Here is a 144179-nt window from a genome sequence, read left to right as displayed (position 1 = left end):
TGATGAAGATTTCAATCTCTTTGTAAAATGATTCCACAAATTCCTAAGGGATAGAGGAAATAGAATAAAATTCAATTTCAACATAAAGAAGAAAGGAGAAGAATCTTCTTCAACTCCAAGATGCTAGAATGCAATCAACTAGGTCACTTAAAATTGGATTGTCCAATTTACAAAATAAAGATGGAGAAGTCAAACATCAAAAACTTCAAGGATAAGAAAAGCAAGAAAGTATATATTACTTGGGAAGAAAATGATATGAACTCTACAAGTGATTCAGAAAATGAAGTTGTAAATTTGGGACTCATGGTCAAAGATTACGAAAGCGAAGAAGAGGTAACATCGTCTAACAATGATATCTCTAATACCTTTGATGAATTGCAAGATGCATTTAATGATTTACACAAGGAATCTTTTAAACTTGCAAAATTAGTATCATCATATAAGAAAACAATTTCAAACTTGGAAAAAGAGATTTCGAAATTAAATAATAAATTAGATGATCTTAAAACTGAAATTAGGATAATAAGTTCTAAAGAAGAAAATCAAGAGATTAAAAATAATTTAGAAACAAATAAAATAAATCATCCATGTTCAACATGCAATAGATTTAAAGAAGAAATTAGTAACCTATGAAACACTCTTGCAAAATTTACTAGTGGAAGAAATAATTTGGATATAATATTAGAAAAACAAAAATGTGTATTTGATAACGAAGGATTAGGATATAATCCTCAAAAACAACAAAAGAAATACAAAAATTTCTTTGTTCCCACACAAGTTACTAGTTCTCCATTCACAACATGTTTTTATTGTGGAAAGAAAGGTCATAATTCTTCAACTTGCTATATTAGAAAGAATTTTAACAATCTCAAGAATATGGTATGGATTCCTAAAGGTTCTTCTGTTATAACTAACATTAAGGACCCAAAGAAAGCTTGGGTACCAAAATCAATTCATTTTTTTTCTTGAAGGATTCCAAAGACCAAACTTGGTACATTGATAGTAAATGTTCCAAGCACATGATAGGAGACCAACAACAAAGGAAAAATACTTTGCATCGGAAGAATTGGTACAAATTTCTCAACCTCCATAGAAATTGTCTTACTCATGAATGGTCTTAAACATAGTTTATCAAGTGTGAGTCAATTATGTGATAAAGGTTTATCTATATCTTTTGATTCACAAAAATGTCTTGTTGAACATAAAAATGATGAACATGTTAAAATAATAGTATTTAGAGTAAATTATATATACACGATAAAATTAGAGAAAAATATGAGTCATTCTCAATGTCTTGTGAGTAAAAATGATAAATCATGATTATGGCATAAAAGAATTGCTCACATAAACATGGAACACTTAAATAAATTAATCTCAAGATTTAGAAATAGGATTACCAAAAATTAAATTTGAGAAAAATCAACTTTGTGATGCATGACAATAGAGGAATCAATTCATGTTATATTTGATGAAACTAACCTTGTTTGTCCAAGAAAAGATATTATTGATGATATTGTAGAAAAGCTTTGAAGATACAAATATTCATGAGCAAACTCAAAAGGACAAAGAAGATGAAGGAATGGAGGATTATATAATTCAAGAGAATAAAAATATTAAAAAAATGATTCCTCAAAGAGAGTTGAGAATCTCAAGAAATCATCCTCTTGAAAATATCATTGAAGACATATCAAAAGAGGTAACTACTAGATACTCTTTCAAAAGAAGCATGCAATAATTTGATTTTTGTTTCTAAAATAGAATTTAAAAATCATTGATGAAGCCTTAAATAATGAACATGTTATAATTATAAGAAACAAAGCTAGACTAGTTGCTAAAGGATATAATCAAGAAGAAGACATAGATTGTGAAGAAACATATGCACTTGTAGCAAGACTAGAAACCATTATGATGGAAGAGATTAGGAGAAGTGGAAGATGTAGCTTCTCCTTAGCTCTCCTTATGCACGGATCTTCAATCAAGGAGATAGGACCGAGAACTTGAACACCTTTAGAAGAGGAACTCGTGAGGATTAGAAGCTCTAATCCATTGACGGAAGCATCCAAGCACAATTCTCAAGGGATTGCACACTTCAAAGAGTAGGAAGCTAGGTTTCCTAAGGGGATTGAAGGCACTCTCTTAAGGTTTTCTCTCTTGGATGGTTTCGGTGACTCTTGAGGGAATTTGGCTGAATACAAGTTCAGAAAATTCATATATTCAAAAGTGTATTACAAGTTGTAGGAAGTTGCATATATAGGAGAAAACTAGAGCTACTTGGCGGCACCTTGAGTGAATAAAAGTGGCGCCAAGTTTGAATTTCAAATTTGAATTTGAAATTCAAACTTTGGCCACCTCACTTAATCACACGGATGCTACCTCCATTTAGGTGTCATTTGGAAGTGATTTGAGATGAATTTGGAGCTCACATGGCCGGACTCATCCCATGCAAACCATGTGACTCAAATTCAATTCAAATTACTTCTAAATGATGTCTAAATGAAACCTAATTCTCCTATTAATGTTTTCTTCATATAATCCTATTCTAATGACCGAAATACATTGGTCTAATGAATACAATGAATAGAAAAAAATATAAGAAGAAGAATGAGCCCAATATTGGGTATCAAAAGCCCAAAGCCCAAGAAGCCCAAAATTAAGCCCAAAACACCTAAACCCTAATCTATGGTCAAAATACAAGACCAACATGAAAATAGATTCCTATACTAAGAAAGTACAATTAGACATGGTGTATAATCAATCAAGCCCAAGTGAGAAGCACCCTAGGCCCACCAAGCCCATTGGGCCCACTAAGCTCTGAAGCAGTCAAATCTTCAAGTAACCTCCTGGCCATAACTCTAGTGGTTGGGCCTTTAGCCCATGCTCTTCCATCATTCCCTCCCTCTTGAGAAGGATTCGTCCTCGAATCTGAAGACTCTTCCTCATCATCACTAGCACCTACAAAAGGTTTAAGATCACTAACATTAAAAGTGGTGCTGACTCCATAGTCAGAGGGTAAATCAAGTCTATAAGCGTTATCATTGATACGCTGTAAGACCTGAAAGGGACCATCTCCTCTAGGACTGAGTTTAGACTTCCTTTGATTTGGAAAATGTTCTTTTCTTAAATGAAGCCAAACCCAATCACCTTCCTCGAAGATCATAGACTTCTTGCCTTTACTTCCTTGTTTTGCATATTTCTCATTTTGATTTTGAATATGAATTTTAATCTTTTTATGAAGTTTCTTAACAAAATCAGCCCGTGAAGCCCCTTCCTTATGAATGAAATGTTCAACATTAGGAAGAGGTATCAAGTCCAAAGGAGTTAAAGGATTAAACCCATACACAGCCTCAAAAGGAGAAATATTGGTAGTTTTATGAACTACCCTATTGTAGGCAAATTCAATATGAGGTAAAAACTCATCCCAAGATTTGTGATTACCCTTTAGGACTGCCCTAAGCATAGTAGACAGAGATCTATTCACTACCTCAGTTTGGCCATCTGTTTGAGGATGACAAGTAGTTGAAAAGAGGAGTTTAGTTCCTAGTCTTGACCATAAGACACGCCAAAAGTGGCTTAGAAACTTTGTATCTCTATCTGAAACTATAGTTTTAGGAAGCCCATGAAGTTTAACCACATCTCTAAAGAAAAGTTTTGCAATATTGCTTGCATCATCTACTTTGTGGCATGGAATAAAATGAGCCATTTTACTGAAACGGTCCACTACCACAAAAATAGAATCCATTCCCCTTTGGGTTCTAGGTAAACCTAGCACAAAATCCATGCTAATATCCACCCAAGGAGAAGAAGCAACAGGCAAAGGTGTGTATGTTCCATGAGGCATTACTTTAGACTTAGCTTGTAAACAAGCTAAACATCTAAAACAATGCCTTTGGACATCCTTTCGCATATGGGGCCAATAAAATTTTTCTTTTAGCAAACTAAGGGTTTTATCAACACCAAAGTGCCCCATAAGCCCACCTTCATGACTCTCTTTAATTAATAGTTTCCTAATGGATCCTTGGGGTATACACAATCTTCCTTCTTTGTATAAATACCCCTCAGCCATATAGAAACCATCAAAAGCTTTTTGTTGACATTTTTTATAATTAGCACCGAATTCAAGATCTTCTTCATACAATTCCCTAATATTATCAAATCCAAGAATTTGAGTTCCTAGGGACACAAGCAAGGTATGTCTCCTAGATAAAGCATCAGCTACAACATTGGATTTTCCTTTCTTGAATTTAATAATATATGGAAATTGTTCAAGAAACTCTAACCATTTGGCATGTCTCTTATTTAATTTACCTTGACCTCTTAAATATTTAAGTGACTCATGGTCACTATGGATGACAAACTCTTTGGACACAAGATAATGCTCCCAAGTTTGTAAAGCTCTAACCAATGCATACAACTCCTTATCATAGGTAGGGTAATTGAGGGAGGCACCTTTTAGTTTTTCACTAAAATATGCAATGGGGTGTCCTCCTTGCAATAACACAGCTCCTATTCCAACTCCTGATGCATCACATTCTAGCTCAAAAGTCTTTTCAAAATTAGGTAGAGCTAAAATGGGTGCATTAGTAAGTTGATCTTTAAGTAATTGAAATGCTTGGTCATGCTTTGAAGTCCATTCAAATAAAATATCTTTTTTGACAAGCTCATTCAAGGGTGAAGCAATGCTAGAGAAGTTAGGTACAAATCTTTTATAAAAACTTGCTAAACCATGAAAACTCCTAACTTCACTAACATTTTTAGGCTTGGGCCACTCTTGAATGGCTATAATTTTCTCGGGATCTACTTGAACCCCATTTTTGCTTACAATGAACCCTAGGAAAACCACATGATCCACACAAAAAGTACATTTTTCAAGATTTGCAAATAATTGGTTTTCCCTAAGGATCATCATAACTTCTCTAAGATGTCCTAAATGATCATCTTGAGACCTACTATAGATTAATATGTCATCGAAATAAACAACAACAAATTTTCCTATACATTCTCTCAAGACATGATTCATAAGCCTCATGAATGTACTTGGTGCATTAGTTAAACCAAAAGGCATAACTAACCACTCATATAATCCAAATTTGGTTTTAAAAGCAGTTTTCCACTCATCACCCTTTTTAATTCTTATTTGGTGATAACCACTTTTAAGATCAATTTTAGAAAATATGGAAGTACCATGTAACTCATCAAGCATATCATCAAGTCTAGGGATTGGGTGTCTGTACTTGATTGTGATATTGTTAATGGCCCTACAATCACAACACATTCTCCATTTTCCATCTTTCTTGGGCACTAACAATACAGGCACAGCACAGGGACTCAAACTCTTTTGTACCCAACCCTTATTCAATAATTCATGGACTTGATTCTCGATTTCCTTAGTTTCTTGAGGATTTGTCCTATAGGCTGGTCTATTGGGTAGACTAACCCCAGGCACAAAATCAATTTGATGTTTTATACCCCTAAAAGGAGGAAGGCCTTGTGGACCTTCACTAGGGAATATATCATCAAATTCTTTTAATAAATGAGAAACTTGAGGAGATAAAGAACTAAGTTCAATGCTTAAATTATGACACTGAAGCATACCTTTACAAAGAAGAATGTAAGAAGGTTTTTCAACAATCAAAGTTTCTTTTAAAGGTTCTTGTTGAATTCCTTCTTTTGGAAAAGATTTCTCTTCATCCTTCTTTGAAAACTTATGCTTCTTTTCCTTCTTTTCTTTTTTTTTATTCAAGTTTTTTTTTTCTTCTTCTCTTTTCTTTTTCATTTGTACTTGATCATCTATCACTTGTGAAGGAGACAAAGGATGAAGTACAAATTTCTTTTCTTTATGAGTGAAAGTAATTCATTGGTAAGGCCATTGTGCATGGTTTTCTTGTCAAATTGCCATGGCCTTCCCAACAAAATATGGCAAGCTTCCATTGGAACTATGTCACAAACCACTTGGTCTTCATAGTTACCAATAGAGAACTTGACTTTCACTTGTTGATTAACATTAATATCCCCATCTTCATTAATCCAATGAAGTTGATATGGTTTCGGATGAGGAATAATAGTAAGACCAAGCTTCTCCACCAACCTTGTGCTACAACAGTTGCAACAAGACCCACTATCTACAATGAGAGAACAAGCATTGTTTAAAACTTTACACCTTGTGTGAAAAATGTTCTCCCTTTGTGAAAGATGGGACTCATGAGGTTGGCTTCCTAGAAGCCTTCTAATCATGAGAAGTTGACCATCACAAGGATATGCACTTTCAATGGAATGGTCTTCCTCACTTGATTCACTATCACTTGAAGTAGTGGAACTAGATTCATCAATACTACTATAAATGTCTTGCCCCTTCAAAATCATCACTTTTTTAGTTGGGCATTGAGAGGCTATGTGTCCTCTCCCAAGACACTTAAAGCATTTGATATCACTAGTTTTGCTACTAGAAGTGACAATATTTTTATTTTTCTCATTTTCTTTTTCTTTTTCTTTTTCTTTGCCAAATTTCTTAGAGGAATCAAAGTGACCCTCCCTCTTGTAGTCTTTCTTAACATAAGAGCCAGATTGAGTTTTTCCTTTAAAAGAGGATTTTCTCAAATTTTGTTGTTCCACGCTTATACAAAGTTGGACCAAATCATCAAGGTCCCTATAAGGGAGTAACTCAACTCTATCTCTTATGTCAAAATTAAGACCACTTAGAAATCTAGCAATGGTCAATTTTTCTTCTTCCCTTATCCCAGCCCTCATGAGATATAACTCCATCTTTTGCCTATACTCCTCAACACTCATACCCTTTTGTTGGAGCCTTTGGAGCTTATCCATAAGCTCCCTACTATAATAAGAAGGTATGTGCCTTCTTCTCATAGCACTCCTTAACTCATTCCAATAAGTGATGGGAGGATCATTATGAAGTCTTCTCTCTCTTTCCAAGGATGTCCACCAATACATGGCTTGTCCTTGAAAAGCTAGGGTGGCTAAAGGAACTTTTCTTTCCTCACCTACTTTATGACAAGTGAAAATTTGCTCCACTTTCATCTCCCAATCTAAGTAGGTGTCCACATTATCTTTTCCATGAAAGTAAGGGAGATCAACCCTTGATTCCCTCACTTTGTGTTCCTTAATGACTCTCCTAGGTGTTGGTTGATAGTAAGCATCCATATGCATACTACCATCATTATCTTGGCTTTGAGAATCATTGGAGCTCTTGGTTGAGCTCCTAGAAGAACCTTTTGGACTTTTATTTTTATTCAATCTTTTCAAAATTTTTTCTTCCCTTTGCTTAATCTTTTGGATTTCTTGTTCCAAAGCCATGATTTGTACTTCTTTTTCAAGTTTCTCTTTTTGTTTTTGAAGTATCTCATCATTTTTCCAAAGTTTTAGTGCTTCAACCTCCTTGACAATTCTTTCAAAACTTTTAGGAGTATCAAAGTCACTACTACCTTGAGAATGATGACTCATGGTTAAGCAAAAAGATATTGTATGCTATGCAAAAAGTTATAAAATGTTTTTGGTATTTTCTAGGAATGAAAATAGCACTTGGAAGTCTAAGTGTACAAGTTGCACTATCAAGGGAGGTGAGCTACAAAGATCCACTTAATAACCAAGCCTTTTCAAGTGGAAATCACTAAACTCCTTTGTGGTATTTCCAATTCCCCAAAACTTTTCACAAAAAATTTTGTATGCTTTTCACAAATTTGTTTGTTTTTGACACTTAACTAAGCGTGAGCAAATAAAACTACACAATTCTAGACGTTTATAGGCAACAAAGTAAATCAATTAAGTACAAAAAAACTTAAAAAGAAGCAAGTTAAGCAACTAGTCGGATATCCTAAGTGGAAGCTTGAAACATATGAAATTTCCAAGCACTTCCACTAGTACTACACGTGAGAGTCTATCAAGGATGTAGATATACCTGACCAGCTTCTTAATACTCCCTCCAAGCTTTACAAATTGGTTTAAAAATACAAGAGAATTGAAAAAAATTAAACTAGCCTAAAAAGCAATAAAGTGGCGGTTTTGGTGACCAATTAGTGGCGGTTTTGTGTTCAACTTTTCTAACACTTGTTTAAGTGTCTTAATCCGCCACTAATCCTTCAAATAGATGCTACTGGACCTGCAAAAGATACACAACAAAAGGTTAAGGATGGCTGCCTCACAAGGTGAAGGAAAAGGTCACTCAAGTGAAGGAAGTTTAGGATAAGTTTTGGCCACTAAACTAGGTCAAATTTTTAGGTCTTAGTGTCCAAACTTTTCCTAATCTTTGTTGAGCAATGCTTGATCCTTGAGCAAGGATTTGAGGCCACTTCCAGCACAGGAATTTATTGAAAGAAAACTAGACAAGCAATAAAAGCACAATTTGAAAAGCTTATACCAAAATTAAGAGTAATAGATGTATATGACAAGACTCAAAGAGGTTCAACAAGTAAAACTGAAAATTAAGACTCCAAATAAAAGCTAGCACTCAGAGAGAAGAGTTCCTAGATAGGTACTAGAATAGATGAACAAAACAAAAAAAATTTGAAGACAATTGGACAAGTATAGTAAAAGTAGTAGCCAAAACAATAACAAGGAATCAAGTAGGTTTTTCAACTTGTATACCTCTCGGCTTTTTCCTTTTAATTTTCTTTCTCTATTTTTTTTTTAATTCTTTCTTTTTCTATCTTCAAGTTAAGAGTCCAGAGAGTATATTTGCCTTTTGTTTCAAATTTTTAGATGATTCCAAGCTATAGAAAAATGAGAAAACAAAACAGCCAAAAATTAGGTCAAATTTCAAGTAACTTGAATAACTAGTGCACTAGTCTTTAGGTTTTTGGTTTGGATTCCTTTTGAACTCTTTTCTTTTTGATCTTTTGAACACTTTAGGCTCTGTTTTATCTCTGTTTTCAGCCTCTAATTTTTTTTAAATTTGAATCCACAAGAAGAGTGCACTAGAAGTAGGTTTACACTTGAAATTTTGAGTCACAAAATTTTTTATAAGATTTTCAATGGAATGTGATTTGAAAACTTAAGAACATAAAAGAAACCTAACTCTAAAGAAACTTGCTAGGACTAATAGCAAATTATGAACATAATAAGGTAAAGAAAAAGCACATATAGGTAGACACAAATGAGCAAAGACCGGATACCAAAATGTAGACACAAAAATCAAAATAAAACTAGGTTAAACATGCTATTCAAGGAATTGGCAACATGTAAGGATTAAACACAAACTTCTAAGACAAAACATAGATTCAAAACCAAAATCTAAATGCAAAGCATATAGATCCGAATTGAAACTCTAACAAAACAATAAGAACAGCAAGAACAACACAAAATCACAAGAAGAAGACGGACACAAGAAGAAGAACTTATCTCCTTGAAGAACCTTGCTCTTGATACCAAAATTGATGGAAGAGATTAGGAGAAGTGGAAGATGTAGCTTCTCCTTAGCTCTCCTTATGCACGGATCTTCAATCAAGGAGATAGGACCGAGAACTTGAACACCTTTAGAAGAGGAACTCGTGAGGATTAGAAGCTCTAATCCATTGACGGAAGCATCCAAGCACAATTCTCAAGGGATTGCACACTTCAAAGAGTAGGAAGCTAGGTTTCCTAAGGGGATTGAAGACACTCTCTTAAGGTTTTCTCTCTTGGATGGTTTCGGTGACTCTTGAGGGAATTTGGCTGAATACAAGTTCAGAAAATTCATATATTCAAAAGTGTATTACAAGTTGTAGGAAGTTGCATATATAGGAGAAAACTAGAGCTACTTGGCGGCACCTTGAGTGAATAAAAGTGGTGCCAAGTTTGAATTTCAAATTTGAATTTGAAATTCAAACTTTGGCCACCTCACTTAATCACACGGATGCTACCTCCATTTAGGTGTCATTTGGAAGTGATTTGAGATGAATTTGGAGCTCACATGGCCGGACTCATCCCATGCAAACCATGTGACTCAAATTCAATTCAAATTACTTCTAAATGATGTCTAAATGAAACCTAATTCTCCTATTAATGTTTTCTTCATATAATCCTATTCTAATGACCGAAATACATTGGTCTAATGAATACAATGAATAGAAAAAAATATAAGAAGAAGAATGAGCCCAATATTGGGTATCAAAAGCCCAAAGCCCAAGAAGCCCAAAATTAAGCCCAAAACACCTAAACCCTAATCTATGGTCAAAATACAAGACCAACATGAAAATAGATTCCTATACTAAGAAAGTACAATTAGACATGGTGTATAATCAATCAAGCCCAAGTGAGAAGCACCCTAGGCCCACCAAGCCCATTGGGCCCACTAAGCTCTGAAGCAGTCAAATCTTCAAGTAACCTCCTGGCCATAGCTCTAGTGGTTGGGCCTTTAGCCCATGCTCTTCCATCACATTAAAATGTTAATAGCCTATGCATCTATAATGAATTTCAAACTATATTAAATGGATGTCAAAAGTGCATTTATAAATGATTTTATTCAAGAAGAAGTATATGTTGAACAACCTTCTAGATTTGAAAACTCATAATTTCCATACCATGTCTTTAAGTTGAAAAAGGTTGTATATGGATTAAAACAAGCTCCTAGGGCATGGTATGAAAGACTAAGTAAATTTCTTTTAAAAGAAATTTTACAAGAGGAAAGGATGATACAACATTTATTTATCAAAAGAAAAATGAATGATATTCTTATGGTGCAAATTTATGTTGATGATTTATTTTTGGAGTACTAATGATCACTTGTGCAAAGAGTTTTCTAATGATATGCAAAGTGACTTTGAAATTTCCATGATGGGCGAGTTAAATTTTTTCCTTGGACTTCACTTTGGCTTGCTCTTTACCTTTGAATTATTTTGTTATTATATTCTTTTTGATGTTGTCAAAGGGGGAAAGTAAGGATAAGGATCACAAAAGGAAAAATACAACACTTATCTTAATCCTCTACTTGACTTTTTGATGTTGTCAAAAGGGGAGAGATAAGACTGCAAAGGAAAAGAAAATGTTTATTTTCTTTCTAACATTATTGTGGGCTAAGTTTGTCTAAAATATTTTGACAAAAATATTCTTAATGCCCAACTTGACACTTATGTTTTAAAAATATAAACATTGATCTCTACAATCTTTTTCAAAACATAAGTACAACTCTTTTTATAAAATAAAAGGAACTTCAATCAATGCTTTACCAAGGGGGAGTGATCGAAATATATTGTTTTATTTTCTTTCCCTTTACAGTGAATTGTCATTATCAAAAAAGGGGAGAATGTGGAAGAAAATATGCACAAAGTTTTGATGATGCCAAAGCATTGAAGAAAATAAAGGTCAAGTTAAAGCGAGCTGATCAAGAAGCAAGATCTCAAGTAATAACTAGATAAGTCTTGACTGCTTAGCTTAGTATGTAAAATGAACTTTTAAAATTTACAAATTTTACTTGGCCATTAAAATAAGAATTTCAAGAAAACCTAAACTTAATATTTTTGAATATAAGAATGTTATTTGAAAAGAAAGCAAAAAGAGTATTCAAAAGATTAAACAAAAATATTTTTAACTGGAAAATAGAAACTCTCTATATCTTAAGTTTTCATAAGCCAAAACAAGTGATATGTGTTTGGTAATCGATTACCACTTGCTGTAATCGATTACCAGAGAAAGAAAACCTCTTACCAAAAGTTCAAATGTTAAAATGCTCTCTAGTAATCGATTACCAGTGATTGTAATCGATTACCAGAAGAGAAAATTTCAAAATTTGAATTTGAATTATACAACGTTTCAATCATTTTGAACTTTAACCGTTGTAATCGATTACCAAGTCTTGTAATCGATTACCAGAGCCTATTTTCTGAAAAATTATAGAGAGTTACAACTCTTCATGAAAAGACATAACCCAAGAAACAATTATCTATAAATACCTATAATTTTTCAGAGAAAGGAGACAAACTCTATTGTAAAAATTATTTTACAAAAACTACTTGGCCAAAGTCATTTGCAAAATCTCTAAAGAGTTCATCAAGATCATGAAAGTGTAATATCCACTCTTCAAGAGAGTCTTTTTGTAAAACTCAATAGATCATTGGATCTGTAAAGGAGAAAGGGTTTTTCTCCTTGGTGTTTGAATCTCAACACAAGGAAAGGAAGTTTCGAGGTGTTGGAGGATTCAATTCTTGTAAGGTTTACAAGAGTAGTGAAAATCTCAAGTGGGAGACTTGAGGACTGGATGTAGGCAGGATTGGCCGAACTAGTATAAAATCAAGTTTGCGATTCTTCTTTCCCTACACTTTTAATTTCTTGTTATTAATTGTAATTGTGTAGTTTGCATCATCATTCATTCTTTACATACAAATTTGTCTAAGGAATTAAATTTGATAAGAAAGTAATTGGAAAAGTTTTTATAAGAGGAAAATTTAGAAAACTTAATTCACCCCCCTCTTAAGTTAATTGAGGCTACTTGACTAACACGATTGATTTTCAAACCTTAAAGTTTCAAACTCAGGTATTTGATTTGATAAAAAAAATGACATTAAAAAAATAATTTTAATGTAATCAAGATACTAAGGGAGAACATGTAATAACTTTCTAAGAAAACTAATACTAGTTTCCGGGGAAGTCATTAAATATTCACTAATTTCCAAAAAAATATCAGAAAAACTTGTCGAATCAAAGATTTATTTTATAAAAAAAATTGATAAATACTTATGTGATAACAAAAAAAAATGTAATAATTCCTAGAGAAACTGATACTAATTTTTGGGAAGTCAATAGATACTCACTAATTTTAAAAAAATATGTCGAATCAGATACTTATTTCCAAAATAGTTGATAGAAACTTATGTCCATATCATGGTAAAAAGAAAAACATACAATAGAAAGATTTATGAAGATCATGATACGCTTGAACCACAATAATTTCATGAGACACACAGATTTTGACCGCTCCGTAACATATGCTGTGATAGTCGAATAATATTTGTGGCAAAAAGTGTCGGCTACACATCGACCACAAAACCCTAGCCAAGTACGATAGAATTGCATAATTTTCTACTTTAAAATTTTGTCCCCCCCACCACCCCCGACCCCTCACCCTGATGAACTTCAACAACGCATAGTGGTCAGACATGGGGGATACAAATGATGACAGAAAAGAGAGGAAAGCTATATGCTAAGCTTCCAAGAGGATAAGATAGCGCATGTGAATTTGGGTATAAACCATATTCGATGTTGGATCATGTACTTGAAGAGTGCTAATCTGTTAAGACATTATGGTGGTGCCATGTATACTGTTTTTCTTGTTTTTTTTTCCTTCATACATCCATCTATCACAACTCTCTACTATTACGTTAGTTCTATATTCAATATACTTTTTTTATATATATATACTACTTTTAGTTAAAATTTATTAAAAATTATAAGAAGTGAAACTAAAAAAAATTCATAAAACAATAAAAAGTGTATAAAAAATTGTGTCAGAGAGCGTAATGCTATTGTTTCTTTCATGTGCTTAGGACTGCCTTGGACTTTGTCTAATTAACTAGAATAACTACACATCTAGCCAATAATGATGCTCGAAAGTTTCTTCACTTCACATCTTAGGTCTCTTCAGGTTCGCTATCAAGAGTGGAGTTGAGTGTCCTTTTCTCTAGCCGCATGATCATGATCATCAACTAGTTACTTCCGTGTTTAATTATTTGAGAAAGAAAGTGACCGGGTTAATCTCATTCATAATCATAATGCAACTCCACGATGTTACTATAAAGATTAATGCAGCATAGAATATATTGATTTTTATAGTTTAGCAAAAGTACTATTGTGATATTTATTTTGGACGATTCTAGCTAACCAAACTTTTGATATACATGACACCACCATAATGTCTTAACTTATCTCTGAGCATGGGACATATACAGATTCGCAGAATATATGTTTGATGTTGAAGAGTCATAGAATAGCTACATCAGTTAGATCACATAGGCATGTGATATGCCTATACAAGTGAAATTAATTGGTTAGGTCTAAGTGCTGAAAGTTACAACTTACAAGCACGAGGGTACCCTTTCGCTATCACAAGTTAAATTTCAGTCCAGAGACTTTGAATGTAGTAAAATGGTCCTCTGCACAACGCAAATACGAATTTGAAGCATAATAACGATGGTGCTGTAATTTTATTTTATTTTTCTCTTTTAGAATCATAACATACATAATCGATCGCTGCTCGATCGGCATGAGTATCGATTTGCTAGCAACGCAAGCACTTGTCTGCCAAAAGCTTGCGGGTTAGAGACCTCTTTGTCAATCATTTTCAGAATAGCTGTAAGTCTCGCCAATTCACCACGTGACAATGACTTCGTACCTTATATCTAATTAATGTCCCCACTTACAAGCAATACTTTTTCATTTATACTTCCCTTCTCACGCATGATGTAGAGATTGTTGAAATAATTAGTTTCAAATAAAGTCTTCTTTATACACATTATTAAAAAAATGAATGCTTTAACAATATTAATGTATATCAAAAGTGGTTAATATATAAGTAGATCTATATTTGCATTATTTTTAATTAAAGATCAAAATTCGATCTTCAACTTAAGTATAGAGTTATAACCGAAATTATTTATAGCCGAATTTGAGGAGGATGAGATCAAACAGGCTATTTGGGAATGTGGTAGCTCAAAGAGTCTAGGCCCAGATGGGTTCAATTTCAAATTTTTAAAGGAATGTTGGGGTACCATGAAAGGGGATATTATACGTTTTATTACTGAATTCCACTCCTATGGAAAGTTGCCCAAGGGCACAAATTCTGCCTTCATCACCCTTATCCCAAAGAATGATAACCTTCAACATCTTAGAGAGTATAGACCCATATCTTTAGTGGGATGTATGTACAAGATCCTATCAAAGATTCTGGCTAACAGATTAAAAAAGGTCTTACCTGACGTCATAGATGATAGACAAAGTGCTTTCTTAGAAGGGAGGAATTTATTGAATAGTGTGCTGGTTGTTAATGAAGCCCTAGATGAAGCAAAAAGAAAAAAGAAGGAAACTATCTTTTTCAAGGTAGACTTTGAAAAGGCATACGACTCAGCAAACTGGAACTACCTTTTATATATGCTAAATCGACTTGGGTTTCACAAGAGGTGGGTAAGCTAGATTGAAGAATGTTTGTTGACATCACGTGTTTCTGTGCTTGTTAACGGTAGTCCTACAGAAGAGTTTGAGATGCATAGAGGGTTAAGACAAGGTGACCCACTTGCACCGTTCCTTTATATTGTGGTTGCAGAAGGTTTGACAGGTATGATGAGAGAGGCTACAGAAAAGAAGCTTTTTAATGGAGTGAAGGTAGGCAAGGATCAAGTAGACATCACTTTAGTACAATATGCAGATGATACCATCTTCCTTGGCACAGCTAGCATAAACAACATAATGGCTATCAAAAGCATGCTCAGGTGCTTTGAGGTGGTGTCGGGGCTTAAAGTTAACTTCCATAAGAGTAGATTCGGAGCAGTGGGCGTGAAGAGGAACCTTGTTGAGAGCTATGCCCATCTCCTTAATTGTAAACTAATTCAGATTCCGTTCATTTATCTGGGTATGCCAATCGGTGCAAACCCAAGAAAAGAAACTATGTGGCAGCCTATCGTACTGAAGGCTAGGAAGAAGCTATCGACATGGTCAAGTAAAACTCTATCAATGGCTGGGAGGGCATGCCTTATCAACTCTGTTCTTACTTCCCTACCTTTGTTCTACCTATCATTCTACAAGATTCCTAAGAAGGTAGAGAGAAAGTTAAAAAGCATACAAAGAAGATTTTTATGGGGCTGCAAGGAGGGAGAACAAAAGATCTCATGGGTAAGCTGGGATAAACTCACCCAACCTAAGGAATATGGAGGCCTCGGGATAAAAAACATTACCATGTTTAATGAAGCCCTTCTAGCAAAGTGGAGGTGGAATCTCTTTCACTATCCAAATACCTTGTGGGGCAGGGTGGTAAGATCTAAATATGGTGGTTGTGCTAACTTGTGTTCTGAAGCGACCACCAATAGTGACTCCATTCGGTGGCGCGACCTCCTTAAGGTGTGCGGGAGTGGGAGTGAAGACCGGTGGTTTGATAGATTGATAAAATGGAAGATTGGAGACGGCACAAAGGTGAGGTTTTGGCTAGATAATTGGGTTGGGGATGAGTGTCTAACGAATACTTATCATAGACTATTTTCAATTTCAGAACAGAAATTCCATCTAATCGTTGACATGGGATATTGGATACAAGAAAGGTGGGTGTGGCAATTTCAATGGCGAAGAAACTGGTTCGAATGGGAAAGGAATCAGGAACAATCACTTATGGATGATCTAAGGAATGTCATTTTGCATAAAAATCACCAAGATTCATGGATTTGGTTGCTTGAAGCAACAGGAATTTTTTCTGTTAATTCAACTTACAATCATATTACTACACATAGAAGTGGGGCTGAAATGGATAGTAAATTCAAGAAAATATGGAAAACTCGAGTCCCTCCTAAGGTGCAAATATTTGTTTGGAGGCTACTGCATAAGGGAATCCCAACAGTAGAAAACCTGCTTAAAAGGAACATCGTCTTGGGATCACAAGAGTTGTTGTGTGTATTCTGCAAAACTGAGGTTGAATCTACTCCCCACATTATATGTTCATGCCCATTAGTTGATGCTATATGGAAACAATGGTTGAGGTCGATTGATTGTCCTGCTCCCTTACCACATCTCATTGAGCAACACTTTTGTTTCATACCGGCATCGCTAGAGTCTAAGTCTGAGGTAGAAAAATGGAGGGTAATTTGGAGTGCTACATCATGGTGTATATGGAGACATAGAAACGCATGTGTCTTTGATGGGGAAATTTTCAATCTGGATAAATTAAATAAAGAGGTCCTTTTCTTTGCTTAGTCTTGGTTGAATATACTTGACAAATCTTTCAACTACACTTTCTCACAATGGAGTATCAACCCTGGACAATGTATTCGAGGCTAATTCAACAGGTAACTGTGTTGGAGACTTGAGGTTAATGGGCACTCTATTTTCTTCAGTCATAGCTACCAATACCGCAAATGTCTTCAAGGGAATCAGGTTAGTTGATATGTCACTCCAATACTATTTGTGTCTCACTGCTGTATAATGAGAGAGGAGTGGCAGAAATTCTAGTCTTTGTCGTTGTAATACTGACATATACATGCTCATTTGGAGACTACAACGTGTTAGGCTGGTTGTATTTTGTAGGATTGTCATGAATATGTTGCTAATGCCCTATTTCCTATCTATTGTAAAAGGGTTAAGGTACCCCCTTGTACCTTGTATATATAACATTTATTTGCCTTTCAAAAAAAAAACTTATTTTTAACAATTTGTTAGAAATTAGTTATATCTAAGGTTTGGTGTCACTAAGATTTTTGGTGCCTATACTAGACTTACTTTTGGTGTCTAAAGTTTTTTTTTTTTTTTGGTGTTTGAGGTGTGGTATGACTGAGTTTTCGTGCCTATAAAGTGTGTTATGGCTAAGTTCTTTTGGCACCTAAGGTTTGGAAGCCAAGTATTTTGGTGCCTATGGTGTGTTGTGGGTGCATAGCAACAAAATTATGGTACCTAAGATTTGTTGCGTTCTTGGAGGCAATTTTTTCAACACCTTACGTGCATAACAAAGCCCAAGCAAAATATACCATATACAATGTTTAAATAATTCCCAAATTTAAAAAATAAACACAATAATAGGTTGAATCCATGTTTGTTGTAGAGGCGAAAATGGGGAGGAAGGAGGTAGTGTAACAACCTGACACATTGGAATGAGATAAAATTATAGATTTATATAAGTGATGGATTGTACAATTGAGAATCATTTAAAAGAATTTGTATTGTGTCTATTAACAAGATACATATACTTTTTGGTAGTTTATCACTTAAAAACTTCACACTTAAATGTGTATGGCTTGGAACAGTTTTAGGATAGGTGACCTATTGAAAAGTTTATTAAAAAATGTGCGAGTGAGGATAAAATACATTAAAAAGTCTTATATTAATTTATGAAGTTAATTGTTGATCTTAAAAGCATACGAACTTCTTAGAAATGGCCATCCACGGAGGGATTTGACTAATGAAAGATTTTAACTAATGAAAAGTTGTGTGAAGTGAAACTCTTGAAATGTCAAATTTGAGGGACATTATAGGTGGCGACCCAACCAAAACTGCCACAAATTAATCATGTCGACATTATAAAAGTGGAGGAAGAGAGGTTGCGAGCTCGTCAAAGATGGAAAGTAGGGAATGGTTCGTGTAAACAAAGAGTTATAATCCTAATGTGAATATGAAAAGGAAGAACACGGTAGAATAAGTCTTCTACGTTAGTAGCAAGGATAATCGATGTAGAATGGCTATATCCATGTTGATTGTTCTTATAATCAATGTAGAATTGTTTTATCTACGTCAGTTATTTTAAAACCAACATAGAAAAGATCATAAAATTTACAAAAATGTCATTGCATCTTCTTTTACACCAATTATAAAATAATAGTTGAGATACCATCAAAGTCTTATATCATTAGAATAAGAGAATGAACATGAGTTTATAAGCACAAAAATGTCTCTTATTAATAAAGAATTTGTGTGTGAGAGCCCCCAATACACAATAAGTGGTATTAGAGTCGATGATTTCAACCAAAGGTGATCAACTTAGATGAGTATGATGGAGTTGAAAAGGTGGATTTAAGTATAGGATCCCTTGAATTGAAAGTCTTTCTATGGAAAGTCTTTTTGGTAACATGAAGGGTTAAAAAACGTGTTTTTCTATCATGAGCTATCATGTGAGCTAATGGTGAAGTGGCAATGTAAGGTAATGTAAGTACTTAAAGCAAAACTAAGTTATAGGCCACCATCAAATAAAAGTGGGCTAAAAAAGATGGCTTTCGCTATAAGGCCTCTTTACTAGCCTCTAATTTTTGTGTCACTCTATTGTATGAGTTCATGATAACGGGACATGTCTCTTAATCTTCATTTTAACAAGAAGACTCTTCATTTAAGGAGTAACAATTATTAGAAGACTTTTGATATAAGGAATTCTATACTCGGGCTCATCATTGATTCCACATACTCACCTAGTTGAATTAACTATTGACTTTAATACTACTTATAAATATTCATGTGTTTATAAAATCACATTCTTTCCTTTATTTTAATGATATGAAATTTTGATTGTATTTTAATAATAATTAACGTAAAAATGCAACGTGAAACAATATTTACCATATTGGTGTTAAAAAAATTATTATATTATGTCTATGTTAGGAATGTTCAGCATCATAAGTCCTCCGGACTAATGATTAAGCATCTATAACTATAAAAGCTTCGAATGTTGTATTCACGTACGGAACTTAAATTTTAGTTTAAAAAGTATATATTTACAAATTATTCTTTAATAAAATTTTAATTATAAATTATTTCAAATATAAAATAGGCTGATATATATATATATATATATATATATATATATATATATATATATATCAAAGGTTAACTCATTGTATTTAAAAATAATTTATTTTAACATTTCTTAAGAGAGCAAAAAAATTAACATAAATGGAAAAAATTTTAATGAAAATTGTGAACTTCTTTAAGGTGGCTCGACTGAACTCAATAAACCCACAAAACCGTGAGGCATACAAAGACCCTAATGATACAACAGTCTTCATGTTGAAACAAAAATCAGAAAAAAGTTAATAGTAGATAACCTTGAAACCCAAGAGTGGTGAAAAAAAAACTTAATTTCATTAAAAAAAATTATACAAAATATTTATAATTATGTGTTTTTAAAATGATATAATAACTATATATATATTTACATAGACAATTGTTGAAAAAATAATTTAACTTTTTAATTTTAAATCTCTAAGATATTATTGTCATGATATAATGATATTATTTGTCTTTAGAATATTATTTAGAATAATGTAAATATTTTAAGAATTTGTTTTCTCTTTAATATTAGGATAAAGATTAATAAATAGAAGTTTTTTATATGAAAAAAAAATACCTAACCTATAAAGGGATCACTGCCCTTATAAGATAGGAGGTCATGTGAAGAAAAATATACCAAGTTTTGCTATTAAAAAAAAAAAAAACCTTGTAAGAAGAGTTTTACCAAATTTTGTTAGAAAATTTGTATAAAAATTGTGAGGAAGATTTCTCAAGTTTTATTAAAAAACTTATATAAGGAGAATGCTTAAAATCTTATATTATTACTTTTAAAATGTAAGTAGACTGCTTTGTAATGTATATTCATATGAGACTCGCCAAGTGAGTCAAGGTTGAGTGGTAAAAGATATGTTTGCTTTTGGTCTAGGGTTCGCTAGATTTTGACATCTTCAATGGCCTGAAAGTCCTTTTGATGAAATTGTATGTTCGACATGTATTTATTTGGAAATCCTAGTGGTTATGCCCATGGGATTGAGCTTGTCCAAAGAGAAAAATATTTTAAAAATCAATAAAGAGAATATTTTATTAAACTTATATTAAGCTTCCCAGTATTATACGTTTTCAAACTCATTTATAGCTAGACAAATGGACGATAATAGTATTTAAGAAATTATTATATTATAGGTGTTCTAAAGTACATAATCTTTGACTAGTATTTATATGATATGTAATGGATATTATGAATATTTTCTTATAATTTGACTAGTATTTATATGATATGTAATGGATGTTATTAATATTTTCTTATAAATTGAAAATTTTAAATATATATGTCATGTAGAGATTGGTTAAAATTATAAAAATTTTAGTAATTTTGGACTATTCATTATAAAAAAAAATTATCATTTAGTGACACACTTTCTATAATAACATATTACTTATCACTAAAAATTATTTTTATCTACACGATAAACACAATATATGGTAGTATATTGTTAAAAAATGTAAGTAAAAATTAATTATAGTGATACATAAAATATATAATTAAATCTTATTCAAAGTCAAAACTTAAATTATATATATGTAGTTATATGTCAAATAAATTTATGTCTACATATATTATAGTGTTCATGCATGGTATACTACTATTATTCACATCAAATTTATCCCATCCACACAATTGTATTATGTATTTTCTCTGTCTTTTTTTTCCCTCCTTTTCTTCATCTTGGAGTGGCTAATTAGGTGAAAATGGTCAGGAGTTAAAAGGTAGTCTAGCTAGATGATGTGGAGGGAGGGTCGATGTAAACCTAGAGTGATAAGGAGATGTAAATTTGAATTTCTCCAACTAACATATAAATTAATACTAATATTTGTCAATAATTTTTTTTTTTAAATAAGGTGAATGGATACATATATGGTAGATTGTGGATGAAATTAATATGAGGGTGTACATTATACAATGGCACGTCGTAACCATTATTAAAGTGATATTCACCTTGGTATTAGTCACATTTATAATCTATTATCTTTCCGTGAGGATTAATTATGCAAACAGAAAACAACCCCATACAGTAATGTGGCAAACTGATCATTTAGAAATTTAATTTTCATCGTGAACAGTTTCTTGTATTCGATCTTGCAGACAACATGGTGCACAAATTTGCATATCATAATTGATGATTAAAAAGACATCATATTTTTTCTTATTTCGTGTCACACTCACACACGCCTCTCATGACATGTTTTCGACTTTAGTTTGGCAGCTAGTATCAGGATCACAAACAATACAGCAACACTCATGTAATGAATTGACTGGTTACAGCAGCCAGGTCAAGGTACAAACCAACATCATTTTGATTCAGTCTAGCACGTGAACCGATAAGTATCTAGATAAGGTGCGCCAAAGAAAAATGCTTAATTTCTGAAAAATTATGATTCTTGAAAAACAAAATGATGCTTATATTCAAAACTTACAAAAAATGACAAACTATACTCTTCATACACAACTTCTTTTAAAGGTAGAAAATTGTAAACATAAGGTTTCTGTATGCATGCACGGCTAATCCTACAAAGAAATTAAAAAATATATATTTTTATATTACGCTAAATCTTCATTTATATCTTTATCTTACTTTTCAAAAAATTTATTCAATAAATGTGTTACAAACAGTAAACGAAATGCATGTAAATTTCGTGACATTTAGGTTGCTATTTACTTCTCAACAAGTAACAATTAAGATGTTTTTAATTGTTTGAATTTTAATCATATATATGTATATCATCATAAAAAGAAATATCAAAGAGAACAAGGGGATGAAGGCTCTGCCAAGATTTTGGTTTGCTAGGGTATATTTCATTCTGTTTTGTTTTTGTCATGGTTGGTCATGTCATCATCTCATGGCCTTATTAGTTGGGTGTCAACGCTATCCCATTGTTTGCATCCCCGGCTTTAGATGGTTAACAAAAGAAATCATTTGCATAGGCACTTCATAATGAATGTGATATTTCATTCAGTCAATCATCTATTCCATGCTTAAAGGGCAATGATATTCCATTAGTAAAGGGTTCTTTGAATTTTATTTCTCATCAGTTGAAGGTTTACACATGGTTCTTAATTGTAGATGGTTCTTGGAACTTGCAACATGAATGTTGTGTTTATTATTCTCATGGACCTTGGACTTCAATCCTTCGCAGCACTCCAAAACCTAATGTTAGGTTCGTATTTTAGGGTTACTTGGCAACCTAATATTCCTATATATAATTATTGCCAGAGGAATTGGTACACCATATATTGTCTCCGGATGATGTCATAGTCAACAAGAGCTTTCAATCACTTTGCACGTTGACATTGATCTCTTTCATGATTTGTGGGACAAATTTATGTGGAAGGATATGGTTCTACAAGAAATTTACAGTGAGGAAATGATCTCTCTCAAATTCCTCGTCAAGCGACATTGCGATGAATTTGTGACAAAAATTTTGGTGGCTTAATTACTGAAGTAGTGACGAAAATGTTTATTTGTTGTTCCTTACAAATGTATTTGCTTTTCTCACAAATTCCTCAAAATCTCTTATAAAAACTCACTTGTCAAAAGTTTATCAATTAATATATTTCCTTGAAAATTAGTGACAGTTTTTTCTCGTAACTTTTATTGTAAATCTCTCACTAAATATTTCATCGCTAAATTGTAGCTAATTCTTCCAATAATCGTGTCATGTTAATCTATCACAACACTTTCATCACAAATTGATCGTGAATCTCTTACTAATATTGTACATATTTCATTGTTAAGTTATAACTAATTCCTCGCAACATTGTTGCTAATCAATCGCAACACTTTTGTCACACATCAATAGTCAATCCCTTGCTAATATTGTTCATATTCAATTGCTAAGTTGTAACTAATCTGTCTCATCAATATTTTTGTCGCAAAATTGTTGTTACCTAGTCAAGAGTTTTGTTAGAAATTCATCATCAAATCCTTTACTAAATATTGTGAATGTTCGTCACAAATTTCTAACTACTCCCTCACTAATATATTTGTTTACAAATTTGTCACAAATAAATTATTTTTTAAAATTCATTTTTTATCAATAAAAAATATATAAATTTAACTTATTTGAGATTTAACAAATAGATTAAAATACTTTAAATAGATATAATTAATCTTTCAATTAATTAAGAAAGGTCAATATATATATATATATATATATATATATATATATATATATATATATATATATATATATATAATCTCATTACAAAAACTAAATATAAAGCATAGCATATATGTTAAGTATCAATAACAAACATAGTTTTTTTTAATGAAATAATAACAAACATAGTTTAATCAAACTAAAGTGTAACATCAATTATTTTCTCAATTCTTCTTAGTTTGCAAAGTTGGTAATATCTCTATATGAAAGAAACTGCATTTGTGTTAGGGTTGGTTCTAATATTTTATGGATCATAAGCAAAATGATAGTTGTGATACAAAATATTTATCAATTTTATCAATTATTAATCTCTATCAAAGAACTTAATTAATTATGACCTTACTTAAGAGAACCTAGACTAATAATACTCAAACTAATATAACTTATTGTTATGAGTCCTTATATATAAATATTTTAAAATATAAATATTTATAACATAAAATTTATGCATAATTTAATTAAAAATGGCATTTTTATTATATTAAACAATTAAAATAATGTTATAAAAAAATATCTCAAAAAGATGAACTATATTTTTCATTCAATTTACTTATAACTATTGTTTATTATAGTTAAGGTGTTATATAAATAATTTTGAGGAATAAAAGTGCAGTACATCTGTAAATTAGAAGAATCAAAATAGGATTAATTAATTGAAACTTAAAAAACTCTATAGGGACCAAAAATATATTTACTCTTTATGAATATAATATATAAAAAAGTTAATAATAAAAAAGATTTATAATCATATCACATTTTTATATTTAGAAGTAAAAAAAAAAGTATGTAAGTAAGAATTTTATGGATAAAATATATTTTTAGTATCTTTAAAATGAGAATTTTGATTTTGTTCCGCACACACGTGCACACGCGCACACACACAAATATTATTTTTCATCCAAAAAAAATTTAAAATTATATTTTTTTATACTATTATATAATTATTTTTAACTACTATGTACTCATTATAAAGTTAAGAAATAATCTTATTATATAGTACTATAACAACGTGTAATATCTATCAATGTCTGACATCTTTAAAAAAATATATAAATTTTAAAATACAAGAATAAAAAATAATATAAAAATTCTCATATATAATTTAGGGTCTTTTTTATCATGGATCAGGAACGATCACTCCTCTGAACTATGCCTAGGCCGATCCTGACTTGTGCTTGTATTTGCTCCTGCATTTACATTTATCTATCTGCATGTGCCTTCATTTACATTTACATTAATTGTGTTTGTATCTTTGTTTCTACTTACATTCATGTCTATACTTCCATTTGTTCCTGCATTTGTGTTTGTAACTGTTTCAATTATATGTAATTATTGTAGTGATAACTTTTGTCATAGGTTGAGTACCCATTATTGATATATATGATATATTGCTAATGTATAGATCTAAGGAATTATATATGTTAATATTTTACCTTTACACATATGTTGTCTTCTATTTTCAACTTCTTTGTTAAACATCTGAACAAATATGCTATTCGATCATTTTGATACGGTATACCACAATGAGAATATATCCATGTATCGCACCAGTTCCCTCCTTCTATATTCCGTATTTATAAATAGTGCTGCCGAATGCATCTTTCCCTTTTCTAATGATTTAAATGTTGACAAAGCTATTAATTAATATGAATATCAAGTATCAAATCTTTTTACTTATTTATCCTCGTTGCACTGCAATTTTTTTTTTGACCAAATCCGCTATATGGATAGATTCATATACATTGACTATTATGAATAATATGCAATGAATGAATTATGTGCCATAGTTAGTGCTGAAGGGCATTCATAAAATGAAACGAAACGAATATTTTTTTCTATTTTTATTACAATATAGAAATGAAAGTTGGTATTTATTACAAATAGTTAGATACTTATGCACTTTAATTAGGATTGCAATTTGACTTTAGATTTGGACATAAAATCATCATTAAAAGGATTATTTTACTCTTAAATTTGATGAGATGAGAAGAAGTTATATATCATAATTATTAATAAAAAAAACATTGCATGTGGATGCTAAGTAAAGTTTTCTACAAACATTTACTAAGGTGACGTACAAGTCCAAAGACAAATGGAAAGGGTTCTAATCAAACCTCCGTATTAGTGCTCCTCATATTCAAACCATAACATGTAACGTTATTTTTTTCCTTGAAAACAAATTATTCAGATGTTGATGAAACTATTGAAAATCGCATGTGTATCGAATCTTTCTTGATTTATCCTAGTTGGACCACAACTTTTTTTGACCAAATGTCGCTATATTGACGGATTTGTATTGACCACTTGTTTGTTATTAATATGTAACGAATGAACATGTACCACAGTTAGTGCTGAAGAAAGAAGGGTATCCAGACACAGAATGAATCATTTTTTCCACGAAAAAGAAGCTACCATTTTTTGTATAAAAAAAAAAAAAAAAACATAGCGCATGTGGTGCTAAATAAAGTTGCGACAAACAATAACAAGGTAAAAAGGCAGAAGCAAATTCATGAAAAAAAAATTGGTTCCTAGGTTTCATATTTGTTCTGATATCCCATCAACTAAAAATATGATGATTGTAGTTTTTATAAGGCTTGAATTCGTTAATTATCTTGCAAGTTGATATTTTGTTAGGCTCTAATTAAGCTTAAATTATAAATTCGGTCGTTTCAGTTAACTCTATAATTTAGATCTGTCATTGGGTCGTCACCCAGCTCAAATTCTAAGAATATTTGTGCCTCTTATATTTAAATATAGGATGTAGGATGTTGATCGATCATAAGTTTGTTTAAGTATATTCAACAAGAGCATAATGGTAGTAGCATGACAAAGTCGCAGTAGTAAGAGAATTGCTGCCTAACATGAGTTTTTTCTTCATATTTTTATTTTTTGTAAAGCTAAAAACTAATATATTCGAGTTATTACTTAGTAAAATATAATATCTATATCTTTTTTATAGCAATTGTACCGGAAGGGTCTTATCGGTCACCTAGACCAACACGTGTCGTCCCGTCAGACACTCACGCGGACTTCAAACACGATTACGACCGTACTAACACACAAGATCATTAATAGCACTACCATCGGCTCGGCATGTGGCCGAAAACTAAGAGAGCTCAATAGTAACCTCGGCTCGGTTAGAGACCGGTAAGATAAACCAGAGCAGCACGATAAGGCTCCACATGCCCCTATGTATCGGCTCGGCCGAAGGTCGAGGATTGAGTATGACCCAACACATACCAATCCGCCCGGCCAAAGACCGAAGACGAGCAACACCCCAAGCCTTTACCTATCGGCTCGGCAAGGAGTGATAAAGCCAAGCAAGGATTACGGTGATGATCACGATTAACAAGGACAAACGCGCAATTAAGGTATAATCAGCCGATTAGTATCGTATTACCTAATTTGGTAAGTTTCAGAAGAGGTCCACTACGTGCAGGGTCCATCAAAGGTAGTATAAATAGGTCACTTATAACGAGGTAGGTCACTGTTCATTTATTACTCTCGAGAATCGTGCTTGTCCTTACTTGAGTATCGGAGTGTCTTTTGTAGGTACCTCCCCCTCCCAGAGCATCCATTTGAATCTCTCGTTCGGCCCTCCCCTCACCAAAAAATTACGAGTATGCCCTCAGACAGGTACAACAATATTTTGTTTAGACTATTTGAAATTTTCTTGAGATGGACAGAAACGAGTCTATTTATATATTTCAACCTTAACATTTTGATAAAGTCAAAACTTATAAACATAAATTCGTTTGACAAAGTTAGGAATAAATTTATTTAATTTGACTTATTAATACAGTATATATATATATATATATATATATATATATATATATATATATTAATAAAAAAAAAGTAAGGGGTGTAAAACATGATCTAAGCATTTATATATATATTAATAAAAAAAAGTAAGGGGTGTAAAACATGATCTAAGCATTTTAGCAATGTTGACACCCTTAGACTTACTAATCATATGCACGTCGTATAGAATAAAAAAAATTACAAAATAAGTGAAGAGATTAGGCCAAAATCCAAAAAAAAATAAAAAAACGGGAGAGAATAAAAAATGTTAATAGAAACAAAATTCAAGTAAAGAACTACTATTATAAATAAAATCCTTTCTTATAATAATCCAATTAAGGAGATGATCCCACCACACATAACCTAACTTATTATCTATATCATAAGATACTAATTTATCACATGCATTCTGTTCTTTATAAATATGTGAGGAGAAAAATCTCATATTTGCATAGAATCATAGACAATTTTGTCATCTTCTACAAATGTTTCAAGGGACAAAGCAATTATTCTTAAAAGCTAACAATACAGATTATGAGTCACATTCTAACCACAAGTTATGTCAATATATTAATTTTAACATTATATATAATTAAATCATAGAATTGAATATATATATATATATATATATATATATATGCAAATTGATAAGATATATTAATTTTATAGGTATATTTTAAAAATAAATATTATCAATATTAATGTTATGGCATGTTGGTCAACATATATTATTTATTAAATTAAAAAGTTGTATTATTAATACATATAAAATTGTTTAGGAAAATTAAATTTTTAATTAAAATAACATATAACATTAAATTAACTAGGTTGGATGTAACTTAAACCAGTCTTCAAAATGTCCAAGCATAGTTTCTCACACTCAAAGATGTTAAAAGTCTCTTGAACCCGGCCAAATTGATGGAACGGGTCATGAAAACCCTTGTATCTTAATTTCTTAGACATTTATAGGTTTGTCATCTCCATTTTATAAGAAAGAAAGTAAAGTTATGTTTATTGAAAAGAAAACACACATATATATATAATTTAATTTAATTTTCCTTCTTCTCATAACTCTCTCTCTCTCACTCAGCCACTTTCTCTCTCTCTTTCTCTATATATATATATATATATAGAGAGAGAGAGAGAGTTATGGAGAGAAGGTAAATTAAATTAAATTTATTAAAAAAGATAGAGTAAAAAAAACATGTTGAGCAAAAACGTTTTTGAAAAAATCGTGATACGTGTTTAGAAAAAAAAAACTTCCTTTATATATAATATAATAATTAACAAATATCTTGATAAAATTGATTAATATATCTATATAATTTATGCTTACTTTAATTTTTCAAATATTATATATGAAATATAAGCTAAATATTTATTTAGAGTTTTTTAATGTTGATCCTTCCAATTTTTTAAAATTATTTTTAATCCTTATAGGATTATCCTTTCTCAATTTCAATCTTTATAATATTTTTTTTGAAAGTTTAGTCAACATAAGTTTATATTTTTTCTTTCTAATTTTTAGTTGTTAGTACGAAGTTACATGAACTAAAGTGAAAGAAAATTATAATATATATTTAATGAACTAAAATTTGAAAAATGCATATTTATAAGGATAAAAATTTAAAGAAGTAAAATTGAGAAAACATGAACTTACAGAGACTAAATTCATATATAAATCAAAATAAACAAAAATATTTTAAATTATCATAATTAAGAAAACAAAACATATACGGACTAAATTCATATTGTAAACATATAAATTATATTTAAAATTTATGATGATATATATATATATATATATATATATATATATATATATATATATATATATATGTGTGTGTGTGTGTGTGTGTATGTTTTAAAAAATATATATGAGTAAAAATTCAGTTACTTCAAAAGTAACTCTTAAAAGAGTTATTTAATGAATGTAATTACGTTATATATTGAATTTCGTTCTTATTCAATAAATTAAGTCTAAAAATTTGTATATTTTATCTTTTAATCAATAGTTTTATTTAATAGATAATATTATATAATTTTTAATAATTTTTAAAATTAATATTAGATAATATTTAATAATTTTAAAAATATTTTTAAATATTCAATAATTAAAAAAATGAAGAGATAACAAATAAGATAAAATATATATAAGTAAAATAAAAAAAATATGAGAAATTTCAAATTCTTACTTTTTTGGGAGAATTTGAAATTATATTATTTCAAGAAATTTTACAAATACTTGAATTTCAAATTCTACTAACAACGAAATTTCTTATTTGCGAGGGATTAGCAAAAAACCTTTTTCCTCACTAATTTGCGACAGACTTGCGAGGGTTATACTTATAACTCATTAGCGAGGGATTTGCGACAAGAAAACTCCCTCGCTAAATGTAAAATTCGTTTTTATATTTTGGCTCATAATTTTGCGAGGGATTTGCGAGGGCCTAAGTTCCTCGCTAAATAAGCACTAGCTTTAGCGTCGAATTTGCGAGGAAATGAAGATTGGTCGCAAAATGATCCTATTTAGCGAGGGATATAAATCCAAATTATTTCCTCGCTAACTAGCGAGGGATTAGAGAGTAACTATATTCCTCGCCAATCCCTCGCTAATTAGCGACGGAATAGCTTGGATTTATATTCCTCCCTAAATTTCCTCGCTAATCCGCGAAATTCTTGTAGTGAAATCTGATAGTATTAAGTGTAAATAATATTTCTTATTTCTAATACACTATGTCCTTTGATTTAGACTCTTTTTTTTTTCCTAATTCTAACTGTTTTTTTAAATTAATCCACGTGATACTCACTTTTAAAAATAATAAATTCGTTAATACAAATCTGTCTAATAAAAGATTAGTATAGAAGTTTCCGCCGGTTCATTTTGTATATTTGTAATATGGCATAACAATATGTATTTAATGCTGTTTTTCATAAAAGAGTGGGATAAGATAGAAGTGGAATTGATGCCTCTTATTATTTAGTTAAATACCTTGTTTGTTATGCTTTTTTTTTTTCTACTCTACACTGCAATTTTTTATTCATCAAAAATAAAATAAGAAATAAATATTGAGAAAATTTTAAATACTTATTGTGCATTTTTTTTAATCTAAATAAAAACTAGATAAATCAACATTTTTTTTTCTCTTCCCATTTATTCTTTTCTACTTCTTCTTCTTTTTTTCATCCCTTTTCTTCATATACTCATTTTTTTTTATCAACAAATCAATAATTTAAGTGATATTGAACTTAGTCTCCTTAACCAAAATTTTAAATTCAAATCTTATATATATAAAAAAAACATGATTAAGTAAAAGGGGAAATTTCACTAAAAAATAATTAACTAGATTTGTTTACTGTAATTAATTATTAGTGAAATTGGTAAATATTTCATATTAATAATATGATGTCCAAAATATACCCATATTTAGTTTTGCTTTTGGTTAATTTTTTTTAAGTGTAGCTTTATCACTCTACTATCATTTCCAAATTATATATATAATCATCATAGAAGATATTTATATATTTACACAGTATCTTTATCTCTCCTTTTATTATATTTTTTCTTTTTTCGTCATTTTTTTATTCAAACTCTTTTTTTTTATATTTTATAATCCAAAAATGTTCTTTATATATCGGTTTTTTATAACCATTTGTACACACACAAAAATGAGAATAGAAACTTAATTAAAAAATTGATAAATTTGTTTGAGAGAGAAGAAATGATTAATTGTCCCATTATTTTGAATTGGTACAGAGATAGAGAAAGAGACGTCTTTACATTAGTGACAAAGAAAAGACGGAATTAACAAATTGACAACTGGAATATATATATATATATATATATATATAATTTTGTATATATAATTTAAGAATAAAGAACTTTCAATCTAATAATTAGATTTATAAAATTTATATAATATAAAATTATTAAGCGGTATAATATTTAATTATACCAATAGTGTTATTATAACTCTCTTTTATATAAATAAATAATATATATATATATATATATATATATATATATATATATATATATTATATGTGTGTGATAAAATAGGTAATAATGTAATAAAGAAAATAAAAAATATTTTATAAATAATAATGTAATGCACCCATGTTCAACTGAAGCTGAATTAATTAATATGATTCGAATTTGTAAATGCATGCGGTTGAAATTCAGGAGAGAACTAGTACTTAACAGTGTAAATGTGGGTTATTCGAATTTCATGACATAACACATATGGTGCCATTTGCACCCCGCAATCCTCCTTCACACAGAAAGAGAAGGAGGGGAACTGTGTGATGTGCAAGTAATTGTTGCACAACTAAGAAGACTACATTATCAATCTACCTATTTGATTAAAAGTACTCCCCACTGACTTTGTATAATTGGAACAAAGTCAACACACTTTTCATGACATCTATCATTTGTATTGTTAACATAAGGATAGTCATAGCCCTAGTATAGACACAACACATGCACCTAATTTTTTTAGTATGGAGAAGGTATGGAAATTATAGCTATGGAAGTGATTGTTTATATTTAGCATTTGTTCTAGCTCAATTTTATAGTCTCTCCGTTTTGTCCTTTTAGTCCTTTTTTTTTTTAACTAATTGACTTTTTACAATTTTAAATCTAATTAATATTATTGTCTCAATTATATTACATCCTTATTTAATAGACACTTTCTCCACCAATTATTTACTTTTTAAAATAAAAATGTGATAACGGAGTTGAGATGTTCCCTCAATCCCTAACAAATGTCATGTAAAAAATTAAGTCTTAAAATAAGTGTTATGATTTTTCAAAATAGCATTAGTCGTCTCTTTTTTATTTATACCACTAATAATAATACTTTTTAAAAATTGTTATTATTTTGTATTATTTCTGGTAAATAAGACTAATAATAAGGTTGGTGTAAAAAAAATTAATAATAAAATTAATTTTGTAAAATTTTTATTATCTTCTATTTTTATTTTACGTAATATTAGTTTTTTATATATACGTAAAAAAAACATGGCAAAACTTAATTAGTAGTGGAGAGAATATTAAATATATAAAAAATTGAGTTCAAATTTATTCCTGTTAAATGTTTCTCAATTCATATGCATTTATTTTAAAGGTTTAAGATTTTAGATTGTGGATTGTATTTAATATAGTGTTTCGGAAAAATTAATGCAAATGGAGAAGAAAATATGAGAGTTTGTGGGATCTTCACCTCATCCAGTATAGTTTCTCATATATAATTTCTTGAATAAACTTAGTGATATATTTTGGTTAAATATTGGAAACTAAAAAAAAAGTTATATTTTCGTTGATGATGTAATATTTACTACCTCCATTCCTTATATAAAATTTAAATACCTAATTTCATCAATATTAAGAAAAATAGTTAACTATTCTTATATTATTTTTCTCTCCAAATTAATATTTTTCTTTCTCTTAACTATTATGATGCATATTCTATACTATTTATCTATCATAATTAATATTATTTTATTTCCTAAATAATTAGAATGCATGTAATTTAAATAATATACAATTAATGTATTTTATCAAATTAAAAAAAAATATTTTAATTAAAAATGTTTTAGTCTAAAAATAATTAATACATAAAATAATATGGATTAGGCCTTATATTTACAGAAATAAATTATATTCTAAGTTTAAGAACAAAATAATATTTAATAAAAAATAAATTATCAAATATTACAATTTACTAATAATACATGATACTTTTGAACACAGCAAACAAGAGGTGGTTCGAGTAGTACGTACTCGAAGTATCTTGCATATACAAACAAATTAATAACTCCCGTGTTGTTACATTGCATCCACAACGAAACCATTATTCCGCTACTTAATTAGATGTAAACAAAAGTTAACATAATAATGAAACAAATGAAGGCAGTGATGAATGATGGAAGCTTAAAAAAAATGAAGAGTTATTATTATTATTCCTCTTAATTTTTACTCTATTTTTTTATCTTTCTTTTATTTTTATTATATTATTAAATTTACCATGCTTAACTTTTACTTTTTTCAACTCCTTTTATATTATATTATATTATATCTCCTTTTTTTCATCTATACTATGAAAAAAAAAAAGTATAAATTGATTATATATTTTATCAACACATATTATTAACATAAGTAGTAGCTACTTATTTTTCTAACTCTCTAAATTAAGTTGTTACGGATGAAGATTAATCACTATAAAACATTGGATATTTATATCAATGTCAATATTAAAAAATATAAAAAAGTCTTATGACATCATCATCAAAACAAGAGAGATACTGATTGGCTCAAAAAATAGGCCTTGACATCAGCATTATCTAAGAAACAAATTTCAATTTTGAATCATATTTTATTCTGGCTTGTACCTGCAAAAGCACCATCCATCCACTTACACTCCTTTCTTCCCCCCTCAACACTAATTGGTACAAAAATTAGGCTTCATTGAACCTTCCCACGCCATCTTACTATTATTTATGTAGACAATGGGAATATTGATGCACCAATCCAATAGTTAAGGGCCTTCACAGCTTTTGCTGTCAATCATTGCCAAGATCTCACCTTAAATCAGAGGGATGACCACAACACAGTATGCCAAATCAACATCCATGAATATTTTCTCCATAATTTCCTTCGATATAATAGATTGAAATTAGAGATAATCATGGTTGAAAAATAATTTAAATATTTAGTTTTTAATTTGACTTAAATTTTAGTGTGTGAGAGAGAGTTAGAGTTTCGAGTTCTTGGAACATTTCAATGGAGTTATGCTCTTAGAATAAACGTGACGTGGAGATTGAATGTGTTTCATGGATTTTCCTCTTACTTCATCTTTTGCAAAGTTCTTAATTTGTCTTTTTACTTTTTTTTTATTGTAATGGTTAAAACTCTATTATGCACTCTATGAATTATTCAATTGTATTTTGATTTCATGCAACGTGATGCAGTCTTACTTCTCCTTATTTCATGATACTGTGTGATCGATGGAAGTCAATTAATTGACCGAGGTTATAACTTGGAAAAGAGATCTCGGGCAGAACTGAGGTTAATTTGAGATACATAATTACAATATTGCATAGGCTCTGAAGATGAAGGTGTATGGTTATGAGCTCTTAATCCTGGAGGAAAAAAAAAGAAACCAAAAGAATTCGAGTTGTTTTGATAACTAGCCAACTACTATGACAAACTTCACTTTAGATTTAGTTAACAAATGCAAGTAATTAGTACATGCTCAATCAAGTATTAATGGAAGGATACTTCATATTTATTATTTTTATTACTTGTTGATCAATACATTAGTCGAATTAGGTTTAATTCACCTAATCACCATATTCATGTACCGTAAAATCTACTAATTATAATTCAAACAAGTTTAAAAGCATCAAATCAACTAGCAAAAAAACATGTATAAACAAGTCACATCATTAAATGACAAATATAATTAATTAATACATGATTAGGAAATTATACTAAGTTTCCTTATTATATAAATAAAAACAAATTTTCTATGACTAAATTAAGTTTGGCGGACAGAATATATCTATTTTAAATATCTCTAATACATAAAGGGTGTTTCATTTATATGCGCTTAGTTTTAGAGTGTAAAATTAGATTTTTATATAGTTTGATTATATTGTACTCGAGTTATCACAAGTAACTAGGATGTGATCTAAATTTAAGTCTTAGTTTAGAAGTTGTTCGTATTCGTACACAACAACTATAGGCGCCACAAATTCAATATCTGTGATCAATAAAGCTACACCCATATGTTACTTACAATGTCAAGACATGAATTTCCAAAGATACTGCGAGTTTAACAAACACTTTTTTTTCTATCCATTTGGCAGTAGGAAAACTTAAGTCAAGTTATCCAACTAAACTAAAATTAAATCTTTTAGGATATCTTAAACAAACATTATCGTCCCAATTAAATATTTTGGAATTCTCTTTTCTTTCCCTCAGCTAAAGAAAGTAGAATATTATATATATATATATATATATATATATATATATATATATATATATATATATATATATATATAAGAGGTATAATCGAGGTACTCCAACCCTTTTGCACATTACATATATATACTTGAATCAAAACACAACCTAATCAACCTATTTTTGAATTCTTTTAATAATTGTTGAACCTGATTTCTTAGGTTAGCTTGATATCTAACACACATTCATACATTAAACATAATATCTGGTTATCTAGTTGTTAAGTATAAAGGAGATCCAAATACATATATACCTTATACTTCATTATTTTTACTAGTTTACCTCATTCATCCTTTTTTTTTATTCATACCACTTTCACTACAACAAAATAGATTTTTAATAGCATTTAATATGATTTTTAGTGGTAATAAAAATTGCTACAAAATCTTTTAGCGGCATTTCTGTTCGTATTTTTAATAGGCAAGCGCACCCAAGTCTCTGTAGTAAAAATAAAAGGTTGTCGAACCTCAGGGACTTGTGAGATAACTTAGATTTCTATTATATTAGTTGATGCTTATAAATTTAAAACTGGAATAGTTACACATATTCAAATTTGAGATATATGATTTTCCAACTTCAAGAAACCAAAGAGTAATTTGATTTAAAGAAAACAGATATAAGAAACAGTTGGGATTTGATTTCATCAATCTCCCTCCTATGTATTCCTATTGATTCTTTCTAAAATTTCCATTACTCATTGTTATTGCATTCTCTATTTTCATTCAAACCCAATCCCTTGGCATAAGAAATTCTGGGATATTCAACTCAATGAATGATTCCTCACTTCATTTAGTTCAATATTCCGCATTACGAATCAGAACTTGTTACAACTATTAAGATCAAGACCATCCCTGGCTCTTAAAAATAATAGGTGATTTGACTCAAGTCTAGATCCAGAAAATGTTTTCCAACTAAATTCTAAATCCAAAATCAAAGATAAGTGATCAGTTTATCTAAGCATTAAGAATGGAATACAAATCACTAACAAAGGGTAACAGATAATATATATATATGAATCAAAGAGAAATACATAGGAGTTTGATGACTACATCAATCCCAAACCTAGAGATTAGCTCTCCATATTACAAGAAATCACCAAGTTACAAGTTGAGAGGTAGAAGAAGAAGATCCTTTGAAGATTCGCGTTCCCACGAGCTCCAGAGTACTCTGTTTTTTTCTTCCTCTCGTGTCAGTCTCCCCTTTCTCTCTCTTTCTTTCCTTATATATGAAAACAGAGTAAGCAAGAGAGATATGAATCCGCTCAGCGCCTCGAAACGGCTGAGCGGATTGAGAGTTCTTCACCATGAAGAAACCTGAATTCTTCACCATGAAGGAACCTAGGCGCTGAGCGCCTTTTATTCGCTGAGCGGATAGGAGGCAGAGAGCACCTTCACATTTCTGGATGAAATCCGCTGAGCGGATTGGAAATGGCTGAGCGGATTGGAGGCAGAGAGCATTCCTTTTCTTCCAGGGACCAATTCGCTGAGCGGATATGATCCGCTGAGCGCCTTCATTGTGGAAACTCTCTGTTCTTATTCTGCTGAGCGCCTCAGAATGGCTGAGCCATTCTTCTCCAGGTTTCAAATCCTACAAAATAAGCACAAAATTAGATCAAAGGCTTCCTATTCTATGTGCTAACATTGATCAAGAGTATCTCTTTGATTCCATGCCTATATAAATCAAAATAACATTAATAACAACACAAAAACTATTAGATAAATGTCTCAAATGAATGTTAAATCAAGCTAATTAGACACTTATCAATTTTCACAATAGTCATTGTATGCAGTGTTGTTAAAATATTTAGCGATAATTATTCTGAATGCTGGTAAAAATCCTCATAATGGTTAGAGAAAGTGTATAACTTTTGTGACATTTTTTACTTTTGACTCGATATGAGACTTGTAAGATGAGGATTGTCTTTTACTTATATATTTTTTAATTGTCTTATCTCCTAATTAATTATTTTATCAATAATTGATGTGAGATTTGGATTTTTCTCAATACATCTCCTCAAATTTAGGGACTATTGAGTTTAATAATGGTGAGTAATCTGATATCAATTTAGAATAGTAAATTATAGGTCTAACTTAACCCTACAAAACAAACTTGTAAGGTGAGAGTTATCTTCCATTTATATGCTCTTTAATTATCTTATTTCTGGTCGATATGGGACTTAAATTTTTCTAAATAAATAATTATCGCTAATAGTAAATTTTGGTGTGATATAAATACTTTTGTAGTAAACATTATATATTAGTCATTAATATTTTATTAAATAATAAAATAGAGGCAATTAATTTATTGTCATTAAATAATTGTTGGTAATAATCAATTTTGTTGTAGTGTTTAATCCTTGTCTACGTAACAAGATGTTGCTCTAAGTGTTGTAACACACTTTACATTCTCCATCCCAAACATTTTAAGAAGATCTTTGTAATATTTGGCTTGGTTAACGAATATGTCATTGGTTGTTTGTTTGATTTATAATTCTAGAAATAAGTTGAGTTTTCTTAATTGGTGCTTGGATTTGACATGCTCTGGTAGGATTTTACGTGTGTTTTACATGCGACCATGGGAAATCACGTCCTCATTCCTTAGGCTTTCCTTAATAATGACAGTCCTTCTCTTATTCCAAGTGTGGTCACAACTAGTGCTACTCATAAGAAAACCTTTGCACAAGCAATAAACAATGCATGTGATATCCCATGGAGCCAACTCCCGACCCCTTGTTGGAATACAGGGCGGGTCTTAAAGATTGCAAAACACATGTGCACAATAGGTTGACTCTTTTGAAGGGTGCCAAGCTGCTGGCGTTCAACGTTCTTCGTTCTACACTAGAAGATCTTTGGAAACCTCTTCAATAGTGGTGTATGATCCCTATTGGACGAGATTTCTTTGAATTCTCTTTCTCTTCTATAGAGGACAAGCATAAGGTCACATGGTTGGTGGCCCTTGGAGCACTAACCCTAGGATCTTGCATTTTTTTTTCGTGGACTCCTAATTTTAATCTATCATCGATGTGCCACTCAAACACACAATGTTGGACTACCACAAATCAACTCATCATTCACTTGTCTACTCGTGGGCAAAGTTTACATGGACTAATGGTTGGTTAGGGGATCAATGAATTGATATGCAACTAGACAGAGCTATTTGTAATATTGCATGTATGGAGGCTTGGGATTTGATCACATGCAACAGACTTGCTTATAGCAAATCTGACCATTTCCCTTACCTATGTCTCTGGTTAAAAAATCATGTCTTTTTCCTCCTTATCCCTCAACTCTAATCTAGTTGCACTCATTACCAAGTTTTCGGAAGTAGATATAATTGAAAATTTGTTAACATATTTCTCTTGCAAATTTTCAATTCAAAATAATGACAAAAGTTTTGGCTGATTGACTTGCACTTCTTGCACCGAAAATCATTTCGAGTCAGTAGTGTGGCTTCATTAAAGATAGGCAAATCTTGAATTGTGTCATTATTGCATCTGAAGCCATTAATATGTTGGATAATAAGGTGGTTGGTGGTAATGTGGGAATCAAGTTTGATATTAAGAAAGCTTTTGATATGCTTGATTGGCATTTCTTACTTGATACCTTGAGAGCTTTTGGTTTTAGTAGCACTTTTTGTGATTGGATTTTCACCATTCTTCAATAGGCTAAGCTTTCTTGTGGTATAACTTGTTGCTCTGTTAGGTATTTTGCTTTCAAGCGTGGGGTTCATCAAGAGGACCCCTCAATTTTAAAGTGGGTCAAGGTAGGCCGGCCCTCATAGGCCGAACTATCCTATTTTGTCAACTCTATCTTGAACCCTAGTTATTAATGCAAACTTGTTTATTAAGTATTCAAAGGATTAATGTTTAATAAAAGAAATTATGCTTCTTCCTCTAAGGAATTAGGATTTGAGTAAACTAGTAGATTGACATTAACATTAAATGCGAAAGAGGATTTGAGTGATTAAATGCATGAGAATGTGGTTCAGTGAAGTCTAATCACAACATTAACATATCATGTCATTTTCTAATCTTACCTGCCTTCTAATTATTTGAGAAGATACCAAAAAGAACTTTATTACTCTTGCATAATTTTTATTTCTTTTACACATCAACATCACTTAATAAAAATATTCTTTTATCTAATTTAGTTATTAATCGTACTTAATTGTCCGGTATATAGTTACGACTTTTATTCATATACTTCCTCATTCTTTTCTATTGTATACTCTGATAGCACGCGTTGTCACAATAAACCCAAAAAAAATGAATTTGCAGGGGCTTTATTAGCCACTATTATTGCTGCTAGGACAAATCTCAATAGTGTGTTTGGATGAAGAATTTTACAAATTCAAGGAATTTGAAATTCTTAGTATTTGAATTACTTTGATTTCAATTTTTATCATTCTTAAAATGTTTTGTTTGGATAAGTCAATTCAAATTTCCTAAATTTTAAATTGTTAGTATGAATATGATAATTTGATTTTACCATGATAAAATTGATTTTGAGATTTTTAAATAAAATTTTATAAGAATAAATATTAGTCAATTTTTAAATATTTAATAATTTTAAAAATTAATATTAGATAATATTTAATAATTTTAAAAGTATTTTTTAAATATTCAATAATTAAAAACATGAAGAGATAAGAGATAAAATAAAATATATAAGTGAAATAAGAAAAAAAAAATATGAAGAATTTCAAATTCTTACTTTTTTGGGAGAATTTGAAATTCTACTATTTCAAGAAATTTCACAAATGCTTGGATTTCAAATTCTTTGTAAATTCTCCATCCAAATAACGTATTTCACCTCAAAGAATTTGAAATTCTTCAAACAAATGAATTACTCCATTTAAATTCATCATCCAAACACATAACAAGGCTTCGTGAGGAGATTGCACCAAAGAAGGAAGAAAAAAAAAACAAAAATAAAAAACAAAAGGATGAATCGGGAAAGAGAAGGAAAAAAGAAAAAAATTAAATTCACCATTAATTTGAAAATAAAAAAATCTATAGTGTGAAATATATTTCTCAAGGTAGGAAATATGAGAAGCTCTCCCACTATATCGCGTTCACTTTACGTAAAATAAATCAAACATGTAATATTACTTAAATCCATCATTTATTAAAAAATTTATAATGTCTATAAAAAGATTATTTATTTTTAGTCTTTGAAAATCATAAAACTATTTGCTTCTAGTCTCTGACCACAAACTATAATCATTTTCTCTGACCACAAACTATAATCATTTTAGTTTTGTCAAATGTAAGAATAATAAGAATGATTTTTTATTATAAATTTAAAAAAAAATCATAAAAACATTACATTTTCACGTACCAACTAGCATATTAACTTGAAAGTTGAAAATATTTAGATTTCTAAATATTCGTTGACTAATTCTGAAGTATCCATATCATTGGGGTCGATTATGACAATGAGGTAGGTCTAAATCAGTCACTGGGAAAATGACAACAAATGAGGTAGACGAAGCACAATTAAAGAAAGAGATGGATGGGGAAACGTAGAAAAGTACTTAAAAGAGAAGAAAGAGTTTGTGAACTGAGCTTTGTATGTACTATATAGACATATACCATCCAAAGTAGGGGAGAGTTCTGGAGAATAATTATTCTTGATTTCTTGCAAATAATTTATCATCGCTAACCTCCTCAATGATTTTGAATCAAATAATTTGATCAAGATCATTCTCAAGGTACTTTTAAAGCTAGATTTTTCTTCTCTCCATATCATTGAAAGTGTTTTAATTTAACACTATAAGGTTAAAAATATAACTTCACTAAATATATATATATATATATATATATTGTACCGGGAGGTATAATTCTAGCTAGTTCCTCGGGCATCACTGTAGAGCAATCTCTGCGTTTCGGCTTCCGAGCCTCTAATAATCAAGCGGAGTATGAGGCCTTGCTAGCAGGAATGCGGTTGGCAACCGAGATGGGTGTGAAAAAAGTCATATGTTGGACTGACTCGAAGATTGTGACCGAATAGGTCAATGACAACTTCCAGGTCAAGGATCCCAACTTGTTGCAATACTACCACCTCTTCCAAAAGCACAGGGACGATTTCATTGAGGTTCAGGTGCGGCACGTCCCACGATGCAACAATGAACGAGCTGATCAGTTAGCCCGGTTCGCCAGCAGCCGGAAGCCTGGACAGTTGCGCACAACCATTCACCTAGAGATTCCCTCCCCGAGTGTGACGGCCAAGTGCATGTCAACCGAAGTCGAAGCGCCGACCTGGATGACCGCCATTCGAAACTTTATTGTCCGAGACGAATTACCAACCGATCCGATGGAAGCCAAGAAATTACGAACTCAAGCGGCTCGGTACTCCATGGTAGCCGAAGTGCTCTATCGGCGGGGATTCTCCACCCCACTGCTTAGGTACATTGACAACCTACAAGCCGATTATGTGATGCGGAAAATTCACGAAGGCATTTGAGAATCTCACTCGGGGGGGAGAACCCTGGCAGCTAAAGTCTTGCGAGCCAGTTATTATTGGCCAACTCTGAAGGGAGACTGCGCCGAGTTCGTCAAAAAGTGCGTTCAATGTCAAAGACATGGGAATCTCATCCAGGCCTCGGCTGCCGAATTGCATAGCATCAGCTCTCCATGGTCGTTCGTTTTATGGGGTATCGATGTGCTTGGACCATTCCCTATGGCAAAAGGGCAAGTTAAGTTTCTCCTGGTTGCAGTAGATTATTTTACAAAATGGATAGAAGCCGAACCACTCTCTTGCATTTCCGCAGCGAGTGTCCAGAAGTTTGTTTGGAAAAATCTGGTTACCCGCTTCGACATTCCTTATGCCATCGTCTCGGACAACGGCCTTCAATTTACTGACAAGAAGTTCAACACCTTCCTTGAAAATCTCGGCATTCGTCATCGGTTCACATCAGTCGAGCATCCTTAATCAAACGGCCAGGCCGAAGCAACGAACAAAGTTATCCTCACAAAGCTCAAGAAACGACTTGGTTCGGCTAAAGGTGCATGGGCTGAAGAATTACCGGAAGTTCTTTGGGCATACCAGTGTACACCACAATCAACAACCAAGGAGACACCCTTTCGCCTAACATACGGCGCAGATGCAATGATTCCGGTTGAAGGTGGGGAACCTTCGTTTCGACGACAACACTTCCATGAAGAATCCAACGATGATTCACTCCGAGCCGAACTCGATGTCCTTGATGAAGTGCGAGAAAGGGCACAAATTGTAGCCGAGGCTTGCAAGCAATGCATGAGTAGACGCTTTAATTCTAATCTAAAGCCAAGAACGTTTCAGGAAGGCGATCTGGTATGGCGAGCAACCGGGTCAGCCAGGCGCAATACTTCCGAGGGCAAGTTCTCAGCTAATTGGGACGGACCGTTTCGCATACGGCATGCACTTAACAATGGGGCGTATAAGTTGGAAGAACTATCGGGCAAGGTCATTCCGAGGACTTGGAATTCCACACATCTGAAGACATATTATAGTTAAACCAAGCTTGTATCTACTTTATAATGTGTAAAACGGTGCACTCTTTTCCTTGAACCGATCTTTTTTCCTCTTAAAAGATTGTGAAAAGGGATTTTTGGTTGGCAAGGTTTTTAACGAGGCATTGTAGACCCCTAAAATTGTCCGGGTCGGAAATAAAGCTTGAAGACTCTCGAAGACTGAAGGAAGATCAGCCAGAAGGACTCCTGGAAGGCCCTAGGAGGTTTCTCTGTAGGTCTAGAGGTCTTAGAATAGCTCAAAATAAGGAAGTGGAGGGAATGAAGCCCAATACGGCCGTACTGAACTTAATACGGCCGTATTGAAGCTTCAATACGGCCGCAGTGAACTCAATACGGCGTATTGAAGTTTCTGAAACTTCAATACGGCCGTACTGAAATTTCTGAATTTCAATACGGCCGTATTGAACTCAATACGGCCGTATTGAAGTTCAAAAATTTCAATACGGCCGTATTGCTTCTGTAGGCCGTATTGCGCCTATTCCCTATAAATATGACGTCAATTGGACGTCATTCCACACTTTTTCAGATAGTTTTAACCCTCTCCTTGAGTATTCTGGGGTTTTTGAGCAGTGTTCTGCCCTAGAAATCACTCGGAGAGTTGATCCGACAAAGTTCTGGAGCCCCGAGCCATTTTGCTTGAGGATCGAACCTAGTCGAAGGGAAATCCTCCGGATTTCCATAGTTAAAAGTTTTTAGGAAGGAGCGAGCGAGCTTGTAGAGCGAGGGAACGCCAAAAAGCTTCCCAGTTTCACTCAATATATAAAAGCACGCTTCAAGAGGTTTCTTCTTAAATCCTTCCTTTTACTGCTTTCTGTGTGCATATTTAAACTGTCATCATGTAGATAGTTAATTTATAATTGCTTAGAATAAATAGGGGTAATTTAGTAATTTTACGCTGTTATTTTAGAAAATAATCTGTCATAGGGAACCCGAAAGGGGCGCTGTGGGGTGCTAACACCTTCCCCACGCGTAACCGACTCCCTTACCCAACTCTGGTTGTAATGGCCAAAGTTGATTTGTAAAAATCAATTGCCTTATCCCTTTTTCCAATGTTTTGAGTAAAACATTGGTGGCGACTCCACGAACCCCTCCTTTTTGCGAAAACCACTAATCCATGGAGGGTCCCGCTTGGGATTAATATGGATTGGTGAATCATTTAATAAAATTGCTCGTTTGACAAGGTCTCAGTTTGAGAATACGTCATTCTAGCAATCCATATTTTTAAACAAATAAACGAGTCCAACCATCCTTCGCGAATGCCGAAAGCCCGTTTCGGGCCGGTGGCGACAGATGGCGACTCCACTGGGGAAGCTTTGAGAGTCAGTCCCATTTAGTGACAGATTGTTTTTAACAAATAATAGTAAAAATTACTTCATTACCCCTTGCTTGTATGATAACATGCTTTATATATTTGGCTTTAAATAACTGTTGTTTGTTTAAATTTCCGCAATTGTTTGAAATAAATTGCACACAAACCTTTGCACACAACAGTTCCCTCTATACCCGGGGGCATGAGTGGTAATCCATAGGGAGTGGATGTTAGTACGGCCGGTTGAATGGGTCTATAGGAGCCTACGAGACCGTTGTCGGAAAAACATCACTCAAGGTGATAACCATGAACTTGAGTCCGACAGTGCGTTGGAACTTTCCATCGACTTACGACGAGAGGAATTGGGTCCCTATAATGGGGGCACCTTGGGGGCCTTTGACCAAGTGAGAACAGTTAGATCCTCCTTGAATATGCACTTTTCTGCAGGAGACCCCTACCTCGTGATTCGTTCGTGACTGTTCGTGGATGAGTGAATTGTTTGTGTAAATGCTTATGTGCAATTGTTTGTGCATTAATAAATAACCTCATAATAAGGTCTAAAGAATAATCCCCATGCATGAAAAAACCATGACATGAGAGGAAAGACCATGTGTGAAAATATAATAAAAGTGAGGAGCATGTACATCATTACCAATAAGACATCATGCATCCTCATAAACCATGCATTTTAGGTTCACCAATACCTCTTGACATGAGTAAAAGAGACCCATAATTATCAAGATTCTCCGTTGAGGAGAGATCATAAGTCAAGGAGGGTGGTAACGCTTTGTTTTAAAAAGGCAGCGCCTTAAAAATGGAGGGTTATCAAGCTCATGTCAAGAGCGTATTCATCCCATAAATTAATTAGATTAAATATTCATTTTTAGAAAGTGGCTGGTCATCTCTCTGTCCTCACACGCGCGCAGAAAATCAAGAAGATGGAAGCGCTGGGGGAGCAAAATAAGAAGCTCACAACCGAGCTCTCTCAGCTCAACAAGAAAATGGACGCGTTGGAGGAACGAAATAAGGAGCTTACAGCCGAGCTCTCACAGCTCAAAGAGCAAATGGCGCAAATGATGGAACTCATGCGTCACCACAACATACAAGGGGCTGAGCACAGTGACCATGAGTCCCATCATGTTGGAGGAAGAGTGGAACAAGAGCTGAAAAGCGGGAAGCTAGCTAAACCTTCCCAATCATTTAAAGCTAAGAAGACCTTTGGGAAGAAGAAGGAGAGAGAAGTCAGTGCCATAACCATCTCTTCGTCTTCTTCCACTTCGAAGTCAGGAAAATCGCAATTCAAACCTGTGAAGAAGTTTGATAAACTTCCGACCACATATAACGACATCCTGCCGAAGCTAGTGGAAGCACGTCTTCTAGCTTACGTTCCACTAAAGAAGATTGATCCACCTCATCCCAGTTGGTACAAACCACAAGACAAATGTTTATACCATTCGGGGACATCAGGGCATTCAACGGAGAACTGCAGAGCTCTCAAATATAAGGTCCAAGACCTTATTGATGCCGGGTGGATCACTTTTGATTCGATAGCGCCCGACGTGAGCAAGAATCCTCGGCCAAAACAGGATTAGAGAGAATAACAAGCCATGATAGGGCCCCTCCACTTTTTTCTTTTAGGGACTCATGATCAGTACCCGAGATCATGAGGACCTTTTTCATGTAAATAAGGGTTTTGTACAGTTCTACATACATATATCAATAAAGAGGCATATTTCACACATTATTCTCTTATTTTGTTCTTTTCTCTCTCTCTCATTAACATTAAATTCTAAACCTAAACAGAACCAATAAATAATTATGTCTGTGATTGTTCGCTTCGATCGGGATCCAAAAGCCGAGGATGAATGGGTTGAGTCGGACAGTGATGAGGAGACCATCTCTCCGGATCTGCAAAGACTGCTAGATCAAGAAGCTCGTCTACTCCAACCGTATCAAGAAGAATTGGAGACCGTAAATTTGGGGCAGGGTCAAGAAATACAAGAGGTCAACATTGGGACCCATATCAGTGATGAAATAAAATCACAATTGATCCAATTATTAAGGGAATACAAGGATGTATTTGCATGGTCGTACCGTGATATGCCCGGTTTGGACTCTAAAATCGTCGAGCACAAGTTGCCATTGAAAGAAGGGTTTCGACCCGTTAAACAAAAGCTTCGACGAATCAAGCCCGAATGGTCTTTAAAGATCAAGGAGGAGGTGGAAAAACAATTAGACGCGGGATTCTTGGTTGTATCCCAATATCCCAAATGGCTGGCTAACATTGTGCCAGTTATCAAAAAGAATGGAAAGGTTAGAGTGCGTGTTGACTATAGGGATCTGAATCGTGCCAGTCCAAAGGACGATTTTCCCTTGCCACATATTGATACACTCGTGGATCACACCGCCACGAACACGCTCTATTCCTTTATGGATGGATACTCGGGGTATAACCAAATCAAAATGAATAAGGAAGACCGCGAGAAAACTTCTTTCATCACACCCTGGGGCACTTTTTGCTATAGGGTAATGCCTTTTGGACTTAAAAATGCGGGCGCCACCTACCAACGAGCGATGGTGACACTATTCCACGACATGATCCACAAGGAAATTGAAGTATACGTGGATGACATGATCGCAAAGTCGAAAGACGAGATGAACCATATTCAATATTTGAGAAAATTATTCAATCGGCTTCGCAAGTATCAGCTTAAGCTAAATCCGGCTAAGTGTACTTTCGGAGTCCGGTCGGGTAAGCTTCTCGGGTTCATCGTTAGTGAAAAAGGCATAGAGGTGGACCCCGATAAAGTAAAGGCAATAATGGAAATGCCTCCTCCTAAAACCGAGAAAGAGATAAGAGGATTCCTTGGCAGGGTGAACTACATTGCAAGGTTCATCGCACAGTTGACTGACACGTGCAAGCCAATATTCAAGCTGTTGCGCAAGAATCATTCCGAAACTTGGGATGAGAATTGTCAACGAGCTTTTGACAAGGTCAAACAGTGCTTGGCCAATCCACCAGTATTGGTGCCACCTGTCGAGGGAAGGCCATTAATCCTCTATCTAACAGTGCTTGATGAGTCCATGGGAGCTGTGCTAGGACAACAGGACGAAACTGGAAAGAAAGAACGAGCCATCTACTACTTGAGCAAGAAATTTCTAGATTATGAAACCCGCTACACGCCATTAGAAAAGACTTGCTGTGCGTTAGCGTGGGCAACACAAAGGCTCAGGCAGTATATGATAAGGCATACTACTTGGTTGGTTTCCAAAATGGATCCAATTAAGTATGTGTTCGACAAGCCAATAATCACTGGGAAGATCGCCCGATGGCAAGTACAATTATCAGAATTTGACATCATACATGTCACACAAAAAGCCATCAAGGGTAGTACCCTAGCTGATTACCTAGCACACGGGCCGACCAATGATTACCAATCCCTTCAGGATGATTTCCCCGATGAGTATATAATGAGTATACAACATGAAGAACCAAAAGATGATGCGTGGACCATGTATTTTGATGGAGCCTCCAACATGCTTGGACAGGGGATTGGGACAGTGTTAATCTCCCCACAAGGAAAGCATATCCCTCTAACAGCAAGACTCAATTTCGACTGTACAAATAATATGGCCGAATACGAGGCTTGCGCGTTAGGAATCCAAGCGGCTATCAACAATGGTATCCTCAAACTCAAAGTATTTGGAGATTCGGCTTTAGTCATCCATCAGCTACGAGGTGACTGGGAAGTCCGAAATCCTAAACTGATACCATATGTTGAGCATATCAAAGATTTGACACAATTCTTCCAAAGTGTCATCTTTGAATACATTCCAAGGGAGGAGAATCAGTTTGCTGACGCCCTTGCTACGCTCTCATCAATGTTCGCCTTGGATAGTGAACATGAAATGCCTGTCATTAATATCCGGCGGCATAATAAGCAAGCGTTCTGCCTTCTGATAGATGAAGATATCGACGATTGTCCATGGTTCCACGATATCAAACAATATCTGAAAAAAGGGGAATATCCTGACATGGCCAACGATAATGACAAAAAGCATATCCGAAGAAGGGCCATGGGATTTTTGCTAATAGGAGAAACCCTCTACAAAAAGAATTATGACTCGGTCTTGTTGAGGTGTATAGACCAAGTCGAAGCTCAAAATGTGATCAAAGAAATACATGAGGGGGTTTTCGGTACCCACATTCCCGGACCTGCAATGGCTAAGAAAATCCTTAGGGCAGGGTACTATTGGTCGACCATGGAAAGGGATTGTTACCAATACGTTCGGAAATGCCACAAATGTCAAGCATATGCCGACAATATTCACGTCCCACCAACGCCACTCAATGTGTTGGCTTCACCTTGGCCATTTGCAATGTGGGGCATGGATGTTATTGGACCCATCGAACCAAAGGCATCCAATGGACACAGATTCATCCTTGTGGCCATTGACTATTTCACCAAATGGGTAGAAGCGGCATCATATGCTCATGTGACCCGAAAGGTGGTAACATCCTTCATAAGGAAAAACATCATATGCAGATACGGTATTCCCGATAAAATCATCACTGATAATGGATCCAATCTAAACAACAAGATGGTGGAAGAACTGTGCCAAGAGTTCAAAATCCAACACCACAACTCTTCCCCATACCGACCAAAAATGAATGGGGCAGTCGAGGCAGCCAATAAGAATATCAAGAAAATAGTACAAAAGATGGTTGTCTCATTCAAAGACTAGCATGATATGTTACCTTTTGCTCTCCATGGATACAGGACTTCAGTACGCACATCCACAGGAGCTACTCCATTTTCCCTTGTTTATGGAATGGAGGCAGTTCTGCCTGTTGAAGTCGAAATACCTTCTCTGAGAGTAATCATGGAAGCAAAACTTTCCGAGGCAGAATGGGTTCAAAGCCGGTATGACCAGTTGAACCTCATTGAAGAGAAACGGCTGAACGCCATATGCCATGGTCAAGCCTATCAAAGGAAGATCAAAAAGGCTTTTGACAAGAAAGTCCACCCTCGAGTCTACCATGAGGGAGAGCTAGTGATGAAGAAATTGCTACCAGCTCAAAAGGACAAAATCGGAAAGTGGGCCCCGAATTACGAAGGACCGTACGTAGTAAAGCGAGCCTTCTCCGGAGGAGCACTGATCCTCACAAACATGGACGGAGAAGAACTTCAATACCCAGTCAATGCTGACGTGGTAAAGAAGTATTATACTTGAAGACGTTGCTTGCACAAGCCCGCTAGGATGAAAACCCAAAAAGGGCATCCTAGGCAAAAATTAGGGCAAAACAAAAAGCCCGCCAGTACAAGGGTACTAGGCAAAACAAAGGCAAAATTATCCCCGCTAGGATACGTCCTAGGCAAAAATTAGGGGCAAAAGAATAAGATGTAAAAACAAAGCAAGCAACGATCACTTGAATCGAAAACCGAAAGGCGGTACAAGTGATAATCTTCTAGAAGCAAGCGTCTTGCAGTATCTACACTCCTGGCTCAGGCATCTCACCCGAAGCAATTAGGGGAACGGGAAGGGCGACAATTACAGATATAATTGTTTAAAGCTAAAATGTATATAGCCTACCCTGGCCAGCCATTCTTCGGAAATTCCTTCTGTACATCTTTCTGTAAAAACATTTGTGAATATTAATAAAATATCCATTCATTTCTTTTCTCTCTTGACCATGTGATTATGCCTTTAAATTGGTATTTCTAAAAATTGTATGAGATTCCTTAATAATCGGTCAATAAAGAAAATTGGAGGGGTTCCTGTAAAATCCATAATCTCCTGCATAAAAGGCTCACAAAAATCCTCCCTCGCGTCTATGACAGAAACTCCTCCAAAAAAGAAGAGGATAGGGAGAGTCATTCACTTTTCTAAATAAAAGAACAAAAATAAAAAACTTGCATCGCGTGCATCACACACATTAGTTGCACATTCAAAGACCTTATCATGAGGCAATTACATAAAATAGAAAAATAGAAAATTGCTTGTGTATGACAGCAGCAAGCAAAATACAAAGATTCAGAAAATCAACAGCATCATACAGAATAACTGAGCCTGGAGAGGCTTGTCGAAATAATACTCCTTCAGAATAATTGAGCCTGGAGAGGCTTGCAGAAATAATACTCCTGCAAAATAACTGAGCCTGGAGAGGCTTGCCGAAATAATACTCTCTCATAATAACTGAATTTAATTTCTTTAGCACTTTTAATTTCTGTACAGCAAAAGCCAAAAACATAAAAAAGGCAAAATACAGAAAAAGCCAAATCAGAAGAAAAGGCAAAATACAGAAAAAGCCGAAAATGAAAAAAAGACAAGGATATAGAAAATCCAACAAACAGTTTGTACAGAATAACTAAGCCTGGAGAGGCTTACCAAAATAATACTCCACATCCTCCACAGTATGCAGAATAACTGAGCCTGGAGAGGCTCGCAGAAATAATACTCCCCAGAGGGAACCTCAGCTCAAGCTCACGGGAAAATCCCCAGCGAGAGCTATCAAAGCAAGATCGACGCAATCCCCAATGGAAGTGCGATCATCCAAACAGTATATACAAGTCAAAGGACTAAAACTTCCTCAGTGGAAGATAGCTCTCCAACTCAAGCGTTGAGTGAGGCTAAGCCTGCAGAGGCTTCCTAAATAATACTCTGGGATACATAAGATCCCTAAATCCCCAGTCGCCTACTCAGAGGCACCCCTTCAAGAAAAATCACAAAAAGATCAATAACCATTCCCCAAGAGGAATCCGGCACTCAGCCGAACACTGAACATCAAGATAATTCGCCTACTCAGAGGCACTCTTCCAAAAAAAGGAAAAAATATATCAATAAATATTCCCCAAACGGAATGTGGCATCCAGCCAAGCACCAAACATCAAGATCATTTGCCTAACAGAAGAGGCCAGTCAAGAAATGAATGACAAAATCCCCAGCGGATAAACAGCCTACACAGAGGCTACAAAAATCAGAAAATCCAAAAGAGATACCCGAATAAGGACAACCGGGATACTCCACCCACGTCAAAAGGACGTCAGCCAAACATAAGGCATCGCTCAACTCAGAGAGAGAGCATCTGTGTCTACACCCCAAGGAGTCAAAAATTCCCCATGGGTACCAACAATGCAATGCAAGTTGGGGCACAAGAACCTATGAATGACTGCACATCCCCTAGACGGATCCCTGCGTTATCCAGCCCTCAGCGGCACAAAATCAGAAAAACCGTCGAAGCAGCATCGTGGACTGTGGAGACAAAAATCATATCAAATCATTGCCGAAGTGATCAGAAGACACGGAAGCAGGCCTGGAGAGGCAATACTCAACTGCTGAATGTTAAGAGGCAGGACCTGGAGAGGGTAAACTCAACTGCTGAATGTTAAGAGGCAGGACCTGGAGAGGGTAAACTCACACTGCTGAATGTTAAGAGGCAGGACCTGGAGAGGGTAAACTCACACTGCTGAATGTTAAGAGGCAGGACCTGGAGAGGGTAAACTCACACTGCTGAATGTTAAGAGGCAGGACCTGGAGAGGGTAAACTCACACTGCTGAATGTTAAGAGGCAGGACCTGGAGAGGGTAAACTCACACTGCTAAATGTTAAGAGGCAGGACCTGGAGAGGGTAAACTCACACTGCTGAATGTTAAGAGGCAGGACCTGGAGAGGGTAAACTCACACTGCTGAATGTTAAGAGGCAGGACCTGGAGAGGGTAAACTCACACTGCTGAATGTTAAGAGGCAGGACCTGGAGAGGGTAAACTCACACTGCTGAATGTTAAGAGGCAGGACCTGGAGAGGGTAAACTCACACTGCTGAATGTTAAGAGGCAGGACCTGGAGAGGGTAAACTCACACTGCTGAATGTTAAGAGGCAGGACCTGGAGAGGGTAAACTCACACTGCTGAATGTTAAGAGGCAGGACCTGAAGAGGGTAAACTTAGCTACCGAGGTTGTCAGGAGCGCCGAGGTATGCAACAACCTGGAGAGGTTACTCAACAATTTTCCACCGGAAGACGCTACAAGTCAGAAGGTCGGCGCATCACCCGGACAATTGGGTCAACTCCTTTACTTGTCAGCCGGTACACCAAAAGACCGTTTGACTAAGTAAAGGGGGGGCAGCTGTAGACCCCTAAAATTGTCCGGGTCGGAAATAAAGCTTGAAGACTCTCGAAGACTGAAGGAAGATCAGCCAGAAGGACTCCTGGAAGGCCCTAGGAGGTTTCTCTGTAGGTCTAGAGGTCTTAGAATAGCTCAAAATAAGGAAGTGGAGGGAATGAAGCCCAATACGGCCGTACTGAACTTAATACGGCCGTATTGAAGCTTCAATACGGCCGCAGTGAACTCAATACGGCGTATTGAAGTTTCTGAAACTTCAGTACGGCCGTACTGAAATCAATACGGCCGTATTGAAGCTTCAATACAGCCGTATTGAACTCAATACGGCCGTATTGAAATTTCTGAATTTCAATACGGCCGTATTGAACTCAATACGGCCGTATTGAAGTTCAAAAATTTCAATACGGCCGTATTGCTTCTGTAGGCCGTATTGCGCCTATTCCCTATAAATATGACGTCAATTGGACGTCATTCCACACTTTTTCAGATAGTTTTAACCCTCTCCTTGAGTATTCTGGGGTTTTTGAGCAGTGTTCTGCCCTAGAAATCACTCGGAGAGTTGATCCGACAAAGTTCTTGAGCCCCGAGCCATTTTGCTTGAGGATCGAACCTAGTCGAAGGGAAATCCTCCGGATTTCCATAGTTAAAAGTTTTTAGGAAGGAGCGAGCGAGCTTGTAGAGCGAGGGAACGCCAAAAAGCTTCCCAGTTTCACTCAATATATAAAAGCACGCTTCAAGAGGTTTCTTCTTAAATCCTTCCTTTTACTGCTTTCTGTGTGCATATTTAAACTGTCATCATGTAGATAGTTAATTTATAATTGCTTAGAATAAATAGGGGTAATTTAGTAATTTTACGCTGTTATTTTAGAAAATAATCTGTCATAGGGAACCCGAAAGGGGCGCTGTGGGGTGCTAACACCTTCCCCACGCGTAACCGACTCCCTTACCCAACTCTGGTTGTAATGGCCAAAGTTGATTTGTAAAAATCAATTGCCTTATCCCTTTTTCCAATGTTTTGAGTAAAACATTGGTGGCGACTCCACGAACCCCTCCTTTTTGCGAAAACCACTAATCCATGGAGGGTCCCGCTTGGGATTAATATGGATTGGTGAATCATTTAATAAAATTGCTCGTTTGACAAGGTCTCAGTTTGAGAATACGTCATTCTAGCAATCCATATTTTTAAACAAATAAACGAGTCCAACCATCCTTCGCGAATGCCGAAAGCCCGTTTCGGGCCGGTGGCGACAGGCATCAATTCAATGAATATACACCAAATGTGCAATCATCAGATGTGACTTCTATTAAATTTATGTCTTCCCTCCCGAGATGTCTCTCGGCCAAGGATGTGACTTCTATTAAAATTACAAGTCTTCCCTCCCGAGATGTCTCTCGGCCAAGGATGTGACTTCTATTAAATTACAAGTCTTCCCTCCCGAGATGTCTCTCGGCCAAGGATGTGACTTCTATTAAATTTACAAGTCTTCCCTCCCGAGATGTCTCTCGGCCAAGGATGTGACTTCTATTAAATTTACAAGTCTTCCCTCCCGAGATGTCTCTCGGCCAAGGATGTGACTTCTATTAAAATTACAAGTCTTCCCTCCCGAGATGTCTCTCGGCCAAGGATGTGACTTTTATTAAATTTGTCTTCCCTCCCGAGATGCCTCTCGGCCAAGGACGTCACTGCCATTAAAGTTCAAACTTGTTACAAATTTTTAATACGCGGGCAAAGCAAGTTGTACAAATAAGCAATAATCAAAAACCCAAATTCATTACGGCACTAACGGCCGGGAAAAACACCAAAGGGCACTATCGGCCCACCTATACAAAAAACAAAAAATTAACAGAGCACTGTCGGCTCGCCAAACACGAAGAAAAACTTCAAGATTGCACCTCGGCCTCCCCCTGCACTAGGTCGTCTTCAGGTGCACCCTCCTCATACGCCGTTTCCTCCCCAATTGGCTCAGTTGGCCGAGCCGGGGCTTCTTCATCGACTGGTTGGTCGGCTGGAATAGAGGCCAGGTCCACCAACTTCCCTTGGAAAAAAATCCTTGGTCATATCCAAATGGAAGTCGGGACGAAAGTCCCCGAAATAGCTGGCTTGCCGAGCCGCCTGAGCAAAGCCCGCTTGATGCTGGGTAAGGACTTTGTTACGTGCCTTCTCTTGGTAAGCTCTGAAGGCCACTTTCTCGGCATCTAGCTCCTTACCCAGAGCTGCAACCTTCTCGGTCTCACTCTTCAGGGCAAATTCGAGACGCTGAACCTTCAGAGCAAGGTCGTCGGCGGTTCGGCCTCGGCGATCCATTTCAGCCTGATAATTGTTGTTGGCCGTTTGAGCGTCAGTTAGCGCCGCTAGCGTCTCTTGGAGAGACTTTTCTTGTTCAGCAAGTTTCCGACGCAGTCTATCGGCCTCGCCGTTCGGCTCCATGACGATGCTTTGTGCCATGGCCACGGCGCGCACTTGGAACTCACAGAAAAAGCTCCACTTCTGAGCTGCAGTCATACGGCTCAGCATCCCTTGACCTACCTCGGAAGTCAAGTCTTGACTCAGGAAATCCTGAGCATTGACATTGCCGGCCAGAAAACTTGGCGCAGCCAAGCCTTCTGGAACAGGGGGACTAACCACTCGACGCTGCTTAGCCCGACGGCCCTCCTCCTCGGCCCTTATGTCAGGCCTTCTTTTTTCAGGATGGGGCCGAGTTGGTTTCCTTTGCTTCGTTGGCCCCGCCCCACAGCCTTGGACAGTTGGCAGATTCCCTTGCCCGGCAGCCGGGGTATTGATTCCGGTGGTCGCAGCCACTTGTTTGCGGATTATCGTGCGGATGTCCAAGTCGTCCTCTCTGTGGTCCGCCATTATGCCTGCACATCATTAGTCAAAATCAATGATAACACAAGAATTTAAACAAGTAAGAAACGTACTATACCACTTAGCTCCTCGACTACGTTGGCCGATTCAAACAATCGAACCAGAGGACGACATGGTAGAGGCCGAGGCAGCTTCTCTAAAAATTTTAGACTCAAATTCTCCCCCGGGGACATACGCGATTTAGAAACCGTGTCATATTTTCTCGGCTTCCGAGTCCAGTACAAGGGAAAAAGTGAATTCCCTTCGGCATCAAAGAAATACTTATTGCCCGTCTCTGGCCGAATCATCACCTTCATAAACCCCACTTTAAATTTTTTGTAGGAAGTAGTGAACGGCTGTAGCAGGCAATCATGATGCCGAATCAATGACAACCACTTCGCCTTCTTGGTAGGCCGAGACGAATAGAAGTGCAGGAATAGATGCGGGGTAGGAGAAAGGCCGAGAGCCAAGCACAGATGCCTAAACCCTTGCATTGCCGCCCAAGTGTTTGGATGAAGTTGACTCGGCGCCACGTTCAAGAGCCGAAGTATACCCATAAAATAGTTGTCAAAAGGGAGGGATATCTTCAAATCCCGGAACATATAATCGTACACGTAAAAGAATGGATATTTGGACGACCCTTGGCTCAAATATACAAAATCCGGGTTCGGCACCCCATCACCTCGGCACGGCTGGAAGAAGATCGCGGAGGGCTTTTCATCTTCGGGAAAGTTTAAGAATCTCGTGGCCGATACGAAGTTAACAAAAGACTTCTTATCAGTATATCGGGAATACACACTACCAACCTCGCCGTGCACCCACGAATATCCAGGGGTCGATATGGGAGCAAAACTCCTTGATGATCCGCCACCCATACTCGGATGATCATCTGAAGCTACAGCCGACGAAGAATCACCACTCCGCGACCGTTTAGACCCAGAAACGGATCCCGTATGATCACCATTGGAAGCCGAGGCCGAGGCAACATCTCGGTCGGGCGTCGCTCTCAACCTAGATTCCCCTTCGTCCCCAGAGGAGTCAACATGAACAACATCTAGATTAGCCATTACGTACCTGAGTTTTGAACTTGACCTATCGCTGTGGAATGCTCAAGTGCAGACGATCTCGGCTCAAAGTAAGTGTTAAGTGTGTATCTTTGGGGACCACCCCCATACACCTATTTATAGGCGTTTCTCGTAAGTATCTGAAGAGACGCCCTCCTATGCACCGTTGGATCGAAATGATCCAACGGTCCATGATGTGGAACCCCTCTCATGCGTCGTTAATACCTAACGGTTATAACCTTTGGTATTATCACAACGGTTACAATCGTTTCCCGCCATAACTCCTCGCATGCGTCATTGGTGCCCAACGGTTACAACCCTTCGTTTCCCACCAATGATTGTAACCCTTGGCCTTCCCTCCAAAACAGCAGCCAAAGTACCTTATTCCCTTTACATTTATCCTTTACGTGCTTCACTCCTCAAGGCTGGGGGGCTTGTGTACCGAGAGGACCCTATCGGTCAAGTTGACCAACATGTGCCGTTCCGTCAGACACCCATGCGAACTAGATCATACCCAAGGCTGACGTTAGCATCGGCTCGGCTAAAGGCCGATGCAAACAGCGTGATGCATCCCCGCATCCTACGTATCGGCTCGGCCCAATGCCGATCCGATAGGATTACCAAGTAAACGTTTACTGGCCCGGTCAACAGTCGAAGACATGCAACCTCCCAAGCATTAGCCTGTCGGCTCGGCAATGTGCCGATAGGTTAAACGGGTTATAGTACAAATCATAGTTAACAAGGACAAGTGCATAATTAAGACATGATTAGCTTATTAGCATCGTATTACCTAATTTGGTAAAGATTAGAATAGGCCCACCACGTTCAGGCTCATGTCAGGTATTATAAATAGGTCACACGTAACGAGGTACGTCACTGTTCATTAATTATCCTAGAATATCGTGCTTGTCCTGACTTGAGCGTCGGAGTGCCTTTTGCAGGTACCTCCCCCCTCTGAAGAATCCGTTTGAAGTATCCGTTCGGCCCTTCTTACCAAGAAGACTACGAGTGTACCCTTGAGCAGGTACATATATATATATATATATATATATATATACTAAAAAATAATACACTTTATTTTATGTCACGTTAAAACCATGGAAGAGAAGATGACATCTTAATCTAAGGTAAGAAAATTCTCAGATTTCAAGAACACTTACATAAATACTTACATCCATTTACTTTATTCCAAAGGGACGAGATGGAGACGTGAACCAACGGCTTATTGGATATGAAACTTTGTTTTGCTTCACTCAATCAATCCCTTCCAGTTAAATAGATGTTTAAAGAAACACAAGATCTTTTTTAATATATAAAAATTTTAAAAATTTCACATCAACTATATAATATATTAATATATATGAATAGAATAGTATATATGAGTAAGGGATAATTTTCATCGTAGATTTTTATCTTGTGAAATTTAGTTGGACTCAAATTTAATTGTAACTTATTCTTGTCATTGTTGTTGAATATCCATGTTGAACTTTAGTTCTACTATAATTTAGAGTTTAATTAGATAAACTTATTTCATAATCACTTTTAAGAGAGGAAAAAAATAGAAGAAAAAATTGAAAATAAATTTTTCTATAAACTAAAACTCGGTTATATATAAATTAAAAATAAGATTTTGGAGAAATCAATAACAAAAGTTTATACAAACTAACTTATACATGAGATAACTTAAACTCAGAAAATTATTATTATATTTTTTTTCATTCAACTTTTGTTTCATAGAAGTAAAAGAAATTTACTCAAAGCATACCTTTATTGTAAATAATCCAAATGATGAAGTCGAGCTAGCTTGAGTGTCTTTTTGCAAGTATGTTCTTGTGTGAAGTTTGTGGGGGATAAATGTCTTTGCAAGTATCATTTTCCTTAGATATTCCATTTCCATATAGGTTTGATTTCATGGTGAGGTATGCCTATGTTAGGCTGTTAGGTGCCCTTTTGTTCTCCATGTCATGACTAGCCACTTATGTAGGATCAAAGTCAGGAGTCAAGATGCTTACTACTTCTCCCACTTGTGTACCCGTGTGATCCCTTGTGAGCATCACGTGTACTAGTCCCTACATGATTCCCTCTTCACAAGATCCATGTCAGCCTTGCCCTAAGTGCATTCCCAAAATCATGTCTACATCGCCATCTTCATGAAAACACGACATCATAAGATGAGCAAAAGAATAAACACCACCCAACTTAATTTGTCACCTTCTAATCAACCTTCATCATCTTATTATAAATTTAATATGTAAATGATTGTTCAGGAAAAAACAAAAAACCAACTATAATAACATATAATTGTGCGACATCGTTCGTACTGCATCTTATTCCTGGCTTGAAAAGAGAATTATATATATATATATATATATATATATATATATATATATATATATATATATATATATGTTATATTGATTTGGATAGTGTACCAGAATCAATTCCCTTAAATAAGGTTTTGAACTCGTATGGATAGGAAAAAGAATAGTTGAAAATGAAGATTCTACTAAAAATAATTAGTTAAATTTTTTACAAAAAGAATTAGACTTCAATAAAACTTATCCACATAAAAGAAGCTCTATTTATATTCAAGTTAATTTCAATTCAAAACTTAATTAAGATGTCGATTTTTTAACTCTCAACTCGGTTATTCTTACCAAATATGAGAATTCTTCTCTAACACTTATCTTCTTTCTTTTTTTTCAGTAATCTCTCTTGTATATGGTCTTTTTCATATGATATTTCCCTCAAACAGAAACGTTTTTTTTTTTTTCACGTGTTAGATTTTGACACTAATATTACAAATGTCAGTCATTTTATAATTTCTAGTAGTTTCATAAAACATAATTCACTTTAGTCTAATTTAATACAAAATGAGAATAAAAAATAAACTAAAAAATTATAAAGTAAATGACCAACTAAAGTAAAATTTCGTAAGTGAAAAGCCAAAGTTATCATTGCTTACGATTCAGTATTTAGAATTTTATCTATGCTTAAGCAAAGCGTATAAACTTTTATTCAATATATGTTGCTGATCGTAATGAATGGAAAAGGAATAATATTTTTGGACATCTAAAATGCTATTAGACATTTAATGAAAGAGAAGAAAAAAAAAGTATATGAATATGTTAGGTGACATGATTAAACAAGAAACGAGAAATAAAAAATGATGATGATGCGTTTAAAAAATGGGGTATTAAAAAATTATTGCTTAATAAAAAGTGGTACATAGATAATTATGCACCATCAAACATTAAAAAATGTAAATAATAAATATGATAGATAATGTATTTATTTAACTATGTTATTAGTGTAAATATTGACTTATTAATCTTTATTAAAATTATGAAAATCGAGTTGAACTTCCCTTGAAGTAATATTGTTGAATATGATAGATGGTATACTTAATGTGATTAAAAAGGGAGAGATAGAAAAAAATAAAATAAAAAAAATATTTTTGATGCATGTATGATTACTAAGTGTAATGAAGTGATGAGATAAGAAAGAGGAGCGAAACCACTGAAAAAACATATTGATTAGGTTACTTTAGAGTAGGGGACCCAAATTTGACTCTTCACACACTCAACTCAAACACCAAGAGGCTTATAGTAGGGGCCGGAGCGGCAATCACTCTCCTAACTCAAGAAAGAATTAGATTCCACTATTTCCAAACCAACCTGACAATAGTGCCTTCAGCTTATTAAGTACACAGTTATCTTCTTGGGACCCCATCAATTTCAAAGCCTTTCTCAAGGTCAAATTATATATGGTCCCCGATCAAGAAGCCACTCCATGCCATGTGATGCCATTCATATCGATTCTTTACTTACTGATGTAAGCATTGCATTTTTTATTTGCACTTTCCTTTTCATATATTATAACCATCAAAACATAGTTGTTTTAACTTAATCGATAATACAATTATATATAGTTATGTTAAATATTTTTTTAAAAATATATTTTTTAATTTATCAAAATTATAATTACAACACTGGAATTTGAATCTAAAATTTTATACATATTAATATTATTATAATTTTGTTGTTTATTATAATTTCATCTAACTATCGCGAGAAGGATTATTATCTCTTTTGATCAAAGTCAAAAATATATGTATATACATTAGAATCTTGTCTTTTCAATCACTTTATAACATTTTATTTACTAGAAATCGGTCTGTGGGCACTCATATATATTATTTGATACTTAGAAAGATAAACATGTAGAAGAAGAAAAAATAGAACAAAAATGATAAATGTGATAAAAAAAAATGATAAATATTAATGGGATACTTAAGAGGACTCACATATCATTACTCCTCTTTGTTAATCTTCTTAATATAAAAAAAAAATGCTAAAAGCTTACCCCATTTTAAGGAGGAGCGAGGAAAGAGAGATATAGGAATAAAAAAATAATAAGTATGATAAATAGTATAATGAAGAAAATAAATTAAATTAAAATTAATAAAAAAATTTATATACTAACAAAATAAAATAATTTTACTTTTTTATCTAATCACAAACTACTGCGTGTATTTTAAAAGTTGTATCAACAATAATTTCAAATCAATTAATAATATAATTTTTTTTACACGAACAATATATAATTTTTAAATTCAAATTAAATATAAAAATATGGAGACATATTTATAAAGTACCCCTTTCATAGTACATCTTCACCATCATGATTTTATGATATAACTCATATAAGTATATACAATCATTTATTGTAAAAATATATAAAAGATATATGTTAGAAAAAAATTTACTATACAAGTCCAAATAATATAAGTTTAGAACAATATTTATCTTATAAACTAATTTTATAATGTGAGACCCTCTCCCTTTTTCTTTTTCCCCGGAATTCTTTTACATTCTCATTCACTTCTCCTTTACTCTTCATTTCTGGCTGATTCTTGTTCTCTGGGTGGTGCTCTGTTGGATTGAAGGTGCTGAGTGAAGGTTAGATTTCGTGTTGAACCGTGCAGAGCTTCTTTCATTCTTCCTTCTCCGTTCTCCATCTCTTTCAAGCTCTTTCTTCTCCATTGTCTCTTCCCGGAAGCTCGGATTCTTCACCGAGGTAAGGGAAGCTAGGTTCTTTTGCCGTTTTCGGATGAAAATGAGTTCTAGGAACTCTTTGGCTGTTGTTATTTGATGATTTTTGGCTGAAGATGATGAGATTGAGGGTTTCGGGTTTTTGGGGCTTTTGAGAAATTTTTGGGAAATTCTTGTTCTGTGGTTGCATGTGGAAAATGTTTGATTTTTATTGATCTATGATGAAAATGTGAACTGTTTGCTGGATTGCATGTTAGATTTTCTGGTTATTTTGCAGGATTTGTGAAGTTTTTGAACTTGGATAGGTTGCTGGCGAGTCTCGCGCTGAGCGCGGTTCTTCGCGCCGGGCGCGAGACCACCTGGGGGCTCTTTTTTGACAAGCCCGTTGGGCGCAAAGATGTGTGCGCCGGGCGAGCTTGAGAAGGTGAGCCTCTGGTTGGTCCACGCCGGGCGGGGAAAGGATCGTGCCAAGCGCGCAGGCAATATTTGAGTGGTAGTTCAGCGCTGAGCGCGACCCTAGTCGCGCTGGGCGCGAGACTCCTTGGGCCAGGCGAGCGCTAGGCGTCTCTGCCTGGCAAGCGCTGGGCGCAATTCTCAATTGCGCCAGGCGCGAGAGGGGCCATGCCGGGCGCGAGTAGTCTTGCGCTAGGCGTGTTGGCCCCTGATGCTCTCTGTTTGAACTGCGCTGGGCGCGACCTTGGGTGCGCCGGGCGCGTAGAAGAATGTTGAATTGATATGCTAAATTTGTTGAGAATATGTTGTATGCTGATTAATGATGTTAATGTCGTATGATGAAAAGTTGAGCTGTGCCGAATGTTGTTTATGTTAATTTAAGCTGATATTTGATGAATATGCTGAGTTGAGCTGTAAATGATGATGAGTTGTGCTGTGAGTTGTGTTAGTTGTGCTGTAAGTTGTTTAGTTGTGTTGTGCTGTGCTGTGAAATGCTGAGCTGTATGCTGTTATAGCCGCTATGTCGGTGTTGTTAGCCACTATTGTGGTGCTGTTATAGCCGCTATGTCGGTGCTGTTAGCCACTATTGTGGTGTTGTTATAGCCGCTATGTCGGTGCTGTTAGCCACTATTGTGGTGCTGTTATAGCCGCTATGTCGGTGCTGTTAGCCACTATTGTGGTGCTGTTATAGCCGCTGAGCAGTGTTGATATTGCTGAATTGCTGTAGTGTAGTATAAGTTGTGTGGGTGTGCTGATAGCTGTAGATGTTCTATTCATATATTTATATATATATATATATGTTGAATTCTTTACACTAGCTTACCCTTTTGTTGTCTCCGTGATGTTTGGACTGCAATGATCATACTATGTATGGGAGCAGAGCAGGGATAGGTCGGTGGCTGGTAGTTGGGCTGTAGTTGTCAGTTGGAGCTGATCCTCTAGGGATGTTTTGTTTTTGTGGTTTAGCTACTTGATGTAGCAGTTGATGATGTATTTTTTTTTGTACACTCTAACTCTAGTCAGACTGGGACTTGTATATCTATATATTCTAGATCCTATATTCATATACTTGTTCTATCTACTTGGTGTTTCCAGTGTGTTGTGCCGCGTGTAGTGACCAGCTGGATCTACATATAGTATTAAATTAAATTTGAATCCAACTATATATTATAAAATAATATTATAATTTTAAATTTAATAATTAAATACCCACTATATTATCCACTCATCAAATCCTATAATATTTGTGTGAGAGATATATTAAAAAAAATTAAGTCTCACATAAATTATAAATAATATAAAATAATATATAAATGAGAAATAAAATTCATTTTATAAATTGATTTTATGAATTTAAATTACATTATATATATTATATTCTAGTCAAAATATATCCCAACCTCTTCAATGTGTTTACACGCCACGTGTAGGCATTATTAAAATGAGTTTTTATAAAGTAAATAAGTGCATTCAATTAGGAGCAATAAATTTGTAAGATACATGAAAAGATGAAAGACACTTTTTGGGCGCACACCACCACCACTTTTGTATTGGTGAAAAGGATAAGTGCTAAAATTTTGATGTTTGTACTTCAATAAACACACAGATAAAACAGTTACCTGTAAAAGTATTGAGTGAAATTTTTTCTACTTTTTGTCCCTATAATATCCTAATCTTATTTTGTCGATTAAAAGATTTGAATGTCGAACTTTATAGGTTTCGTTATCCATTTTACCCTCTTCAATATTTTTTCATGACTAGAGTTTGCAACTACTATCTATAGCATCACTTTTATGATGTGCAAATGGCATCATCAAAATAAAATATTATAAATCCACCAAATATCTGAACTATATTTGAAGTCGAGAGAGACATTTAAAGTCCAGTTGAAGTTTAAACTAATTAAAGATATGTTACAGCGTTAATTAAGCATGCTTAGAGAAGAAAAATTTATGTCTGGAATCTCATCACCTTACTGCCTTGTTTGTTTATATATATCTTATTTTTTACATATTTTTTTAACTAAACAATCACATTTTATAACACACAAATAAATGTTAAAGCATTAGTATCTATTAATATAATTGTTACTTAATAAAAATTAAATTGTTAGAATAAACCTTGCATTATTTGTCTAACCATTAATATTAATATATACACTATATACAGGGACGGATCTAGGTTCTCTAAAATGGGGGCACTTGCCTCCACTTCCATTTCATACATGCATTTTTTTATTTTAAAATTATAATATATTTAAAAAATAAAAATTGTTTTAATAAAATCAACATATATATTTAAATTATCATATGTATAAAATATAAATTTGGAGGAGATATTCATTTATTTGATGTTTGTCAAATTTTTGAAGAAGATTAATTCTCTTATGTGATAAAGAATATTTCTTAATAACGAATCAATTTTAAAAAAAGTTTAATTATAATATATATATATATATATATCTTAATACTCATATATATAATATAATATATTAAAAAATTAATTTTTGATAAAATAAAATTTGCAGTATATATGTTTAACTTTTGTGTTTTCTATTTATTATATACGTCGATTAAAAAATATTAAAATAGGAAATATTGAAAGATTTATGTTGTATTTAGAATTTTTATTTTAAAATATATTTTAAAATAAACTATCATCTAAAAATACATATTAGATATTAAAATCATATTTATATCATAAATAAATTAAATTTTTATAAAATTTAACATATTTATTTTTATATTTTTTAATTAGTGTTAAATTATTATAAATTAGGTCTTTAGAATTGTAGTTCTAATCAAATACTTAAAAAAAATGTTTATGACAGATAAATAAGTCATACTTAGGATATATATTTTTTTAAAAAGTTATATTCAAACCTACTAAATTATAAGATAATCTAATATGACCTAATTTATTTTTATCTTTAATTGTAATCATAGATATAAAAACTTGAAAAAAATAATTATAATATATATTTATACTTTTAAAAATTATATGTATAATTTTTAATACTAAAAATATATGAATAAATATTATTGTCTCCACTACCTAAAATTTCTGGATCCATCACTGACTATATATCAATTCTTTATAAAATATGATGTATTATATTATTAGTGTATTCTCTCTCTTTTTTTCTTTCTAGAGATCATGGGGCGTCTTCAATTAAAAACAATTGTAGTAAGTTAAACATAAATAATAAACTTCTTCTTTCAAATATTTAAGATAATTGCATATTCAAACTCAAAATTGTAATCTCACTTAATATATGCTTTTATTAAATAAAAAGTATACTATTGAAAACTAATTCGATGCAAATTAAAACCATTGATAGATATGTATATATATGACAACTTCTTTTTATAATGAATCAAAATGTTAATTACATTAAAAAAAAAATTGGTGAGAGACCAGTTATATCATCAAATAATAAATTGTATGTACGTGTGTAAACTAACATTAATTATTCTTTACGAAAAGGAAAATGATAAGTGTATATTCCATTTTTTAGGGTGCATGAATAGAAGCATGGGATGAAAATAAGATAAGAGAAAAGGTAAATATATACAAAAAGATAAACGTTGTTTCGTCCGAAATAACACGCCAAAACCCGTTTCGAATCATAAAAAGTTAATTTACATTGTAAAACATTGAATTAAATAATTATTTTTATAATATAATTATGGGGAGGTGTCAAAATTTTAAAGGTCAAAAAGCTGTTTCGAGGATATAGCAATCCTCAAACGAAAATTACTCAACCATTTTTATTTTCTTTTTATTATTTCTTCTTTCCTTTTTTTCGATACATGTTTCCATATTACTCTCTGTGTGTACAAGAGCACTACAATTGGTGTATAAACAGATATATAATAGTTGATGTTATTTGAGTTATGATTATCAAGTCTGAGATTCTAACATATAAATTCATTGCATGTATGGTTGAACCCGATTCAATTAGCAACTCATTGTTTAACCCAATGATTCAATACCACTATATCAAGTCAATGTACAGGACCATTAACAATGGTATTAACCTTATCATTGCAAATAGGATTCCCAAAATCGATTTAAATAGACAAAAAAAAATTTAATTATACTTTTAATTCCTCTTTATATACTATTTTTGTATCAAAACATTTGGAGGTTAATGATGGATTTAAAAGTTTAGAGGAAATTTGAGAAAATTTGAAAGATTTTATATGATGTAAGATTAAGTTTTAAAAATGAAAAGTTTTAATTTTTCCATTAAATGGAATTTTATGTGCCTGATTAGTGATTTTATGCGGAATAAGATATGAAATAATTTAATTGATTTGATTTACAATTATGCATAAAAAATAAATAAATAATCAAGAGTTTAAGAAGAAGAAAAAAAGGTTGATAATGGAATGAAAATATAGTTGAAAATGAAACTTTATCAAAAGTAATTAGATGGATTTTCTAATAAATATTAGTTAATGAAATTAATGAATATTTTATATCAATAATATAGTTATAAAAAAATTATAATGAAACTTAACTTGATGTAGTTAAATAAAAATTAATTAACTAAAAAAAATTGAGATACCAAAATTTAAATAAAAAATAAAATAAAAGTGAAAACACACAAGGACACTCATCACAAAGAATCAGGTTGCCTATAAAAGGGGTCACTCCTTCAATCAATCCATGCTATTCCAAACCTTTTCCTTCAGCTTCTATACCCTGCCTTCCAAAACAATATTCCACCTCAACACCTTTTCTTATACAAAACAATATTTTCATAAAACATAAACCATGGTGTCAAAACCTGGTTTTTTCTATGAACATGGGAACTTTTCATCAATCAAAATCTTCATACTCTTAATCCTTAATTCTATACTTCACAAAGCCAACTCAGGCTGCAACAACTCTGCTTCCAATTCCTTAGTTCCATTTCCACCTCATGAGATCCTCTCATCACTCCAAGCACTGCCTCTAGATGGCCACTTTAGCCTAAGGGACAATGGTGATGCTGCCAAGGACTTTGGCAACATTCACCATTTTCCTCCTCTAGCAGTGCTGCATCCAAAGACAGTTTCTGATATTTCACACACCTTAAAGCATGTTTTTGAAATGGGGTTTGCCTCAGAGTTGAAGGTGGCTGCTAGAGGCCATGGCCATTCCCTTCAAGGCCAGGCTCAAGCACATGGAGGCCTTGTCATTAACATGGAGTCACTGCAGGGTCCTGAAATGAAAGTCCACAATGGAGAATTGCCTTATGTGGATGTCTCAGGGGGTGAGTTGTGGATAAACATTCTGCATGAAACTCTTAGACATGGCTTGGCACCAAAGTCATGGACAGATTACCTTCATCTCACTGTTGGAGGCACTCTTTCAAATGCTGGCATAAGTGGTCAAGCCTTCAAACATGGACCTCAGATTAATAACATCTTCCAGCTTGAAGTGATCACAGGTAACTGCTCAAACACAACCCATTCTTAATTTTTCTTGTAGTAATTAAGGTTTTACTACAACTTTTTTTTTTTTTTTTTGTTTATAATCATGTTATTAGTACAAAATGTCTATTAGTTTCGTTAATAATTAATTTCAACTATATTTTTTTTATCTATAAAACTCTGACTTAAAAATTTTACTGAAGTGAATGAGTGCAGTAACACTTATTTGTTACAGGATTTGTCTAGGATAGTTAAAAAAAATCATTTATTTTTTTTTATATATAAAAACTCTCTCAGTAAGACAGTAAATAAATAAACAATTATTTCTCAGAAATAAAGTAAAAGTTGTTAGATTTTATCATGCGGACTGAGAATAATAGTGTGTGAATGGTGCATTCTATAAACTAGTTAACCATTTTGTGTGGCAGTCACTTTTGACTTTTCATCACAGTAATCTAGTTTGCAAAATTAAATCTTCTTTGTAGGAAAAGGAGAGGTGGTTACTTGCTCAGCAAACCGAAATGCTGATCTTTTTTATGGTGTTCTTGGAGGGCTTGGTCAATTTGGCATCATCACAAGGGCTAGAATTTCTCTTGAACCAGCACCCAAGATGGTGAGTGTATATTCACAGCTCTAATATTGAGCAAAAAAAAAATAGTTCCCAATAATATTTATGTATGACATGATCTGTGGCTTTTGACAGGTGAAATGGATTAGGGTGCTCTACTCAGAATTCTCAACATTTACTAAGGATCAAGAGTATTTGATATCACTTAAAAACACATTTGATTATATTGAAGGGTTTGTAATTATAAACAGAACCGGCATCCTTAACAATTGGAGATCATCCTTTGATCCAAAAAACCCACTTCAAGCGAGCCAATTCATTTCTGATGGGAAAACCTTCTACTGTCTTGAGATGGCAAAATACTTCAACCCTGATGAAGCTGAAGTCATGAATCAGGTATGACACACCAAGCAACTTATTAATTGCATGCTCAGAATTTAGAACTAAACCATTGATTATGAAGAAGAAGAAAAAAGTTCTCATCTCCATAAAATGCAGAGTGTTGATCACCTACTGTCAAAGCTGAGTTACATCCCTCCCACACTCTTCCTATCAGAAGTTTCTTACGAGGAATTCCTAGACAGAGTGCATGTTTCTGAGAAAAAGCTAAGAGCAAAAGGGTTGTGGGAAGTTCCCCATCCTTGGCTGAACCTTCTGATCCCAAGTAGTGAGATTCACCACTTCGCTGAACAAGTATTTGGCAATATTCTTAAGGACACAAGTAACGGTCCCATACTCATTTACCCCGTCAACCAAACAAGGTATATATCTATATCTCTAGTCAAACATGACACAAACCAATGAGTCTAAGACTTACTATACATCTCAATTTGTCACTGGATGACAGTGTAACAATCAGTTACTTCGATAGATCATATATTATTACGAGAAAATAAACTATATACGGATAGTGTAACATAATAAGGATAATTTTTTTATTGATCGACTATAAAAGTTTTTTACCGTCAATACGTATTCATCAAACTCTATGATTATTATCTCCAAAAGAATTATACTCTATTAATTTTCATGATCTGAGTCATGTTTTACATTTTCTTGTTACAGGTGGAACAGAAAAACATCTTTGGTTACCCCCGAGGAAGATGTTTTGTACCTTGTGGCATTCCTATCCTCTGCGGTCCCGAATTCAACAGGTGCAGATAGTTTAGAACACATTCTAGCCCAAAACAAAAGGATCATAGACTTCTGCAACCGTGCCCAACTGAGAGTGAAGCAGTACCTTCCCCATTACAGCACAGAGGAAGAATGGAAAGCCCACTTTGGGTCACAATGGGAGGCATTTGTAGAAAGAAAAAGGGCCTATGACCCACTAGCCCTGCTTGCCCCTGGCCACAAAATCTTTCAAAAGGCACTATCTGCTTCATGTTAGTTTTAGTGTGAGGTTGTCACCTATTGGTAATTAGTAATTTTTCTCTAACTTTCTCTTAATATTCTCTTTATTATCAATTGAAAATCACAAATTTAGATAAATTTCATCACTAAATCAGGAGGGATTTAAGATGCGAAATCCACAAAATTTGTGATTTTCAATAAGTTTCGACCAACAATTAAAAGAAAAGTTATTAAAAAGTTGTTAAAAAGAGTATGGTTAACGTTTCTCTTGATCGTCTATGCTTCTTCCCTGGCCTTGCTCTCAATAACTGTGACCGTGGCCAATGTATTTTCTATTCAAACGGAAGCTTGCTTTTTAGGTTATAATTAGAAGATTGGCTCAGGGAAACACCAATGATGATGAGCTGGTTTGGTGGTGATATTTTATTGTAAGCTGTTTGCAGAGAATTGTAAGATTAAATCTTAGGGGCACCCTTGTAAGAGAAAAATATTAGCAAAGAAATTTATTATTAAATGTAAAGCAAAGGTTAAATAAAGAGAACTGTTATTACCTTTTTCTTCTTCTTTTTAACTGTGATAACTAACCATTTGTTTGTTTAACAAAATTTTTAACCATGATCGTATAAATAGCACGTTGCAAAGTAAGATAAAAAAATCTCTTCAAGTTAATTTTTCGGTTGGCCACCTCTCAAAAATTTATACAATTACTAGGCGTTTAAGTCCTATTCTACTGAAAGAAATGAGCTGCATAGCTCATAGGTTCTAATCCTGCTATCAAAAGTCAAGTTTCAATTTTCATATCAAGTGAACTGTTTTTCCACTTCATCCAATTTTTTATCCTAGCAACTTTTTCTCATGTGATGAAACCATCTTAGACAAATTTTCATCTTCTTCTCAATAGTTATTATTTTGAGTTTCTCTCAAGTACATTTATTAATAATATAATCTATTAGCAGTACAATAATTATTTACGGTGTAAACTAATTGTAATATTGTAATAACTAACTATTTTTACATGTTAATAATTAGATAATATTTTTAATTATTAACATGTAAAAATAGTTATACATATATGAAACTTCAACTCATCTATTAATTATTTTACATCTACTTCTACAATTCATTCCTCCACGTTCATTCAAACTAGCACTGTCCAATATCACCAACAAAAAGTAACATTGGCATTATACCCAACATAATAGGCCAGACAATTGCAGATTATACATATCACACTTCCTTCAGGCTTCATCTACCTAAAATATCGACACGCCTGAGTATTTAGTACAAAAAAATATAATAATCATTTTCATACATCAGAAAAAGAAAATCATATTCAGAGAGGATCAAATATCCTTTTCCTTAATAACCCTCGACCAATAGCAAACAAATTCTTCCTTTCTATCTTTTCTTTCCCTCCCTCCAAATATTGCACTACTTTTCCGTATTCAAGTTTGACCAGTGTAAAAAACGCAAATTACACTAACCATCCCTATAATTTCCTGAATTTTCACACTATAATTCTACCTTTTAAATTCCCACAATAACCTCCCTTACAGATAATTACGTATATCTTTTTTACCCGTACAATAACCTCCCTTAACATAGATACATGATATATTGTGTTTTAAACAACTCATTTTCGGCGTTAAAAAGACAGGAATATTGTATGAAATTTCAAAACACCCATGTCTAATGAAACTTCAGAAAACCACGTTTTGTACGTCCAGATAAAACGGTTGAGAAAATTCAAGGATAAGTTCTTATCCGACCGAAAACAAGGGCAAATCAAACACTAGCAAACGGATCAACTATTTTTACAAGAAAATCTTTTAGTGACATTGCTAACAAAATTTTCACCAGCATCATATGACTGAATTTAACAAGCACCATCTAATATTAGCCAGAAACACATGGCCCTTCCAGCTAAAAGCAACAAAAAGCAGCGTATCCTAGTGCATATAACCTTAATAATATTCATTCCCTCTTAGTAGCATCAGTCCAGCCAAGGCCGGGCCTGCTAACTTGACCCTGTGGTTCTTCATAATCTCGTGCATCACGGATTGAAGCTTCAAAGTCGGTAGAATCACTTGCAACAGGAAGAAAGCTACTGATATCATCCCTGGCACCAAATCCTCCAGCCCGAATAACATCATCAGCTGTTATGGATGCCTCCATGTTTACATCCCCAGATGCATCAATTTCCTCAGGACGTGTACCCTTTGGACAATTTATCTTTGTCTCTGTGACATCCTGTGAAGATCTTGTAAAATTTTTCAGAACACCTTTGTCATCAATCTCAGGATGATTGGTGTCAGCCAATACTTTGTCCACAGAAGTGCTTTCCTTGTTATCTGTTGAACTCACACAATCAAAGTCTTTATCGAGGGTATCATGTAACATGATCAGTGATTCAGTGCATCAAACGAAAGTAGATGAAAAAAAAAAAAGTCTGATACAGATTTCTCAAGTAAAGAGAGTTCCATTAAGTAAATATACATTTCCACCTTATCTCTTAATCAGTTTGAAAAAAAATTCAAAAAATGTATTATGCACCACAAGACCATAACTCCCTCCTTAAGAAAAAAACTACCCCAGGGCAAATTCTAAAATAGGTGTTAGCACCCATTTGAATGAATTAAAAAGCATATCCAATTTATTAATTTTACTCGGTCTTTGCAAAAGAGTTACATATCCCTTGAACAAATAGCTTGCTATCATTGCTCTAATATGCATAGGAACTCATACTAAGCCTTCAAAAGGCCAAAATGTGGAGAAAAGTTTGAATCAAGTGCAAAAGGTTTCCAAGAAAATGCATAAATTATCTGCACTCTCCAGAGTCCAAATGAATGGTCTAAAAATTCTAGCATGTCATTGCTTTGGCAAGCTTCACTCCTTGACTATAATTTAAAAAAATAAATATATTTGACTCCCTTACTTCAATTGTAATGATGTGTAAAACAATTTTCATGGCTGTTACATTTCTACAAACATTTGCACCTAGCTTCATCAGAGTAAATTCACTGACATAATATACATTGTTCAATGCACTGCCAAGTATCAACTTTACACAGTAATATCAAAATTTCATTCCAAATGAAAAAGTGGTTGAAGTGAGCTTCAGATGAAAGAATTAATTGATAGCCCTCACCACGCAGCATTTTATCTGATTTGTTCTCCATGAAAGATAAAAGCGTGCATTAATAGATCCACATTGTTTTCCTAAGTAGGTTCATTTACTGTCTCACAGTCTCAGTAGGGCTGAATCCTCCAAGTTCCACAAATTCTTCTGAAATTCTTCCCTACAGAAAGAAGTAAATTACCTTATCAATGTCCAGTTCCCAAGTTGCATGATCGCATGATACAATTACTCTAAAATGGAGAGCTTTCAAGACCACTGGAGGAAAAAATGACAAGTACAAGAGGAGAAACATCCCACTATGAATACAATATCTATGGTACAGTATTGGAATTTGCCTAATTATGAAAGAGTACAAACTATTAGGAATTTGAATGTTGAATTCCTCGTGTTGAAATAAAAGTCATCTAGCTTAATAGTATTTATTATTCGTTATTTTATGTTGTTGTACCAGTTGTTTTCTTGTACTATAGACTGTACATAGCATGATAGCATCTTTCTTAGGGATTAAAAAGGATGCAAGATAACACTCATGCGCACTCACATCCAAGGATTTGGATCATCTTTAATATTTTCCGGCTATCATTGTGGTTCACTCTACTGCAGGCGTGGCAAACAAGTACAGAGGTATGCATTGCACATAATGATGAGAACATTAAGCTTCTACAAGGATGGGAAGGTGTACCAAACCCAGAGCAATATTTTAGACAATTCTAGACTTGTTGAGAGACTGAATTATCTCACTATCATTCATCTAAATATTTAATTTGTACCGAGCTTGTTTAACCAGTTACTACAAGATCCATGAAATAGCCACTTGAAAGGTTTAATTTGCATTCGGGAATACATCAAAGGTGCATGAGGTGGGATCAATATCTTCTTTATGGAGATAAGGGACATACTCAAGTAGTCTCATCTAAATGGATGCAAAATGATTCGGGTCTCCATCTAAATAAATATTCAAATTCAAGATCTTGTGTAGTAATAGGAGAAAACCCAGCTTTCTAAAACAGTCAAAACAATAAGTCTATTTGAATAAACTTCTTCGTATGCACTTCTAGAGGAAAAGAAAATAAGAAGAAAAAATTAAATTAAATTTTTCAAAAGTTAAAATTAGCTAATGCATAAGCTAGTTTATACAAATTTTCTCATTATTTTTTTAAAAAGCTAATTTTTAGCTTATATTGAATCTAATTTTTACTTAAGAATATTTTTTTTTTCTTTTTTTAATTCTTCTTTAATAAATACTTATAAAGAAGTTTATCCAAACAGCTATGTGGTTGCCAAGTCATGTTTAAAAACAAAATAAAATGTATTGATCCATGACACTGGCAATATGTGAACTAAAATATGAAGCTATGTCATTGGCAACATAAGATCCTGAATGGGTAAAACAGTAACTTCAACTTTAAGAATGAAAGTTTCGATAATTGCAGCTAATCTGTGACACGATGACCAAACATGTAGAAATGGACAGTCCATTTCATTTGGGACAAGATTTTGTAGGGTATCACAATTCTACACACAGGTAAGCTTAACGTATAGAGAATCAGACAGTCCAATTTGAATAGTTAAGCCGCCATACCCACCTTTTTTTCTCTGCAGAATTTTGAAGCAACCGTAAGCACGACTCCCTAAATAGTCCACCCAAAACATGAACAAAGAAAAGTACTAGGTCTGTCTACTCTAATCACCAAGACCAAGTAACTAACATATTTACAGAAATTGTCACAATTATTTGTGCCTTTTATTATATTTTTGCATCAAGATATCTCATAATCGAAGACTAATTGCTTTCAAAGCTTAAAAATCACAAAAAAATAATTTAGTCTTTCTCAATAAAATTTTCTTCGCAAGAATCGAATTCTGTCGAAACTCGAAACTCATTTATCTATTATTATTATTGTATACAGATAAGTTATACTTGCCTAAATTACACCTTATTAAGAGTATCTTTGGATAAGGCTTAAAGAGTTTCTTTACCGAAATTAAAAGTACTTCTAAACTAGTATCAAAACATGCTTTAACAGTATTAGTAGTTTTGTCCTATGTGTAGAAATAACAGAAAGACATACGGTAGCATTATTAGGTTTTGTCTTGGAAAAGAAGGAAGAAGTAGAAGTACCTGAATCAATGGAAGTGAAGAGTGATGAAGCGCTGATTCTGCAGGTGAGGATCCAAAAAGCAGAGCGAAGGTCGGTAACCGAATGAAAGAGACGAGGCACGTGTCTTGCAGAGGTTGCGTTTATGTTACGCTGCTGAGTCTAGAGGCAACAGGTATGTTGCTGTTGCAGTGTTGCCATTCAGAAAATATCTTTCTTTTTTCTATTACAAATTATAAAATTGGTTTTATTTTTATTTTTATTTTTACTGATTTATATTGAAAATAATTGAGGGAGGGGGATATATTTGTATTGTTAGTGGTACTTTTTTTTTTTTAATAATATACAAAGCAAAAAATTATATTTCTTGTAATTTTGAATAAAAATAATATTTTAATGTGTTTTATATTCGACATAATTTTTTATTGTGTATATTTAAAATTTACACTAATTTTTTAAAAAATGTACAAATTAAGTCATATTAAAAGTTATAATAAATAAATATATGTAATACATAATTTAGATTTTATTTTTTAAAAATAATTTATATTATTATACAAGCTTATTTTTATTTGTATTTTTCTCTATGATAATAATGAAAATCAAATGTAATGATATATTTAATTATTCCACAAAGTTAACCTTAGTATGAATAAACAAAAATTTCAAACTCATTCATACATCATATAAACTAATCTAATAATATATGTAGTTTTCGTAGTAATATACTAATATTTCATTTTTGACTAATCTAACTTAATTAAAAGATAAATAAAATTTAAACAAAAATTATTTTCATCAAGAATTAAATTCAGATATTATATGAACAATTCAACAAGGATCCAGTAATATATGTTTTGAAAAATTAAATCCTAAATATCGATTTAAATAATTGAAGAATAGATCTACATGGATAATTACGAGTTGAAAAAAAAATATGTGAAAATCTACCCACCAAATATAAGTCATTTAATCTAAATTGGATTGTATACAGAATTACAACTTACAATTGGAGTCTTGTCTATTTTAAATTTTAATTTTATATTTTTATAAAAATCATTATTACAAAATTAAAGAAGTGAAAAAAGTTCATTAAGCATCATTTCCATCATCAAGAGTCCTATTCCACTCACTTTTCAGTTTCTCTCTCATGTCACGTACATATAATTTTCATTTTTTCATATACATAATTTTCTCTCATTAATTTGAAATTGGTCTCTTCTTCCTTCAACTCTCTTTAGGAGAAAAATGGGTGTCATAGTGTGATAATTATTGGAGTTTCTTCCACCAGTAAAGAAGAACACGACTTCATCACTAAGTTTAAACCTTTCACCTATCTTTGCCTTCATTTATTTGTTGCACCTCTCTTACTCATCTTTGTTTCCATTGGTGATGACGATTTTGTAAAACATGTTGGTCACGTTCTACCACCCAAAATTGTTATACAATGTGTCTTTTTAGAGTTATTTTTTTACAATGGGAGCTAAAAGTCCAAACTAAAAAAAAAAAAAAAAAAACTCTAGGAAAATAGATAACTGAAATAATAAGTAAATGTATTTGTATCCATGGAGGGGGGACTTGAATATATGCACACCTTCAAACATTAAATGTCCACGCTTTGCTAAGTTATTGGCAACCTAATTTGTTTTACGAAGAATATGTTTACAAGTCATCTTATGATATTCCTCGATAATGTTCATCACTTTATTTACTAAAGAGTAGCAAGAGTGATGTTTAAAACATCCATCATTTAGGAATCACATTGATAATGCAAAGTCAAACTCCTCCAAACTAGGACCATTAAGGTTACCATCTCTAACAATTTTTAAGCCATGGTAGATAGTTTAAAACACAGCTTAAACCACCAAGCATAGACCCAAATTGCAAGAGAAAGTCACAACAAAGTTTCCAAAGCTATCACATACTACACCTCCACAAGAAGTAGTCCTTTCATTTACAACACCACCACAATTTAATTTGCAAAAACCCGTGGAAAAAAATCTCAACAAATAGGGATAATCTTTCTATGTAACACATAATTATGAGTTCCCAATCTTAAAGTGTCAACACTCTTGTTGTTAAAGATTTCAAAAACACAAGCTCGTATTTCATTCATCACACAATTTTTATCAAACCTATCATGTTGGAAAACCACTTTATTATGCACATGCCAAAGTGAATCCAAGGCTACAACAAAAAAAAATCCCCAATTTGCCATGGTTGGCGACACATATCGTTGGTTAAACATTATTCATTTACTTCCATCCATATTAAAAAAAGTTGGTTAAATAAGCTATCAAACAACTCAAGCCACAAACTAGAAACTTAAGAACAATAATGCATATAGTGCATCAACGTTTCATCTTTTGTTAAGTTGATAGGGCATGTGGGAGACTTGGACTTGACTTTTAAATTTGGTGCAATTAGTTAGCAAGTTGGACTGAACTACTAATCACAAAAAAGTTTTAATAAATTGTGGCCCTTTCCAATCCCATATGTGGTGAAAACATGTGGTGAGGGATTGTATTAGATGGAGTATGAATGATATCAGATGTGTTTTTCATATTGAAGACATCGTTTAAGGACGTGTTCCATGCAAAACAATCTGACTCTTCATGCAAAGTAGAGGGCATAATGATTAGATTTTATACTATAGTAGGTAGAAGGTGCTTTATAAACTACAAGTGCTACTCTCCATTAGAATCAACATAGTTTGAGACATTTTACACAATCCCCTATTGGAATAAAACATGTAGCAACATCAACAATGGCTATAAATTTTAGGAGCCAATAATCCAACCAGAACAAAATCTAAGAATTGCCACCTACCTTCTATATTAATTTGTGCTTTACTAAACTCCATACACTACAAACACCATGTTAAACAAATTGAAGCTAGGGATTTAACAACAAAATATAGCAAAAAAGAATTACCACACTTGTATTTAGCTTTTTGAACTCAGACCCACAATTTATTAGGTTAGGAAAAAATATTCCAACAGTTCTTCATCATAAAATAATGAATTCATATGTCAAGAATTTCAAATACCAAGACCTCTTTCTACCTCTAGCATACAAGCATGTCATGCCATTGTATGAAACTTTTTGCCATTAGCATCAACTCCTCACAGAAAATCTTCAACAAATAGTAGTTTATTCTACTAGCATAAGTCCACCCAAAAGTCATAAGAAGTTTGGTAACATCATAAAATATTTAATCTACAAGACTAGTTTGGTAAGCAAGTTAAATCAATTAAAGATTTAGAAAATCATAAATTAGAGAGACTGTTAAGATACAGTTAAAGTCTTATATCATTTGAATAAAATGATGAATATAAATTTATATACACACCATTGTCTTTTTTGATTAGATATATTTTGGTGAATGGTTGTATGTGTATATATTAAGTGACCGAAAAATTATATCAAGTGAACTTATAATATTATTTTATTTAACTTTTTCTAAAGTATGATGATGATACTTGTAGGCTATTATTTTAAGACAATATTGAATTTTTAAACAACTCATATCAAATCTTAATAAAAAAATCCTATAATAATTAAATAGTAAAACTCAGTAATATTTGACTCAATTTTCTTAAACAAAATTTTAGCTTGAATTTTATGTATATAAAAAATTGTGGTTGAAAGAAATATTTTTAATAAAAATAATTAGTCAAATTTTATGACAAAAGTTAATTATAAACAATATACCAATAATGTAATTATCTAAAATAAAATAATCAAAATTCAAGCTTAATAATTTTGTTGTATATCAAATTTAAGCTGCTAAAGGATGACCTTTTTCTGCCTTAACTAAGGTGAAAGGAGAACATGAAATGATAAAGAACATATTTTGCATTTTAAAAAAAATATCCCCATGACCCCATGGCAATTTGTTGCGGTCCCTTTCTTACGAACAAACTTTAAAGAAGTAAAATAAATAGCACGAGTCTTATTGTAGAAGCAAGACGGCACCCCAAATTTCAATGTACTAATGTTTTGTTAGGCCCCACACTGCTTGACGCTCCCAACCTTCCATCCCAAAGTCGTCACGCTATTCACTACACAGTTATTTACATTTATGTCAGTTTATTAAATCTAATCATATATCTTAAAGAATAAATATAACAGTATTATCTCAAACACGTCCAACCAACAATTTCAAAACCCTACTCCTCTCCGCACGGCAATGTCGTCGCCCGCGGCGGTGCATCTACGATCTCCGATCAACTCCTCCTCCGACGCGCCGCCGCATTCTCCGTTCCTCCACTTCAATGCCGACTGCCTGAACTCTTCTTCCGCCGCCGCCGCCGCCTCCGCCGCGCGCGCCAGGTCCAGGCCGAGGCTCGCGAAGCTCAGGAAGCAGTCCGCGTCGCAGCAAGCCAGGTCCCGCGGCAGAACGTCCACCGCCGTCGACGACGGCGTCGTCGGCTCCGGCTTCAATCCGTTTCGCTCCGATCAGGTAACCGGAAATGTTAGTGGAGTGGATAGTGGTTCCGATCGTAACGATGTTTTTGTGTTTGGCGCTGGGAAGGGCGATTCTGGTTCTGCTAGGGATTTGAATTCCGAGCAGGGACCGAGACCGAGTGAAAAAGAGAAGGAGTTTAGGAAGAGTGGTGGCGTGGAATTTGTGTTTAGTGCTAAACGGAGTGATGCGGAATTGAAAAGGAACGGTGGGAATGTTACAGAGACGGTTTCTGGTGAGGAAAGGAAGGTGATGTCAAATTCGGAGGTGGAGTTGAATAGTAGTAGGGTTTTTGTTTTTAGTGCTTGTAGAAACAATTTGGATTCTGGTTCAAGTACTGAAAAGGGAAAGTCTAGTGTGGGTGTGGGGAATTTGGGTGGGGAGAGGGAGGCTGAATTTGAGTTTGGAAAGCATGATTGTTTTGGTGGCAGCCGTAGTGATAGAGAGCCAAGTGGTAATGTGGAGAAGCCGGAGCCTGTTGGTTGTGTGCGGAATTCGGATCATGGAATGGGTGCTTTTAGTGTCAAGATGGGAATGAATGGTAATTGTGAAACAGGTGCTGATCGGATTGGGCATTTGGGTACTGGTGATAAGTGTAAGAGTCGATATGGGAGTAATAATGGTATTTCTGCTACTTATAGTGACATTCCAGCATGTAGTTTATCGGATGAAATGGAGAAACTGAACATCAAACATTCCGAGGGTGCTGATGGCACTAGAAATTCAACGAATTTGCATGCAAATGGTTGCGCTGGTTTTGTGTTTGGAGGAAGTGGCAAGGTTTTTGGCCATTCTAGTGTTAGTTCAGGAGCTGGTGTTGATGGTCAGCAGTCTTGTGCTCATGCTGCTTTTGAGAATATTGGTGGGCAATTTGTGAAAGCAGGTGGATTAAATGGTGTTCAAAATGGGACCTCTTGTGGTATTGCCTGTGGTTCTGAAGGAATACATTGCTCTAAGCCATCCACTAGTCAGGAAGGTGTCAGAGATGTCCAGTGTGGCAAAATTCCAGAATGTAATGTGTCTGAAGATTCGAAAGTGAATGCAGCTGCATCATCATTTTCTTTCTCATCAGTTGGTCATGACTCCCATCCAAATCATTATGCTTCCATGGGCCATTCCTCGAGTGCAGATAAAGATAAGGGTGATAATTGTTTTGCAAGTACTCCAGAGCCTTCCAAAGAGTCATTTGCGGACTTCAAACCCCCAACATGGGATCCTTCTTGTTTCAAAGACAACTTATTTCCTAAGTTAAATAAAAGAATTGAGTCCACACAAAAGGGCCGATCTTGTAAAGAAAAAGGATCAAAATGTATGAGGCGAAAATTGAAGCCGCATTCCTTAAACAAGAAACAGACAGGGCTAGATCATTTGTCAAAGGAAAATGGTTCACTCAAATCCCCCGATTCTGCTGTTCACTCACCCATGGATTTTTCACCCTATCAGGAAACAACAGCAAGTGATCAAGATGCAAAAGCTTCAGAAGAATTAAATGATCTGCAATCAACAATTCCTACCAATTACAAAGATGAAAACTTGCCTGCTGTGGGGAGAGAAGATATCAGTACAACTGATCGAAGGTTTGGAGATCCTGACAATAATGAGTTATTGTCACGTAATAGAAGTTCTTCTGTGGATGATTTTCATTCTTCTGGTCCTGAAGTATGGCCTAATTTGAAAGGCAATCAATTCTGCTGTAGCAGTGTAGCAGGTGCTTCAGAAGATGCTGGGGTTGACTTCACCTCAAACTCTGAAAAGCAAAAGGATGATATATTTCGTTTTGTTCATGGTGTGAATGATTCAAAGGGGAAAGATTTTGCATTTTCTGCAGCATCATCAACTGTTGAGCGTACTCCATCATTATTAAAGCGTAAACAGAAGAAATTTAGGAGGAAAATAGGGTGCAACTCTTTTGTCATCTCTCCTCCTGTGAATGGAAAGTTTGTATCTTCTGTACAATTTTCACCACATACCGCTGCCAACATGTCATCACATTCTGATGTGAGGGATAAGTCTCAGATAAATCACCAATTCAAGGAAGGGGATGTTGCATCATCAGATACAATTCCAGCAGCCTGTGACAAGTGGAGACAAAGGTGCTGACCATAAAAGAGACACGCAATTATATATATATATATATATATATATATATATATATATATATTAATTAGTGTTTTGATTTGTGTTGTGTTGATTTATATTCTTTATTTGTATGTGAAATATTTAGGGGGAACCAGGCCTATAAAGATGGGAATCTTTCAAAAGCTGAGGACTTCTACACACAAGGAATAGATTCTGTCCCTTCAAGTGAAAGGTCATGCTGTGTTAAGCCTCTTTTGCTGTGTTATAGTAACCGTGCAGCAACACGGATGAGTCTTGGAAAGATTAGAGAAGCTCTAGAGGATTGCATGATGGCTACTGCTCTGGACCCCACCTTTCTTAAAGCACAGATGAGAACTGCTAAGTAAGGACTTTGTTTGTAATTGCATTCTTTTAAATCACAAAATATAGAAGTATTTTGTTTTCCTCCCCCTCAAGTAATGAAATGATTTTCCTCTCCAGTTGTCACCTTTTGTTAGGGGAAGTAGAAAATGCTCAGCAGTATTTTAATAAGTGCATGGAATCAGTTAGTGTTGTTTGTTTGGATCGGAGGGTTATAGTAGAAGCAGCTGAAGGTTTACAGAAGGCTCAGGTATTTCAACGATTTCTTTTATGTGGACAGAACTTGATAATTTTATCTTGATGCATTTTTTTATTCACTGTCAATTTGTGTGTTAACCATTGTTTCTTCTTCTGGAAACTTTGTATCAATAATATTATCAGCTTTATATTACTATCAGTTATTATTAGTTTATTACTACCTTAGCTATTAGTTTTTCAATAAGCAAATAATCTTCATTTCTGCTATTCTATCTTTGTTCACACTTGAGGTGTGCATGCTTTTATAAGATGTCTAATAAGTTTTACTCCATATTAACAGGAAGTGGTCAAGTGTATAAATAATGCTTCTGGACTTTTAAAAGAGAGGACTTCTGATGCAGCTGTTACTGCTTTAGAACTAGTTTCTAAGGCATTGTCAATAAGTTTATACTCAGAAAAATTACTGCAAATGAAAGCAGAGGCTCTGTGTTTGGTATTTTCTACTACAATTATTTGCTCCCCTCATCTTTATTGCGTTCTTATTCTGTTATTTTGTTGAATTATTTCGTATTGTGGATAATAAAAGTGCTATTTATTTATTGTAATGTCTTGCAGCTACAAAAGTATGATGCAGCAATTCAACTTTGTGAACAGAGTCAGCATCTTGCAGAAAAGAATTTTGTCTTGGCAAACAGTGCAGAAAATTCCAATAATTCCTTATGTGATAGTTACTCAAGTGTAAAATTTTGGAGGTTGTCATTGATAGCCAAGTGTTACTTTCATTTGGGAAGGCTTGAAGCATCACTTAATATTCTTGAGAAATTACAGCACACCGTGTCTGTTGCTAACAAGTAATTCAATTTTTTACTGAGCAGGCTAATTTTTCATTTGCCATTTCAATCGAGATATATTTTCTTTTTTCAAAAGCTTGGGATGCCTTATGATCATTTCTATTGTGTAGGAGTGTGATTGATAACATTGAAGATTTTCTGTCATTGGCTTCTACAATACGAGAACTTCTAGACCACAAGGTAATTTCAAGATGCCCTCCTTCCTAAATTAGTGCCTGAAGCCAAATGCCGATATCTTGATATCTCAGGTTTTAGTTGCCCAGTATTCCATGTAAGAATTAATCTATGACCCATGAGCTAGAAAGCATGGATACAACATAAGAAAAGCATCTAATGAAGTAATAGTAGTTCTCTGATGGAAAATTCTTTTTACCACTGGAAAGATGGAAATAATTCTTTCAGTGTCCTTTTTGAAATTATTAATGACCAATATAATATTGTTAATTCTTGAGTCCTGTTTAATTCAGGTTTTTATACAAGAGAATAAGTAGGCTAGCTTCTTATTCTTTATTTGAAAACTTTTCAGATTTGTAGTGTAGTATCATTTCCAGGTAACTGCTGGTATTATGCCTATTAATGTCATTGATCATAATTATTCTTCTTAACCACAGAGGGCAGGAAATGAAAACTTTAAATTGGGAAAGTACGCGGATGCTGTAGAGAATTACACTGCCGCTTTATCATGCAATATTAAATCACGTCCTTTTGTAGCAATATGTTTCTGCAACCGTGCTGCAGCTCATCAAGCTTTGGGCCAAATTGCTGATGCCATTGCAGACTGCAGTGTGGCTATTGCCCTTGATGGAAATTATGCAAAGGTATGCTTTTCTAAAGTCCCTTCAATTAGGTGAAATAATGAGTGCATATTTGAATTTTCTTCCTAGGTGCTAGCTTAACTTATTAAAATACAAGGAATTATATGGAGTACAGGAAGAACCTTCATTTGAATTACTCAGTTTTATGCAATATCATTTTTTTTTATCTTTTTCTGTTGGACTCTAATCTGCCAAGGTGGGGATTGTGAATCTCATTGATCTCATTTTGCAGGCAATTTCAAGAAGAGCCACCTTACATGAGATGGTTAGAGATTATGAACAAGCAGCTTGTGATCTCAAGAGACTTATAGCTGTTCTTGAAACTCAATCCAATGAAAGAGCTAAACAGTCTGACTCACCCAGTGGATCAAATGGGGTGAAAGAATTGAGGCAAGCTCATCAACGTCTACTCTCGGTGGAAGATCAAGCCAAAAAGGGAACACCCTTGGATATTTACCTCATTTTGTAAGTTCTTTATTCAATGGGGGATTACCTGTCCCAAATTTTTTCCAGCATAACTTAAATGAATTTTGGTGGTAAAAATCTCTGAAAATGAATGTATGTGAACCACCTGTTTGAGTGCTCTATATGACAGGCATACATGAGAACCTTGGTGGAGGGCAGCACTTTGTGACTCTCAAAGTTAGAAGGATGAGAAAAAAATAAGAAGTTTTCTGAGTAGTTGTAATTTCAAATTAGGTTGTTTGCATAATTTTACGCATATTAAATTAATAATTTAGTTTACTTGGGGATATACAAAATGACTAAGATATGCCCATTCATTCAAGTAAAACTCTCCCTTAAGCTGGATGTTGGTGTTTTCATTGTTGGTACAATGTTTAGGAGGGAATGCTGCTCCATTGCTACGTCGAAGTGTGCCACAAGCCTCAGTAAAGGTTTACTGTGATGCTTAGGGAAAACCTATAAATGAAGGACCAGTAGCATAATAAAAACCCAAGACAGTTGCATTGACACAGTTCTATCCTTCCAATTGAGCCAACCCTCACTGGACATTGATACTAATGTGATAGAAACTGGATCATATCACTAGAAAAAATTGTGTAGGTACTGTAACATTCCACTTTAACCACTGATATCAACAACAATATAGTTGTATTACAACAAAATGCAACACAAAATAACAGGTATTTGAGATGCCTTTATCTCCTATACACTCATTAGTCGCTGCTGTCTTCACTACCCGTCGCTACTACTCTGCTCTCATTTTAAAGCATTTCTCTCCAATTTTCCCAATTATGTTTGTTAGATATAATTTTATCTTATAGTTTTTATCTTATAGTTTTTATCTTATGGGCCTAGGCCCACTACTTTGTATTTAAACACATCTTGTGCTTTGCAATACACAAGGAATATGTTCTCTCCATTCACCATTACTCTCAACATGGTATCTAGAGCCTAATCCTTGACCTCCCGGTGGACCCACTGTTCATCGGTGCCCGGAGAACGTGTCTCATTCCGTTTTCCAGCTACCCCCCCCACCCAACTCGCCTTCCTCCGGCGAACCCAACGCCACTAGTCGCGCGGCAAACAGAGGCCGCACGCGCCCCCACGCGCCGGTTCCGTGCTCGCGCAGTTTCTCTCTCCTCTCCGTCGGCCGCTGCGCGTGGCGGCGCGTCCGGCGACTTTTCCGGCGGCGATCACCGGCGCCGGACTCGCCCAGACCCCCTCTACCCAGATCTGTGATTTGTTTTGTGATCGGCCATCGTTTGTCCCGGATCTCTTCCTTCTCGGGCCGTTTTTCTCTCTCCTGTTGCTGTTTCTCTCTCCTGTTACAGCATCTATGGCTTCCTCTTCCGCTGATCAGCCTGACTCTGCTATTTTCACCAATTATGTCAATGTCCCTCTTTCCATTGACAAGTTAGATGGTACCAATTATGATACTTGGGCTTCGGATATCAAACTTTGGCTTAAGGGACAGGATTATGTTGCTCACCTTACCCAAATAGCTGCTTCTCTGGATGAGAAGGATCGTCCTCGTTGGTTGAAAATTGACGCTCAAATTTGTAGTGTCCTTAAGTCGACTATTCATCCCTCCTTAAAGCAAATTTTTCGTGTCCTTTATGTCCCAGAGTCTCCCTTTAATCTATTATCCCTTAGTCGTCTTACTCGCTCTCTTGATTGTCTTATCTCTTTTACTAAAGATTCTGTTTTCTTACAGGACCGGAGTTCGGGACGGATGATTGGCACCGGATGTGAGTCTCATGGCCTTTATCACCTACGCACCTCTGCTCCTGTTGGTTTGGTGGCAGATTCCCCTTCCCTCATCCATGCTCAATTAGGTCATCCTAGCCTTACCAAGCTTCAACAACTTGTACCACGTCTGTCTAAGTTGTCTCATTTTTCGTGTGAGTCGTGTCAATTAGGCAAACATAGTCGTAGTTCTTTTTCTCCGAGTGTCCCCAACCGAGCGTTGTCTCCTTTTGCTTTAGTTCATTCTGATATTTGGGGGCCGAGTCGGGTCAAGTCCACTTTAGGATTTCAGTATTTTGTCACTTTTATTGATGATTACTCTCGATGTACTTGGTTATTTTTAATGAAATCTCGTTCCGAATTATTTTCCATATTTCAATCCTTTTATAATGAAATTCAAACTCAATTTGGTGTTTCTATTCGTACTTTTCGTAGTGATAATGCTCGTGAATACCTCTCACTCCTTTAAAGCCTTCATGGCTTCCCATGGCATTCTTCATCAGACTTCTTGTGCATATACCCCTCAACAAAATGGGGTGGCTGAGCGTAAAAATAGACACCTAATTGAGACCACTCGCACCCTCTTACTTCATGGTAACGTTCCTCAACCTTTTTGGGGCGATGCTATCCTCACTGCTTGCTACCTCATCAATCGAATGCCATCTACTGTCCTCAACAACCAAATACCTCACTCTATTTTATTTCCCACTCAACCTCTCCACCCTCTACCACCTCGCGTCTTTGGATCTACATGTTTTGTTCATAATCACAGTCCTGGTCTTGACAAACTATCCGCTCGGTCTCACAAATGTGTCTTTTTAGGGTATCCTAGGTCTCAAAAAGGGTATAAATGTTTCTCACCCTCCGTCGCTACTTAATTTCAGTTGATGTCACCTTTCTTGAGTCTTCCCTCTACTTTTCATCTTCTTCCTCTTCTCCTACACCTGTCATTGCCCCTTCACCCTTATCTCTTATTTTTGATACTCCTCCTGTGTCTGCTATGTCACCCGACCCCCCACCTCCGCCTCCGCCTCCACTTCAAGTTTATCATCGTCGGCAACGCTCTAGCCTTCCCATTGGACTCCCACCCGACTCTACTTCGGTGCCACCTCCTTCGTCTCTTCCGGCCCCACCACTTGAGTCTGACCTCCCTATTGCCCTCCGGAAAGGTAATCGTTCTACTCGTAATCCTTCCCCTCATTATATTACTCTGAGTTATCACCGGTTATCCCCCTCCCAATATACTTGTCTCTCTTCTCTTTCCTCTGTGTCTATTCCTAAAAATGTAGGTGATGCCTTGGCCCACCCTGGTTGGAGACAAGCCATGCTTGATGAACTGTGTGCTCTTCAGAACAATGGTACTTGGGATCTTGTTTCTTTGCCTCCTGGGAAGTCTGTGGTTGGATGTCGATGGATCTTCACAGTCAAGGTTGGTCCTGATGGCATCATTGATCGACTCAAAGCTCGTTTGGTCGCCAAAGGTTATACTCAAATTTTTGGATTAGACTATGGTGACACTTTCTCCCCTGTTGCTAAGATGACCTCTGTCAGATTATTCTTAGCCATGGCTGCTCTTCGTCGTTGGCCTCTCTATCAACTGGATGTTAAAAATGCCTTTCTTCATGGGGATTTGCTTGAGGAAATTTATATGGAGCAACCTCCTGGGTTTGTTGCTCAGGGGGAGTCTTCCGGTTTGGTATGTCGTCTCCGCAAATCACTTTATGGTCTTAAGCAGTCTCCAAGGGCATGGTTTGGTAGATTCAGTACTGTAGTCCAACAGTTTGGTATGACTCGAAGCGAAGCTGATCATTCGGTATTTTATCAACATTCCCCTGCTGGGTGTATCTACTTGATAGTGTATGTTGATGATATTGTTCTTACCGGTAGTGATCATCATGGCATTTCTCAGATAAAACAACATCTTTGCCATCACTTTCAGACAAAAGACCTTGGTAAACTTCGGTATTTCTTGGGGATTGAGGTAGCGCAATCTACAGATGGAATTGTAATATCTCAAAGAAAGTATGCATTGGATATTTTAGAGGAAACTGGGCTAATGAATTCCAAGCCCGTTGATACACCTATGGATCCTAATACCAAACTTCTACCGAGTCAGGGGGAGCCTTTCTCAGATCCCGAGAGATACAGAAGACTGGTTGGAAAATTGAATTATCTCACAGTAACTCGTCCTGACATCTCTTTTGCGGTTAGTGTGGTGAGTCAATTTCTCAATTCTCCATGTGCAGGACATTGGAATGCAGTCATCCGCATTCTGAAGTATATCAAAGGTGCTCCAGGAAAAGGTTTATTATATGGCTACAACAATCATACCCAAGTTGTGGGATACTCAGATGCAGATTGGGCAGGCTCTCCCTCTGACAGGAGATCCACCTCAGGTTATTGTGTCTTTATTGGCGATAACTTGATTTCGTGGAAAAGTAAGAAGCAGAATGTAGTGGCAAGATCTAGTGCAGAAGCAGAATACCGTGCCATGGCCTCTGCTACGTGTGAGCTTATTTGGCTCAAACAGTTGCTTAAAGAATTGAGATTTGGCGAAGTTACACAGATGACTCTCATATGTGATAACCAAGCTGCCCTTCATATTGCCTCAAATCCAGTATTTCACGAGAGGACCAAACACATTGAGATAGATTGTCACTTCATTCGTGAGAAGATTTTATCTGGGGACATTACTACTCAGTTTGTTAACTCTACTGATCAGTTGGCAGATGTCTTCACCAAATCATTACGGGGTCCTAGGATTGATTATATTTGTAACAAGCTTGGTGCATATGATCTATATACACCAGCTTGAGGGGGAGTGTTAGATATAATTTTATCTTATAGTTTTTATCTTATGGGCCTAGGCCCACTACTTTGTATTTAAACACATCTTGTGCTTTGCAATACACAAGGAATATGTTCTCTCCATTCACCATTACTCTCAACAATGTTTACACTGGCAGTTAGGTACCCCCCATTATGCTAATTCCCTGCCCACTTGGGGTTCTGATCCCCTACAATTCTTCCTCATATGCACCCTCACCATAGAATGTTTCCTAACAATACTATGCCAGTATATTCCAAATCTTTCAACTCCCAGTCTTTACGCAGAAATGGTGGTAATGGCTGGCTTGTGGTTGTGTTAAAGATGGACTTTTTCAACATTGATGCAATCAATATCTGGAGGATGCAAGTGCAGCACATAAATCCAATTTGTGTGCAACATTTTCTCTCTACATGATACCAATATTATGCAAGAGAGTATGAGAAAAAATGAGAGAAACTAGATGAAAAATGTTTGAATATATGAAAATATCTTATTATATCAGAATATCTTACATTATCATCTAGGATTAATTTTCCTCTTTCTTCGTCTCCTAGAATTGGCTACCAGTACCATATTTCCTTGTTTTATCATTATATATTTTCTTAATTAGTTAGGATTTTGATTTCTTAATAAGGGTTGGTGCTCTAGGTTTTATGAACATTACATATCATCGTAATACATCTCAGTTAATGTCATTTCATTGTTTCATTCTCTTTTATCTCTCTTCCTTCTATTCCTAAAGCCTCAGAATTACGATGGTGTCTTGAGAGAAACTGAAGTTGTTGAATTCTGTTATTAGAATTGTAACTGAAAGAACTAAGTTTACATGATGAGAGTATGTATGATACATTTATAATTAGACTGTTGACAGCTAACTAAACTGAAACTAACTGAAGTTCTAATGATCGAACAGCTGTAGAAACAGCAAGCTGAGTCAGCATGAAAGAGAAACTTTCAATGGTAGCTGTATTTACTCTCAGAATGTAGTTACTGTCTCTAATAATATTCACCCCTCAAATCCGGGGAGGATGGAGCAGGGGAAACTAATCCAAGACCCTGAGTATGTCACACATCTCATGGAACCTGTGGGCTGAAAGAGCCTTAGAGCATCAGCCATCTGATCTTGAGCGGGTATGTGACAAACAGCGAGGCTCTTGTCAATGGCCTTTTCCTGAACAAAGAATAGATTCAATTCCTAGTTTTTGATTATGGATGGAAAACTGGGTTGTGGGAAAGGCAAACAGGGCTGAGATTGTCACACAAAATAACAGGGCTTAATGCTTGAACTTGAAAATTTTGAAGCAAAGGAGTATTCAAATCCAAAACATCTAAGCTGCAGTGGTGGCCAGGCACCAGTACTCAGATTCCATATTGGACCTGGTCAATAGAGGTTCTTATTTGGGCCACCAAGAAATGCAATTAGGACCAAGATAGATGCAGGAGCCTGAGGTGCACTTACTATGATTAGGGTGAGCATCACAAAAATTAAAGAGAAACGATTCAATAAATTGCCTGGTTGGAGAAGTAGGCTGTGAGAAATGGTATGCTTAGGGTATCTTGGTATTTAAGCACTTTTCTATGTTCCTCAAGTGATTTTGTGATAGGATTTGACAGGCCTTGTTCTTGGTATCATAGTTCAATGCATCTAAGATGGACCTGTAAAGATGAGGGTCCTGAAATGATTTGCATCATGTTTGAACAGTTTTCAACCACCATTATATGTGGTCCTTTATTCCCTTTAGGCATTAACCTTTGCGTTCTACAGAACCAAATTCTTAATGGTTCCATCACAATTATGATGCACATCTAGTTGCTGAAGGGTTTTATCAACAACCCAGCTTTGACTATACACTGTACATAAATCTTTTCACTGGTTTTCTAGGTCATTATTGTCAGAAATTCTTTTCACTCTAGTCATTGTACACAATTAGCAGCTCCAAAAACTTGATGTCAACCAATGTTGGGAGTCAAAACTTAAATTGAGATCCTATCTAGGATTTGGAAGAGAGTGAATGATTGTAAATTGCAAGGTTATAACAAGGATTGTAAAATCCTAGCTAAATTGCAAAATTATACTTATACTTATGCATAAAGAAAAACATAACAAAAATAACATCTAAATCACATCATTTAACTAAACTTGTAAACATAAATTGAAAATTCATATAATCATACCCATAAGTTCACACAAGTGATAATAATGCTGAAAATACTAAAAACACAGAACAGATGGACCAGAATGGCTGGAATCAGAAACACAAGGCAGAGATGCAAATGGCTGAAGTCAAAAACCCTGGGATAGATCAGAATGCAGTGCTGATGGCTGAAATCAGCACACAAGGCAGAGACACAGATGGATGAAATCAGAATCTAATGCAGAGACCAGAATGCAGGTGGCTGAATTCAGAACATGTACAGAGAAGGCAAAGTAGACAGATGGCCAAAGTCAGAACGTGCAAACTTAAGGTAGATAGTAGAGAGAAAGAACAAGAGGAATGAGCAGGAGAGATTTGAGAGTGCAAATAGGTAGATGGCAAGAGAGTAGGGCATGGATGAGGGAACCCTAATATTAGGATTTCTTTGCAATCCAGGTTGCAAAACCTGACCTGCAAAACCCAGCTGCATATGCCAAAATTGGCTCAAAAGATCACTGATCCCATGATCACGCCAATTACAACTTCTTCTCATAGAAGATTTGTTATCATACATTGATGCATGTAATTGTAAAGTAGCTAGTTTTTTTTTGTCCATAGATATGATCCATACAGTGTTCCAAAACTGACCAACTATAAAGTAGCTAGTTACACCAGGAACAACTTTTCCATTTATTAATTTATTTATTTTGCAATGATCAATTGAAAATATGTTCGCATCCATATTTTCACCTTGTCTGAATTCTAATACATGTATCAATATACAATCATGCATTGAACTCCCCATTTATCTACGATTGATAGTTGCTAATTCAGAGCATCCAAATTTAAATTATATTCTTTACAATGTGAACACCAGAGGCATCAAATCAGCTGATACAGCAACAGATATCAAGAAGGCATACCACAAGGCAGCTCTCAGACATCATCCAGACAAGGTTTGTGTCTTTTTGTGCCTGCATTATAGTGATCATAGTAGAACTGTTCTTTTCATTTGCTTTTGGGTATAAATTATAGCTACCCATATTTTTAGTTTTCACTTTTCAATGCTTTTGTACTTAGGAAACTTTATTTATCTATTTTTGGTTTGAATCTAGGCTGGTCAGTTGTTGGCAAGAAGTGAAGTTGGAGATGAAGGCCGAGTTTGGAAGGAAATTTCACAGGAGGTTTACAAGGATGCAGATAGGCTTTTCAAAATGATTGGAGAAGCATATGCCATGCTTTCAGACCCAGCCAAGGTTATATGCATGATTTTTTTTCCTAGTAAATGAATTTGAATGCATTATAAACTATAGTTTGAGAATATGAGCTGTGTGGGAGAAAGATAGTTGACAAGTAATGATCGAACAGCTCACTGTACTACCTTCCTAGCATTAATATGCTCTACTGAAATGCTCAAGTTCACTTCTTTCTTGAAACACATATTTTCAAGCTGGAGCAAACATTATATGCTAGTTTTTTTCAAACAGAGCTAACAAGTTATCCTCAAATATTTTAATGAACTTACACTTATACTCATTTTCTGATCTAATATGGCCCATTATTTTTAATTTTTTCAAAATATTTTTTTTCCTCTCACGAAAGAGTGGGTGTAATGTAATGACTTTGTCCATTATTTTACATGAGTATGAGCCGTAGTCCTGTTTTCCAACTTGCTTACTATTTTGACATACTAATCTTCCTCCAATTAACAGCACCATACCCAATAGTCCAATACTCGACTCTTGATTCTAAGAGGTCAAGCCCTATTGACACCTGCATGGTAATCCGAATGAACATATAAGCCAAGAATGCCATTTCAAGGTATGATGGTTAGGGTTGGTATAGAAACTTGATTATGGTATTTTAATAGAAAGATTAAGGGATTTATCCCCTTAATACAGTGTCTAACTTGCAGAACTTCAGGGTTGTGAACCTCCCAATGTTCGAAGGCCTCAATTTGGTCACAAATGACTAACTCTTCTCAACTCCTTCCCATTTAGGCCTCTCCTTAGCCCCAATTCTTGTAACTATATCACCTTAACCAAACAACTAACGTCTAATTATTAACAGATTGGCAACTAACAGCTATCTAACAGTGTGTTGGTTCTAATACCAATTATCTTAACCTTCAATTGTTTTACATTTAAAATTGGACTCATTTAAGTTTTTAACAATCTCAATATTCGTTGTTGGTAATATGGATTGCTGTTGTTGGATGTCATCCATAGAGAATTTGGTTTTTGGTTTATCTTTTGAAGAAGTATTTTTTGTGCTCATGTAGAGCTTATTTCTGCTTGTGGGATACTTAAATGTTTAAGAGGAGTAAAATAATTGGAATGCAATCTCATAGGCAGCATTATATTGCAAACATGTCTTAAACAATTTTCTCATCATTAGTAAGTGATGGAGCATTCCGCCTCACTTCCACCTTTTCCTGTTGTTTCCTATAATTTTAAGCTTTAGTGGTGTATTGGAGGGCCTTTTTTCAGTTAGTATTGGACTAGGTACCTTTTTAATTGGTTAGATATTGTACCGAAAATGTGATTATGATACTTAATGTTGTCTGTAACACATGATTGGCCTCATTAATCGGGAAACATGCTAACTGGCTCTATCTGTTGGGAAAACATAAATTTTGTATGATATAACTGCAGAGAGTTTTCTTTTTTTCATTTTCCTTCTTTGGTTCTGTAGGAAGTTGTTCAAAGTTTTAAAATTAGTTCAGTTCTGTCATTTTCATTAAGGGTCTATTCTTTGTAATTTATATAAAAACTGAAAAGCTTTTACTTTCGTTGATATTAGCGTGCGGAGTATGATTTGGAAGAGGAGATAAGGAAAGCTTCTAAGAACAGTAACAGAGGTGGCACAAGCAGGAGATCTTCGGATGTTTATGGGTATGGAAAACCATCTGATGGTTATAAATCTCCCTCTGACAGAACTTCTAACAGACGATATGGACGGGATCATTGGAAGACATATGGACATTCATATTCTCGATGGTAAGAGATACATGAGCATCGAGGTTCCTTTGCTCTGTAAAAGTGACATGGCTTCTCATTCTTGATGGACCCAAGTTTCATGATGGTATGAAAAAGGAGGCTTAAAACTGCTTCTGCAGGTAATTATGGCTCTTGCATTTACTGATATTATTTTACTTTTTTGTTGTTACTCAGGCCATGATTGTATTATATTTTTGGGTGTTACCCAGGTCATTTCTCAAATAAGATTGTACGTAGATTTTGCAAGCAATAGTGATGTAATCCTTCAAGTAGCCAAGGACTAAAGGCCTGGGAAATGAGGCAAGAACAGGCCCCACTAACAGTAATATATATGCTTCACCAACGTAAATGGAAACAAGGAATTGATGATATACTTTACCTACCCATAATCACATGCTTTTTACTGGAAGAGCTTTTCAGAAGGGAAAAGCATTGTTCATGCACAAAGTCCGGCAGACACAGACAAGAGAGTCAATGCAGTTGTGCTTTCTAGCATTCTCGAATGTCACAGGTGCTGTTGTAGTTATTATGTATCAGTATCTGGATTGAGAATCTTGATAGGAAGTGTTTCTGCCGAAGTAAAGTAAAAGGAAGCCCGTCATAAATACAGAAAATATATTTTCTTAATCGCCCCAAATTACATATCCCTTGACAAAGTAGAAAACGGCCTCAACAATTTTTCTCTTGGATTCCAAATGAGTGAACAGCTTATAGAATTCTATGAAATATTGATTCTTTATATCTATTAGTGGGGTATGTGTCTCTGAATTCTGTATAGAATTTGCTTACTTCATGATTAGACAATTAAGGAACCTACACCCACACCATTAATAACGTGTGTTCACGTGCTTACACGTGTACAGTCACTGGGTTCAAATAGTTATATGCACGACCATAACTGTACTTGGAAGTAGGTTCAAATGGTTATAACTTAAAGGTTCAAATGGGACTTAGGATACACCTCTTTTGCCCGAGTATTGAAGTGTTATTTGTAGGTAGTTAATTTCTCGTACTTAGATGTTTACGAATGATGTTTACTTAAACAAAGCCATTAACTCTTATAGTAAAGAGTGTTAGGATTGTATAAGCAAGGTCTGAATCTTGTAAATGAGAAAAACGTAGTTGGGAGGATAGATCACCCATTTTTCAACAAGATTTTCTAGTGTTAGTGATTTTCTAGTGATTATTTATAAATTGAACATCCAATATTACATAAAATTAAATGAAGGGAAAAACATTCTTTAGAAATTTATAAGGAAAAGTATAGCTATAATATTTCAAACATGAAAAATTGTTAGGTTAGAGAATAATAAGAGGTAAGGATAACAATGTGATATGTGAGGACAGGTAGTACTAGTAGTAAGGTATTTGTTAGGGGGGAGCATTAAACCGACACCCGAACCGAACCCGAAAAACCCGAAAAAAAATATTGTTTTTGGGTGGGTTCGGGCGGGTTTTATGGATAAATCGGGTTAAAATTTTGATTTTATACGGGTTATATTGGGCGGGTTCGGTTTTGAATTTTTAAACCCGCTAAAAATCGAACTCAACCGAAAATGAGATAAGTTTAAATTTTTATTATTTTTGTATAACTAAACAACAATGGTCCAAATTTAAAAGTCTTTATTTCAAGTATAATATAGCCATTAATTTGTAACTTATTTTTTTCCTTTTTCTCATAACTTAGATATTTATTTTGTCTTCTCCTTCCTCATTCAACTTCTCAACACACTAGTCCATTTTTAGAGTTATCTTTTTGCTTCTTTCTTTGTCTTTCTTTTCCATATTCTTATCTCCATTTTGAGTACATTTTGTGTGACTGTGATTTCTTATGGTTTTGTAATCTAACTTTATATTTCTTTTCCATGTAACAACTATGAATTTTGTTATCTTTTATTTTTGCTTCTTTAGTTTGTAAATGTTTCAACTACGAATCTATTTACACCATCTATTGTCACCTTCATTCTATTTTTATACACTATTTTAAAAATATTTTTTATCGTTTTAAGCTTCATCTTTGTTAAGATAAATTGGTCTACAAAAAAATTCAAACCCGATTATACCCACCCGCTTAAATTCGAATCTGTTTCAACCCGAACCGCCTCAAATCGAAAGCTCAGTCGGTCGGATATGGGTCACATTTTTTCAAAGTCGGTTTACAACGGGTTGGACATTTTTCACCCGAACTCGACCAAACCCACCCGTTGCTCACCCCTAGTATTTGTATCCATATTGTCAGATAAAAATTCGTCTTGAACTTGTTCCATATATGTGTAGGTAGTCGTTAAGTAGATATTTATGGATTAACGATATATATGGATTTTATAAATACTTGTGGGTATTCATATGTATTTATGAATATTTATGATTTTTTAAAATAATATTATAAATAATTTTAAGTTTATATTTGATATTAAGTATATAAAAATATTAAAAATAAATAATTGATATTAATTTTTAAACTTGAATTAATGATAGTTTTTTGAAATATTAATAAATAATATAAAAAATATAAGATAGAAATATAAATGTTTAAGTAATATTATTTAGTCAATATCCGTGGGTATGAATACTACCATATTTGCGTCCCACCTCGTTTATAAATGGGCAAGAAAATATTCATATCCGTCATTTTTTGCTATCTGTTTATGTTATCTATTTATTATCTATTGTGGATTTTATTCACAAATGTACGAGTATTTTTGTCATCTCTAATAAGAGAGAATGGTGTTGCCATGGGAGAGAGAGAGGGGGAGAGTGATAGAGGAAGTGGTTATGGTGGTGGGTGGGATGCACTAGATGTCTACAAACAACAATGAGAAATTATATCAATTGATATATATTAAACATAAATCTCTATCTTATACGAGAATATTTTTAGAGTTTTTTTTTATGAGAGGATTTTTAAGAATTTTTATTATTATTTTTATTTATATAATTATTTATGAATTATATTTTAATATTTTAAAATAAATTATGAATAAATAGAAATAATATTATGCTATAATATAAATTATTTTATTATAAATATAAAATATAACTTGTTTTTTTAAAATAAATTATAATTTATATGTTTAAAATATCTATTTATATAAAATTTAAATATTTAAATATAATATTTATTTGTATACATAAGTTATTATAAATTTAAGTTATATATAAAAATTATCTAACACATGTATTACACAGCTAATATAATAATTTTTATTGTTTTCAAAACTAAGAAAAAGTGTTTTAAAATTTTAGAATCAACTTAGGTGTACTTGAGAAAATTGTGAAAATCAAATTATTTCAATAATCAATTATATATATAAGATTATAATTGAAATGAATTTTTGTTTACATAAATTTGATGAAAAATTATTTTGAGATATTTAATTTCGTTTAGATGTAATAAATAATCAGTTTTTATGGAATGAATCAACTTAACAAATATGATTGAAAAATAATTATAGGTTTCAAGATATTATATTCATAAAAATAGTTTATTGTCAAAATAAGTACATGTTTGTAAATTTAAGTTTTTTTTTTCAAACATACAACTTATTTCAAAAACAATTTTTTCTAAAAAATTAACTGAAATATAAGATTCTAAATTTTCCTAACTATTCTAGTAGTCTCATTTTATTTGTACAGATTTTGTATTCAACATTATATTTAAAATGATAACCAAAAACATACAACCATGTTATATAGCACCTAAGTTTTATGAAAGTCTTAAGGTCAGAGAATAAATTATGGTACTCCATTATACAGTACCTAAAATTCCTAAGTTGTATGGGAGTTTTAATGATTCCATTGAACAGTACCCAAATTATATAAGATTCTTAAGTTGTACTCAATTAAATAGTGTTTAATTTAAATATTGTATCTTTATAATCTTAAAAATTAGAAATACCAATAAGAATATTTTAGATATTACATTTAAAATATTTTTTAAAAAAATTCTTAACTCCCTCCATATCCTCCTCCTAATGTTAGAGGAGAGTTGAAATTAGATGAAGAAGTATTTTGTTCCCTTCTCTCCTATTTTTCTCCTAAAAATTAATCTAACTAATATATATATTTTTTAAAATTCCTTCCCTCTCCTATTTGCACTTTTACTTTCATCCAACCAAACACCATGGTAAGGTTAAAGAATAAATTATGGTACTCTATCAATTATGGAAAAAATTTCAACATCAACAACTTTGTGTATAATTTTCTTTTTAAAATGTTTACTTCTTTTATAAGTGACACTTGTGGAAAAAAAAATACTTTTATAGTTTTAAGAAAGAATAATTTTATATTAAAATAATATTGAAAAAGTTAAATTTATATATTATTATAAGAATATTTAATCCATCAACTAATAAAAAATCATATTAAGTATAATTTTAAAATGTTTGTTATAAAATTAAACATAGTATCATGCACGGTAATTTGATGCGAGGTTAATGTAAAAGTCTTTTGCATTGTCAATGAATATAAATTAAATTTTATTAAAATCATCTAAGACAAAAAGTTGCTATGTAAACAAAAATTTACAATTATTTTTTTTTAATTCTTTATCCATATATTAAAAAACTGTGCATGGCAAATGTCAAACCTAATAGAATTGAATGCTAGCTCAAACTTTAAGCAATATATCAGTGATATGGCATATCAAGTTTGTCTCCCTTTAGTGAGGAAAATTCATCCTTACCTTCCATCGGATCGAAGAAAAGTAGAAAAAACATTCCAAGAGTAAGAATATAAGAAAAACAAGTTATTGGAGAGATGCATATAATAAATTAAAATTAGGCAGATGATAAACACACCTCCACTCTCGTATAAACACACCCCCTTTTAAAAAAAAAATATATAAAATATCTAAATTACCCTTAAAAAAAAAAGAAATTCCTAAATTTACATCCCTTCCCCGCATCCCACATCCTCTTTTCCGCACCGCCACACCCCACCGTCGAACAGCTCGCATTGCTCACTCAGGTTTTCTTCTTTCCTATGTTTCGTACCCCCTTTTCTTTTCTATGTTTCTCGCCAAGCACCTCCCCATAGACATCGTGGCAAAGATCGAAGAGCTTCGGCTGAAATCCTCCCTGGCGCGCCGCTCCTTAGTGCCGCACCACCACCACCACCACCACCACGTTGCTCTCGACCTCGAGGACCAGAAAACCCGTCGCATGAGGCGGGCCCTCGACTCCTCCGACGTTGAACTCGTGAAGCTCATGGTAATGGGAGAAGGCCTCAACCTCGACGAAGCACTGGCCTTACCCTACGCGGTTGAGAATTGCAGCAGTAATTGAACCTATATATTGCTGTTCCAGTCCCGTTAGAGAGATCCAAAACTTGATATTCGGAGCCTATAGATCGATCCTGCGTCTATTCGTTCTCTGACCAGTTCCATATACAGGGACCATGTGCCACCAATAGCAAAACAACTGGCGGCCGAATCCAATGCCAGTCCCAGCAGTGGACTCCATTGACCGAGTATAGGCGCCATTCCGCCCGCCCGGATTGGTTGTTGCTGTTGGGAGACTGAGCTTTATTGATATGATGGAAGAACCCCCGACGGCTAGGCTGTCCTCCCCCCTACCGGTGCATCAATCCAGCGCATTTAGACCTGTCCTAGCGGAACCCTATCTTGGTTGGAGAAAGCCAGTCCAGAGAGTATGGTATTTTGTTGGTAATTGCTACTCTTATTTATTATATATTGCGGGGAAGGGGGGTGTGGGGTTAGGGGAAGGGGAGTGCGAGGAACAGGGTGGGGTGTGGGGAAGGTAGTGTAAATTTAGAAATTTTGTTTTTTTAAGGATAATTTAGATATTTTATATATCTTTTTTTTTAAAAGGAGGTGTATTTATACGAGAGTGAAGGTGTGTTTATCATCAGCCTTAAAATTATCATATTTAATAATTCTCTTGGTCCAGCAAAAGGAATTGCGTTACTACTTACTACGTGGTGAAAATCTTCGTCTTTTTGAGAGAAAGATAGACTTGTCTGAAATTAAGTCTTAAGTTTATTTAGCAAAATACCGAATTCTATTTATTCTATGAATTTAACTTTTTTTTGGTACATTTTCTCTGAATTTAATTTAAATATATCGTCAAGATAATTTTTTTTAAAAATATTTAATAAAATTCAACTATTTTACCATAACTATTCATTAATATAATGTATCAATACGGTGAATTCTTATTAAATAATTATGTAAAATATACTTTTTTACTGAAAGAATATAATTTTAAGACATATAACTCTCACATCGAATTATTAGACTATATAAATAAAGTTGCATATTGGGTTTCAGCTTCATACTTAAACTAGAGATTGAATCTCAATTTTTATCGAAAAACAAAGTGTTGAATTACTAAAACTTTTGATTATGTAAAATTATATTATAAACACATAAGTTAAACTCGTGATATAAATAAGTTACATACTTTAAATATTTTTTATTAATTAAAAAAATTATTTTGTAAGGATAATTTAACTGGTTAAGTTTTTTTTATCCCTTTTAGCTAAATTCCTAGATGGAATCCAATTTTTTGTATTTTATATCATTCCATACAAATTTATGCTAAAATTGTGATACACAATTTGTAATTTTATTAAAAATCTTTTAATAGTTAGTAGTTAACTTTGACTTTAACATGACATCCTACCTAATCTTAATATAAATATAATAACTTTAAATGGAATTCATAATTTTTTTTACCATAAAATCGTGCCCAGGATATCTTTATTTTAATTTTGATTTGTTATAATAGCATATTTTTTGTTTGTTAAAAAAATTGTGGGTAAATTAATAATTGTGTATAAATAAAAAATATGATTAAAAATTATAAAAATTGTTTATAAAATAAATGTCATTTTAAAAAGTTTTAAAAATTCTTTATAATTTAAATATATAATTTAAGTTAAAAAAAAATTGATTTGTTATAAAAATAAATTATATACAAGTTTAATTAATTAAATAACATATAATAATTTAAAATTTTTAAAGTGTTGTTGTGCCCCAAAGCGGTTCATGCTGGTATAACAAAAGAAAGAAAAAAAAATTAAAGTACTGATGTGCCTCAAAGCGGCTCATGCAGTATAACAAAAAAAAATACAAAATATTTAGCTACATTTTTTTTGGATACAAACAAGTCTTATATCAATAAAATAAGAGAAAAAATAATAACTTATAAAACACATACATACTCCAATGTTAGAAAAACATTTGGGTCAAATAAAACTGTGAAGACTTAGGCTCAAAACAGTCAATATTTCATTATTATGAAGTATACTTTTGTGTAATAACTTTATAAAAATAATCCTTAGACAAATATCATAAAATAACTTCATCACTCTTTAATAAGAGCCATAAGACTATTCATTGGAGAGATTGAATAGGCATGATAAAAATATTAATAACAATATTAAAGTGGTCAATAATAAGCTTTTTGGCCCAAATAAAGAAAAAAATTAAAATACATAAAATAAATTTAAAAATTAACATTTTACTAAAATAGGTTGAAACGGCCACGTGGCACCGTGAACAGAAAGCGTAGGAGGGTGGGAGATATTTATAATACATAGAAGGCGCGTCTAGTGTAGGCACTAAACCTTAAATATTAATAATTATTAATTAATAATATTATAGAGTATTATTAATTATATATATTATTAGTAATATTTTGTAATTGATATTTTTATCAGTAATTATATATATTATTAATTATATTAATTAATCTTAAATTAAGAGACTGAATTAGAACAGAATGTCAGTTATAGAAAAATATTAAATAACAATTATTAATTATAAACAGAAACGTAAATAATATATACTCATTGATAATTAACCATTAATAATTATTATAAAAAGAAAAAAATGTTTTACACACACTTATAATAACTCACAATTTGACTTGCAGATTTTTTTTTTTCTCTAGGTTTGATGGGTACTGCACTAGATGTTGAAATTTTTTTTTTTTTTTTTTGAAATCGCAGCGGTTCCATGCGCCTTGTATCAAAAACTGGATCACTGTACTTCATGCAAGATTGTCATACATGGCGCATAAACTGGTTGCGCTTTCTGTGTATTACGACCATCTCCCACCCTCCTGCGCTTTCCGTTCGCGGTGCCACGTCGCTGTTTCAACCTATTTTGGTAAAATGTTAATTTTTAAATTTATTTTATGCATTTTAATTTTTTTTTCTTTATTTGGGCCAAAAAGCCTCAATAATAAGATCGAATTCTACATTAATTCTATTTTATTTTACTATACAAAATACTTGATTATTGTCAAATAAAATCCTGAAACATAAATCACACAATTATACATAAATTAATTATAAAGATTCTAAGTTATGTAATTGCGCATGACAAATTAAAAAACTTATAGGTACTTTATATTAAAATAATATTTAATTAACGAAAGACATATTTTGTAAGTATAAATTAATCCTTAATTATCAACAATAAAATATTACATGAATTATATTTATAAATAAAATAAAAAATTGGTATAACTCATTTTCATTGGTTAATTTTTATAAGAATAAAATGATACATCCGATTGTGATTTTATATCTAAGTTGTGATCATACGTTCTTAGTTAAAGAAAATAGGTATCTTAATGACCTTTGGTCTTTATATATCTTTTTTAATCTTAATCATTCATGTAGAATTAATGATTCTTAAACCAATACTATTTAAATTTATAATTGTCGTCTCTCATTTTCATTAAACATTCTCATAGGAATTGTTCGAGAAACACACTCGAGTCTTAGAAAGCTTAACCGTACCATAATAAACCAACGTAATGTAAGTAACCAATTATAAGTTACCAAAATACCAATAATAACAATGGCGTTTTTGGTTTGTGCAGTACTCATAACTTGTACGTGAAAGTAGGCACATTACATGGCAAGCGTGAACGACAACCTTCAATTAGAGCTATCAGATTCCTGTAAATCTTCAAAGCATATATAAGCAGACAATTAAGAGTCACAACATTTTATATATATAGATACACACATGCACATGCAAATGCAATAGATGTTCAGATTTCACTTGCCATTTAAAGACCAATAGCAGCACAATGATCCTCCCCGCACGCCCCAATTTCTTCTCTTTGCTTTTCCTAGTGCTTATTCTCCATTCCACTTCCTTCCTAGCATCAGCTTCTGATCATTCTAAAGCTGGTATGAATTACAATCAGACCCTTATTCTCCCTTTTCATTTTTCATGTCATTGTTGTGATATAATCAAGGATATTGATAATATCGATCATGATGTTCCTCACAAACATCATGTTTTGTAGGTTTTTTCTTCTTTTGTGTGTGTTTATTCTCGTTCATTCTCTAAGAAATTATATGCACAAATCTTGATCATTGTTTTTTCAATAAAATTTTCTCTAGTAAATGAAGTTTGATTTTTTTTTTTCCTTTTTGAAGCAAGTGCATTACCCCCATATATAAAAACTTTGTTGGGTGGATCACCTTAATTAAATTTGTTTTATTTCTTTATAAGATCTTGAGTTGAACATTTTCATAAGATATGCATATTGATGTTCAATTTCTTACATCCCTTGTCTAATTTTTCTCAATGATCAACCAGCATGAACTTTGTCCTTGCAGACAGGATGAATTCATAGGACAATGATTTGGTTCTCCTTTAGTTGATCTTTCGATTCCTTTGGTTTACTTTAATCCTTGGCTTCTTAAGTATGAATTTTAATCAACAAAAATCAAAAGCAAACGCTTTACATTTCTTTTGTTACCGAACATTAGTTTATATTTTACATAAATAGATTCCTCCTATACTATTCACAACCTTCTTTAGTGTTAGGAAAAATTACGCTGATCTTTCCCGTAACTTCAGATTTGAGAATGGAGCAAAAATAATTGTGGACTAATAGCACACACAAAATTGATAACGGAGTTCGGCCAACTCTGCCTACGTCTCCGGGCTGCTGCAGATATTTTACTGAAAAGGGAAATATAAATAGTGTTTACAAAACACTCACAATCTCTCAAAATACTCACAACCACTCACAACCCACGACCCAACTATACCCAGAAAAATTAAGAACTTCTCTCTCAATTTTTCTATACAAACGCTTTGCTAAGTATTTGCTTTCGTTGGATACAAAAAATGAATGGAGGGGCTTGCTATTTATAAGGAACGATTGCAGTGTGAACGCTCCAAATTCGGTGCCTCCAATTTGGAATTCGGTGGTCTGCCTGCCAAATTTGATTTTGCATTCTGCCAAGCCTCCAATTTTGACTTTTCAAAGTTTGATTTCTGCCAAAATTGATTTCTGCTTTCAGCTGCCAATTTGGACTTTTCAACAATCTCCCACTTGAAGACTGATTTCAATCTGTCTTCACACTTTAATCAATGCAGCAGCCTTCCTTGGTCTGTTACTCTAGCAGGCCAACTGAAATTGAGCACAACTTCAGTTTGTCAATGGTCACCACCTTTGTCAACATGTCTGCTGGGTTCTTGCTTCCTAAGATCTTCTTCAATGTTAACACCTCATCCTCTAGCAGAGATCTGATAAAGTGATAACGAATATCAATGTGTTTTGTTCTAGAATGAAATGCTGAATTCTTTGCCAGATGTATTGCACTCTGACTATCACTATGCAAAACACTCTTCTCTTGGATGAATCCCAGCTCTGTTAACAAACCCTGAAGCCATATCAATTCTTTACTGGCTTCTGTCACTGCTACATACTCAGCTTCTGTAGTGGATAAAGCGACAATTTTCTGTACCTGCGACATCCAACTAACAGCTGTAGTACCAACAGTAAAAATGTAACCGGTGGTACTTCTTCGGTGATCGACTTCACCTCCATAGTCTGCATCTACATATCCTTGCACCTTTATTTTACCTTTACCAAAGTGCAAACACCTTTCTGTGGTGCCTCGTAGATACCTCAGAATCCATTTAACTGCTTCCCAATGAGCTTTTCCTGGATTCGACATAAACCTGCTAACAACTCCCACTGCATGGCCAATATCTGGCCTTGTACAGACCATTGCGTACATCAAACTTCCAATGGCTGAAGCATATGGAACTTTAGCCATAAAATATCTTTCTTCCTCCGTCTGAGGAGACTGATCCTTGGATAGGCGAAAATGACTAGCCAAAGGTGTACTAATTGGCTTGGCGTCGCCCATGTTAAATCTTTGCAAAACACGGTTGATGTACTCTGCTTGAGATAACTGCAAAATCCCTCTTTGCTTATCTCTCGTGATTTGCATTCCAAGAATCTTCTTTGCAGGACCTAAGTCCTTCATGTCAAATTCTCTTGACAATCGCTGCTTCAAGCTTCTTATCTCATCCATATCTAAACCAGCTACTAACATATCATCAACATAAAGTAGCAGAATGATATAACTGGACTTATATCTCTTGAAGTAGCAACAGTGGTCAGCATTGCACTTATGGAAGCCTTCTTTGTGCATGAAGCCATCAAACTTCTTGTACCACTGTCTTGGAGCTTGTTTCAGACCATACAAGCTCTTCTTCAACCTGCACACCATATTCTCTTTTCCTTTCTCTGAGAAGCCTTCTGGTTGGTGCATGTATATCTCCTCATCTAGATCTCCATGAAGAAATGCAGTCTTCACATCTAACTGCTCTAGGTAGAGCTCTTCACTAGCAACAATGCTCAACACTGTTCTGATTGTATTGAGCTTCACAACTGGAGAATAAATCTCTGTATAGTCAACTCCTTCCTTTTGCTGGAATCCTTTGACTACTAATCGAGCTTTGTATCTTTTGGAGCCATCATGCTCCTCTTTTACTCGATACACCCATTTGTTGTGAAGTGCTTTCTTATCTCTGGGTAACTCAACTAGTTCCCACGTCTGATTTGAGATCAAAGACTTCATTTCGTCCTTCATGGCATGCTCCCACTTGCTGGCATCTGTGGCCTGACATGCTTCATCATAATCTTCAGGCTCACCTCCATCAGTCAACAACATATAGTTCATGTATCTCCTGTTAGGTACATGAGGCCGAGATGATCTCCTCACAGGAGCTGAAGTTGAAGACTCTGGTGTGTCAGATTGTTGTTCACAACTTTGTTCCGTTGATTCCTCTGGCTGAGGAGTTTCAACTATAGGACTTTCTGGGACATCATCCACCTCTGCATACACTGGCCTACTCTCTTCTGAGTTACTGGCATCAGTGTTATGTCTGTCCTTGTACATCACTCTCTCATTGAAGATAACATCTCTGCTGCGGATCATCTTTCTGTTTTCATCATCCCATAGGCGATAGCCAAACTCATCTTCACCATAACCGATGAGAGTGCACTTCTTCGATTTGGGATCAAGCTTATTTCTGCCTTGATCACTGATATGCACATATGCTACGCAACCGAAAACTCTAAGATGTGTGAGTTTTACCTCCTTTCCGCTCCATACCTCTTCTGGTATTCTATACTCCAATGGTACCGATGGACCTCGGTTGATCAAGTATGCTGCTGTGTTGACTGCTTCTGCCCAAAACTGTTTTGGTAAGCCTGACTGCATACGCAAGCTTCTGGCTCTCTCAGTCAACGTTCGGTTCATCCGCTCAGCTACACCATTGTGTTGCGGTGTACCAGGCACGGTTCTTTCCATTTTGATTCCGTGCTCATAGCAGAACTTCTTGAATCTGGTGTCTTCATATTCACCACCATTGTCGGTTCTGAGCTTTTTAATCTTCAATCCTGTCTCATTTTCAACCATGGCTTTCCATATCTTGAAAGCCTCAAATACACCTGACTTATGTTTTAGAAAGTATACCCATACTTTCCGAGAGTGATCATCAATAAAAGTCACGAAGTATTGCTTCCCACTAATAGATGAGACAGTCGTTGGACCCCACACATCGGAGTGAACAAGCTCGAGTTTCTCCTTCTTTGGGGTTCTTCCACTTGTCTGAAAGCTGACTCTTTTCTGCTTTCCAAGTATACAGTCTTCACACATGTCAATTTCCACTGACTGAAGACCTGATAATTTTCCTTTAGAGTGCATGATCTTCATCCCTTTCTCACTCATATGGCCAAGTCTTTGGTGCCATAAATTGGGATTGTCATTTGCTGCAACTGCAATTAAATGACACGCTCCTGCTGTTTTGTAAAGAGTACCACTCTTTTTACCACGAGCAATCGTCATTGCACCCTTGGAAATCTTCCAATCATCACCATGGAAGGTCGTTGTGTAGCCTTCACTGGCCAACTGGCCTACTGAGATTAAGTTCTTCGTTAGGTCGGGAATATGTCTGACATTCTTCAATTCCCATACAGACCCTTTTAGCTTAATCTTCACTACACCTTTTCCAACAATCTCACAAGATTGTTCATTACCAAGGTAGACTTTACCAAGGTTTCCGGGAACATAATTCTCGAAGAATTCTCTCTGCGAAGTAGCGTGGAAAGATGCTCCAGAGTCTAACACCCAAGACTCCTCCTTGCTCTCCAAAGAGCATATTAATGCATCATCTCTTCCTGAGGTAGAAGCAATATTTGCCTCTGCTTTCGCCTCCTGATTCTTCGGTGCATTCTTGCACTGATTTTTGTAGTGCCCGGTCTGCCCACAGTTCCAACACTTGATAGTTTTTGAGTTGTTAGAACTACGATGATTTCTGGATTTGGACCTGTTATCCCTTGATTTTCCACGTCCATTTCCTCTGGTTGGAGCCCTCCCTCTTGACTCTGTATGTAATACTGAAGAGGTTGAGGATTCACCCGACTCTCTCCGTCGGATCTCTTCACTGAGAACCAGATCACGAACATCATCTGATTTCAACTTATTGCTTCCCGATGAGCTACTCACAGCTGTGACAGTAGCATTCCAACTTTCTGGTAGAGAAGACAAAAGTATCAATGCTCGTACTTCATCGTCAAATTCAATTCCAACTGAACTCAACTGGGTTGTGACTGTACTGAGTTCATTTAAATGTTGTGCTACTGATGCGCCTTCCGCCATTCGCAAGTTAAACAACCGCCTCATCAAGTGAACTTTGTTTGAGGCTGACGGCTTTTCATACATACTGGAAAGAGCCGTCATAAGACCCACCGTGGTCTTTTCCTTTGCAATGTTGAAAGCAACATTACGAGATAATGTCAAGCGGATAACTCCAAGGGCTTGTCTATCAAGAAGGAACCATTCATCATCCTTCATGCCCTCTGGTTTCTTTCCTTCGAGAGGTTGATGTAGCTTTTTCTGGTACAGGTAATCTTCGATCTGCATCTTCCAAAAGCTAAAGTCCGCACCATCGAACTTTTCAATTTTCACCTTTCCTTCATCTGCCGCCATTGCTCCCACTCAAATCTGACTTCTCGGATCGCTTCTGCCAACAAATTGGTAACGCTGACCAATTTACACTATTCACTATTCACGTGAATAGTAAAATACTATTCATATGAATAGTAACCTCGCCAGAGTTTAGCAGAAACAACCGGCTCTGATACCAGTTGTTAGGAAAAATTACGCTGATCTTTCCCGTAACTTCAGATTTGAGAATGGAGCAAAAATAATTGTGGACTAATAGCACACACAAAATTGATAACGGAGTTCGGCCAACTCTGCCTACGTCTCCGGGCTGCTGCAGATATTTTACTGAAAAGGGAAATATAAATAGTGTTTACAAAACACTCACAATCTCTCAAAATACTCACAACCACTCACAACCCACGACCCAACTATACCCAGAAAAATTAAGAACTTCTCTCTCAATTTTTCTATACAAACGCTTTGCTAAGTATTTGCTTTCGTTGGATACAAAAAATGAATGGAGGGGCTTGCTATTTATAAGGAACGATTGCAGTGTGAACGCTCCAAATTCGGTGCCTCCAATTTGGAATTCGGTGGTCTGCCTGCCAAATTTGATTTTGCATTCTGCCAAGCCTCCAATTTTGACTTTTCAAAGTTTGATTTCTGCCAAAATTGATTTCTGCTTTCAGCTGCCAATTTGGACTTTTCAACATTTAGGAGTCACGAATTGACTATACCTCATTCTACGAGATCACATCATAAATTAATAGTCTCTTCGCATATTTGTGAAGCTACATATCATATTTTTCCCTGATGTTTTACCATTTTTTTAAATCTTTTGTTACCAACGTTTCCTCCTATTATTATATGGCCAATTTCTTCATGCCTTTTGGAAAAAATAAAGGATCATTTGTCTCTCTCAATATGACATGTTTTTTCTCACACTTCATTATTTGATCTCCCAATTTGGATAATACATTTGCAATGCAATTTTTGACTGCTTTACTCGTTATTGAGTGATCATGCTTGGTCTCTAATGTTTTTTTTTTTTATGTTTGTGGATCGATATATTCTGCGCCAATGGGATGATAAATTTATATAAAAAAAATGGTGAAAAGAGGGGAAGAGACAAACTATTTATAATTGTAATATCTCGTGGTCCAATTCCAAAAGTCATGGTTATAGAAGAACAATTGGAATCATTAATGATACATTATCTTCATTGAATTTGACCTTATTTGGGTTTGTGAACAGAAGATGAAGAATATACCTATGCTAAAGGAAGTAGCAAAGGGCCAGAAAATTGGTGGCGTATCAACCCAAAATGGAAAATATGTGGGGAAGGAAAACTACAATCTCCAATTGATCTTCTAGACAAAAGGGTGCAGGAGTTTCCCCAATTGGGTAAACTTGCCAAAGATTACAAACCAGCTCCTGCTGTCCTAAAGAATAGGGGTCATGACATTATGGTGAGCCACTAAACCATCTCCACTTTCGTCCCTTTTGGCTGATGCAAAACTGATTTCGAAAAATTGAGTTTGGTTAAAATTGATTTGAAGTGACATGATTTATGTTTGAATGATTTTATTCCAAAAGCAAAATAGTTTTAAAAATTAATCTATGGTAAAATTTAGAAATGATAAAATGGGACTTGTCAACCCTTCAAAAATTAATTTGTTAATATGTCTGATCCATTCTGTATAGTCTATTAGTCCATTAGACTAAACGAAAGTTAGGATGAGTTCATTTGTCAATTTATTTTATTAAATATTATTTATTTATTTTATAACTTATGGTCATGTCACTTTGTACTATAACATAGTCTTATTATTGAAAACTACTAATACTAGTTCATTAAGACTATTATATTTTTGTTTTGTTGAGAGACTATTAATAGTAATTTTGATTAAAAAAGATTTTTAATAATTTGTAATTGATTATTTTTTGTTTTGTAATCTTGAAGTTGAAGGACAAATTTATGTATTGTTTAATTAAATTTGTCAATTATTATAGAAAAAACTTAAATTTGTTAACTTAAATTAATGACAAAATAAAAAAAAAATTGTTAACCCATTTCTAAATAAGGCAAACCAAGATTTTCAGTTCACTTTTAGTGAAGGAGTTAGTCCATCCTGACTCAACTTTGGTAGGACAGACAAAAATGGGTCAAACTAACCTATTTTGTCACCCTAATTTTAATTTAAAATTGATTTAGGATTAAGAATTAATATCTAGACAAAAGACCAAAAGTGTGATTTTAGATGATCCAACGTGAATCTATACTGACACATATAATTGGTTCATGAACTTCTTAAGTTGTTGCATCTTATTGCAACATCAATATGCCAATCTTACTTATTCACATTGAACTCATAAACTGGGATAAAATTTTCCTGGTCGCATTGCAGTACTCATTATCAATGGATCAGTGCTTCCCTGAGAGCTGAGGTATATTATTTTGCATAATGAACCTAACATATGTGCTTAATATTTTTACAGCTTCACTGGACAGGGTATGCAGGCCAGCTTAACATAAATGGAACTTACTACAAATTGCTTCAATGTCACTGGCATTCACCTTCAGAGCACACGTTGAATGGATCAAAGTGAGTTTACCATTTTGCATTTAGAGCTTATTTAACTGCTTGATGCAGTGTTAGGGAAACTCTTTTAGCCTTGGCTTGACACGATTCTCCATATAAATATATATGTCTTGTATTTGTTATTCAGGTTTGACTTGGAACTGCATGCAGTCCATCAAAACTCTAAAGGAGAAATTGCTGTTATTGGAATTTGGTATAAAATTGGTCTTCCAGATCCCTTGCTTTCAAAGGTTTGCTATATTTCTTTAACATCTATGTGCACTTCTGGGAATTTATTTATACACAACTTGTATGGAGTATACTAGTATATCCTGTAAAAAGGAAAGTGCAAATATGTAAATTTAAGTACACATAATTCTCTCCCTATAGATTGTAAGATAACTTAGCCCCTGCTGTGGTCCTGTTAGCTGTATCTGTTCATAATTTTCTACAATATCAAAAATTGCCAGAATCACAATTTAGAAAACTTACTATCAGCATTATTTAGTGGTTGAGTAATTAAGAAGTTGTAAGAGAAAACCTAATTTGGTGCTGGAAATGATAGTGCATTGTGGCTGAGTGATTAATTTCAATTCTTTGTTTTTTAAATTATTTTCTCTTGCAGCTGCTGAACCACATAAAATCAATTGGCGACAAGGAAATAGATTTAGGAGTAATCAACCCAGGAGACATCAAGTTTGGAAGCAGAAAGTACTACAGATATATTGGTTCTCTTACAACTCCACCATGCACTGAAGGAGTCATTTGGACAATAGTGAAGAAGGTTATGTACTTTCACGTGATTTTCTTAACTAGTGAAGACTATTTGAACTGGACACACCCTTTTTCTAAACTCATGTGTATTGCAGGTGAGGACAGTCTCAAGGGAGCAGCTGAGGGCCTTGAAAGAAGCTGTACATCGTGTAAGTAAATTAAGCACGCACTAGATTTATCAACTAAAGACAAGGTTTTGAAAAATCGAATAGTGGCACAAGAAATGAATGCAATTTCATAGTACATAAGTTTAGTGAAAAACATAATATATAATTCAAAATATATCACATCACTTATTTTACCGAATGTTATAAAACCTAGTCAAGTTCCACAATCACAATTGCATACACAATATTAAGGTTTTTGAGGTCTTAGTAACCATAATTGTGGTTGCATCAATCACATTTATTTATAACTTTTTCACAATATCAAAGATCACGATGACACTGGTTATTCTATAGGCTTTGTTAAAACTTTGAAGTTGCCTAAAGCAAATATTTTTCAAGAAGCCTGAATTTCTCTTTTGAAAGTGTTGATCAACTTGAATTGCCAATGTGGTTCCTAACCCATCCCCCAATAAGTGAGCATAAACAAGTGCAACTACAAGCCTTATCTAAAGACGTATATATTTGTTTCACAGGGATATGAGAAAAATGCAAGGCCAACACAGGAACTTGATGGAAGACAAATTTGGTTATATACTCCTAAGGAGAATGAAAAGCCTACTTGAATAATTGTATGAAGATGTGCAGAAGGCAATAAAGTAGAGAACGACAAGAGTTGTTTGTACGGAGTATGGACAAATAAAGACTAGATCAGAGAGCACGGTCAAGCAATTGGGATGATGATCTTTATTGTGTCTTAAGTTGGATTTTTGGTGTGCATGTTTTGGTAGTCAGTGGCTTTGATTTGTTTGTCTTTTGGTTGGTTTAGGTGGTAATCATAATTTGGGCGAGGGAATCATTAATTTACTCCGTATTGTAATAGTTGGTCACCTTTTTAAAATGGCAATGATTTTTGAATTGTATATTATCTATTATTTTAGCTCCCAAAATTGTAATGGATGGTTTAATTGGTTCTTAAAATATCAACCACGTTTGTATGAATATACTTAATTTTAATTTTTTTAAATAATATCTTGAATTTGATTTTATAAATAAAATACGCATGGTTAGGAAAAAAGACATTAAAAGTGGATTAGTCAATTTTTTTTTATAAAAATTAATTATTAATAAAATGTGTAAATATTTCATATTAATAATATATTTATAAAAATTAATCCATAAAATAAATAAAATGTCAAAATAATTCTTAAAATTGTTTATTGTCAAGTATCCTTTAATTTAGTCTTGAAATTATAGTGATTGGTTAAATTGTTTTCTAAACTTTAAAATTGAAAAGGCTTAACTGCACTTTAGTCTTCTAGTTTTCTCAATTTCTTATGCCTCAAAACTTACATAATTTCATGTTCTCATGCCCCAAAAGAATGATAGTAAAAATATATTTTTTAATGCCTCTAAAGTTTTTTTTTCTTTTCATGTATTTTGACTCTAAACATATAATTTCAGATCCTCGTGCCCCAAAAGAATGGTATTAAAAATAAAACTTTTTTATGCCTCTAAAGTTTTTTTTCTTCTTTTTCTTTTCATGTATTCTGACTCTAAACTTGCATAATTTCATGTCCTCGTACTCCAAAAGAATGATAGTAAAATGGAAACTAGGTCATATTATTGAAACTAGATATATTGACACGCGCGATGTACAAATTCATATATATATATATATATATTATATAATTTTAAAATATTATAAGTATTTTAAAAATTATTACATGAAATTATAAAATTAAATAATGTTTGAACTAATCTTAATGCCACCTTGAACCAACCAACAACATTCACTTGTGATAAAAAATTTTTTTTGGCACAAAATGAGTTTATTTTTATATATCATTGTTTTTAAACTTATTCCTCCACAGTTGATTTTTTTACTGCTGTGAAGTTCTTTTACATTTTTTTTATGTAAATGGAATTGTTTTGAAATATATAACATTTTTTTAAATTGTTTTACACAATATTATTGTAGTCCACAACGATATCTATGATATATGGTCAATTTTAATTATTAATCTTGAGTTGTTATAATTTATAACGACTCAAAATGAGTCATCATACTCTATAGTAACACAAGCTACCTTAACTATGAGTCTAGTTATATATATGTATGTTTGTGTTGTTGTGAATCACAATTATACTAATTTATTTTTGTTGTTTTTGTGTATTGTTGTGAGTCACAACTATACTATTTCTTTTGTTTGTGTGTTGCTGTGAGTCACATCTACAATTTTTTTTGTGTCTGTGTGTTGTAGTTGATCATAACTACATACTTATTTTTTACTTTTAATTTTTTTAAAACTTATTTTTTAAAAGAGAAACCTACTAAAGGGTGAAATCCTTTATAAAAAGGGGTAAAGAATTATTTTTTAGTATTTGGGATCACGTGAGGCATTCTAGTTGACAGAATGTGTGGTAAAAAGAAGGTTAACTAGATTTGCTGCAATTCACAGTAACCTTCCAATTTTTTTTTAAGAGCACTGCTATTGAGGCCGAAAGGTATTTCAAATTAGTGTCCGAAACATTAAAATATTATTATTTTTTAATATATTTATTATAAAATAATTATTAAATTTAATATTTTATTATTTAAATTAATTTTTTAATAATTCGAAAGAAATATCGACTTCTCCTTTCGGAGGATGCAGCATTTTCCTTTTTTTAAACGATAGTGTCATATGACACATTCTGATTGACGGAATGTATGATAAAAAAAGATTAAACTGAAATTATTATAGTCCACGACAACCAAAAAAAAATTAATGGGAGTACTATAATTATAATCCACAACAACCCCTTTAAAAGTAAAAAAAAAAAAAAAATTTAATGAGACACCATAACTCATAATATATGATGACTTTAATTAAAGTCATTATAATTGTGATTTTTATTAGTTAAGAAAATGTTATTTATCACTAATATCATTATAGTTTATAATAATACTATTTAAAACAATTTTAAAATAAGAATGTTTTAAAACAATTTCATTTACAAAAAAAAAAAAGTTTATAAAAGAGTCGGTCAAAAAACGTCCATACTTACCCTTCTCCCAAACCTTGTTTCATTTTTTCCTTCTCCACCCACCCTTTCTACATACCGTACCTTCTTCAAATTGTAAGTGCTTGAATATGACAATTTAAAATTGATTTTAAAAATATATTTATATGTTAAGGTTTTTAAATTAAATTTTATAAAAATAAATATTAACTAATTTTTAAATATTTAATAATTTTAAAAATTAATATTAGATAATATTTAATAATTTTAAAAATATTTTTAAATATTTAATAATTAAAAATATAAAAAGATAAGAAATAAGATAAAATATATAAGTGAAATAAGAAGAAAAAAATATAAAGAATTTCAAATTCTCTTTTCTGGAAAAATTTAAAATTCTACCATTTCAAAAAATTTTACAAATACTTAAATTTTAAATTCTTTATAAATTTTTCATCCAAATAAAATATTTTCATCTAAAAAAATTTAATATTTTTTCAAATAAATAAATTACTTTATTTAAATTTTCATCTAAACATACTACTGAGATTGAGGATGCAACTCATCAATTAATAGTGTAATCCCCGTTGACTTTCCACTCACAAAAGTGGATCTTTACCATTATTACTATCATACTATCTCTTACACTTCTTTTCTTATTGCTGCAAATGTGAATGAATTCTGTGCCAACCAAATTCTCCATATTAGCAGGACCTCCATTTGTGCAACCTCCATTATTACTTCATCGAAGAGAGTCCCCTCTTACTTCATTATTTGATACAAAATTAAAATTTTTGAAACCAAAAAAATTCTAAAAATACTCCAATAAAAGAAAATATCTAAAATTACTCTCATTAAATATTGATTGTCACATTAGTTTAATAGTTAAGATCTTAGTTGACCGCAATCAATTTAGATAGTTATAAAAAATGATGTATTAAGAAAGATAATTATAAAAAAATGATGTATTTTGTATAAATTGTGACAAGATTTGTTGAATGCACATCTCATTACAAATCACCAAAATAAATTTATTTACCACACTATTAATATAGTCAAACAGCCTGTTCGATTAGTAAAAAAAATTAAAAATCAACTTAAAATGTTATCAATTATACTCGTCAACCTAATGCTACATGGCCATACTAGAGTTTGGTGGAATGAATTGGAAAAGTTTACATTTTATGAAATAATTATAATTATAATGATTTATTAATTAATCTATATTAATAATAAAAGGACATCACTTTGTGGCACTTATTGATCAAAAGTAACTGCTTGATCCTTCTTCACGAACAAGCTTTTGACCAAACTTTGCCATATGGATCACAAACAACAAATACAACTTTTAACCATGCTCAAGCATTGTGGCATTGACAATTCTGCCACTTAACTAACCTACTCATTGAAATTTCAACTTCTAAGAAAAATAAGGGATGTTTCAAATTTATGACTCATTGTAAACCTTGAATATTACATCCTAAAGTTTTTCATTTGAACAATTAACGAACATCATGTAGACGTGATGACAAGAACCCTTTAGGGTCCCTTTTAAAATATAAGAAACTATTTTTGAATGATAAGAAACTAAATTGAATTAAAAAAAAAGATAAAATACGAAATGTGTAAATTAACTTTTACATTGGTATTCCAACAAATAATTCCATTTCCCTCGTGTTTCTTCTCGCCGTCTATACACGGCAAATTCCACCGTCAAAATGGAAATATCCAGCGCAGCGCACGTTAGCGTAAATGTCACCTGTCTGGCGCACGTTAGCCAGCATCAGTGCTTCCATTTTCTTTCTCGTCTCTTTCCCTCGCCTTATCCTGCGCACCACTCTGTTCCCCTTTTTTCCTTTTAGGGTTACGCTTCTTCTTCTATTCTTCTTCTTCTTCTTCTTCTTCTTCTTCATGGTTCGTTCCAGAACTAGAGTTTCTTTCTTCGCATCGTAGTCGCAGCGCATGGATCACAGACTGAAAAACAAGGACTCACTCTCTTACTCCACTCTCTTCAATCTCGAGGTCCGTTCCATTTCTCTTCTTCGTGGAAATCATTGTGCTTCTTCTCACCGTTTCTCTCTGGATTCGCTTCTTTCGGCCTTTACTATGATGTACTTGTAGGATTTATTTGAATTGAGTTTTAGTCATTTGCAGTTTCTTTTGAAAAAAATAAAATAAAATTCGAGGATATTGTTATTTACTTTTAGCTGTTTCTGATTGCATGGGTTTGTAGTCTTTGATGAACTTTCAACTTCCAGAACAAGATGATGATTTTGATTATTATGGGAATAGTAGTCAGGATGAGAGCAGAGACAGCCAAGGTAGACACTATTACTATGCTTCGGTTTTTATATGAGACTGTTACTTGGATTTTCATGATTGCATGTGGATACTACTGTTTGACTAGGGAGTGGTTGTTTGTTTGTCAACTTGGACTTGAATATGAGTGTGTTCCGTGTCTTTGTGATGCTTCCATGAGTAGGTGGGGGGATTGCAAATCACAGTAATGGGAATGTGCATGAAAGGGAGGTGAATTTGTTGAAGAAGAGGAGGTGGTCTATGAACAGTGACAACGAGGAGAAGAGTGGTTTTTACGGGGCACACATGACGGAGGAGCGGTATCGATCGATGCTGGGAGAGCATATTCAGAAATACAAGAGGAGGTTTAAGGATACCTTGAGCATTCCTGCCCAAAATCAGGCTGCTGGTTCACTTGTGAAAACCAGCACGGGGTCAAAAGCTCGCAAGTCTGGGAATGAGCGCAGGGGAGGATTACATGCTGCGGAGAATACATTGGAATGGATGAATGATTCCAGTTCTCAGAAACCAGGAAATTACCGCGATGCAGATTTCACACAGCAATATGGCACTGATAGGTTTGCCTTTCCTGCTCTGTTGTTTTTTATGGTGTTTGAGTTTTTGAATCATGAACCATTGTTTAAGTTGAAAATTACCTTGCGGTCTTGAACTCCTTTCAGGATTATGTATGAACCTGCATCTTTGGATATTGGGGATGGAATCATTTACCGGATTCCTCCAATCTATGATAAGTTGGCTGGAGCTCTGAACCTCCCAAGCTTCTCAGATATCCATGTTGAGGATTTTTACTTAAAGGGTACCTTGGATTTGGGCTCCTTGGCTGAAATGATGGCAGCTGATAAAAGATTTGGGAACAGAAACCGAGCAGGCATGGGGGAGGCAATACCCCAATATGAATCACTGCAGGCACGGCTGAGGGTCATGTCAGCTTCTAATTCTGCTCATAAATTTGGTCTGAAAGTATCTGATGCTGGTTTGAATTCCTCCATTCCAGAGGGGGCAGCAGGAAGCATAAGACGATCTATTTTGTCTGAGGGTGGTGTATTGCAGGTTTATTATGTGAAGGTTTTGGAGAAAGGTGACACCTATGAGGTATCTATCATATAATATGAACTGAGGTTTTTTCCCTCTACATCCCCCTCTATTTTTTTTATTTTTTTATTTTTAATCATTTAGCCTTTTCTTTTGACTGCTTCAGATCATTGAAAGAAGCCTACCTAAGAAGCAGAAAGTGAAGAAAGACCCTGCTCTGATAGAGAAGGAGGAAATGGAAAGATGTGGAAAAATTTGGGTAAATATTGTAAGAAGAGACATACCAAAGCATCATAGGAACTTTACTACTTTTCATCGAAAGCAGCTCATCGATGCGAAGAGGGTCTCAGAGACTTGTCAAAGAGAGGCAGGCTCCTATTTCCCTCCTTAAATACATTCTCCATCTGTTATATTTTGTATTGATTTGGGGTGTATCTAGAATCTTGTTGTGTAGTCTAAAGATTTTAATGGTAGGTTCTGTATTTGGCAGTTTGTCTACAATAACTTATAATTTATATGGACCTATTTTTCTTTCAGGTTAGAATGAAAGTTAGTAGATCCCTTAAATGGACAAGGACTGCTAGTATGCGCACCCGGAAACTAGCTAGAGACATGTTGCTGTTCTGGAAACGAATAGATAAGGAGATGGTATTTTTTAATTCCTTCCTGAAATTTATTGATTTTATGGTGCTGGATATTGAACTCTGGAAGACAGCCTATTTGAAGAAGTCATATATTTTTTATGTGATTATGGTGACCTTTAGTGTAACATGATGTGCTTACTCTCCCTTATGCTCTACTTTTACTTTTGGTGACAAGTTTCATGCATCATAGTTGATAATAGGTTTTACCTACTTGCGTCTGTCGCATGTATTTGATTGAAGCATGTTTATCTAATGGATTATAGTCGCGTAATCTCTTATCACTGAGATTATTGAAATCATGTCTCATATTTTTAAATGTAGTGGAAATGATTTATCCAGGTGGTAATTTTGGTATTTAATTTTGGGTATAAGCTTCTCAATTTAGGTGTTTTTGTCTTTTTGAGATAGAAAAAATAATTGGGATTGTTTTTTAATAGATATCAGACCCATTGTTGGTCTTGATGTAAAATGGGTGGTCTACTCAGTAGACATGCAGATACCACAATGTGTTCTTGGATTTATCTTTCAAATCTGAATATTTTCATGCTAGTGTACATTTTCACTTGTACATTATTAGACTTGAATATGCTGTAATTTTTCAATTTCATTCCTTGCAGACAGAAGTGAGGAAGAGGGAGGAAAAAGAAGCTGCTGAAGCTTTGAGGCGTGAACAGGAACTTCGAGAGGCAAAGAGGCAGCAGCAAAGGCTTAATTTTCTTATACAACAAACTGAGCTGTACAGTCACTTTATGCAGAACAAGTCAAATTTACTATCTTCAGAAACTTTACCCAAGGTGGATGAGGAAACAAATGATCAAGAGGCGCTGATTGACTCTTCAGATGCTAGGCCCGACGAGGAGGAAGATCCTGAAGAGGCTGAACTGAAGATGGAAGCTTTGAAGGCTGCACAAGAAGCAGTTTCTAAGCAGAGAAGGCTGACAAGTGCTTTTGACACTGAATGCTTGAGGCTGCGCCAAGCTGGTGAAACTGATTCACTTCCACCAGATGTTGCTGGAGCGAGTAATATTGATTTGCAAACCCCGTGAGTTTCTTCTCTCTTTATTTGTTGCTGTGTATATGCACTTCTATACTACATGGACGTGTTTAAATGTACATATGCAACTTGTTGATGTTCATCTGGATAATATTGAGGGTGAGTTAAGCAATATTGTATTCATTCATATTAAATTTTTTGTATTGTTATGTTGCAGCTCTACCATGCCAGTTGCATCCACGGTTCGGACACCTGAATTATTTAAAGGGGTTCTTAAAGAATATCAGCTGAAAGGTCTTCAGTGGCTAGTTAATTGTTATGAGCAGGTTGTTGAGCAATCCTTGATAAATTCTCAATGATTTATTTCATTTGGTTGTTAATTTGAAGGCTTTTGATATCTTTCAGGGTTTAAATGGTATTCTAGCAGATGAGATGGGACTTGGAAAGACGATTCAGGCTATGGCTTTTTTGGCCCATTTAGCTGAGGTAGCTATTCATCCACCTGTTTTGGTACATTTTTCTTTTTGACTTTGTTGTAACTTGTTTGTCCCTTGTAGGAAAAAAATATATGGGGACCTTTTCTAGTTGTTGCACCTGCTTCTGTATTAAATAATTGGAATGAGGAACTTGAGCGCTTCTGCCCTGAACTGAAACGACTTCCATACTGGGGTGGGCTTTCAGAGCGGACAGTACTTCGGAAAAGTATTAACCCAAAGGATCTTTATCGTAGGTAATGTTAATTTCTTTTGCATTTTTTTATGCTTATTCATGTGTTGTAGAAAAAAATGTGAAAATAAGGATTTCCGATTTCCTATGAAAATTGATTTATGAAGGGAAAGATGATAATTTACTGGTGCAACTTTTGATTTTCACCAAGAATATTGAATGAACCTATGAGTAATGATGGTGAATTTTGTAAGGCAAAGTTGAAAATAGGCTGGAAAAATGTTGGAGTATTTTCATTTTTATTCAGTGTTACCTGCCCAGTAAGGGGGCAAGGTAGATTGCTGAAAAAAGAAATTAATATAGCCTCCAGGTGGTGTGATCCATAAAGAAGTAAAAATTTATGCTCAGGAAAGGTTCTTTTTCTCAATAGAATTTTGTATTTTGAAATTTTCTGTTCATTTATTTAATTTTTTTAATTAACTTAAGTGGATATTCTGTGCTGGGAAAGTGAGCAATGTTTTTAGTCAGATAATAACACACAATCATAGGGATATGATATTTTAAGAAGGTTAAATATGTTTTTAGTCCCTGTAAAATGTAGAAGTTTTGATTTTGGTCCTTGTAAAGGACAAAATCTAATGTAATAACTGCAGTATATTTTGAAAAATTTTAAAGTTCCTTAAAATTAGGAGCTTTTTCTAATTGGTGGAACTTTGTGATTGATATGAAATGATGGTTTTCTCACTTTTAAGTTATTGTTAAACAAACAAAACAGTCGGTTTTTTAAGAAAGTAAAAAAAGGATGTCAATGGTGGAACCCCCTTTCTCTTGGTGGTGGTATTTGGTCAGTATGAATACTACACTTTTGCATAGAACCATCTTGTTTTTTAACCTTTGAAATTGTGAGGCTAATATCTAATGCAATGCTTTGGCTGTCACCTACCATTAGTAAGCTCCATTTGTAATTTATCCTTTTGGTTTGTTATTTTCATCCCTCTTATTTCTGTTGTAACAATATCTTGCTTATTTACCAGGGAAGCTAAATTTCACATTCTCATCACAAGCTACCAGCTATTAGTATCCGATGAGAAGTATTTTCGTCGTGTGAAATGGCAGTATATGGTTTTAGATGAAGCCCAGGCAATCAAAAGTGCAACCAGGTTTGCTGAAATATTGTTTATGCAGTGCATAAGTGAATGACATCTATTTGTTCCAGCCATTTTTTTTTTTTGGGAAATTTTTTGATTTAATATTTAATATTTTGCATTTTTATAGGATTAAATCTTCTTCATTTTTGTATGTATTGTGTTAATTGCATGTCAATGAAGAAATTATATTAACATCTATTTTTGTGATTTTCCCTTTTTAAAATTATTTGACAGTATAAGGTGGAAGACACTCCTCAGTTTTAATTGTCGGAATCGCCTACTGTTGACTGGTACACCCATTCAGAATAATATGGCCGAGTTATGGGCTCTCCTTCACTTCATCATGCCAACTTTATTTGACAGCCATGAGCAGTTTAATGAGTGGTTTTCTAAAGGGTATATTTCCTCCTTAAAGTTCTTGGACATGTTAGCTATTTAGCTATAGTCTAACTATATTTTATGATCTACGCATGTCAGAATTGAGAACCATGCAGAACATGGGGGTACTTTGAATGAGCACCAACTTAATCGATTGGTAAGTTTATCTTTCCTGTTGATAGTCAGTAATGAGATGGCTAGGATGTTATTGTTTTTTTTTTTTCCAATTAGAAATTTCATGGGCATATAAATAGCTTATATTGTGGAATGAAGGGTGATTGTTTGGTGCTTCACAATACGGGAAATTAGTGGTGTGCATTCATTGAGTTCTTGCCTTTATTGGATGCTACTTTTTTTAGGAATTGTTATATTCACAATCTATATTTAAGTTTATGATTGTGTTAAAACAAGGATATGATGATTAAAATTTGGCTTAAATATGTTTTTAGTCCATATAAAATGAGCGAATTTTGATTTCGGTGTTTGTAATTTTTTTTTTCATCCTTTAAAAATTTGTAGGTATTGTTTTTGGTCCTTGTAAAATGAACAAATTTTAGTTTTGGTTGCTAAAAATGTTTGGTTTTCATCTCTCTAAAATCTAAAGTCACTATTTTTGGTCCTTAACAATCATTTTAAGGTATACAAAGAACACTTGTTTTAAGTATATATAAATTTTTTAAGAGGTGTCACGCACTTAAATGATATAACCATTAGTTGTACAAAACACCTAAGATGGTTGCTTAACCTTTTTATTAACAAATAAATAATTACAAATAATCACATAATAATATAGACTAAATATAATAGTCACAAATTTTAGAAGAATGAGAACAGAGAAGTTTTTTTTTTACATATATCAAAATCAAAATTTGCTCATTTTATAAGGACTAAAAACATATTTAAGTCTTAAAATTAGAATAGGATGTGTTCTATGGTGACTCATTTTTATTTTTGCTTCCAAGTTCTAATTATTGTAAATGGGTTTTGTTAATATTGCTAGATTTCTTTTTATAATTTTAAACCCTTGCGTTAGAGTTCTAATTCTTGTTTCTCCTGACAGCATTCAATTCTAAAGCCTTTCATGCTGCGGCGTGTTAAAAAGGATGTGATTTCTGAGCTGACTACAAAAACTGAGGTTACTGTGCATTGTAAGCTGAGTTCTCGGCAGCAGGCTTTCTATCAGGCAATTAAGAACAAGATATCTCTTGCCGAGTTGTTTGATAGTAATCGTGGGCAGCTCAATGAGAAGAGAATTCTGAATTTAATGAACATTGTTATTCAACTAAGAAAGGTAGACAATCCATAGTACTTGGGCTTTCTTTTCTTTGTTCTTTATTTTAGTAGTGCAAATTTCTTATTAACAGTTTCATTCTGAAAGAAAGATTTTTGTGATTTAATTGTGTGAATCTATTTTTTCATCTCATCAAGAGTGCTGGTGTAAACATTACTATTTAAATATGATAGGTTTGCAACCATCCAGAGTTGTTTGAAAGGAGTGAGGGAAGCACTTACCTTTACTTTGGAGACATTCCGAATTCCCTTCCACCTCCACCATTTGGGGAGTTGGAGGATGTATATTATTCTGGTGGTCACAACCCCATATCATATGAGGTATTTCCTCATTCTCATACGTTATTTACTATATCAAAACATTCAATTTTATTTGTCGTGTATTGTTGCATACTTATCTGCATTGGTTCCTTAAGAATTAAGTCTGTCCATTCCTATTAGTTCACAAGTTTAGTGTAGGACATCTTTGCAAGGTATGATATTTGGATTTTTTTGTACTGCTTAATCTATCATTGACTAGTTTAGACAAAGCTAATTTGATCCATTAACAAGGATTGTTTTATGAAAAATGCAAGTTCATTCAGGATTCAGGAACTTGTTGCAATGTTGATACAGTTTGGTTTATTACATTTTAGAAGGCCACTAATTGAAGTTTTAGCATGATTTAGTTGATACAATGTTAGCTGTTGGGGTTGTAATTTTTATGGACTCAAAATGGGTCCACAGTAAATGGCTGTTGTAAAGAGAATTTTTTAATGGTATTAGACTGTAGCACAGACACTGATTGACTGATGGTCAAGATTTGAGAAGAATTAAAAAGGATATGGAAGGATAAAATAATAATAAGTAACTGTTTCTCAATGAGAACATATAAATAGGAAGATAACAGAATGTACATCTGGCGTATGATAGAGGCATGACATTTCAATAACCTTAGAATACTATTAACCTCTAACCACTTGTGAGACATTTAACCATTTGTGCCACAAGTATAGATTTATAATTGTTTACAAACATTCATTTACTCTCAGTGATATGATTATCATTACTCAGTAAATTAATGATGTCACACCAAACCTTGATCTATTCTGGCTAATGTGTTACAAATTTATGTCAACGCCAACTATCAGTGTATTAGTCTTACTCTTAGATGGAGTTGTGTTTTACACTTTCACAATTCACACTACCTTACATGTTTAGAGCTGGGAGAGCTCGTCTCTTACCAGTTAGAAGGGCAAGGTTAGTGTGACCCATATGTACTAAGTTACTGCCTTGATGGTAAAATTTGATGCACATGGAACCTGTTTTTGGTGCCATTTTTGGCATTTTTATTATAAAAGGGAAGTATATTTGTATATTGAATGAGTTTTCAAACTTATTTAATAAATGACCCAGGTCACGTTGATATTGGTTTTTCTTTGTTTAGGTTTTTCTCTTTTCCCTTGTAATTATTTTTTTCTACTATCTTATGTTAACTTTGCCTCTTATTTTATTTTATTTTTCTTTCTTACTGCTTTTGCTATGTGTGACAAAATTTCAGATACCAAAACTTGTCTATCAAGAAATTATGCAAAGTTCTGAAACTCCCAGTTCAGTTGTTGGTCGTGGTGTCTCCAGAGAATCTTTTCAGAAATGTTTTAATATTTTTAGACCAGAAAATGTTTATAGATCTATCTTTGCGGAAGATATGTACATTAAAAGTGGACACTTTGGTTTTACCCATTTGATGGATTTGTCTCCACACGAAGTGACATTTCTGGCTACTGGTTCTTTTATGGAGCGACTGTTATTTTCTATGATAAGACATGAACAAAAATTCATTGACGAAGCTGTAGACTTTCTAATGGAGACTGTAGATGATGATCCAGAATGTGGTTACCTTGAGAAAGATAAAGTGAGAACAGTTACACGAATGTTATTGGTGCCATCGAGATCTGAGACCCAGTTTCTTCTAAAAAGATTGCCAGTTGGTCCCAGCCATGCACCATTTGAGGCCTTGGTTGTCCCACACCAAGATAGGATTTTTTCAAATGCTAGGCTTCTTCACTCTGCTTACACATATATCCCACAAAGTAGAGCTCCCCCAGTATGTTATCTTTCTCTATTATCTGCTCTTAAGTTCTTTTTTCCAAAATAAGTGGCACTTTTTTTCTTTTTTAAACAAAATGATAATTAATCATTGATCATTTTCTTCTTTTCGTCTTCATAGATTGGTGCTCACTGCTCAGATAGAAACTTCTATTATAAAATGATTGAAGAATTACATGATCCCTGGGTTAAGAGGTTGTTTGTGGGATTTGCACGTACATCTGATTACAATGGTCCTAGAAAGCCAGATGGTCCTCATCATTTAATTCAAGAGATAGATTGTGAACTACCTGTTTCTCAGCCCGCTCTTCAATTAACGCACAATATTTTTGGGTCTTCTCCACCTATGCGGAATTTCGACCCAGCAAAACTGCTCACTGTAAGTTTTGCTTTTAGTTTTGTTCTTTCTTTCTCATGAAATGGTCCTCTTCCCACAACTTTCATGTTGAATAAATCTTCTAATATACATTATTTTCTTTTTATTATAGGACTCTGGAAAGCTCCAAACACTTGATATATTATTGAAACGGTTACGAGCAGAAAATCATCGTGTTCTCTTATTTGCTCAGATGACCAAGATGCTGAATATTTTGGAGGTACTTTCAACATTCTACAATGTTCAACCTTTTGATATTGGTTATGTAAATCCAGGATTGTATGATTCTGATATGTTCAAAGATGTAAAACAAGGATAAATACGTAAATGAATGAACAAAATTAGTCATTACAAGAGCCCTCTGTCATCAATTGATTTCCCTTAAATATAGTGATTACAACTCACATGAACTCATCTTACTAGGAGGCCTACAAGTTGCATGTGTGTATGTACAAATATGTTTATGTACACACACACATGCAAGTATTGATTTTTTTTTTCTCTCTTAAAGCTGTTAAATGAGTTTGGTTCGATTTTGTTTTAACAAAAATTGGGAACTTGGGTGTTCTGATTAAATTCAAATGTTTAATGATTTGAAAATGGAAACATTTGGATCATGATGAGTATCTATGCATAGAGCAACATAACTGTTCTACAAGTCTTGGCTTGGCCTTCAACTTTTGAGTCTTTTTGTATATGCTGACTAGAAATTTAATCATTTTTGCAGGACTACATGAACTATAGAAAATATAGGTATTTTAGACTTGATGGATCATCTACTATTCAGGATCGCAGAGACATGGTCAGAGACTTTCAGCATAGGTAATGCCTTCTGTTTTCTCTGTAATCTTTTCATTCTGTACTATGGTTAGAGTCGTTAGACTACTGAACATTACTTATTTAGTTATACATCTGTTTTTCATATTTCTTATTAATATGTTGTAGGAGTGATATTTTTGTGTTCTTACTGAGTACAAGAGCTGGTGGATTGGGTATCAACTTGACAGCTGCTGACACAGTCATATTTTATGAGAGTGATTGGAATCCAACTTTGGATCTACAGGCAATGGATAGAGCTCATCGTCTGGGTCAGACAAAAGATGTTAGTTCCATTTTTCCTGCTACTTGCTCTATGGAAGTCATGTTGCACAGTTTTGTTTAGGATCTCAACTATTGGTCTCTGAATTTCCCTTCATTGCATATCTGGAACTGATGCTTCCCTTTCTCTGGATCATGCACATATTTTCTTGTTTAGACATTAAAACTACTCGTTTGGAATTTGCAAGTGCTCAACGTATTGAGTTGAAAACTAATTGTAGATGCATTTTCAACATTGTAGGTTACTGTATACCGACTTATATGTAAAGAGACAGTTGAAGAGAAGATTCTTCTTAGAGCTAGTCAGAAAAGTACTGTACAGAACCTTGTCATGACTGGCGGTTCTGTTGGTGGTGATCTTTTAGCTCCTGAGGATGTTGTATCTTTGCTTCTAGATGATGTTCAGTTGGAGCAGAAATTAAAGGAAATCCCTCTCCAGGTTGGTCGTGAATCTGGTTACCAAATTTCATTATTTTACAATGTATTGAATATCCTTGTCAACCAAATGAAACACTAGGAAAAAATAAGTTCCAGAAACCCTAAATCCATTTTGAGAATTTTTCTGATTGTCCTTGCTTATCCTTCCAGGTAAAGGATAAACAAAAGAAAAAACAACCAATGAGGGGTATTCGGGTAAATGAAGAAGGTGATGCATCGCTGGAAGATCTAACAAACTCTGTAGCACAGGGTACTTCAGATTATGATCTTTCCGTGGATACAGAGGGATCAAAGTCCAGTAATAAAAAGGTATCACCACACTTCTATTTATTTATTTGGAGAGGATTATACCTCCAAAACTTCTTGGTTACAGAAATTCTTGAATCTCATTTCAATTGGTTGCAGAATAAAGAAAAATTGTTGATTTATATTAGAAGTTTGTAGCTTCTTGTTAGCAAGGGAATGATTTGTTGCATAAGGCAATGTAATGGGGTTGAGGACCCTTGTACATGCTTTTACATAAATCTGTTTTCCTGAAAAGAAAATTGGAAACTCCTCTATGATAATGGTTCTTTAGGTGGTTTCAATGCATGAAGTTTATCATTTAGTACTGCTACTTGCTCTAAAAGGGTAAAGAAAGATTCTTTGTAACTGTGGTTAGCTATTACTTCTATGATGTACAACAGCTCCACAATTAGCAAATCAAAATATGATAAAAGATGATTTTGGAGAATTGTGGGGTTGGGTATTAAGGGTTTATTGTGTCAGAAATTTTCAAGAAAACATGTAAAGCTAATATGTATATATGGCATGCCAAAGAGTATTTCTCCCCTCCCCCACGATATTTTTTTTAATATAACTCATCAATATTCCCCATGGCCTTTCCTATTAAAGGAGTAGGAAGTTCTGAAATTCCCAAAATGAGTGTTTCTTAATTCTTTTAACAAGCTCTTCTCTGTAAAGGAAAAATAGCTGTGAAAGGAAATTTAGAAGTAAGGAAATTTAGAAGTTGAAGTGGGACATTTCAATGTTGAGTCTCTTTACCCTCATAGGATTACAGTAAATCATTATTGACCTTTCTTTGTTGTTCTGCTAATAGCTGTTTCATGGGAGTTATTGTTTCTGACAAACATAGAAACTGGGCAACCTTGCTACATTTTATTTTTTTGTCTTTGTTGAGTCCGATGTATTGGAGGATATATCATCCTCTACTGTGTGGTACCTTCCCCCTGTTCTTATGAAATTTCTCTCCATTATAAAAGAAGTCCTAAAACAAAGAAGATTCCAGTAATTCCCTTTTGCAAGAATCTGAAAGTTTAAGCAGTTAAAAGAAGCTGAAAGCTAAACTATGATGCATTCAACTAAACTTCATTAACGGCCTATGAACCATAAGTTTTTAAATCATTTGTGAAGCCTTTTCAAGCTTTTGTATATTCTCTTTGCCATGTTTAAGCTGAGTTGACTGATAACTTAAAATAAATAGTGAATAACTCCTTGGTACTTTGACTTGAGGATTTTTCCTCTCCTTTTCAAAAATGCAAAATACTAGTGTTATATTCATATCCATCAGTATGTGACTATGTGTACAATATGCCTACATATGTATCCAAATAATAATCCTCTATTTTTTGTTTAATTTTATAGACTGAAACATTTTGGATACTGCTCCGAAGCTTTGAATAGAATATAGTTAATATAATTTTAATGCAGCTCTATCTTTTCATTTGTATCCTTAAAGCAATAGTAAATTGTTGACAATTATATAGAGCCAAGAATTATTTTGAATAAGATAAATGATGCTTCCATGATTTGAGTTGGGAAAAAATATGGAACTCTTGTGATGTGAAGGGATATGTAATGATTTTTTGTTATGATCACAAGTTTATTGTTTATTGTTTTTTTTAGGTGCATTGTGATCATTATCCATTGAAATAGTTGTGTAGATAAGAAATGATTAATGACTCTTCGCAAATGTAATGTATTTATGTAAAATGTATTTTTATTTTTAAATTTGTGTCAATATATCTAGGTTACATCATATTTTGAATGATTAAGAATTTCCCATATCCCCGTATCTGTGTGGTGTTTAGTGTTTGGGCAAAGACAGAAGATTTCTTAAAGCAGAATAAGTATTGCATTAAATTTGAATGAATCGTTTATCCAATCCAATGTACAATTGTCATGAGCCAACTATCCTAAAATGGTTTCTACTTGTATTATTAGTTAACCCTTAACCCATCATGATACCCTGACAGGAAAATGACCGTGACAATTAATTTTTTATATTACTAGCTGACCATTCATGCACAACAAAACTTTGTCTGTCTCTTACATGATGATTCTGTGACAATAAAAAAATCCAAATCTGTTGCATTTTTGATGGTTTTATCATTTATGTGATAGTATTTGAGTGATTTGAATTTTTAGGTGTACTGATGCGCATAGAGTTCAAATATTGCGAGTATATTTTGAATGTTATGTTCAACTTGGTAACATAATGTCTATTTGCAGAGAAAAGCCACCGCAGATAAGCCAACTTCCAGGCCAAAGAATTCTCAAAAAATGAGTGAATTTAGTACTATGCCTACGGACAACGAATTGGATGATATTGATCCAGTGGGTCAGAAACCGAAGAGACCGAAGAGGATAAAGAAGAATGTGAATGAAAAGTTTGAAGATGCTTTTACTGGGACAGCTACACTGGTACCAGAGCCGACCCAATTTCCACCTACACGTGATTTTAGTGCCGGAGGTTCTAAAGCAGAATCAGGCCAAGACAACTGAAAGCATAGTGACTTCTGACCATGGCATTTTACAAAAACTGGGGAGTCACTATTTTATCAGCCCTGTGGATTGACATTTTGTGGAGACTGCTAAATTGGCTCTCTGGTTAATCAACAGTTTCTAGTTCCCCATTTCTTGGTTGTCGTCTGACTGCAAAAGTAGTAACGCTGAAGTTGAGTCAAGAAAGGTGAAGCTGTATATCCTAGGTTGTATATAGTCCTTAATGTTATAGATCTACCTCTCTTCCACAGTTGTGGGGCTTTGTTGTTTGTACAGATCGGCCCATTCCTACTTGAGTTGATTTTTTATATGCCACAAGCAATATTTATAACAAAATGATAATTAATATACGGCAGTCTTGCTTAAGTCCGCGGCATGACAATTAACAGTAACACCCTGTAAGCAATATGAGGATGTGAGACATCTTGTGACCAAGTTTAAGAATAACTTGTTCAATTCATCTGGATCAAGAGGTGGTGGAATTCATCCAAATTAGAAGCCGGTGCCCTGTGCTTGATAAAAAGCTAAGCTTGAAAAGGGATAGATTTCTGTCTTATTAAGAGTGGTGTTCAAATTCTGTATTGTGCTAATCTTCTTATTGTAACACTAGGTCTGCATCTTGATATAAACGGCAGAGGTGCTCCTTGAACTCCCATCTCTTAATCAAATATTGTTTTATCCAAAAACTCGTTTCAAGTCATCTCATACGGTGAATGCTAGTAACTCAGCTTTAATTGTTGGTGTTAGATTCAAAGGAAAGGCTGGTTAGCATGCGGCATGCAAGTGCATTCCCCTCCATAATATTTTGGGGTAATTGACCAATCTAGAATATTTATTAAAATGGAACTGTGTTGAAGCTAATTATCCGATAGGATTGTATTGAACTACTGATCCACATTTTTTTCCGGTATCAAAATGTTGTCAAAAAATAATTGTCGGCAACAGTTTAAAACTATCATAATGACAGGCCATAACTCCAACTCCAACCATTATCATGAAAATTTATTCATTAGAAAAATTGATTATAAATTTGTATTTGTTTGGAAAACATATAAACTTACTATAGAAAATAAATTATCAATGACAGAGACTTAATTAGTATGTGGATGATGTTGAAAATGTCCACAAATGCGAAGAATACGAATTGAATTCTTAAGATATGTAATGCATTATTTTGAATGATTTATCCGTAGATTCTATGTAAATTCTTAAGATACAACAAGATTTTTTCAATATTAAACTGAAGATGTAGAATTAACAAGTTTTTAATAAAAAAAATTAAGAAAAAGTAAAGTTGTACTTTATATATATATATATATATATATATATATATATATATATATATATATATATATATATATGAGTATTTATAAAAAAGGGATATTGACAATTAAGACTATAATTAATGACAGAATTTAAGACAATTAATTTTAAAATATTTAATTATTTAAAATTAATTAAAATTATGATAATTAGATTATTGCATCTCATTAAAATTAATATTAAATTTTAAAAACAATAATCAATAAAACAATTATTTTAAATTTAAAATAATTTCATAAATAAACTTATCCTTTAAAATATTTCAAAATATACAACACAAAATTTAAAGAAATATTTACATTTTCAATTAGATTGGACCTTAAGCCTTTTTTTATCATAAAAACATTCATAATCAATTTATTTAAATTTTGACAAACCAATTATCATGACGTATTTCTAGATCATGGAAAAATTGATACTTCATTTTAATCTGTTGGATTTTATTTTTAACAAAAGAGAAGGTAAAATAGAATTCGTATTTGCATAATACATTTCACATACTATTTAAATGTATGAGGTACATCACAATTAATTCAATGTAAATTTATATAAATACTTGTTTATAGAAGATATTAATTATCCTCAATTCTTACATTACGATACATGTTAGGCCCAAAAGAATTAAATCAAACCCATACTGGATGAAAGATTTCTTTAGTAGCTTTTCCTAAATGGGCTGTTGATGTTTTGGCCCAATTCTATTGCTTTTAAGTGTATGGATTGTCAGATTGATGCAAGAATGAAGTTTTTTTCAGTTTTATAATTCTTTTCGTAGCTTTGCCCTAGTTTTTCGAAAGTTCATCCTATCAGTGGTGCTTTCATTTCGTCCATGCCTCCCAAACCGTCCAAGGAGACCGATGAAGCCCTCCAACTCCTCACGGAGAAATTTGTGGTTCTTCAATCAGCGTTTGATACCCAACAACTCAACCAAGAGGCTCGTCAAGCTGCCTTCCAACAATCCCTTGATGCGATGATAGCCAAACTCACCGCTATGACATCGGTCTCGTCAACCAGCCCAACCCCGGATTCACCATGTTCGGTACACCCTACCCAATCTTCTCCTTTGCCTACTTCCATTTCCACTACATTACCCTCTCATGTTTCCTCCTTTCGTTTCACATCCCCTTCACCCTTTCCTACGGCCCCTATGCCGTTCGGTATGCCCATGTCTTTTTTGGCCCTTTCAACCACATCAATTGGGTCATCTACAACTTCCCCTCCTACACCTCCTTTTATACATTTTGGAACTTCCACCCCTCCCACCTTATCTTTACCTTTCACCACCCCTTTAACCCATTCAGTCCCAACTAATATGGCCATGCCTCCTATACAACCACCTAAACTTCAACTTACAACTTTTGAGGGGGCTGACCCACTGGACTGGCTCTTTCAAGCAGAGAAGTTTTTCCTTTTATACCAAATTGCTATGGAACACCGTCTCCACATGGCTGCTTTTTACATGAAGGGCGAGGCCCTTAGTTGGTTCAAGTGGATGTACCACAATCATCGATTAACGGATTGGCATTCCTTTGCTCGTGCATTGGAGTTACGTTTTGGTCCATCTTCTTATACCAACCATCAACAAGAGTTATACAAACTCCGTCAATTTGGGACCGTTTCTGAGTACCAGGCTCAATTTGAGAGATTATCCAATCGTGTCTATGGCCTTTCTCCTGAAAATTTACTAAACTGCTTTATTTCAGGACTTCGATCAGACTTACGCCATGAACTCTTGATATTACATCCACCCACAATCTCAGAGGCCATTGGTTTAGCTAAGCTGTTTGAAGCTAAATTTCGTGATTCTAAACCCAAGACCTCGAAACCCTACCTTACAACCCCCTCAACCAACTTCCCCACTCATATTACCCCCCCTACGTCCATTTCTCCTACACCAGTTGTTCCCCCTATTAAACGCCTGACGTCGGCCCAGATGCAAGAACGCAGGGCCCTTGGTCTTTGTTACAACTGTGATGACAAATTTATCCCCGGCCATAAATGTTCTACCCCTCGTTTCCTACTTCTCATAGAGGATGACCCAGACCTGACTACCACCACACCATCCCCAACTGACCCTACCTCATCTCCCTTGTTTCATTTATCATTTCAAGCCTTAACCGGTCACCCTTCTCCTCAATCCTTCCAATTTCGGGGTTCCATTCACCACCTGAATGTGAGAGTTTTAATTGACACTGGCAGCTCCCACAATATCCTCCAACCCAGATTGGCATCCCACCTCCAACTACCCATTACACCTATCCCTCACTTCTTTGTGATGGTCGGCAATGGACAACATATTGCTTGTACGGGATTATGTGAGCAAGTTCCAATTATATTGCATGGTCATTCCTTTTCAGTTCCCTTTTATTTGATGTCAATAGAAGGTGCGGACGCAGTACTTGGTATTGATTGGCTACGTACCCTTGGACCTCTAACTGCTGATTTTTCCACCCTTAGCCTCTCTTTTACTCATAATGATGTGCCCATCACCATAAAGGCCGATCCTACCCATACCCCCACATTAGCCACGTTCCACCATTTTAACCTCCTGAAACACCACAATGCGATTGCTTCATGCCATCTGATCTTCACCCACCGCCTAGACAACAATACCCACAACCCTGAACTCCATCTTCCCCCCACTTTAAACCCTGAAATTAAGACTCTCATTTCTAACCATACCTCTATCTTCACTAAACCTACAGGCTTACCACCCATTCGTACTCATGACCATCATATTCCTTTGCTTCCCAATACCCCACCTATTAATGTCAAACCTTATAGATACCCCCACACTCAAAAGGATGCCATGTCTCACATCATACAAGACCTACTTACTCAAGGTCTCATCACTCCTAGCCATAGCCCCTTCTCCTCACCTGTTTTACTAGTTCACAAAAAGGATGGTACTTGGCGCCTATGCGTTGACTACCGGGCTCTCAATTCGGTAACCATAAAAGACCGTTTCCCAATTCCCACGGTGGATGAACTTTTGGATGAGCTAGGCAAAGCTACAATTTTTTCTAAATTAGATCTTCGCTCTGGATATCATCAAATCAGGATGGCTCCTGAAGACACTTATAAGACAGCTTTTCGAACCTGTGACGGTCATTACGAGTTCCTAGTAATGCCATTTGGGCTTACTAACGCACCCTCCACATTTCAATCAGCCATGAATGATCTTTTTCGACCCTACCTCCGTAAATTTGTTTTGGTTTTTTTTGACGATATCCTCATTTATAGTCCAACATTTGCGGAGCACTTACATCACTTAACTGTGGTTTTTGATCTATTACTTACTAATCAATTTTTTGCTAAATTCACTAAGTGTGTTTTTGCTGTTTCTTCGGTTCAATATCTTGGTCACATCATTTCAGCTCATGGAGTAGCACCTGACCCTGACAAATTAAAAGCAATTCAAGAGTGGCCTCAGCCTCGTTCACTCACGACTCTTAGGGGATTTTTGGGCCTCACCGGTTTTTATAGACGTTTTATACGCCAATACGCCACTCTCGCCGCTCCTCTCACCGATTTACTTGCTCCTCAAAAATTTACATGGACACCTACTGCTTCAGAGGCTTTTACATGCTTAAAAAATAAACTCTCTACAAGTCCTATTCTTCACCTCCCTAACTTTGATGCTCTTTTCGTAGTGGAGACAGATGCTTCTGGGGTGGCCATTGGGGCAGTTTTGACACAGCTTGGGCATCCCATTGCTTTCTTTAGCAAGAAGATGAGCCCCCGGCTTCAGGCATCGGCTGCTTATACCCGTGAGTTGTATGCTGTAACAGAGGCAGTTAAGAAGTGGCGTCAATATCTCATAGGCAGGCACTTCCACATTTACACAGACCAAAAGAGTTTGAGTAATCTCATTCAACAGACTATTCAAACTCCTGAACAACAAAAGTGGACCTGTAAACTCCAAGGCTACAGTTTTGATATCTTTTACAAACCTGGGAGATTGAACATAGTGGCTGATGCCTTATCTCGCCAGTTTGGTGACACTCAGCCGTTCATGTCCTGTATCTCCTCTCCTGTTCCTGTGTTATTGGGTCAACTACAACAATATTTTCAAAATGAACCTGAAGGCATTGCGTTCATTCAACAAGTACAAACCTCCCAGGAACTTCGTAACAAATTTCATATTGCTAATGGGTTGATATATTACGGTGCTCGCCTTTTCATCCCAGCAATTTCAGAGTTGCGCCAATCTTTGATTGCAGAGTTCCATGCTTCTCCGACTGCAGGTCATTCTGGACTCAAACCCACGGTAGCACGTCTTGCTGCCTCATTTTACTGGCCCAGCCTGTACACAGACACAAAGTTGTTCATCAAACAATGCACAATATGCCAACAAAATAAATATATGCCAAAACGAAAGCCAGGATTGCTACAACCGTTACCCATCCCGTTACAGGTTTGGGACGACCTCACCATGGATTTTATTACGCATCTGCCCCAATCCCATGGCCACACTGTCATTTGGGTGATCTGTGATCGTTTGTCCAAATCTGTTCACTTCATCGGGCTTCCTACACATTTTTCGGCTAAAGATTTGGCTCGCCGTTTTTCTGTTGAAGTTTGTCGTCTGCATGGGATTCCTCGGTCTATCACCACAGATCGTGACCCATTGTTTCTCAGCCATTTCTGGAAGGAGCTTTTCCACCTACAGGGAACAACACTGCGCTATAGCACAGCTTATCATCCAGAAACCGACGGGCAAACAGAGGTCGTAAACCGGTCTCTTGAAGCATACCTTCGTTGTTTTGCCTCTGATTTTCCCAAACGCTGGTTCTTATTTCTTCATCTGGCTGAATATTGGTATAATACATCTGTCCACTCTGCTATTGGCATGTCTCCCTTTGAAGCCTTGTACGGCAGAGCTCCGCCCCATTTTCCTCATCTTCCTCTAGCGTCATCGATTATACCTGAGATTCGGGCCTCATTGGAAGAACGACACAACATATTGACAAAACTGAAGGTGAATCTTAAGCGAAGCCGTCAAAGTATGATAGATCAAGCGAACAAAAAACGGGGCGATATTACCTTTGACGTCGACGATTGGGTTTGGTTGCGTCTCCGACCTTACCGACAAACGTCTGTACACCATCGTCCCTCAGCCAAGCTCGCGAAGCGCTATTTTGGGCCGTTTCAGGTGCTCCGCCGCATTGGCAGTGTCGCCTATGAGCTTCAGTTACCAAGTACCTCCAAGATACACCCTGTGTTTCATGTTTCTCTCCTGCGCGCCTACCACGGCCCCAAACCACCCTCACACATTTCCGCGCCGCCGCCCACCCTCAAAGAAGACAACCAAGATGTCCAGGATGTTACTCCCATAAGTAACCCTCCTGTATCCCAACCCTCTTAACCTACTCCTTTAGTGCCTCCTCCTCGGGCCCCACAACAATTTAACTCCCCCACTTCACCTTCTGACTGCCCATATGAAGAGCCTTGCGAAACTTCTCAAGCCAGTTCCACCGCACCGTCCAAGATAACCATTGAGGAGCCGCCACGTCATTTTCAGCATCCCACGTGGTGTCCACCACTTTCTCCACCTGTTGAGACCACTCCAGCACCAGCCGGCCCATTAAACCTTGAGGACAAGGTTTCACTGCATGCGGGAGGCTATGTTAGGCCCAAAAGAATTAAATCAAACCCATACTGGATGAAAGATTTCTTTAGTAGCTTTTCCTAAATGGGTTGTTGATGTTTTGGCCCAATTCTATTGCTTTTAAGTGTATGGATTGTCAGATTGATGCAAGAATGAAGTTTTTTTCAGTTTTATAATTCTTTTCGTAGCTTTGCCCTAGTTTTTCGAAAGTTCATCCTATCAATACAAATATTGAAAATAATAATGTTATATGTATAACAAAAATTGTACAACACTATTTTTGTATCTATCTCTTTCAATCATTATTAATATAAATAAAATAATAAAAAGAGATAAACATAAAAATAATATTGTACAATTTTTATTATATATATAACATTACTTGTAGACTAAATAAATAATTTCTTAGTAAATATAAATAAAAAATTTGAAAAAGAAAAGCAAATACTGTCGTGGTACATCAAGTAGCACCCACATTTTGTTTTCCATTTGCATGAGCTGTGAAGGTGATATTAATTAGAGGATCCAATAAAAATCCACTATAGAAGCCAATAAGATAAGTGTGCAATTAAATTAAAGTGTAGGTCGAGGCAAAAACAATTGGACATGCATGCAAAATTTTCAAGAAAAAGAATTGGTGGACCAACAAGATAACTATATGTGATGAATGACGACTAGTATTTGATTTCCTCATAAATAACAGACAAGATGGCAGAAAAATATCTAATATTTCAACAATAAAACGCTATCACATTAATTATTTAGTATTTGTGGAATTCATTGCGTCATTAAATGATCGATATATCGAACCAGCTCACTAACACGTTATACCTCACTTAGAACACAAGTTCACTCGCAACAAGTCTTTTGCATTCTTACAACTATGCCGGAATCATTCCTCTTCAGCATCGCAGAGTCACTCGGCGCAAAGCTTGCTTCTTGGGCTTTTGAAGAAGCTTCTCAGCTGCTGGGCGTGTACGATCATCTCAAAGAGTTTAGAAAAACTCTCTCGTTAGTGAAGGCTGTTTTGTTAGATGCCTAGCAAAAGCAAGAGCACAACAATGAGCTGCAGGAATGGCTGAGGCAGCTCAAAGGTGTCTTCTACGTACGATGCATGTTAGATAATCTTAAATTTTAGTGATATCCGAGTTAGTTTATCTGTTTTATTTGTTTCAGTTTAGATAAGATAGTTTTTTATAAGATTTTTTTTGATAAGATATTTTGTTATTTTCTTGTTAATTTGATACGTTGTACAATGACTATTTAAAGGTCATCTCTTATTCAATAAAAAGTACAGTGAGTTGCTACGTTCACCCAATACTAGTATTACTCGTCTCTCTTATTTTTTCTACAAATTGGTATCAGAGCTTTATGCTCTGAGTGCCGAGTGTGAGAGGAAAACAGTGTGCGCCTGTGAAGGGGAAGAAAGAAGAAATAGAGAGTAATGGCGAAGGTTGTTAATGGAATGACCGTACCACAACTGTCAAAGAAAATCAATTATGATAATTGGTGTTTACAGATGAAGACCCTGTTGGGTTCCCAAAGTCTATGGGACATAGTGGAGAAGGGGTTCCAAGAACCCGAGGAGGACGAAGACCAATCTGTGGCTCAGATTGCTGCATTGGAAAAGACACGAGTGAAGACAAATCGGCTTTGTATTTTTTGTACAATGCCGTGGATGAGTCAGGTTTCGAGAAGATTGCAAACGTTGCATCTTCAAATGAAGCATGGAAGATCTTGGAGGTTGCGCACAGAGGTAACCACCGTGTCAGACAGATCCGACTTCAAACTCTCCGAGGAGAGTTTGAGTGTTTGAAGATGGAGGATAAGGAACAAGTATCCGAGTACATAACTCGGGTGGAGAAGTTGGCTAACCAACTCAGAAGGAATGGGGAGCCAATGCCAGCAAGTAGAGTTGTGGAGAAAATCTTGAGATCATTAACAGATGATTTCGAGAGTATTGCATGCGTAATTGAGGAGTCAAAGGACTTGTCAGTTCTCTCAGTGGAAGAGCTCGCTGGGTCACTCGAAGCCCACGAACAAAGGAGGAGGAAGATGAAGGGTACTCTTGATCAAGCATTACAGGCGCAAGGTCGGAGGTGATCAAGGACGAGGTAGAGGACGAGGTGATCAAGGACGAGGTAGAGGACGAGGTGATCATGGAGGTGAACAAGGACGAGGTGATCGTAGCTAAGGAAGGAAGTTAGCCAAGGTCGGAGGTGAAATGTTATAAGTGTGGCAAACTCGGTCACTACGCAAAGGAATGCAGATCGACAAATTGCTACAACTGTGGTAAATACGGTCACATAGCAAAGTATTGTCGAGCTAAAAGCTGAAGTGAAGAGAAAGAGAAGAATCTTCTCACAGAAGAAGAGGACAAGGAAGCAGGAATTTTGATGATGACGCAGAGCTCGGAGACCAAGTTACGTCCGAGTTGTGCCTCCGAGGTTCAGCTAAACTTGAGTTGCGTGGAGAGATCAGTAGTTGAGCTTCCAAGCTCAGATGAGAAGTCAGAAGCCGAGCTTGATTCGAGTTGCTTAAACAACTCGGTATGATATTTGGACACTGGAGCGAGCAATCATATGTGTGGAGAAGAAAGTTTTTTCAACGAACTCATCAAGGTGAAGGCTGGATTCGTGTCATTTGGGGATGATTCCAAGGTAGCGGTAAAAGGGCATGGAACCATCAAGCTTATGCAGAAGGATGGACGAGTTGGAGAAATAAGGAATGTCTACTACGTTCCCGAGCTTAAGAATAACATCTTAAGCATGGGGCAGATGATGGAGAAAGGCAACTCGGTTCTGATGAAGGATCGAGTGTTTTATTTGAACGACAAGCATGATCGTTTAATAGCCCGAGTGGAAATAAAAAAGAATCGGATGTATAAACTGGAGCTGAACATCTTTCAAAATAAGTGCTTGAAGCTGGACATGAAGGATGAAGCCATGACGTGGCATTTTCGTTTTGGGCATTTAAACTTTGGAGGTTTGGCCGAACTATCAAGGAAGGAGTTGGTGCACGGACTACGTGGTATTGGGCATTCAAGAACAAGTTTTCTGAGCTCGTCCGAATACAAAGCAAAGGAGCAAGACATCTACAACTCCACTGACGAGTTACATGTAGTATGTCTATTGACAGGAATAGAAGATATAAAGTTTGAAGAGGCGGTACTTGATGAGAGATGGAAGAAAGCAATGGATGAGGAGGGGTCAATTGAGAAGAGTGAGACGTGGAAGCTGACAGATTTACCCACAGGAGCTCGTCCAATTGGTTTGAAGTGGGTATACAAAAGGAAGACAAATGCAAATGGCGAAGTGGAGCACTACAAAGCTCGTCTTGTGGCGAGGGGTTATAAACATTAGAAAGGCATTGATTATGATGAAGTCTTTGCACCCGTGACAAGGATGGAAACGATTCGATTATTACTGTCCTTAGCAGCTCAGCATGGATGGAAGATACAACAAATGGACGTGAAGTCAGCATTCTTGAATGGGGTGTTGGAGGAAGAAGTCTACGTGGAGCAACCTCTAGGGTACATGAGGAGAGGTGAAGAGAAGAAGGTGCTGAAGCTCAAAAAGGCTTTGTATGGTTTGAAGCAAGCTCCTCGAGCATGGAATGAGAGAATAGACACCTACTTCAAGAGAAATGGTTATAAACAATGTCCTTATGAACATGCTCTCTATTTAAAGAAGTGCAGAGGAGATATATTGTTCGTTGCTCTATACGTGGATGACTTGATATTCATGGGAAGCAAAGTTGAGCTAGTTGAGGAGTTTAAAGAAGTGATGAAGAGGGAGTTTGAGATGACCGATTTGGGCATCATGAAGTACTTTCTGGGTTTAGAGGTGGACCAAAGAACAACAGGTATTTTTGTGTCCCAAAAGAGGTATGCCGAGGAGATTTTGAGCAAGGCAAAGATGTTGAATTGCAATCCAGTTTCTACTCCCATGGAACCTGGAACGAAGTTATCTAAAAATGGAGAAGCTGAAAAAGTTGATGCAAGCAGGTACCGAAGCCTAATCGAAAGTCTAAGGTATTTGACAAGTACAAGACCCGACCTGATGCTGAGTGTGGGAATTGCAAGCCGCTTTATGGAGGATCCGAGGTATTCTCATTGGAAAGCATTGAAGAGGACACTAAGGTATGTGAAGGGAACGATGTCACTTGGACTGTGTTTCACTAAGTCGGACAACTACCGACTTACTGGATACTCGGACAGTGATTGGTGTGGAGATGTGGATGATCGGAAAAGCACAGCTGGGTACGTATTCTTCATGGGAAACACGGCTTTCACTTGGCTATCAAAGAAACAACCAATCGTAGCTCTATCAACGTGTGAATTCGAGTATGTAGCAGCATCTTGGAGTGTCCAACATGCAGTTTGGCTTAGAAACTTGCTAAGCAAACTGGAAATTATGAAAGCTGAGAAAGTATTGATCCGAGTAGATAACAGGTCGGCAATCGAGTTAGCCAAAAATCCAATCAATCACGAAAGAAGTAAGCACATCGACGTCTGATTTCATTTCATCAGGGAGAAGGTGAAAGAAGGAAGCGTGGAGCTCGAACACGTAAGAAGTAAAGAGCAAGTAGCTGATATCTTTACAAAATCATTGCCGACAACAACATTTCAAGAGTTAAGGAAGTTACTCGGAATGAAAGAAGAAGGAGAAATTTAAGCTTATGGGAAAGTTTTGTTAGATAATCTTAAATTTTAGAGATATCCGAGTTAGTTTATCTGTTTTATTTGTTTCAGTTTAGATAAGATAGTTTTTGATAATATTTGTTTTGATAAGATATTTTGTTATCTTCTTGTTAATTTGGTACGTTGTACAATGGCTATTTAAAGGTCATCTCTTATTCAATAAAAGTACAGTGAGTTGCTACGTTCACCCAATACTAGTATTACTCGTCTTTCTTATTTTTTCTACAATGCAGAAAATGTGCTGGATGAGTTTGAGTGCCAAACACCACGGAAGCAAGTGGTCAAAGCTCATGGCACCACCAAAGACAAGGTAGCTCACTTCTTCTCAACCTCTAATCCACTTGTTTTTCGTTATAGGTTGGGTCAACAAATTAAAGATGTCAGCAAGAGGCTTGACAGGGTTGCAACTGATAGGCTCAAGTTTGGTCTTCGAACAAATGATGTTGACACTCGTGTTGTGCATACGAGAGAGCTCACACACCCCCGTGTGCCAGATTTAGATATGATAGGAAGGGAGCATGATAAAGAAAAGATCATAGAGCTTTTGATTAATGATGGTGACACAAGTCTCTCTGTTATCCGCGTCGTAAGAATGGGAGGCTTGGGAAAGACCACACTTGCGCAGTTTGTGTTCAATGATAAGAGGACAAAAGAGTGTTTCTCATTGAAGATGTGGATCTGTGTTTCTGATAATTTTGATATTAAGCAATTGGTTATCAAAATCATCAGTGTTGCCAATGATTCAGCTTCAGTTGATGCCCCTCCTTGCCAACAGAATTTAAATATATTTGATCTGGAGCTACTGCAAAATCAATTGATAAACAAACTTGTTAGTAAAACATTCTTACTTGTCTCAGATGACGTGTGGAATGAAGATCATGTTAAATGGGTTGAGCTAAGGAATTTAGTACAAGTAGGTGCAACAGGAAGTAAAATTTTAGTGACTACACGTAGTCATAAAGTTGGTTCCATGATGGGTACCGTTCCCTCTCACATTTTAAAAGGCCTTTCTCCTAAGGATTCATTATCTTTGTTTGTCAAATGGGCATTTAAAGAAGGAGAGGAGAAAAAATATCCTCATTTGATAAATATTGGGAAAGAAATTGTGAAAAGATGCAGAAGAGTTCCATTGGCTATAAGAATATTAGAGAGTTTACTATTTTTGAAATTTGGAACAAATGAGTGGGAAAATGTGAGAAATAGTGAAATTTGGAATATTCTATAGAAAAAAGGTAACATTTTACCTGCACTTAAATTAAGTTATGATCTCATGCCTTCCTATTTAAGGCAATGTTTTGCATTGTTTTCCCTTTATCCAAAGAATTATCACTTCAATAATTCTGAGGTAAGTTCACTTTTGGGGGCACTTGGACTCCTTGCTTCACTGCAAAAGAATATGACACCAGAAGATCTTCCCAATCAGTACTTGTATGAACTACAATCAAGATCTTTTCTTCAAGATTTTGTTGACTTTAACAATATTTATTTCTTTAGAATACATGATTTGGTGCATGATCTTGCTATTTTTGTTGCAAAAGATGAGTGTTTATTTATAAATTCCCACATTGAAAATATTCCTAAGAATGTTCGACATCTGTCTTTTTGCCTGAAGACAATTTACTTGACAATTTATTCAACACAAAATCAATAGCCGTGAGAACCATATTGTTTCCAAATGCTAAAGCAAGAGCTAATAGTGCTTTTCTAAATACTTGTATGTCAAAGTTCAAATACTTGCGAGTTTTGGATTTAAGTGATTCGACATGCGAGACTTTGCCTTGTTTCATTGGTAAGTTGAAACATTTGACATATTTTAGTATTATGAATAATCACAATATTAAGAGACTCCCCGATACTATTTGCAAGCTCTAAAAATTGCAAGTGTTGAAACTTGATGGATGCACGGAACTGGAAGCATTGCCCAAAGGATTAAGAAAATTGATCTCTCTCCGTTATTTGGAGATAACCACAAAGCAATATGTTTTGCCTTACAATGAGATTGCTAAGTTGGGCTCACTTGCATATCTGTCTATTGAATCAAGCCAAAATTTGGAGTCTATCTTTGGAGGGGTCAAATTCCCTGCTCTTAAAATATTGTGTTTTGGTGACTGTCCAAGTCTTAAGTCTTTGCCATTGGATGTAAATTTTTTTCCTGAATTAGAAACTTTGGTCGTTAAAGGCTGTGGTAATTTGGACTTAGAACTGTGGAAAGACCACCATGAAGAACAATACCTCAAGTTGAAGTTAAAATATGTTCAATTTTGGGATTTACCACAACTGGTGGCCTTGCCTCGGTGGCTCCAAGAAACTGCAAACTCATTACAATGCTCAAGTATTTTCAATTGTGGCAATATTGAAATACTTCCAGAGTGGTTATCATCTCTAACTAATTTGAAAACACTTGTTATAGATGATTGCCCAATGCTTCTATCTCTCCCGGATAACATCCATCACCTCACTGCACTTGAAACTTTGATGATTGCAGGTTGTCCTAAACTATCTAGAAATTAAATGTCAACCCCATGTTAAAGAGTTTTGGCCCAAAATAAAAATATCACATATAAAAGAAGTTTGGATTGAAAAACCAAAACAACCGGAGGAAGAGGAATAGCAAGATAAGGAGGAATACTTTAATGGAATAGATAATTGTTGAAACACCTTGTTTTTTTCTTATTTATTTTTTTAAAGGTTTTATTTTTATTATGTGAATTGTTGTTCTTGATGAAACTGTTAATATGTTTTGAATTTGTTATGAGTATAACGGTTCACATCAAATTACACCTCAATCATTTGTTTGGTGTATGTAGGTTTCTTTTTTTAGTATATCTCATTTATCTTCTATTTTATCGGTTGTAAAATAAATTTGAGTTTTTAGGTAGGGATTTCAATTTAGAATCTCCATGATAGTCGTGTAACACTGCAATATTCATTTACTTTTTGAAATCCGAATTATAGTATATGGGTGCTTTTTCTTTCATTTATATTGATATATTGCACCATTTTACTTTTTCATTTATTTTAATATTCAGATGGCGATTCTTTTTAAATTTATTTATCAATAATCAGATGGAGATTTGATTGTATATTTAACAAACTAGACTTGGGATAACATTTCGGAGATATTTTAGTTTTTGTCCCTTATACAGTACAAAGGCGATAACTTAGGGAAACATGTGACTAAGTGGAAATGATCATCATGAACAATTTGTTGGTTTTATTTTTCATGAATTTGAACATAACTCTGATTAACTTATCTAT

At 34.5% G+C, this 144179-nt stretch overlaps 5 protein-coding genes and 1 pseudogene across 8 annotated transcripts; 5 read left to right on the top strand and 1 right to left on the bottom strand.

Annotated features, from left to right (window-relative positions):
* Positions 1-66458: 66458 nt before the first annotated feature.
* LOC109811464 (cytokinin dehydrogenase 1) lies at positions 66459-69700 on the top strand. Its single transcript, XM_020375225.3, has 5 exons — positions 66459-67232; positions 67701-67828; positions 67919-68179; positions 68282-68544; positions 68849-69700. The coding sequence occupies exons 1-5, from the start codon at positions 66575-66577 to the stop codon at positions 69171-69173; spliced, it is 1635 nt and encodes a 544-aa protein (XP_020230814.1). The 5' UTR covers positions 66459-66574; the 3' UTR covers positions 69174-69700.
* Positions 69701-70893: 1193 nt separating this feature from the next.
* Positions 70894-74558, bottom strand: LOC109811426 (uncharacterized). Its single transcript, XM_020375180.3, has 3 exons — positions 74398-74558; positions 72285-72435; positions 70894-71487 (listed from the first exon to the last, which is right to left on the bottom strand). The coding sequence occupies exons 2-3, from the start codon at positions 72313-72315 to the stop codon at positions 71111-71113; spliced, it is 408 nt and encodes a 135-aa protein (XP_020230769.1). The 5' UTR covers positions 72316-72435; positions 74398-74558; the 3' UTR covers positions 70894-71110.
* A 3799-nt stretch (positions 74559-78357) lies between these two features.
* On the top strand, positions 78358-94065 carry LOC109811448 (uncharacterized). Of its 4 annotated transcripts, none has more exons than XM_083077242.1 (12): positions 78361-80935; positions 81067-81303; positions 81402-81531; positions 81820-81972; positions 82095-82330; positions 82441-82510; positions 82942-83148; positions 83378-83610; positions 91199-91277; positions 91437-91577; positions 92034-92142; positions 93124-93263. In XM_083077242.1, the coding sequence occupies exons 1-11, from the start codon at positions 78567-78569 to the stop codon at positions 92046-92048; spliced, it is 3870 nt and encodes a 1289-aa protein (XP_082933368.1). In that variant the 5' UTR covers positions 78361-78566; the 3' UTR covers positions 92049-92142; positions 93124-93263. The 4 variants fall into 4 exon arrangements, with proteins under 4 accessions (XP_082933369.1, XP_082933370.1, XP_082933368.1 ...); XM_020375205.3 differs by lacking the exon at positions 92034-92142 and adding an exon at positions 93530-94065 and having other exon boundaries at positions 78365-80935; positions 93124-93439; XM_083077243.1 differs by lacking the exons at positions 92034-92142; positions 93124-93263 and adding an exon at positions 90411-90652 and having other exon boundaries at positions 78358-80935; positions 91437-91453.
* An 8236-nt stretch (positions 94066-102301) lies between these two features.
* Positions 102302-111947, top strand: LOC109811432 (alpha carbonic anhydrase 4). The gene is made up of 7 exons (XM_083077241.1): positions 102302-102491; positions 108819-109033; positions 110064-110170; positions 110295-110397; positions 110772-110930; positions 111016-111069; positions 111561-111947. The coding sequence occupies exons 1-7, from the start codon at positions 102389-102391 to the stop codon at positions 111648-111650; spliced, it is 831 nt and encodes a 276-aa protein (XP_082933367.1). The 5' UTR covers positions 102302-102388; the 3' UTR covers positions 111651-111947.
* Positions 111948-115742: 3795 nt separating this feature from the next.
* On the top strand, positions 115743-129971 carry INO80 (DNA helicase INO80-like protein). The gene is made up of 23 exons (XM_083077240.1): positions 115743-116052; positions 116264-116351; positions 116513-116906; positions 117009-117441; positions 117548-117748; positions 117919-118029; positions 118643-119067; positions 119237-119345; positions 119425-119505; positions 119577-119749; positions 120720-120845; positions 121068-121229; positions 121311-121368; positions 122272-122502; positions 122676-122822; positions 124042-124587; positions 124711-124968; positions 125078-125185; positions 125693-125787; positions 125911-126067; positions 126305-126502; positions 126652-126810; positions 129013-129971. The coding sequence occupies exons 1-23, from the start codon at positions 115993-115995 to the stop codon at positions 129283-129285; spliced, it is 4593 nt and encodes a 1530-aa protein (XP_082933366.1). The 5' UTR covers positions 115743-115992; the 3' UTR covers positions 129286-129971.
* Positions 129972-136213: 6242 nt separating this feature from the next.
* On the top strand, positions 136214-143532 carry LOC145958727 (putative disease resistance protein RGA1; annotated as a pseudogene).
* The last annotated feature ends 647 nt before the right edge of the window (positions 143533-144179 follow it).

Source organism: Cajanus cajan, chromosome 6 (genome assembly GCF_000230855.2).
Source record: "Cajanus cajan strain Asha chromosome 6, NIPB_CcT2T_4, whole genome shotgun sequence".
NCBI lineage: Eukaryota > Viridiplantae > Streptophyta > Magnoliopsida > Fabales > Fabaceae > Cajanus > Cajanus cajan.
Note: the sequence above shows the minus strand (reverse complement) of the source record. Positions and strands in the feature narration are given on the sequence as shown.

Excerpts from the sequence above, each read along its gene's own strand:
- LOC109811464 (XM_020375225.3), top strand. The coding sequence starts at position 66,575 with ATGGTGTCAAAACCTGGTTTTTTCTATGAACATGGGAACTTTTCATCA. Across the intron at positions 67,233-67,700 it reads CCAGCTTGAAGTGATCACAG|GAAAAGGAGAGGTGGTTACT; the intron begins GTAACTGCTCAA and ends TCTTCTTTGTAG. Across the intron at positions 67,829-67,918 it reads TTGAACCAGCACCCAAGATG|GTGAAATGGATTAGGGTGCT; the intron begins GTGAGTGTATAT and ends GGCTTTTGACAG.
- LOC109811426 (XM_020375180.3), bottom strand. The coding sequence starts at position 72,315 with ATGGAGAACAAATCAGATAAAATGCTGCGTG. Across the intron at positions 71,488-72,284 it reads ATCAGATAAAATGCTGCGTG|ATAACAAGGAAAGCACTTCT; the intron begins GTGAGGGCTATC and ends TGAGTTCAACAG.
- LOC109811448 (XM_020375205.3), top strand. The coding sequence starts at position 78,567 with ATGTCGTCGCCCGCGGCGGTGCATCTACGATCTCCGATCAACTCCTCC. Across the intron at positions 81,973-82,094 it reads AAGCAGAGGCTCTGTGTTTG|CTACAAAAGTATGATGCAGC; the intron begins GTATTTTCTACT and ends AATGTCTTGCAG. Across the intron at positions 82,331-82,440 it reads ACCGTGTCTGTTGCTAACAA|GAGTGTGATTGATAACATTG; the intron begins GTAATTCAATTT and ends TCTATTGTGTAG.
- LOC109811432 (XM_083077241.1), top strand. The coding sequence starts at position 102,389 with ATGATCCTCCCCGCACGCCCCAATTTCTTCTCTTTGCTTTTCCTAGTG. Across the intron at positions 109,034-110,063 it reads ATAGGGGTCATGACATTATG|CTTCACTGGACAGGGTATGC; the intron begins GTGAGCCACTAA and ends ATATTTTTACAG. Across the intron at positions 110,931-111,015 it reads TTTGGACAATAGTGAAGAAG|GTGAGGACAGTCTCAAGGGA; the intron begins GTTATGTACTTT and ends TGTGTATTGCAG.
- INO80 (XM_083077240.1), top strand. The coding sequence starts at position 115,993 with ATGGATCACAGACTGAAAAACAAGGACTCACTCTCTTACTCCACTCTC. Across the intron at positions 119,068-119,236 it reads AATATTGATTTGCAAACCCC|CTCTACCATGCCAGTTGCAT; the intron begins GTGAGTTTCTTC and ends GTTATGTTGCAG. Across the intron at positions 122,823-124,041 it reads ACAACCCCATATCATATGAG|ATACCAAAACTTGTCTATCA; the intron begins GTATTTCCTCAT and ends ACAAAATTTCAG.